Source organism: Trachypithecus francoisi, unplaced genomic scaffold (assembly GCF_009764315.1).
Source record: "Trachypithecus francoisi isolate TF-2019V2 unplaced genomic scaffold, Tfra_2.0 Lachesis_group1, whole genome shotgun sequence".
NCBI classification, from domain to species: Eukaryota; Metazoa; Chordata; class Mammalia; order Primates; family Cercopithecidae; genus Trachypithecus; species Trachypithecus francoisi.
In genome coordinates this window covers 131,731,117-131,875,295 of record NW_022681454.1, presented here as the reverse complement: position 1 = coordinate 131,875,295, position 144,179 = coordinate 131,731,117, and the positions used below count along the sequence as shown (strand labels likewise).

Genomic DNA, 144,179 nt, shown 5'->3' with positions numbered 1-144,179 from the left:
CAGTCAGATTTCTAATATTTTCTGATATTTCTAATATTTTCAGTCTTAATCCAGATTAAAACAATTCAAATCATCAAAAATGCCTGAGGAAAATTTTATGAGGTACTGTTATATTTGGAGAAGCAGCACAACCCCAGGAAGCAAAATTAAAAGGGGGAGGAAAATGAGGCAGAGGAATGAGGAACTCAAGTGCAAGATGGCACAGAAGTGGCCTTCCAACTTTTTGAAAAGAGCAAAAACATTCCCAGAAAGACCATATGAACCCAGGACAGTTTAGAAAAGTTGCTGGAAGAAAGATGAATGAGAATATTTGTTTTCTGGCTCTTCCCAGTCTCCCATCTCCTAAATTTGTCCCAGGGGGCATTAACCCATCAACACAATGATGTTAATAGACCCTTCTAGGACAACTTTGGCATAGCCAGATTTTTGTTTTTTCTAGGTATGTCAGACTTAGGCTGAGAGTTATGGCCTCACATTGTAACAGGCCCAGTGGATGCCAGGTCTGATCCCTGTTCACATCTCTGGGGAAGGTTAAAAAACCAGCAGTGTGGCAGTGTGTGGTGGTGAGTAACACAGGTGGCAGCCAAGATTTACCAACCACAGGTCAGGCAACTTTATCATCTAGAAAACAGCCATAGGTGGCTGAAACTTGGGTAGGTAATTGGAACTGAGCGCATAGAGGGAGACACATAAATTGGTTCTAGAATATTCTGCCATATTAGATCTTAGAAACCACTCTTCATATTTCTGATACATTTCTGTTGTTTTCATTGTCAACTTTTTGAGCTTGACTTTTAAATGTTCTAGAAAATCAAACAAAATAATAAATATCATTTATTAAGCAAATAATATGTGATGAATATTATAGCAAGAACTTATGAAATGTTAATTAAATTCTTACCTCAAGCCCCTATTAGGTTGATAGTTGTTACACCATGTTAAAAGGATATAACTAAGATAGAAAATTTTAAGTTATATGTTCAAGGTTAGTAGTTTACAATTTTTGACACCAAGATTTATACCTAGAACTTCTGAATACAAGACCAGACCATGTTTTAAATTCAATATCAAGATAATGAAATCCAATATCAGGATAACAAAAACAAAAACTATTTGATGTAAGACTTTTGGATCATTTTAAGTAAGAGAGAAATTGCTTAGACTTGTAAATTTATTAATATATTTACAATTTTAGGCTGTAAATTATATTTAGCCTCAGGTAAAATTTTAAAAAGTGATGCAGTTTGTTGATTACAATGGCATGATAAAAATGTAACAATTATTTTACACATAAAGGTAAGGTGGGGATGGTGCAGATGATAGTAATTGTCTATGTTCCAGTCAACAAGAGGAAGAGCTGCCATTACAAGATAAGAGCACCTAATCAATGTTTGGAGTTTGATGTTATCTATATCCTACTCTAACACTATTAATATATATTATTTTAGAATGATAAGATATATTTTACTTTGGTTCTCAGGGGCAATTATAGTATCATTCAATAATATGAATGTCATGCTTGGTTGTTTTCGTAAAATAGGGTGGGAAAATTTTATTCTTAAGTAATTCTGTTACTTGCTAATATGTCTTATTGCCCATTAAAATGATAAAATAATCACCAAAAGCACAAATAATCTGTTTATGAATCTTTGCATGTGTATGTTTGTGTGTGTGTGTTTTAATAGGAAAGAAACCAAATAATAAATTCACTTATAAAATGAGTCATTTGAGTGATAAAGCAGATGTTCACTTTGCCCCACCTTGAGACGGATATCTGGAATCAGCAGCCAAGACTTCTGCATTGAGAATTTCTAAGGATTTCCAGGGAGCCAATATGGAAAACAACCTGAAAAAAAGTAAATACCACACCTTCTGTAGTTAACTATATCCAAAGTAATTGTTTAAAATAGATGAAAGTGTCCAACATTGTAAATTTTTGTCTCGTGACTGTTTACATTTTATTTATTTATGTCATTAAATGGTACAAACATTTCCACTATGTGCCATGGGAAGAAATTGTAGATAATGTGTATTTATGACAAAATGATTATTAGAGTTATTAGAAGTTAAAAAGTGCCACAATAATTGTGGCAATAAAAAAAATTTAGTTCCTTGATTTACAGTCATTTAAATAAAAACGTAAATGTTTTAAACAGTAATGAAGAAGGAATTATGAGCAATAAAATACTTTATTTAAAAAGCTTATCTCTGTATCATTGTGTCTTCTTCATAAATAATTAGAAAAAAATCCACACGTCTCTTAGCTTATTTAAGCACTGTACTGAGACTCTATTGGTAGTTGAAAACTATTGATATTTTGTTTTATTTTATTTTAAATTCAAAATTAATTAACTGTATATAACATTAACAACCTAAGCACGTTTTAGATTTTTAAAAAGCACGTTTATGTCTTTTATTAAAGCTCATATACAATTTTGATTACCTAACACAATTAAAGCAATACTGCTTTCCTCAGAATAAACTCTTGGGAATGAAGGCTGTATTTAATCCTCAAAGTGTTCATTGTGTTCATTGCATTCAGTGTTCATTGTGAACTGATTCAATGGTTCCAGCTTCTCACTGAAGTCCATCAACTACCAGCAGAGATGAAAATTACAAACACTCGAAATGACTGCCACAGCCCCTCTCCTGGCACACACATGCAAAAAGCCAGCCAATGGCATCTGGGAATCTTCAGAATGTTCATGCCTCCATGTCATGCAAAGCTAGATCCAGAGTGATTCATGATTTTATCAGACTTTCATCTTAAAGTATTTAGCCAATTCAAGATAAATAATATTTTATATTTTATGTATGCAGAAAAAAAAATTTGGTACTTTAAGTTCAGGAGTATAACAAAAAAGCCTAAGGAGATGTTGAGGGCTTAATTATAATTAGTAATTATCTTGTGCTTAAACTTAGATTGTTATACACCTGTTTGAATAAACATTACACAGAATTATTATGGGCTCTTTGATTTTTAAGTGAACAATATAATAAATGAAACAAAATACAGATTGCCCCCAATGGGTATAATGGTTTTTGATACAAATATACATTAGAATAAAACGTCAGTCTTCAAGTAATGTTCATAAAATAAGATTAAAACATTGCCAGACTATTACTTTGTAAGTTCAGTTTTTCAGAAATAAGTACTTGGAAAGTTAAAAAAAAGTCTTATAAGTATTTCAAATTCACTATATTCAACAAGTATATAAAGTGTTTGGAATTTTATGAAAAAAAAGCCAAAGTAATGAGATAGAAAATAAACTGGATTTGTATATATAATGTTAAGAAGTTTTTGACATTTAAATACCAGAAGATATAAGGTGAGTTTACTATGTTTGTGCCTTTTACACATCTACCTGTTCTGTAAAAATAAAATTTACTTTTTTTTTACATGAATTTGTGTCTTAATCATTAAAAACAGGAGTTTGAAGAATGATTAGGTCTTTTTTCCTTTACTCAAATTACTTAAATTGTCATTCAAGTATCTATTCAATTAGCCTTGAGTTGTAAGAACGTACGCTGTGCCTTGCTTGATTTCATAAGGTGGAACTTGGTTAGAGATGCTCTGCTCATGATTAAGTATTTTATTTGCAAAATCTTTGAAATCCTTAAGGCAATGAGAATATTTTAGCAAAGCATACTGTTTTAAAATATGATTTCAGAGTAAATATTAATTTTTAAGGGATGAAATGATAGAGTATAACATATTGGTACTTCTCTGTTTTAAAACATACCTGGGACTTTCTAATAACCTAAGTCCAGAAACATAAAGGGTTTGGACAGTAACTTTTCAATTGTGCGGAAGCATAATAAAAAGCAGCGATTCATACCAGTAGACTATCTGACGTGATTATTTTGAGGGACTAGGACCAATGTTCTGACTTTTCCTATATAATATGAAGCAACAAGTCCACCTGGAAACTAGCCCTAAATTGCAGATATAAAAAGTAAGAGGAAACAATAAGTCTCAAAGATGAATGCTTCACAAGCTGCACGTGATTTTGGTGATGGCAAATATCATGGAAATATTTTTAAAATAGCACTTCCCAATTCTATATGAATAACAAAATTATCTCATCTTCCTATGGCTGGCAAAATTACTAGAATATAAGAGTCGTGACACCAGAATTTTAAATGTTTGGGTGGAGGTTTAGATGTTTCATACATAAATATTAAGAACAGGAGTAATGAGAAAAGTTGTATTGTGAAGTATCGGCTTTACTGGTATTATAAGCATGAGAGTCAGTATAGACTGGAGGCAGGTTTTTGACAGTGCGACACGGGGCACATAAAATGCATGAGGTGATAACATAATACACTAGGCAATAGAAAAGCAAACATGGAGGGGTATGCAAAAACCAGCATAGAGAGACTCTATAGAATTCGATGTCCTTCTTATCTGAGGATAAACAGTGACAGAAAAGTCAACCCCAGATATTTTCAACCTACCATTTAAATATCTCCAAATGAATGCTATGCATGCACAAGAAGAGGCTTTACAAATGAGGATGTTTACAGTAGAGTACACTCTGGTGACGGCTCTTCCAAACTCCCAAACCAGGGTTTAGGGAGTGAATGGCAAAACTCAAGTGTCTATGTCCACAGGCAGACCTTGATTAGTGAATTCAAGTTAGTTACACAGTGCCTACAAGCATCTGACCCAGTTGTGAGATAGAGCGGATTAGTGCTTACACCGGCCATAAACTTCAGTCAGCATCATCAGTAGGTTAAGCAGCTATCAGGAAAACAAGCAATATTCCCGTAGTTCAACGACAATATAGTTGTTTATTCCAAAGACCCCATCTAAGAAAGGTGTAACTCTTAGACAGCTGGACATTCTCACAGGACACATTATGTCACATACTGAACCCTCACCCCATAACCAGATAATATCTTGAAAGGAAGAGCACTTATGCTAGAGATTAGATATCAGGGACACTGAAGATTTTCCTAGAAACTGAATTTCAGTTGTTGCCTAGAAAGCTCATAGTGTTAAAGGCTTCCATGCCACATCATATAGTACTGGAGATTCCACCAAGAAGGTGCTGATATTTGAAAAAGATAAAGTAATTTACAGGGGGAAAAAAATAGACATATTTCCTCTGCACATGTGAGTTTTACTGGAAATAAATTTGTGACTTTTAGAATTTATTAATAGTTTGAGAGTTAATCTAATAGAAAAATGCCATTTTGTATACAATCTGTTGTGAATACCAATTTTATTAAATTATATGCTTAAATAGATTTTAATAATCAAATCTCCACTCTATTTTTTTCTCTGTTTACTTGGTCAAAACTTGAGACTGTTGTAAATATGGGAATCATTTCAAACCAATTGCTTTATTTTTATTTTTTTGGTCACATTGCTAGGATACCATGTTTTCTGTGTCAGGATATGTATACAGATACACCATCCAGCTACTGCCCACTTCCTCTCTTTCAATATTTTTTACACCTGTCCAAATTCTCACATAATTCTATAAGTTGATTTTAAGTCACCAGGTGATAAATCCAACAGTCAATCACAGTTATAAATAAATCAAACGTTCTCATTTTCTTTCTACTTCAGTAATTGCTTCTTATACTCTTCACTGCACCTTCCATATCCTTGACCTTCAAAGTTTGTTTTTTAAGTTGGGCTTTTTATTATTTTTTACCTCCTACAAGTAACATATAAATCTCATGAGAACAAAGAGTTATGTGCATTTTGTTTATTTTCATACTTTATCTTACAGAAGAGTTTGTGGTGACTTGTATATATTCAAGAAATATTTTTGATGTAATGAATAAATGAAAGTAGTGACTGACTTGGCTTCAGGACATTGTTATATTGAAAAGAAGGCACATATGATGGCAGGTTATTCCATACTCCCTTCTATGCTAATAACAATTGGGTTTGTTTTGTTTTCATTTTTGTTTGTTTGAGACAGGGTCTTGTTCTGTTGCTCAGTCTTGGAGGGCAGTTGCCATCATGGCTCATTGCAGCCTCAACCTCCCAGGCTCAAGCAATCCTCCTACCTCAGCGTCCTGAGGAGCTGGGACTGCAAGTGTGCACCATCATGCTTGGCTAAATATTATTATTATTATTATTTTGTAGAGACAGGGTCTCAGTATGTGGCCCTGGCTGACCTTGAACTCCTGGACTCAAATGACACTCCCGCCTCAGCCTCCCAAAGTGCCAAGATTACAGACATGAACCACCGTGCCCAGTGCAACTATTGCTTTTGTTTGGTTTTTTAAAAGCCAGTCTAACATCCCGGTTTTATGTTAGTTGAAAGGATTTACTCAGAAATGAGGAAAATTATAACAGAAAACTTTAGTATATATTCCTGAATTTTCTTAAATTATATTTACTCATCATTGAATAAGTAGCATAAACTGAATCCATAATTAAATAGCTGTGTACATCAATTCCAAAGTAAACATCTATGTGCCTTTAACTCATGGAACACTTGTAGAATGTCAGAACAAGCATGTGACTATTTCATAAGCAAATTTTCTCAACAGTGTCATCATTGCTTCATTTGCTGCCATAGTTATAACAAAGAAAATTTCATCTCCACAGTTAATTTCTGAAAAACTTCCAGAAGTAAAACAAATCAAAACAATCTTCTTAATATTATGTATATGCACACACACATTTAATTTGGTTTCACATTCTAGAGAGGTCCTGGAATCTTTATTCTATGAGCATTATGGGGATTTAAACAGAATCCAATTTGCCTTATGATTACTAGTTTGGTAAAACAACATGAAAATGTTCACATATTTCAACTATGTTGGTTATTTCACTTAAACTTGATTTTATAAAATATTAGTCATTCTACAGAACTAAAAAATCAAACAACGCATGCATTTTAAAATAAATAAACACATTTTTTTGTTCATATTGGAAGTCCACAACTTCCCATTTTTTTCCTATATTTTGTATGATAGTTAAATACACTTTAATGGTGCACAGACAAAACAAAAAATATGTTACATTTAAGAGAGTTACTTTGATTTTCTTAGCATACCAGAATATGTATCAAATCTTGAATTTGAAAAATGCAGTTAAATAATTGATAAAAATGAAAATAGCATTTGAGAAACTCACCCATAATGAACCTTAGAACTTTAGGAATTGGAAGAAGTAATTTTATTGTTGTGTGTTAACTGCAATTAAAATTTAGCCAAGGTTAAATGCCCGCAAAATTCTAGTCCAAATTGGAAGAGTATATTTTTTTCAAAATTTGTTACCTGTAGTTACTTCTAGACTTCCACAGACCAAAGACCAGCTTGACATAAGGTTATAGTTGACTAAGCATAACAATGAACTTGAGTATAAGTAGAATGCCCTTATGGTTACAAGCAAGAATGACCTACCTTTTCTGACATTTACTGCCTTCTATGGTTTTGTAAGCCTTTCTTCTCTGCTGGGTTTCTTTGCAGCAGATACAGAGTAAAATTTCCCAAGTGATTATTTCTTTTTTGAACTGATACTATAAAAGAGCAGCTTTCTTTTTTTTTTTTTTTTTTTTAAGTGCCATGAGTTTTTAGCACACAGGCAATACTGAAAACATAAATGTCTCTGCAGAAGTCATCGTCTCATGCCCTTTATTGGTATATATTGGCATCCCAGGAAATGTAAATAATAGAAGGGCAGTAAAGACTTAGACATTCTCAAAGTACAAATGCACCCTGCTAGCAACTTGTTTTCTGTTACTGAAGAATAAGACTAAGTGGAGAAAAGGCATGTGGAGAATCCGGCACCCTTAGAATTTAAAGTGGAATAAAACATAATAGTAAAACAAGATAATACAATGTCCACTGATATCCTAGAAATTGCCATTTATTTCTGAAATGATATTAATCTTTGATAATATATCTTAGTGTTAGATAATAAAATATAATTTCTTTTTAAACATCACATGGTGATTGTATATGTATTTCCATAGATGTTCAAATGTCCATAAACCTAATTAGAAATACATTTAATAATAATTTTAAATTTTTTATGTAATAAAAATAAGATATATTTGTTTAAATTGACTATCACAAATAGGTTTTCATATTATTTATTTTTCTTTATATACATTTTAAATTATGAAAGTAGTATGCTAATATAATTAAACATTTAGATCAGAAAGACAAAAGTCTACTCTCTTTATTTTTATTTTATTTTATTTTTTATTATTTAATTTTGTTTTGAGATGGAGTCTAGCTCTGTCACCAGGGCTGGAGTGCAGTGGCACAATCTCAGCTCACTGCAACCTCTGCCTCCCAAGATCAAGTGATTCTCCTGCCTCAGCCTCCTGAGTAGCTGGGATTACAGGCGCCCGCCACTACGCCCAGCTAACTTTTTGTATTTTTAGTGGAAATAGAGTTTCGCCATGTTTGCCAGGCTGATCTCAAACTCCTGACCTCATGATTTGCCCGCCTCGGCCTCCCAAAGTTCTGGGATTACAGGCGTGAGCCACCCACCCGGGCTATTTTTATTTTTATTTTAAGTTCTGGGATGCATGTGCAGATCCTGTAGGTTTATTACATAGCTATATATGTGTCACGGTGGTTTGCTGCACCTATCAACTGGTCATCTAAGTTTTAAGCCCTGCATGCATTAGGAAAAGTACCCTCTCTTTACCCATCTTTACTTTTAGTCTCGTTGTTCAGAAACAATCACACTTAATTATATATTTCTGTTCTTAATACTTTTGGTTGTCACATCATTTCTAAATAATATGCAAATTCCATTTTTAAAAATTATCCGATGTAGAATTTTTTTCATGTCACCTCTATGTTTATGATATCACTATTTTTGTAATGATTACTTCTGGAATGTAAGACCACATACCAAAAGTTCCATATTTACATTGTCAATAGCAGAAACATATAATTTTTCCCCATTTTATAGAATAAAAATAAAAGTACTGCTGCCCTTCTGTTTCTTTGATCTGTCTTAGTTAAACCTCTATCAGTTAAGAAAAAAGTGTATATTGTCAATGCGGATCTATTTACATCTGCTAATGATAAAACTTAAAAATTTTGTGATTTATCTTTAAATTTACAAAAGTTATAAATCAATAAGCAACATCAAATAATTTCGATAATGCAAATATTGTTTAATGCTTCATCAGGTAGTTTCTTATGACATTTTATATCTGATCCAATCTGCTAATCCACTCAAAAGAAAGATTTCCTAACATCAAGGTGAAATTGATTCTTTTAAAAATTAACTTTCCAGCATTCAAAATAATGCTGTGATTTTTGCTTATATTATAAACACGTCTTACTTTGCAGTGTTTTGAGCTTCTAGAAGCTTTTTCATTCATTCTACACCTTTACAACTCATAATCCTACATCCTTATCATATCCGCGTTTTCTTTTTCCTTGAAGTCTTCTTCCTCAGGTCACCACTGTTCTGGTCCAAAGTAACCTTTTTATATTCTAGGATTTCCCTCAAGCTGCTTATCTGGAAATTCTCTGTGTTGCTCCTCTTGAACATCCCTTTGTGAGGTTCCCTGAGAACCTTCACGATTCTGCTGGTTCCTGGATCTATGTATTTCTCCTTTTGGGCTTTGCTCTTCATTTGACTTGCCTAATCTCTAACGGAATATCCTGAAGGAAAAATAAAAAAAAAAATAAAAAAAAAAAAAAAAAATCAACAAAACCAACTTTAGAGATAATATTCCTGAAGTTTTTCATATCTGAACTATATTTTTTCTGTAGTCACACTTGATTGATAAGTTGGCTAAATAGAGAATGCAAAGTGGGAAACTATTTTCTTAAAATCTGAAAGGGTACTATCCACTCTTCTTTTAGCATCCAGAGGTCTCGTAACAGACTGATTTTTCTTCTTTGTAAGTGGCTTCTTTGTAAGTCTTAGGATTTAAGACTCACAATGTTTTGGAGCTTTTTCCTACTAATCCTGAACAATGTTTTTCAGAAACATCAATTTTAAGAGTTGTGTTCATTTCAACAGCATGTCATTTTATTTTATTATTTGTTTGATTACTTCTTCTTCTCCAGTTCTCCACTCAATTTGTCTGAACCCTGTAACATTTAACTGTCGGATTTTGTATAGCATTTTTCTATGGCATTTATCTATAATCTGGTTTATTTGTTTTATTTTAGTTGCTTATTTTGTCATTGTTAATTTTTATACCTAAAATTTTCAGATTTATTTTTGTTGTTGACAATGATATCCTTTACTTTTTCTTTTCCGGAATTGGTCTTTTTTCCTACTAAAATTAAATATTTTGATTAATATTTGAATTGGTCTGTTTTAGCACAGTTGTTTTCTTGTTCTTTGAATTCAAAGTCTACTCAAAATTATTTAAGGACAATAATTAAAATTTATCTTTTGATTTATTTGCTCATGTGGTTAATATTTTTAAATACCCTAAATCATCACAACAAACTGAAGTTTTATTTTTCTTTTCTCTTTCTTTGTTAAAATATATCTTTCTCTGTCATATTGCAGACTTTTCAAGTGTTCAGTAATGCCAATTTACCCAGAGATATTTGTAAACGAAATTCCACAAATTTTCCACAAACACATAAATAATCAGTTTGTCAACTAGATGTCTTTGCCTTTAGAAGAGCAGATGAGGAGCCAGCAATGACAGTGAAGGATGCATATACTGCAGAACACAAAACTTTGTTCTTCGGGCATCTGTGCCGGATCTTTTGTTTGTTCTTCCAACTCTATTCTAGACCCTACAGTTTCTATTTCTACCTAAGTTCGTTGCTAGTTTCTGTATACCCCTGTCTCCCTTTATTTCTTCAGGTTTCCAAGTGACTAAGTGATAATAGTTTCCTACTGTTGTTAGACCCAGATACTTCAGTACGCTTAAATGATTTCCATCTATCCTGTGTGTACCTTTGTAAATAGTCCCTTCATTATGCTTTCCTCAATTACTCTGGTGGAATGTACCACAGGTTTCAAAAGAGCTGCCATAGTTCTACTAAAATAGCTAAGTCAGTTTTTGAAGGCAATATTCTTGCTTTTTGTTGTTGTTATTGTTTGGTTTTTGGATTTGGGATTAAAATCTGACTACAAGCCATCCTACAATACAGATACTCATCTCATCCTCAATTTGCAACTTCACTTCGTTCCTCTTTTTGTCTATAACACATGCGTTCTTAAAGAATGGACCTTCTGAAGTTGTACAGTCAGGTTTGCTCCATGTTGGCATCAGCACCCTCAGAAACTGTTTCTTACTTTGCTCCTACAATGATTTTTTGTAGTCTCAGGAGGAGAAGCCATAATTTTTTTTTTTCTATTTTCCTTATTGAACCAAAAATTTCTCTTCCTCCAGTTTGATTTAAATAGAAATGTGGAATCAATTCTATTTCTGAATTGATTCAAAAGTTAATTATTTAACATTTTTACTGAATAAAATATATAAAACACTTATGAGTTACGAATCGCCATAAAAATGTATTCTCTGAGAATTCTTATTTCTAACTCTTCCTTTTAGTCCTAACCCAGTTACCTCTCATTAGAAACAATTTGTATTAGTTTCTCATTAATTATTACAGTGTTTTTATGAATATTTATTTTACACAGATACAAATATCTATATGTAGGGTTGTGCCTTTTCCATTTTTTTACTACAATATCTTTTAAATCACTTTCTATTGGTTTATAGGTTTTATTTGTTGTAATGTATATGTATAGTTTCAATATTCTCTCATGTAGATATACCATACTGTACTCAACGTTTCACTTATTGGTGGGCAATTAGGTTGTTTACAATGTTTTGTTTTATAAAACAAACTAGAAATATGATTACTGAGTCAAATTACAAATTGTTATATATAGAAAGATAGTCTTGTTAGATAATAAATTCATCTCTGCAGGAGTTTTATGATTTTAACTCTCACAAGTTCCTGAACAGAGTGTGTTGTCTAAATTTTGGATTTGTGACAATCTGATAAGTGAGAAATGATATTTTATAAAATTAATTTGCATTTCTCTTATGAGTGATCCTGTACATCTTTCATACTTTAAGGGTCATGAGAATAACTATCAAGAGAAAAATAAGTAGAAAGCAAATAATATATAAAATAAATTATTAAAATTGCTGCTGATATTTAATCATAGAGAAGTTTTTATGATATATTGTTACACAACAAAATCTTCAGAGTAAAAAATAATTCTCAGCCGTTTATTTTATTTTATTTTATTTATTATTTATTTATTTATTTATTTTTTTTTTTTTTTCAGAGACAGAGTCTCGCTCTGTCTTCCAGGCTGGAGTGCAGTGGCGCCATCTCAGTTCAGCTCACTGCAAGCTCCCCGTCCCAGGTTCACGCCATTCTTCTGCTTCAGCCCCCAAGTAGCGAGTAGCTGGGACTACAGGTGCCCGCCACCACGCCCGGCAAATGCTTTTTTTTTTTTTTTTTTGTATTTTTATTAGAGACGGGGTTTCACCGTGTTAGCCAGGATTGTCTTGATCTCCTAACCTTCGTGATCCGCCCTCCTTGGCCTCCCAAAGCACCGGGATTACAGGCGTGAGCCACCGTCTCAGCCTTTTCTTGAGTGTCTTTTAAGAATGTGATGATCGGCCGGGCGCAGTGGCTCAAGCCTGTAATCCCAGCACTTTGGGAGGCCAAGATGGGCGGATCACGAGGTCAGGAGATTGAGACCATCCTGGCTAATACGGTGAAACCCCGTCTCTACTAAAAAATACAAAAAAACTAGCCGGGCGAGGTGGCGGGTGCCTGTAGTCCCAGCTACTTGGGAGGCTGAGGCAGGAGAATGGCATAAACTCGGGAGGCGGAGCTTGCAGTGAGCTGAGATCCGGCCATTGCACTCCAGCCTGGGCGACAGAGCGAGACTCCGTCTCAAAAAAAAACAAAAAACAAAAAACAAAAAAACAAAAAAAACAAAAAAAAAAAAACAAGAATGTGATGATCACTGTAGATCCTTCCCTAGAAATATGAAGATATAAGCAGAAATAATATTATTTGTCATGAATTTTTGATCTATTAAAATACATTTATAAATGTCTTCTGAATTTAAAAAGCCTATATTATAATGGTATCAAACATACATGTACATATCTGACATACATGTACACATACCTTTTCCTGTGTATGAATTCACAAACAATGAAAACTTTAAACTAAAATGTTAACTATGATTATCTTTAAGATATTAGAGTCAAAGAGAATTTTCACATTCTACTTACATCTTTATATTTTCTGATTTTCTGACAATGAACATCTATTTCTTTTTTAATAAGAAATATAAATTATATTTTGAGAGTAAAACAAAGATTGTAGGAGCTGATATCACTGATCTTAATTATTTTTCTAATCATGTTAACTTTTAAATAACCTGGATTGTATTTCAGTGTCCTATTAATTATTTAAAAAATTATCTACTTGGTCATTTTGGAAAACATTATCATTAATGTTAACTAAACTTTAGTAAAACGTTTGTTTTATTATTAACCAGCAAAGGGCTAATGTTTATACTCTATGCATTCTTGTTATTTTTTTCAAATTTGTTTCTGAGTAAACACTTAGGTAAATTCTTCTTCATCAATATTTCTTCAATGTTTTTTCTGTAAGTTTCTTGAGGACAGGGTCAACAAGTTTCTATTTGTTTCCTCAGAACTTACCTAAATAAAACAAAAATGATTGATGTTCAATGAATATACTTACATTACTGAATTAATAAGTATTTAAGTGAAATAATTAGTACCATTAAAAACACATTAAATTGATTATTAAATAATTTCAACTTGTCTTACCAAGTATGAATCTCCAAAGGTTGGAGAACTTTCAGATATAAGATTTTTTAAAAAGCTATCTCAATGAATACATGATATAAATGTATTTATTTATTAAACAAATGTTCGATTAGTTTCCATAGTCTGACTCTATACTAGAAACTGGATGCATATAGTGAACAGAACAGACATAATCTATACCTTTTTCTAGACCTAAAACTATACGTAAAAGACATACCATGAACAAATAAAAAAAAGACTAATTACAAAATTATATTTGCAATAAAGGAAAATAATATTGTGAATTAAAGAAAATAAAAATGCAGATGTTTCAGTTGAGGAGATTGTGAGGGATAGTAATTTAGCATGTTATAAAATAATAGTTAACTTATACAGACATTATTTCACAAGTTCATCAAGATGGGTACATCTCTTTGGAGACTGCTTATAGAATAAGTGAACAAAAATACACATATCTAGGAATGAAAACAAGACATAGCTAAACATACAGCCAGTTTTAAATTGTTTGTTATACTATACTGCAGCAATATAAGGACAACATATTTTTAAAATTAGATGTAATAATCTTCCAGGAAAATAAAAACTCGTCAAAAAATACCCAGTAGAGAGAACTTGAAAAATAGACAATAAAAATTATTATTATTTTTTAAGGATTGAAGACTTCTACTAAAACTAGTACTAGGAACAGAAGATATTTCTAATTTCCCACTTAATTATAAAAAACAGTCCCAACATTAAACTTTTCTTGATCACAGGGAAGGATCAAAACCTCCTTTCATGTTTTAAGGAAGCATGGCTATAATAGTTTCAAGACCAGTATAAGAGAATAAAAAAAAAAAGGTTGATTCAACGAATGTATATTGACACATTTACATAAAATATGATCTATATGATCTATCAATGAATATAAAGAATGATCCTTAATGAATGAAACGTATTTATCCTTGAAATTCAAGATATCTTAGTACCTGGAAACAACAAAGTAATCTATTATGGTAAACATACTCATACACATAGTCCTATAAACATGCCGTTTGGATACAGGGGCTCATGCCTGTAATCCCAGAACTTTTAGGAGGCTGAGGCGGGCAGGTTACCTAAGATCAGGAGTTTGAGATCAGCCTGGCTAACATGGTGAAAACCTGTCTCTACTAAAAATATAAAAAAGTAGTTGGGCATGGAGGAGCATGCCTGTGGTCCCAGCTACTCCTGGGGGAGCTGTGGCAGGAGAGTCTCTTGAACTCAGGAGGCAGAAGTTGCAGGAAACTGAAATGACTCCACTGCACTCCAGCCTGGGCAACAGGGTGAGACTATGTCTCTAAGAAAAAAAAAAAATGTCAAAATTATTGACAAAATAAACCATTAATAATTCTTTATTCAATAATTCTTTATAGTAGGGAGAACTAAAAATGGTAATGGTAATGAGTTATAAAATTAAAGTAAAAAAAAATCTATAAAACATCTGGGAGAGTAGGATGATGATTACCAGGGTCAGAGATAGGGGATTGAAGAGATGTTAGTTAAAGGATACAGAAATTCAGTTAGGTAGAAAAAACAAATTTAAACTGAATTATGTTGCACAATATGATGACTATAGTTATTAAGATTGTATCATATTTAACAATCAAGAAAAGTAGCTTTTAAGTTTTCTCACAAACACACATAAAAATAATAACAATACTCTATGTCACTCTGCACCAGCCTTAATGGCTCCAGGGCCAGGTATTTGACAACTAGAGAGTACCCCCATGCTGAGTATCATAATTATTCAAATTAGCCAGTTCATAGGGAGACCTTGAAATCTGCTTAACCCCACTGGGCTTGCCATACATAAGCTGCCCTCAGGGTGCAACCCCCTATGTGAATGAGTAGCAGTCTCCTCTCCTTCATGAGCTGTAAGTAGCAAAGAGTTCTAGTTTTCATGTATCTCATTGTATATGTTGTGTCCCACCGTTAAAAAGAGTCTTTAAATCGTTTAAACCATTTGTCGATGTGAACAGGATGGCTTGTCCGTGACCACTGACTCTTGTATAGCTTGCTGGAGGACTGCTCTTGGCTTACTAATTGGGTCCAGGCCACCATGAGGGCAGCTAGGGACACGAGTGCCTGTTAGTGAGCCTGTGTCCAAACCTTGATGTTTGCTGCTGTGTCCACTTTGGTTGCCACATTTCTCCTTTATCAAGTATCCTTGACTTTGGAATATACAAAGTGAACAATGAGAACCAGCTAACCTCCAATGGCTAGATATTAACCCAGAAGAAGACAATACAAATGATTGTCCCCTTTAGCTGCACTTTCTCCAGACTCCACTCAGGTGTGTTTCCAGTCAAAGCCTGTGTTGGACAGGTTCCATATTCCATGGGCCAGGTGAGGTCTTCAGAGTGGATGTTTATTTTTTATCATGTGAGGGAAAACTCTAGCTTTTCCATGTGTTTTGAAAGATACCTGTGGAGGGAGTTTTTTGTTTTGTTTTGTTTTGTTCTGTTTTTTGTATTGCCCACAGTAGCCAAGTGGCTCCAGTGTCTTTGTACGCGTTGCTCAGGTGGATGTAGCACTCTAACTTGTCTTCTTATCTGCTAATACCTTGCTGAGATCACTAGCAAACTTCAATACTCTCTCCCAGACCCTATTGGGAATTATGGTTTGCACGATTGAAGGCCAGTATCCTAATGCTTAATCCCAAGGAGACAAGGGAATGAATACATCCTCCTTGAATACACGCCCTTCCTCCAGTGCCTATGGAAGTTACCAAATTACTTAAATAATGCAACCACCCTGGCCAGTGGGCCTGGGCTTTAGCAAGTGTTGTGGCATATCAAAACACTATGAAATTGAAAGTTCAGACAAGGGGTCTCACTTAACTGTCCCAAGGAAAGGCTGCTATAGCTCTCTAAGTTCAAACCTGATTTCTCGGGGTGGGGGGGTAGATTGGGAACACTTGGGATGGAAGACAGCTGCTAACAAGGCAGGCCACAATGGTTGAATGCCCCTTTTTCATTGTGTATGAGTTATACAATGGAGACAAATTAAAAATTGTGGCTTTAGACTGACAGAAGCCCAAAAAGGGAGGTGAGGTGGGTGTTGGGAAAACCCTCAGGCTGGGAAAAGGTGGGACTATAGCAGAGAGTGGGTTCAATATCCAACTTCTTGGGCCCAATGACCTTCTTCTGTGCCGCTGTATAACCCATAACCCATACTCCACAGTTTGAGAGGAAAATGCACAAGTAACCCTCCTATGGCACAATGAAGGAGATAATTCTAATCCAACTTAAACCTGTTGTTCTTAAAGCACACAACCACTGTCAGGGGAGAAGTATCTAATCCCTATCTAGAAAAAAACATATAGAAGTATGACCAGGGTGAAGAGAGCTATGTTCTGATGCCTCCTTCAACCAAATATTTCCAGTGACAAAAAAAAAAAAAAAAAAGAAAATTGTATAAACACCTAGATGCAGATGCAAATAAAATAATAAATACATAAATAATGCACACATACTTATTTGTATATTCTTGTTTTTAAATTAAAGCAAAGTTTTATAATTTGGCCCAGTTAGAAATCTAAAATTTGTTAAAACGATTTATATAAATGGAAAGATTAAAAAGGTGCTGATTAGCTTTTGTGCTATAATGTAGGTCCTAAATTAACTTTAACATTTGCTAAATTGCACCAGGTACTTAATCAATACTGAGGTTCTAATTATAGTTATACTTGAGATCACAATAAATTAAACATTAAACTCCCTAAAATCCTGGGATACTAATTAAATATAAAATAAAGAAAAATATGTAAACCCTACTTTAACTATAACCTGTCTAAATTTTCTATAGTACCCATTGCCCTAAAATACCCTACACTGAGCATAGAAACACTAATACAATGGATAATAAATTAAAATTAATTAAATATTGGACACTTACAAATGGGCATAACAAAATGAGGCCTCATAAATCCACAAGAAAAAATTGTTAATTTGGCCCAACATAAATTAACATAAAGCCTTCAAAAATAAAAACTTAACAAGACCTAAAATGAATAAACGGATGATTATCTCCAAATCTTCTCTGTTTGATAGCCCAATGTTTTCTGTTCTGAAACCTAAAATTAAATAAATAATAAATTGAGCCTCATAGTAGCTTATTGCAAACTTAATGTGATGGTCTCATCCATTAAGGGTTCCATAACCCAATACTAAGTATTACTAAAATTACTAGCTCAATCCTATCAACCACTGACAAATATTTTGTCATTATACATTTGGCTAATATGTTCTATGAGTCCCTATTTCAACAGCTGCTTAGCAAGTTTTTCTTCACCTCTGAATACACATGATGTATCTTTAGTGGACTACCATATTGTAAGCCTTAATCTTTCTTACTTAATTTAAGTTTCCTTGGCCGAGTCACACCTTACATCAACTTTTAAGAGACCTCTCATTGCCATTTCCTATATTTAAAGTGGGGGTATATCTCTATATCTAACCTCCATGTATATATATAATCATATATAAGGCATTTTAAAAATGTCTTATCCCATCTGTACAGATTTTTGATACTGTCACTAGCCTATATAGGCTAGAGGACAGACCCAGTGTGCATACTTTCCCAAGATCCATTACTCATAAATTGTCCCATAGTCCAGACACCTGCCCATCTGGTATGGAACCCATTTGAGTCTAAATTTCTATCACCCAGGCCACCTTCCTCAGTATTCAGGTTGTAAGGAGAAGATAATAAATCTATGCTCTTCCTGTGATAACATCCAAAACCTCAAAATTAGTGTTTCAATGCTATTCTAACTTTCAGTGTGGACTACCAAAAAGAACATTTTAAAACTCTATTCAATAAATTAAAAATCATATTCAGATACTTAAAATAAATAATTCTATATTCAATAACAATAAACCAGAAAACTCATCCTTGGTAATAGTACATGCAAGAGAAAAAATCAACATCAGACAGAGGAAACATGTCAAGTGCAGTTGCACCCTATTCTGCTAAATGTTGATCTTGTTATTATTGACTTGTGTGTTTTCACTGGTTTGCACTTCAGAGACACAAATCTCCAATAAGCCACTGTTTCAACTGAACTTGAGAAATGTTGAGGTGCCCATGCCCTTGAGTTTGACTAATGTTGCCCTGAAGCTGTCACGCCTTATTGGCTTGCCCATTGTAAAGATAAACTGAGGCTGGAGCTGAACCGGGAACGAAGACACAAGGCAAATGGCAGTGAGAATAGCCTTTATTAGGACTCGCACGCAAGGTTCCTCGGTCCAAAGGTGCAGGCCAAGGAAGTCCCGCTGAGGGAGGAGGGTAGGGGCTTTTTATAGCCTGAGAGATAGGGAAGCTGGTTGTGCAAACAGGGCCTGGGGGTCTTGAAACTACTAGGGCAAGAGTTGAGTAAGATTCATGAGGAAGGGATCTTTGGACACTGTCAACCAAAACTGCTGTTTACGAACTTGTGGAATGTAGGTGAGCTGCAGGTCATGGGGGAGTGTGGTTGCCCAGCCAGAACTCTGACGCATTAAGTTTGCAGGTGTGTATAATGGTGAAGGGAGTCTTTAACAAAAGGCCTGCTACGCCGCGTAAGGCCACCATGTTGGGTCTAGATTCCTTCCTAACATTCCGACCTCTGTCTAATAAGAAAATGGGGCGACATATTCATCTGGCTGCTTCCTGCTGATATAGGTCATCGTGGGGTTCTTCGGAGGTCGGAACTCGGGTATAGGGGTGGAGCAGCATCTGATTGAAAGTGACCTGGGAGACTTCTTTCATGCGATCCTGGATGAAGCGGAGGACACAGGGAGCTATGAGTAACAAGAAGTCAATGATTAGTAAGGGGCTTAGAAAGGGTAGGACTTAACCAGCCACAGACGACTGCCACCACCTAAGTGAGGGCCTTGATCAGAGGTTTTTCTGGTGGAGTCTTTCCCGAATCTTTTCTACAGTGAGGAGATTGGTTTCTACTAGTCCTGACTCATTGATGTAGTGTTCGGCCGGGAAGGGGAAAGGAGGGGGTTAGGTTAGAGGAATTAAAAGGGCTGGGTAAGGGTACTGTAACCAGTGGGGGCTTATTCAAGGCTGCACACAAGAAATAACGAGAGATGTTGTGTACCTCAGCCATGTGTACCACTTGAGCCCCTTCCCTGACTACTGTTAGCCAGGAAAAAGGGTTGCTGCTGTCCTGGGGCTTGCTGCCTGGGCTATAGCTGAGATGGCTTCCTCCTGTTGTCTGATGTCAGAGGCCAGGCTGATGAGGCTGCTTATGACCTTGATGTAGGCCTTAAAGATCCTGAGTCGGGCCACGGGATAAGACTCACTGTGCCCACCAGTCCTAGGAAGGACAAGATCGCTTCCACATCCTGAGGAGGCTGGAGAGTTTCAATGAGGCTTATTCTATCTGCTGCGAGGCTTTTTGTAGTGAGTTTGAGGAGTACACCTATGTAAGTGACAGAAGGGCTGCAAAGTTGAGCCTTAGCTGGGGTAACCTGATGACCTCGGTCGCCTAGAAAATTTAAAAGTGTAGCAGTATCTGCAAGGGAGCACTGCTAGGAAGGAGTACATAGTAATAAGTCATCGACATACTGCAATAGTGTGCTGTGGGTCAGGGGACAGAGGACAACATCCTGTGCCAGTGCCTGTCCGAAAAAATGGGGGCTATCACAGAACCTTTGAGGCAAAACAGTCCAAGTCAGCTGGGAAGAAATATGAGTGTCTGGATCTTCCAATGTAAAAGCAAACAGAAAGTGGCAGTCTGGGTGTAGAGGGATTGTAAATAAGGCATCCTTCAGGTCAAGGACAGAGAAATGAGTGGTGTCAGGGGGAACGCGCGAGAGGAGTGTATATAGATTAGGAACAACTGGAAAGGTAGGGACTACTGCCTCATTGATGAGGCGTAGGTCCTCTACGAGGCAATAGGCCCCAGAGCTTTTCCGTACAGGCAGGATAGGAGTATTACATGGTGAGTTGGTGGGAACTAGAATGTGCTGCCGGTGCAGGTGTGTAATGATGGGTTTTAGTCCTTGTCGGTGTTTAAGGGAGATAGGGAACTGGGGTCTAGAGAGGAACTTGGAAAGGTCTTTTAGCTGGATGCAGACCGGAGTGTGGTGCTGGGCAATGATCGGGGTGGACGTGTCCCACACCTTAGGGTTAATGGGGACCAGAAACGGGAGTGGGGGGTCAGCCTGGGGGGGGAGTTGTCAGATGAGAGAAGGGGGAAGAGGAACACGAGGTGTGGGGAGGGGTTGGGTCGGAAGTGAACTGAGGTCCCTAGCTTGGAGAGGAGATCTTGTCTTAACAAGGGTACTGGACATGAAGGAATGATAAGAAATGAGTGTGAGAAGAGGGAGCCATCCAAGCAGCAAGACAGAGGAGGAGTCTGGCGGTAGGTGGAGGGAGTGCCATCAATTCCCATGACCATGACAGTGGAGGGGTGGCTGGGGCCACTAAAGGAAGGCAAAACAGAGTAGGTAGCCTCCACGTCCATGAGGAAAGATATGGACTTACCCGCTACCTGGAGCATAACTCTGGACTCGGCAAGAGTAAGAGGGGTTTCCGAGTCTGGGCCTCTTCAATCTTGATCGGTGTCAAGGAGCTGGAAGGTGCCTCCAGTACCTGGAGGAGGGTCATCACGTGGAGGCGTAGTGACCATCCTCAGGTTGGGGCAGTCCGACTTCCAGTGGCCCATCTGCCGACAGTTCGGACAGGGACGGGTTGGCTCCTTTGGGTTGGGGCACTGCCTGGCCCAGTGGTTGTTGTTGCTGCATTTGAAGCAGGCACCAGGTGGTGCTCGGGTAGTACCTCCTTTCTGGGAGCTCCTGGACCCGGCCTGTCTCAGGGCTGCTACCAAGGCCTGGGTTTGGAGTTGTACCTTCTGTTTTAGCTTGGCCTGTCGTTGGGCCTCAGCTGCTTCCTCCCTGGAGTTGCACACCTTGAAGGCCAGTTTGACTAAGTCCTGGATGGGAGTTTGAGGGCCGTCCTCTGCCTTTTTTAACTTTTTTTTGGATATTGGGGGCCAACTGAGAAATAAAGGTATGAAGCTAAGATGGCTCCTCCTTCAGGGGAGGCAGGGTCAACGCGGGTATACTGAGTAAGTGACTCTGTCAGTCAGTTAAGAGAAACAGCCGGATTTTCATCTGAGCCTTGGACTACCTCCTTTAACTTATTAAAATTGACTGACTTATTGGAGGCTGCCTGCATGCCAGCATGAAGGCACTGGACCATCGTATCTCGGCGGCGGCAGCCTGCCTGACCAGCCTACTAGCCCTAGTTGGGCTCGCTCGAGGGCATCGCCTCAGTGCCAACTGGCATGGCGTGGTCAGTTAAATGAACCTGGTCAACGTGCTGCCTGGCTGCCACTAGGATACGCTCCTATTCCTCAGGGGACAGGGTTGAGGTCATAACGACATGGGGATCATGCTAGGTAAGGTCATACGCCTGGCACAGATATCTGAACTTTTTGAAATACTGAGTGCGATTGGCCAAGAAAGAGCCTACAGCTCTTCAATCTTAGACAGGTCTGCCAGCGAAAACAGCACATGGACCCGGACTACTCCTTTGGCACCTGCCACCTCTCGCAAGGGACACAGGAGATCGGTCCTGGACTGAGTATGGGCTGAGACAGGAGGTGGAGGTAAGGGAGACAGAATCTGTCAGGTTTGGCAAGGGCACAGGAGGGGTAGAAGGGAGGGGAGGCTCTGAGGAGGATGGGGATAATGGCGGGTCAGGGTAAGGAGGAGGTTGGGCGGGAGACCGAAGGGGTGGCCGGGATAGGGTGTCAGGAGGCTCAGAAAAAGAGGAGGAATCATCCCTCTCCTTGCTCGAGGGAAGAGACTTTGCCAGTAGGACCTGAGCTAATGAGCATTGAGCCCAGAGATCTGGGTGACAACGCAAGCCCTAAAAGGCTTGAACATAGGATATCTCATTCCATTTGCCTAGTCTCCTGCAGAAATTGATCAGATCTGTGAGGATGTTAAAGTCTAGAGTGCCTTCTGCAGGCCACTGAGACTGATTATCCAATTTATACTGTGGTCATGCTACTGTGCAGAAGAAAATGAGCCACTTTTGTTTTAGGTCTTGGCTGAGACTTAAAGTCTGGAAACTGGCCAAGAGGCACCTCAGAGGAGATTTTCAGTTTGGTTTGGACTGGGTAGTTCCCATGGTCCTAAGGCGGGCAGTTCGCGGCAATGTGAGCGTCCTCCCACTGCCACACGGAGTGCGGGGAATGACGGCTTCTGGGGAGGTTGTACGTCTCCTAGTTCCTGGTGTCAAGGTCACAGTTGACCAGAGGGAGCCCCTGACATGGCCACGAGTTTCGGACAGGGACTTCCCGGAGGGAGCATACAGGACGGGGGAAAACTTACCCAGCAGTGATCGAATTGAGTCTTGCATTTGGTGAAACGGCTCCTGGCTTGGAAAGAAGGTCCTGGCTGGGGGAGAGGAGAGCCTGCCCGACCTGGCAGGGGTCCGGGGAGGGGGTCTCCTCCCGGGTTTCGTCACCAGATGTAAAAGTAAACTGAGGCTGGAGCCAAACCAGGAACGAAGACACAAGGCAAATGGCAGTGAGAATAGCCTTTATTAGGACTCGCACGTGAGGTTCCTCAGTCCAAAGGTGTGGGGCAAGGAAGTCATGCTGAGGGAGGAGGGTAGGGGCTTTTTATAGCCGGAGAAGTAGGGAAGCTGGTTGTGCAAACAGGGCGTGAGTTGAGTAAGGGCCATGAGGACGGGGTCTTTGGAAACTGTCAACCGAAACTGCTGTTTACGAACTTGTGGAATACAGGTGAGCTGCAGGTCATGGGGGAGTGTGGTTGCCCAGTCAGAACTCTGACGCATGTAAGTCTGCGGGTTTGTACAAGGGTGAAGGGAGTCTTTAACAAAAGGCCTGCTACGCGGGGTAATGCCGCCATGTTGAGTCTAGATTCCTGCCTAACACCCATCACCGTGTATGAGTATAGAAGAGTGTGGATGGATTAGATGTGGCACTAGAGATATCATTGATAAATGTGACAAGACAAACATCTCTGAGTTTTTAAGGCATAAATAAAATTGCAGTGGGTTGAGTAATAAACAAACAGAGTATAAAATGTCAGCATGTCAGTTTACTCTTTTGAGAATCTTCTTAAAAGAAGGAAATAAGTAAACTTTTGGAGGATAATTTGAGCTTCAAAAAAAGGTTTTCTTAAAAGGAACAATATTCTATTTAATACAGATATTGTTAGAACTTACTTCATAAATTGTGAAAACTGTTTATGTGGGAAAAATCAGGACTAATAGAGGAGCAAGATCCTTAGGAAAGAGGGAGGGATGACTTCTGGAATGATGATCACCTATGTGGGAATGGCTTTTGAGAAGAAGGTAATTGTGTTTATTCTAAGAGAAGGGAGAACAGGAAGTATATGCGGATGCATGTGTGTAATTAGATTTAACAGTAGGAAAATAAGGAATTTTAATTTACCAACAACAAATAAAAAAATAAGTAATTTGCTGGATGTGATGTGTGGATGGAATTTGGGAAAAAAAGAGTAGATGGGGAGAAGCTTAGAAAGCGGAGAAAACATATAAAAATGCTCAAAAACTGCAAGCGCTGTGGAAATTTTTGATATTTTCAATTCTAAATGGAAATGCCACCCAAAATCTATATTGTACCCATACAATAATTAAATAAAATAGTATAGTGGGATGGAGTGGGAAATGCTTTCAGTGTTAATTACTGCTTATTATTGAAGGAGGCATGTCATATCTGTATGTGATAAAATTTAAACTTTTATTTTTCACATGTTATAAATGTGGAATCAAAAAGTTAAGAAATATATATGGGAAGGTTGAATTGTTTTAGGTTGTCAAAGTGTTTAATGTTAAGAAATGCATGTACCATATGTACAACTTAAGTTTTTGAAGTTTGAGTAAAAGAAATTTTAACTATAATAAAATGACATTTTTCCTTTATACATACAGGCAAAAGCTAAAATCTTCAAGTCACTTCCATTGTGAAGATTACTCTGTGCAATTCTTTACTTTAGAAAGTTGAATCTTTGAATATGCAGATCTCATTTGCATTAAAATACCTTTATCTGCATTGCTATTTTTGCCAGTCTAGCAATCAAAAGTGCTTCACAGGGAATGGCTACCTTTTTTTTAATGACAATTTAAGTGCATATGCTTTATTTAATTTTAATATAATTACATCCCTTATGCCTCAAATCCCGTACTATATTTTATGGCAATAGGTGAGCAATTTATAAAAATACAATTATGCCAGTTGATATACAAATAATTTTATGGGAATTTAGTTTATTGTCAACTGATACAAAATGTATGGAAAGTTAGGTTTCACTCAAATTCAAATAACACAAAATCATGCATTAGACTGCTTACTAGTAGAAAATACTTAGCTTACTAAAAAGGACTTTGCAAAGCATATTGGCAGCAGTTTGGAATTCATACAGGATTATGCACCTTGAGAGCATACAAATGTGAATTCATTATGGAGCTGACATGCAATTTATTGAGTTAACAAAAATCATTATTGCATAGAAAATACATGAAAAACCTGGATTAATGGAGACATTTATTCTGCAAAGAGATTTTAAATACTTATGACCCAAAAGGTGAAAATTTTTTTGGAAATATTAATGTAAAGATGATGTGATCCTTTCGATAACCTATTTTAAAACTTTTGTGACTTGAAAATCGGTCGTATTTCTTTCAGTATGCACGCAATTATTCAAATATTTTTTGAGCACCTACTATATGCCAGTCACTATAGGCACTGGGGATAAAATGGTAAACAAAAAAGACAAATTATCTTTCCTCATGGACCTTCTAATGTCGTGTGTCGCTCAGAAAAATGTACCAACAAATGCATCTCTCAAGTGATGACAAGCATGATAGGAAGATTGAAGCAGCTACAGGGAATAGAGAGGGATATAGGAGCACATCAATCAAGTGCTTAACATTGTGCCAATGAAATTGCATAGAGCTGCAAACTAATGGCAGCATATCAAGGTTTGCTTTGCTTTGAAACTACTCCATTGCCTCATTAACTGAATGGCTGAGTAGTGAAAAGGAAGTACACCAAAGAAGGAAAATAAATCACCCAATCAGCCTATTGCAATTAAACAATCAATATTCAAAAATTATTTAATTTGTTCTCTACAGATAACTTTTTTCCATGACCCTGATATTCTCAATAACTATTATGATTTTTATATTTAAAGAAGTAAAACCACATATTTTGTACCTAGGTTAGTTCATGATAGAAGGAACCTTTCTTTTGGTCTCAACGTGACATGCAAAAATGTATAATATTGAAAGCAGTTTTATGGCAATTTTGCTATTCAGTGCTGCCCCATGTTTTTAAAATATGATGCTTTAACACAAAAAATCTTTCTATTCTTTCAGCTGGGCAAATTAAATTTGATAACCTCACATACATTTAGGAAAAAAGTTAGGCTTGAAATCAGCTAAATTTATGTTAAAGTGATACGATTTGTAAGAAATTGTCACAAACTGATTTGTCAAACAATGACATGTTTTTATATATTTCAAAACACAAGTATATTATTTATGAATAGGAATAGATGGATGGATGGATGGATAGATAGATAGATAGATACATACATACATACATACATACATACATACTGAGGAGAAAAAGATATAGAAAGGTAGTGGGAAAGATAAAGAAAAGGAAAGAAGGAAGGCAGAAAGGGAGAAAGAGGGAAGGAAGGAAGGAAGGAAGGAAGGAAGGAACGAAGGAGAAAGGAAGAAAGGAAGAAAGAGAGAGATGGAGGTAGGGAGGGAGGGAAGGAAGGAAGGGGAAAGAGAGAAGGAAAGAAGGAAAGAAAGGAGGGAAATTACACAAATATGCCTATTTGTTAAAGTTGAAACAGGCAATGATTATGTATTTAATTCCTAGCTGATAACATATTTAATTTGCCTTTTTAATTTGCTTCTTATTTTAGTGAATATAAACTCAGTTTTAAGACAATACTTCTTTGTTTTGTATTGACAATTGGCAATTGGCAAAAATTAATTGTCAATTGTTTGTTATGCATTGAAATATTTTATATAAAACAGACTAATAATTTTGAGTCCCCCCGCCTTCAATCTATCCATCAACTGACCATTGGAAATATGATGTACAAGTGAAAGTCTTTCTACTGGTAAGTTTGGAAAGGGGAAAGTGAGGATATTTGGAGAAACAGAGGGTTGAAGAGTATTGTGATTTGAGGAAGATTTGTCATGAGTCCAGAAGACAGTATGTAATTGACCAAAATACATTTTACATCATTTAAATAGAGATTCCCTGAGCAGAAAGACAACAACAAAAACATTCCAAGGAAATGAGGTATAAGAAATGTCAAGGGCTACCATGAAAAATATAATAAGCATACACTCATTTATGTGTTGGCAAAATGCAGTTTCAAACTGAAACTGAAAAAGTACACATGGAAATAAGTAAATGAGACAGAAAATCACCATGGATCAATCTGCAGTATGAAAAAAATGTAAATGTAAAAGCACTAAGTTAAACCTTTCTGATAACCAAGTTAACCTGCAATTGGTAAATTATGGAGTTATATCAAAGTACTTGTTTTACCTTCTGCATGTGAATATGTTTTGAAAACATATGATGAATAAAGGATACTGGAGGAAATTTAAGAGGAAAAAAGGCCCTATCAACTGTTATAGTTATGAAACAAAATATTTAACAATAATGAATACTCCTGCTCCTAATCTTTTGGAGGCACTTTACTAATTTCTTAATAAAGCATATATTCAGCTATTCATAATAATGCCTCAAAATCTAGTATAAAATGTTTAAATTTCTGCTGATCTTTTATGTTTTACCACAATTCTAGAACTTATTGTTTCAGATTTGGGACTGCTTTTGCAGCTAAGCAAGTGCTATTTGCCTCTGTGTCAGTAGATATTCCAAACTTAACTTGGCTCCATAGAAGAAAGGAACAGGCCGGGCGCGGTGGCTCAAGCCTGTAATCCCAGCACTTTGGGAGGCCGAGACGGGCGGATCACGAGGTCAGGAGATCGAGACCATCCTGGCTAACACTGTGAAACCCCGTCTCTACTAAAAAATACAAAAAACTAGCCGGCGAGGTGGCGGGCGCCTGTAGTCCCAGCTACTCGGAGGCTGAGGCAGGAGAATGGCGTGCACCCGGGAGGCGGAGCTTGCAGTGAGCTGAGATCCGGCCACTGCACTCCAGCCCTGGCGACAGAGCGAGACTCCGTCTCAAAAAAAAAAAAAAAAAAAAAAAAAGAAGAAAGGAACAAAGAGAGAATCTGAGTAGAGACTTTAGTAAAACAGGTTCTCTGTACACAAGTAGAGTATAAATATACAGGAGAATACAAGAAATATAAAAGAAACGTCAAACCAGATAAAAAAACTTTTTTATGTAGGTGTTACATATCAAATTTTTGTTGGGAAACATGTTGATGAAATGTCTCTGAATCCTCAAGAAAAATATATCTGTTCACTCAGACATTTATTAATAAAAGTTCCTTTGATATCATTGGACATACTCAACAAGTTTTCTACAGTATGACAAACTGCTGGTTTTATAACTTCACTTGAAAATAAATATAAGCACATAAATATTTTTTGGGGCCGGGCGCGGTGGCTCAAGCCTGTAATCCCAGCACTTTGGGAGGCCGAGGCGGGCGGATCACGAGGTCAGGAGATCGAGACCATCCTGGCTAACACTGTGAAACCCCGTCTCTACTAAAAAATACAAAAAAAAAAAAAACTAGCCGGGCGAGGTGGCGGGCGCCTGTAGTCCCAGCTACTCGGAGGCTGAGGCAGGAGAATGGCGTAAACCCGGGAGGCGGAGCTTGCAGTGAGCTGAGATCCGGCCACTGCACTCCAGCCCGGGCGACAGAGCGAGACTCCGTCTCAAAAAAAAAAAAAAAAAAAAAAAAAAAAATAAATAAATAAATAAATAAATATTTTTTGGATTTCTTCAAAAGTGTAATTCCTATATAATACCTGAGTCTTTGTGAGATATATTGCATGGAATATTTATTCCACGTTGCTATGTTTAGAAGAAAATATTTCATTCCTTCCTTAACCAGATTAGATCCCAGCCCGTCAATATAGTCATCCATTTGCACTTCCTCAATATTTTGGTCCCCTCTGGGTTTATCATATTTGCCTGAGAGACAATAAAGACCGAAAACAAAACAATCTAAGTAAACATTCTACTCTGCACCTGACTGGTTTTCCCTTTATTCACGATGGCTGGATTTACTTTAAATTACCAAATAACATTTCTAGTAGCCCTTTATTGCTACAATTAAAACCGTTAGCTTCCCCTAGTTTATTTCTCATACTACTACTATCTATTGCTTTATACCTTTCCTTCTCTCCTTAAACTTTTAGCACCTCCATCCTCATTCTTTCCTAATAAATCTCCTTTCATTTTACAGAGAAAACAGAAGCTATCAGAAGAGAACTTCTGACCACTTTTCTGAAAGGCCCGCAACTCCCCAGTATGCTGAAAGTATAATAATTACCTAGTTGTGTTGATAGCACAGAAGTCCATATACATATGAGTCCTTCACTCCAAGGCCTTCTCTTATTTCTTCTCCCATTACTTTCCTTCTCCTTTACCCAAGGGTTCCTTGATGTTTCATGAAAACAACAGGAATTTGACTATGCAGATATCTGTGAGTTTTGTTTGGAAAATATCCAGGTGTCTTCATGGTCAAAAGTCCCCTTTTCAGCGAGGACATCCATAGACTTGTTTCAAATATGTATACTTAATTCCTACTAATGTATACTAATTAATCACTATAGTACAAATTATATAGTAATTTAGTTAATTATTTAATAATCTGCCTTTTCAATTAAAGGAAGAACTACTAAAACTATAACATGATGACATGATGACTGGAACATAGAGAGTATTAAGTTATTTTTTGTTGAATCAATCACATCTACTTTACATCTATCAATAACTCAGTGAGTCTTTCCTATGTTTGCATATATATATACACACACACATATGTATATATAATGTACTAAGAAAGCTTTTTTTTTTTTTTTTTGAGGCGGAGTCTCGCTCTGTCACCCAGACTGGAGTGCAGTGGCGCAATCTCTGCTCACTGCAAGCTCCGCCTCCCGGGTTCACGCCATTCTCCTGCCTCAGCCTCCCGAGTAGCTGGGACTACAGGCGCCTGCCACCTCGCCCGGCTAGTTTTTTGTATTTTTAGTAGAGACGGGGTTTCACCATGTTAGCCAGGATGGTCTTGATCTCCTGACCTCGTGATCCGCCCATCTCGGCCTCCCAAAGTACTGGGATTACAGGCTTGAGCCACCGCGCCCTGCCAAGAAAGCTTTTAAGATATTTCCCCCATTTTCATTTTTATTCTCTATATTTACTTTCCTATGTTAAGTAATTTTTCATTAATAAGAGTTTATTAATACAGAAAATTACTTCATATATGTATTAGTGTGCTGTCTAACTATAAAATTAGAATCATTCATAATGCCATGTCTATGTGTAATATATAGCATATTATATATCCATATTCATATATATGTACATGTGAGACATATATACGTATATGTGAGATTTTTACCTTCATATATATAAGCAGTTATATTAGTGGAAAAGGCTAAAAGTGAACGGTGTATAAAATATACAAAACAAGTTTGTGGTTCTCATTAAAACCATATGTTAATTTCTAAAGGTAATATATGTTTTGAAACATGAGAAAGTTTCCCACTAAATCACCAAGGGATGACAATAATGTGAACAAGTATTCTACTGTCCTTCTTTTTTTAAAAATCTGCACTCTACACCCCTTCTGCACATGTGTATAGCTTCCTGCACTTTGTCTCCCATGCTTATAGAGAGCAGTAAGCATGTGAGGCACTACACAGTGCCTTTTATATCATATGGTTACAGGAATATGAGGATTTGGGAGGTGGGCCTCTGGCCAGGGCGATGGCTATAGCTCAAGTCTTCATTTGCTCTATGTGTGAGTTAATTGTTGGATCCCAGAGGTTCAGAGCCTGCAAGGGAGCATCTGAGTGGCCGAAAGATATTTATGTCTCTCAGCCTCCCACTCAGAAACCTGCAAACTTCCTGGAAAGCAGGCTTCAAAATTTTGCTATAGGCGTATAAAGTTTCCTTGCTGAATTTTTTTCCTGAGACTGAAAAATTGTAATGCTCAATGGAGTGCTGAAGTCAAATTTTGAAGTATTAATATTTCTTCAGAGTATGAAGCAATTCCTCAATTCAGTTCAAAATATATATCCAAATATGCCTCCTTTATCTATGATGGCTTAACCCCCACCAAAGCAGACTGTGATTTCATTTGCTTACAATTGGAATTATTAAATAAACAAAAGGTTTGCTATCACAGGGAATTGTGTGTGTGTGTGTGTGTGTGTGTGTGTTTTAATCTAGTTAGATATTTAGAAAATACCAGCGGTATTCTCTAAAGTAGAAAAATCTACTTAAATACATTTTTACACTAGTGAAAAGAAGTGGGATTTCCTTAAGGATGTCACTGCCTATGCAAATTGGCAAAAAGAATCCTACATCCAATTTGCTAGTACAATTATAAATATTTTAGGATAGTCTAAGAGAAAGAATTGTTTGTCTCCACTTTCAAATAAACAACTAGTCATAGTTTTTAAAAGGAAAAACAAAAGTGGTCTTTCAAATCTTGAATAATGGATTAATTTCATATCAGCTTACATAGGTAAATTATCTCAAAACTGCTAAAAATTTGTAGTATTTTAGGCTTTCTTTAAATACATTTTACTTTTCTGCAGTTGTTTGGGATATACTTAGAGCACAAACATTATCTCAGCTTTCAGAATCTGCCACCTATCAAACTCCTACACAAGGATTTTGGTTGCCTGTGATGGTGTTGGAACTTACTTCATCTCATATTCTTCATTAATGTTCTATTTATTGGTTTCAAGCCACTGAAAATGAAACAAAAATCATTATAAGAATCAACAAGTACATGTTAAACTAAGTTAATATAGATATATGCTACAAAAATAGTAATAAAAAAATAATCAATTTAGATAAAAAGTTGGAACTATTATAAAAGGAAAACATTGAAGTTAGAACAGAGATGTATCTATCCCAATCACTGTAATAGCGACAGGAGACAGACAGATTCCTAGGCAGACAGGGATGGGTTCCTGGTGAAACCTGACCTTCAAGCCAAAGACAGTTTAAAGGCTGAAAACTGAACTGCCAGTTCCAGATAGAGTCCATGACCAGAGTGAGAATTTCCATCCCCATCTTACCCACTTTCTTTTTCAATTGATTCCTTCAGAATGATGCTTTCTAACCAGTTGAATGGTGCTTTTTCCAAGAGCACCCATGGAGCAATCAGCACACACTCCCCCATTCTAAGCTCATAGAAACCCTGGACTCAGCCTCACAGATGGCTATCCTCTTTGAGGGTCCCTTTTTGCAGCTGAGAGCTGTTTTTCTGTCGCTCAATAAAATTATTTTCTGCCTCGCTCACTCTCCATTGTCCACATATATTATTCCTCTTGGTTGAAGGACAAGAACCCAGAACTTGCCAAGTTGCAGGGGGTGGGAGTAAAAAGAGCTGTAATCCTTTCTCACTCTCACTGAAGTGCAGGAGCGAAAAAGCCACTGAACGCCACTCCCTCCCACTCACCAAACTACTGGAGCTGCAGAAACTGTGCATAAGAATGTCTCACATAGCCTAAAATGGAAAGGGTGATTACTTTGCACTGCCCTTGACTACCTGGCTATGGGACAGAAATGAGCAGCTTATATGTAGTAGGACTGTCAATACCGACAACACATTTGTGTGACGGGTGTAAAAGGGTCACTAATCAGACAAAGTCTCTTCAACTAATGATGTGATCGAGCTAGTAATTTCCTCTGGGTGTATAGGACACAAGTGTTGGCTCCCAAATGTGTGAATGGTATGGTAATTTCTTAAAAATGGTACCTGTGAGGATACTATGACTCTCCAAAGACAGAAGGACTCCTTTCAGGGTGACAGACTGGTTTCCCCAGTGCTGAGAAGAGAAATCCTCATCTCAGTTCCTCTTTGACACTAGGGCATGAAGTCACTGGAAACAGAACTATCCCCTAGCCAGCCTTTGGAACAACCACCAGGTGAACTCAGCTCTAACTCTGTATGCTGTTCTTTGTGTCTCTTACAAACATATTCATACTTTGCCCATATTCTTCAGACCTTCCTATGTCCTCCAACTATGGATGTTATCTGCATCTATATCTAAGGTCTTCTCCTCTCTCTGCCCCCACCCCCAATCCAGGATCCCTGTAAAACCACTCTGCTTCCCACATAGCAAAGCTTTTTGTTGTTGTTGTTTTGTTTTGTGTTTGTTTTTTTGGGGACGGAGTCTCGCTCTGTCGCCCAGGCTGGACTGCAGTGGCCGGATCTCAGCTCACTGCAAGCTCCGCCTCCCGGGTTCACGCCATTCTCCTCCCCCAACCTCCCGGGTAGCTGGGACTACAGATGCCTGCCACCTCGCCCGGCTAGTTTTTTGTATTTTTTAGTAGAGACGGGGTTTCACCGTGTTAGCCAGGATGGTCTCGATCTCCTGACCTCGTGATCCGCCCGTCTCGGCCTCTCAAAGTGCTGGGATTACAGGCTTGAGCCACCGCACCCAGCCAACAAAGTTTTTAATACCTGAAAGTCAACTTCCCAGAAGTAGCCTTTAACCGATAAGTATAAATACCCTAGCTCCCTTACTTCTCTTGGAAAGATATTTCTAAAATGTTTTACATAAAGTTTCAGAGTCCACTGTGAAAGTAGTCTGTTTTCCTGTTGTTTTAGCTGGCTTAAAAGTTTGATCTTCACTGGTTGCTTTCTCTTCCTTGTATCACTCCCCCTTCCTTGATGATAATCCCTGTACATCCCAAATAATCTACTTTACTAAAATCCTTATCTCTGGTCAACTCATGGACAAAGCAATTTAATATACTCTTACATTCTGAGGAGTTATTTTATCTTAAACACTATATTGGGTCATTTATTGAGTTTCTCAGGTGATTCAATTTTTGTTTCTAAATTGGCAGGAAGTAGGTCTTATTTCTGTGCTTGGGTTTTTGTCATTGAATTAGCTCACTGTCTCTCCTGGAGAATCTACCGCCACATTCACAAATAAATAGCTTGGCTATTGTTAAGAGCAAGCATAATACCACTAAGAAAAGGATCCTTGTAACTGGTTCCCTTACCACACGGAGGCAAAAAAAAAAAAAAAAAAAAAAAATCAAGAATAAAACAAAGAAACACCTCTATGTTTTCATTAATATTTCATTCTATATTTATTGAGTGCCTATTGTGTCGTAAATATTGTAATAAGCTAAGGACTACTACTATTTCCTTCTGACTAGTAGTCAGAAAGAAAAAAGTCTCATCTGATGAAATTGATACTCTCTTGGGATACTAAAGACATAATCATATGAAAAATGATTGAATCATTACTAGAGATTTGTAAGTACACTGGGAAAAAAGAAGAAGATGATATAATAGAATGTCTAAGGTTTGCGTTATTCCAGAGAAAGCCTTACTGAGGGTGGAACAACGGTGCTGACACCTGAAAAGAGAGGGAGCCAGGCATGCAACAATGTAGGCAATGATATTGCAGGCAGAATGAAGAGCAAGTTCAAGGCCCAGTATGTAAAGAAGACTGGAATACTTAGGAGACAAGAAAAAGGCCAAGATGGCTGCAGAGTAATGAGCAAAGAGAAGGGTTCAAGATAAACTTGAAAAGTTAGATGGAAATTGAGTTATATAGATCCTTGTACCCTCAGGAAAATGTTCAGATGTTATTCTGAGTTAATTAGTGACAGTGGAAGATTTTAGGCAAGGAAGACACATAGCCTGAATTATTTTTTTAAATGGTTACTTTAGTTTCCATATAGAAAATATTTGAATGAGGTAGAGAATAGAAAGACAACTTTAGAAGCTACGTAGAAGATTAAGCATGTTAAGGCTTTCTTAAGCCTTTCAGGCTGCTATAACAAGTACATAGACTGAGTGACTTAGAAACAAGAGAAATTTATTCTCACAGTTCTAGAGGCTGGGAAATCCAGGATCACAGTGCCTGCAGATTTGGTGCTTCCTTCCTCATAAACAACTGTCTTCTCACTCTAACTTCAAATGTTGGAATGGCTTAGGGCTCTCTCTGGGGCTTCTTTTTATAAGGGCACTATTTCAATTCATAAGGGCTCTGCCCTCCGTGACCTAATCGTCTCCCAAAGGCCTCGCCTCATAATACCATCACCTGGGACTTTAGGATTTTAATATGTGAATTCTGAGGGGACACAAATATTAAGAACATGGCAGTGAACTAAGGAGATTTTGGTGAACACGAAGAGAAGTAGAGCAATATGGGATATGTTGTAGACGTGTATTCAGTGGGACTTCCTGACCCACTTCTTGATTTATTCCTTTTGTTGACTATACTCTGAAGGCTTATGCAATAAACACTAATGGAAGGCAGGTAATTGTGATGTCATGAGCATGGGGAATGTCCCTGCACCATGCAGAGCTCCTCTATCATGCTGACTCTACTGCTTAATTCTAATTTCAGTATCACTGGTTGTGCCTGGTCTTCCTTCAGTGCACCATGCCTATCCCACAGGATCAAAACTGAATATAAGAACAAACAGGCAAAGAAAATGAAAAGTGCTATTTCTAGAGTGAGTGTTCTTTTTAGAGACTTACAGCTTGTGTTCAAAATAAGAGGGCAATTTAAAAAAATGTATACCAGTATAATATTTTTTCTATAGAGTTTCCACATCTGAAATAAATAAATCACTGTTAAATGTAGAAAATAGATGGTTTATTTTACTTTCTTGTTTTATATAAAAGAAAAGTCAATATTTGAATGTATCTGTTGCATTGGAATAATATAAATAATACAGGCTATTTTTCTTTTACTTTAAAATATGGGTCATAAAATAATTTTTGTGCTATCTTTTGAACAGTGGCCAAAGTTTCATCTTACAAGGGGAGAAACTATTTTATAAAATTTCACTGACTTATTTTACATCCAGCACAAACCACTATTTCCAAAAATTCTTGTTCAGATTCTACAACTGGCAAGAAATTAAAGAGGAGGAGGAGAGAAAAGCAAAGATGGCCACATTTAGTGAGGTCTAACTTGCATGTTCATTGCAGACAATATATTACCATATTCTCTATAAAGAAAGAATATAGGTGGAGATAAGGAATGTGATTTTGAATACATCATATTATAATTTTTCAAATGAATTGCTGAGGAAAGTTCTCATTCTTTCAGATCAAATCAGAAACCAGAATTTAAATTATTAGCTCAATTATAGATGAATACATTGGTGCATGAAAATAATAAATGCAAACGTATGCTTACTTATTTGTTTTTCATTTTCTGGAGTAATTTATAGCATCCACTACTGATTCTTTAATTTTGTCTTCACACTCATGTGAATTACCTCTTAATGTTTAGTGCTCTATAAAGAAAGAGTATCTGCCATTATTTCTAGAATACTGCAATGATCTAACCATTTAACACAATAGAATTTGAAATTGCATTTTAAACACACATAATGGAATCCATAACAGATCATGCATGTTTTATGAGACATAATGATGCAGTCAGATAATGTAAATCAAAGTAATTTTTCCCCCTAACTTTTCTAAAATTATCAGGCATGAGACATGACTTGAAACCGTCTTATGACCTGTGTGTTTCTTGTAGTGAAAACCACAATAAATCCCTCACCCCTCTCTCCCTTATGCTCAAAATTCCATTGTTAAGATTTACTTTTTCTGTTTTAAACAATGGTAGCTTTTGTGGTTTCTGGTCTTATACCTGTTTTCTAAGTTTATGATCAGATTTTATTAAAGGGCAAGAGAAAGAACTGACATTCTTGGAGATAAAGTTGACAGCAGCAGTATAGGAGTAGAAGAGAGAAAAACAGATCTTCAAATCTTTCTACTCTCTTCTTTAAGATTATAACCTCTTTGCTGAGAAAATTCTCTCTTCCTCCACCTCAGGCAGTATTGGCATGTGCCTATACATCATATATGTTTTTTTCTAATTTGGTGTCAATGGTAAAGCATGTTTCTAACTACTTTTGTTTTCCCTTATTTTTTAAGTGAAGTGTATTTTTATAGACAGATTTTTTTCAGACATAAGCCTGTGTAGTTGGTCTTTTAAGATTTAATTTTGTAATACTTTCATTGAGTTGTTTCACTGAAAATATTACCAATATTTGCTATTCAAACCCAAGAATATGCAATAGTACCTTGTACTACTTATTTATTAATAATATTTTCTGTTCCTCTATAGGTGAATCGGTAATTTTGTTTGTTGAAATCTAATTTGATCATTAGAACTTTAAGTAACAGTGAGCTAATGATTGTGCCCGTACACTCCAGCCTAAGTGACAGAACAAGACCAAGTCTCTAAAAAACACAGAACTGAAGTAATTACCAAACCTAAAACAAGTAAGAGATTGCACATTAAGGGACTGTTTCTTAAGAAGATCTAGACAAATATCAGAAATTTACCCTACTGACAATTGGGGATGGGGGGTTGGAGCAAAAGAACAGTAAGATGTAATTTCAACCTGATGGAATAAATGGTAACTGATTGCCTCTCCCACTGTAGTTGTTTTTGTCCGCTCAGGTTGCCATAACAAAGTGCATGATTGGGTGGCTTATTCAATCAATTTTTTTTTTATATAGTTCTGAAGGGTAGAAGTTCAAGATCAAGGTGTCAGACAGGTTGCTTTCTGAGGAGGCCTCTCTCCTTGCCTTGCAGATTGTCACCTTCTTGCATTGTCCTCACATGTGTGTGCACACAGTAAGTGAGGGGAGAAAAAGAGCCCTGTTTACTCTTCTTTTTATAAAAACACTAGTCGACTCTACGACGTTATTTAACCTTAATTACCTCCTTAAAAACCATGTTTCAAAGATAGTTATATTGGGGGTCAGGGCTTCAGTGTATGAGTTTAAGGGTGGGGGACAATTCAATCTATAACAGTCTATAATAGTAATCATTTGAATATTGGACTTTTCATATATTCCAGAATATATGAAACAATTGCATTTCACACATTGACAATAGACAAAGAAAACTGAGAGAATTCACTATCTTGACAATAGACTTACACGATAAGAAAATAATTTTTAAAATGCTGTAGTTTAATGAAATATAATTTTATATGAATTTTAAAAAAGGAATAGCACTAGAACTTGCAAATGTCGAATAAATAAAAGAAAATTTAATAAACCAAAATGATTACATATTATAGGATTTCTAGAATACATAAAATTCAAAAATATTACAGAAATTGCTGAAAGAAAAGCAGAAGAAAAATGAAAGTATTGTTTTAAGTTTCCTAAAGTATCTGTGAAGCAATATAAGTTTTGAAAATAGATTAAAATATATTTTAAAATATTTTTAAATGCCAACAGTCAGAAAATAAAATAGAGTTATAAGATGAGAAAAGAGGAAAAATAGAGGAATAAAAGTAAATTAAAAATACTGAAAATGATTGGCAAGATGATAGACTTAAATATACCATATAAATAATTACATTAAGTCTAAATGGATTAAACACTCACATTGAAATGCAGATATTTTTAGATTGAATTTAAAAACAACTCTTATTTATTTTTCTTTCTCTAAGAGGCATACTTTAAATGTAAAGACACAGCTAATAGAAAAATGTCTACCATGAAAACAAAACAGTAACCATAAGAGATATATTGTGGCCATTATTATCAGATGAAGTAATACAAAGGTATTACAGGAAATAAAGAGGGAAATTTCCTAATGATAAAAATTTAATGTATCCAGAGGTAAAAATAGTCTAAATAATAACAGCTTCAAACTACATGCAGCAACGACTAACAGATATTTAGATACTAAAGGCAGAAACAGATGAATCAATCATAAGTGAATATTTTTCAAGCCTTCTCACAATAACAAATGTATAAATGTTAACAACCATACCAACTACCTTGACCTAATTGATATTTATTGAACATCCTAAAATTACAGAAAACACATTCTTTTCCAAGTGCACATGAAACATTAACCAAGATCATAAGCTAGAATATAAATACAGATAGGAGTTTATTTCAAGAACTAAAACAACAGAAAGATAAAATATCCCCAAATGTTCAGAAATTTTTAAAAAATATACACACATGGGGTACAGATCTCATGACTGTAATCACAGCACTTTGGGAGGCCAAGACAGGCAGATAACCTTGAGCTCAGGAGTTCAAGATGAGCCTGGACAACATGGTGAACACCTGTCTCTACAAAGAAAAACACAAATAATTAGTGGGGCATGGTGGCCCTTGCCTGTGGTCCTAGCTACTCAGGAGGATAAGGGTGGAGGATCACTTGAGCCCAGGAAGCAGAAGTTGCAGAAAGCCCAGATTATGCCACTGTACTCCAGCCTGGGTGACAGAATGAGACTCTATCTCAAACACACACACACACAACACACACACACACACACACACTTCTAAATGGCCAATGGATTCAAGAAATAAGTCATAAAAAATTCTATATTTTAAAGAAAATATTTTGAACTAAATGATAATGAAAACATCAAAATTTGTGAGACACAAGTAAAATAACACATAGATGGAATTCTATAACTTTAAATTATTACATGAAAATAAAAATATTTAATCTCAATTATATAAAGTTCTACCTTAAGAAGCCAGAAAAAGGAAAAACAAAGTTTAAGCACAAAGTTCTTGAAGGGAGAAAGCAATAATAATAATATATCATGATACTAATTACAATAACAATACCAGAAATGTATGAAATAGAAAAACCACAATAAATTAAATCAGTTTTTTTATGAGATCAATCAAATTGGTGAACTTTTAGATATACTGATCTGATCAAAGGAAAAATATGGTTACAGAGATACAAATTTGGCATTCTGATTTTTTTTTTTTTTTCGCCTTACCTGGTCTGGCACTAATGATTTAATTCAGAATTGCACTAATACTGTGTACATGGCAGGACTCAGATGTTTTCTTTCTTGCAGATCGGATTAAATTAGGCAAAGTATATTTCTCGTCTCAAAACTATCTGTTAAGGACCTGCCTGACCTATTCCACATAGTCTGGAGCTGGCAAGTCCTGTTATTTGTCAGGCCCTCAAAAGCCATGTGCATGAAGTTGAAACAGGAAATTTTCTCTGACCCTTCTGTGGGACTCTCAAAGGTGGTGGCTTATTTCCTCAGACCGCATATTTCAACCCGTCCGAGGGATGGGAACATGCAGGTAAGTGGGTGCAGGGGCCAGGATGAGTGCATCTGGGCATCAGCAGGAGCAGAACTCGGTGCAGCCCCACAGCACCATCTAGGAGGGTACCCGCAACTCCCGGAACCCCAGAGGGAGTGTGTTACCGTGTGCTCTTTTAGCTTTGACATCCGTAGACAGCTTAGGTGTTTAAAGGTTCAGTGTGACAGCCTTTCTGTATCTTGAGCTCTTGTTCAGTGTCCGGGAAGAATCAGGTCACGTGAGTAAACTGAAGGTGGTAATTGCAGGGGATTTTATTGCCAGTGAAAGTGACGCTCAGCGAGATGGAGAGCTGGAAAAGGGATGAAGTGGGATGCTGGTCTTCTCCTAGAGTTCGGTCATGCCTGGCTGAACTCTTTTCTGAGGTCCCACCATGAAGCCATCCCTCTAAAGTCAAGCTGCTTCTTTTCTCTCCTTCGCTGCCTCTCCATTCCTAGTGGAGCCTGGGGTTTTTACAGGTACAGAATTAGGGGTGGGCATGTACCAATGCTAGGGTAGTTTTGGAAAAGGCAACATTCGAGCAGGAAAACAAGGATGTAAAATTCCCTTGGACTGCAGGTCCAGGCTGGAGGGTGGGGCCCTTGCCAAAGATCAGCCTCTTTTACTCAGTATTTTTCTGCCTCCTGTCCATATCAGAGTCAGGGGAACCTCAGTTCCCTGCTTGTTAAAGCACCTAAAGCCACTTGGCCCAGCACATTTCCTTCATATGAATTTTACTGTCACATTTGTTTCTTAAGTTTTCTCAAGTTTCCTGAGTCAGTTATCCGACCATGACCTCTTTCTCGCGTGTGTTTGAATCACTTGGTGAATAAATAGGATATGAATGATGTAGATCAAAATACTAACTTTTCTTCCTCTTTACTAATAAAGTGCAAATTGAAGAAAATGTCTTGGGTACTTAGTGAAATTGATATATGTGAAACATATTATACTTCCTCTAAAACAGACATAACTCATTTACTGGTAAACTATAGACTTAATGTAATAGTAACATTTGAAGACACAAAGAGAAATATACTCTTTGGAGAAATGAGAACAAGAAGAAGGAAGAGGTGAATATCAGAATCTTACTTTATTTTCAGGTACCTAATCATAGGAAAAAAAAAAAAAAAACCTGGTGTAGGAAAGCAGCTGTTCCCTAAGACTGTAGAAATCTGAAAAAGCTTTGTCACACTTCAGAATCTTTCCTTGTTTTAGCAGAAAATTAAGATATACTGTTTTTACACCCCAAATCTGTGTAGCATATTATACAATTTGTTCTATATTTTTAGAAGAAAAAAGATGCCCAGAGATTTCTGCTTTTACTGAGGAATTTGTAAGCTGAATACTTCCAGGGAGTTTTGTTGCTTTACAACACAGCACAGATCCTATTGATTCCTGAAATTGTGGTCTTGGCTTAGCTCCATAGTAAAAGTCAAAAAGGGTGGTTCAGGTAATTCAATAAGTAGAGATGAATTCAGAGGTTTAAGTGTGGGCAATAAATTTACTGAAATAACATTCCCTTAGGTTTATAATTTACAACAAATATTATTCCTTTATAAGTAGACGTATCCAAGTAATGGAGCAAATTAATAAGTATGGTATTATATTAGTATATATGCATGTAATGTCCTTCCAAGCACATGGCTTTTTTTTTTTTAATGTCTTCAAAGTAGAGCAATATAAACTTCAGCCTCCAATTTCATTCATAATTCTGGTTCTCACCTATGAGAAGTGAAGATGAATAACTAGTATAACTTCTAAGAATAAATCCAACATCTAGTGTTCTTTGATGTTGCTGTCTTTGCACTGTATTTTTAACTTGATTTAGATATTAACACTTATCTTTCTTGTTTCTTAGCAATATTTTGTTTCCTACAGTAGTTTCAGAACTTGAACTTTATTTTTTTGTCATCTTAAATCTGTGTCTCAAATCCTTCCTCCTTTGCCCAACGTCCCATCCCATAAGAAGGAAGCCTCTCTTCATATCCACACAGAATTTTCCTAGAGTTGAATATCCGGTTTTGCATGCTGGTCATTGACATTGAATTTTCATATCTTGCTTCTAGAACTTGTTTCCCGCATTATGTTAATAGTCTTCCTAGATATGGACTTAATTTCATTTATCAGAAACCCTAATTTTTTTCTTCCTTTGAGTATTCCACATGAACCTTCTGCATTTTATTGCCTTTAACATCTCTTGCAGTCTCTTCCTCCCTTGGCCACACACATCTCATCCTTAAGTAGTTCAATCACAAATTCTACATTATTATTTTGTAGTCTCTGGAGCTTTTAGTAATTTTTCGCCCTCCAGCTGACCTTTTCCTAGCTCTATGAGGCTTTATTTTTTTAATCATGTATTTCATTACATTCACTTGTCCTAGATAAGAGCCCAGTCTCCTGAATTGTGTTCCATAACTAAAGGCACAAATTTTATCTAGCGCTATAATTCCTAGTCTATATACCAGGGAGGATAAACAATGTCCAAAGGAAATGAAATGTCAAAATAAGACCTTCTTTCAGAGATTAAATATTACAATGGGCCGGGCGCGGTGGCTCAAGCCTGTAATCCCAGCACTTTGGGAGGCCGAGACGGGCGGATCACGAGGTCAGGAGATCGAGACCATCCTGGCTAATAAGGCGAAACTCCGTCTCTACTAAAAAATACAAAAAACTAGCCAGGCGACGAGGCGGGCGTCTGTAGTCCCAGCTACTCGGGAGGCTGAGGCAGGAGAATGGCGTGAACCCAGGAGGCGGAGCTTGCAGTGAGCTGAGATCCGACCACTGCACTCCAGCCTGGGCAGCAGAGCAAGATTCCGTCTCAAAAAAAAAAAAAAAAAAAAAAAAATTACAATGGAGTTCATTCGTCATTTTCCAAGTGATGAATGGTCAATTATACATATGAAGAAAATGAGTCTTTATAATGATGATGGCATTGATTCAATAGGAGAAAAACAATGTGGAAAAATAAGCATTTATTCAGATAGCTTATGCTGAAGTATGTTCATACAAATAATCATACCCATTGAAATTGTTAATCTCCATTTGTAATTTGAATATTAAGCATTATTTGACCTTTATATGTAGAATGTATAAAACTAATGAAATCAAGTTTAATTCTGCAGTATTATAATAATTTCAGTCATAGAATATGAAATTAGCTCAATTTTACATTATTTTTATAACTACATTAATAGCTGAATTTATTTCCATAACTCTAATTCAAGGAAATAGTTATAACTTATATTGTCTATTTTTTTAAGGGGCAGGAAAATTCTATAAAGCCTTCCATATTTTTATGCAATAGAAAATTAATATAGTTCATAAATAAATAAGCATTCTTAGTTTCCTTGATCTGAAAAAAGAACACAGAAATAACTGTCCTTCTCAATTTATAACTCTAGCTTTCGAAGCAGAGAAAGAACTATCCTTCTTATTTTATAACTCTGGTTTTCAAAGTGGAATTACTACAACAGTAGTATCAGCATTAACTGGAACCTTGATAGACTGCAAGTTATATAGTTCCTTCTCAGACCTAATAATTAGAGACTCTGTGGGTAAGGCCTAGCAATCTGTGTCTTAAGCACTTCTAGAGCCTTCGTTCTCAAACTTAAACTTGTCTGATGCACGTTCAAGTTTGAGAACTAAAGGTCTAGAAAAACTGATAAAGTGAAATGGTGAGATCTCAAGAAAAGAAAACATTATAAGAATATATTGTATACATCTGTAAATTTATTCTTGAAAGAAAAATTGTGCTTTCGTAATGATCTGTATTTTGAGTGCTCTAAAGCATATCTATATTTATACAGATATCTATAATAATTAATGAATGTGAAAAACTTGAACAATTACACAACTATTTTTTGCCCTTTATGTTCAGATTATATCATCAAAGATATATTTTATTCCATAATTAAAAGGAATTTTTTGTGACTAATATTTCCAAGATATGATATGAGAGTCTTGTTTTCATTTAAAAATTTTGTTTTAAATGCTGGGACTTGTCTATAAAATATAATCGATACATTTAATATTACATGATTTTAATGATTTCATGCATTTATGTGACCATGGATGAAAGAAAGAGAGAAAAAAATAGAAAAATAGAGAGAGAAAGAAAGAGAGAGAGAGGGAGGGAGGGAGAAAGAAAGAAAGGAAGGAGGAAGGAAGGAAGGAAGGAAGAAAGAAAGAAAGAAGGAAGGAAGGAAAGAAAGAAAGAAAGAAAGAAAGAAAGAAGGAAGGAAGAAGGAAGGAAGGAAGGAGGAAGGAAGGAAAAAGAAAGGAAGGAAGGAAGGAAGGAAGAGAGAGAGAGAGAGAAAGGAAGGAAGGAAGGAAGAGAGAGAGAAAGGAAGGAAGGAAGGAAGGAAGGAAGGGAGAGAAAGGAAGGAAGGAAGGAAGGAAAGAAAGAAAGAAAGAAAGAAAGGAAGGAAGAAGGAAGGAAGGAAGGAAGGAAGGAAGAGAGAGAGAGAAAGGAAGGAAACGAAACTCAGCCAATGTGAAAATTTGATACTTAGACAACATATAAATTATAATTGGTCATCTGTTTTCAAGGAATTTTGATTCATAAATCAAGAAACATTAATTTTATTTACATTTGCTTTTCTCTGTTTTTTACGATCTTACCTGAAGATTTGAGTGAACAGAGGAGCATTTAATATATGGAAATGTTTGAGTCTTACTACTAAGAAGTAAATCAAAATATCTCACTTGAGGTAGAGACTGGCTGTCAGTAACAAAACAAAACAAACAAACAAAAACTAGTTAACAGTTCTGACAGGTTTTAGAATGCCTAATTTGACCCATAAATTGTTTGATTATCTGACTATGGCAAAGTAAAATACATGTAAAGTGTTAGAAACACATGTTAACTAAAGATATAACAGAAATAAAGGTAATATATTACTGTTATTATCATGTAATTTTTATGGTAAAAAAAGATCACATTTTTCTACATCTTCTCTGGAGAATATCTGTTGTATAAAGTAAGACAAATGTAAACACTTTAAAATCTATTTTCCAAAGAAAAAGTATATTAAATAGTAATAATTACCTTGATTTGAAGACATAGAAAAATAATAAATGATGTATAAAAAATAAAGTTTACTACTGTGGAATTATTACTCCTACAAGCATCCAGGTTAACAATAAATTTGGTGGTCCAACATTATTTGGTGGTCCAAATATCTTATATTTGAATATGTAGTACACACTCTTAAAAATTGCTTAAAAACTGATTCATTCTTTTAAAAAATGTTACAGAATATGTTCAGATTTTAATGCATTTTTACTCCTTTCAAAATAACTAAGAGTTTAGATTGTGAATCAACAATTAGAAAAGTCTCTTTCAACTACATAAATCAGCAGTTTCTCTTTACACATGAAAACAAAACAAAACCAAACCTATGTCCAAGGTAGCAACAATGTCCAGCATAGACATAGTCAGACGATCCATCGTAAATAAATAATCCATACTTATTTACTCAGCTAGTTGAGAGCACTTCAGGTTATGTTCCACATAGAGAACAGTTACTTTTGCTTTGTTGGTGTTTAGTGTAAATACTTCTTCTGACTGATCAATTATGTGGCATACGTGTGGGTCTAAATTAAAAATGGATAGTCATTGTTGAGTAAAACTTTACGATAGCTGGAAAAATTATAGTATGGTCTTCTTTTAAATTTCCTTCTAAATAGGGTACATTATTTGGCAAACCTGTGCTAAATTAATCCTGGTGGGGGGGAAAAAAAAGCCTTAAGTGCTGTTTCTAACACCTAATCAATCTGCTTGAAACATTCTTGGCAAGTAGGCCTGGCGCTGTGGCTCAGGCCTGTAATCCTAGCACTTTGGGAGGCCGAGGCAGGTGGATCACGAGGTCAGGAGATCGAGACCATCCTGGCTAACACGGTGAAATCCCATCTCTACTAAAAACACAAAAAATCAGCTGCGCGTGGTGGCAGGCGCCTGTAGTCCCAGTTACTTGGGAGGCTGAGGCAGGAGAATGGCAGGAACCTGTGAGGCAGAGCTTGCAGTGAGCAGAGATCACACCACTGCACTCCAGCCTAGGCGACAGAGAGATACTCCGTCTGAAAAACAAACAAAATTCTTGGCAAGTAAACATCTCCCACACATGGTGCATGAAATTGCCAATTATTTGGAAGCTAACTTCATAAATTTGTTTTTCTGAAAAACTTCTATTTTCTCACTTAAAATCTAACATCAAAAAGGTAGAATATGGAGTTCCTTATATGCCTTTGTAAAAGCATCCTTTTTCCCTTTGCAATCCCTTCACATCATTCTCATTCAGTCAATGAAGCACTCTCAATGGATCCAAAATTAGATCTACATACTCAGTTCTTTCATACATTCAATTATAGATGAGACCGATTCTGTGTTGTCTTCTGTCATTTTAAGTTCCAAGGCTAAAATTGATAGATATATCTTAATTAAACTACATCTATATCTATAGCTATATTTTTACAGAATTACATTGGCATAGTATATTACCATTTAGGAACATATTTGATGCATATACTTCAGGTGAAATCATGATTATTCAGTAAGAAACATAAGTAATTTATTCCCTTCTTTTAGGACTGTCTGGTTAATTGGTTGAGTAGAATTTAAATTTGTTATGTGCTATATATTACGAAAGAGCATTTACTTTCAAAATATAAGTGAACCTTCTAACTTAAGTGTAAAAAAAACTTTATAAGCAAGCATATAAGGGCACTACAAAATAGCTGTTTGATATAAGGACTATGCAATTTTACTAATTACATGCTAATATATGTCTCTTGAAGCAATTGATAACAATGTAGCCAAAGTAATTTAAAGGTGGGGATGAATATGTATATTTGTTAGACTACTAATGACAACATTCACATCTACAAAATAATTTGTTACTGAAGGCATTAAAAGCCCTTAACCCAAATAACAAAATCCCTAATAGATTTCAGATATATTTTTAAACACTTCTTGACACAAACCTTTGCAAATGTATTTGTATTACAATCACTTTATGGAAAAATGATAATCTGTAAAAATTTCATTAGAGATGGGGATTTGCTAGATCTTGTATTCAGAACGTTCTGCTTCCATATAACCAGAGAAGAAAGTGCTAATGCTGAATAGAATAAACATTTTTATTACTTCATGGGGAGTAAGTAAGGTCTTGTATTTTTATAGGTCTTCTTGAAATTTCTCACAGTAATCTGACTAGGTGATCATATGGTTATTGTCAGGTCTTTTCCTCATTTGCCTAAAAGACTGGCAAGTACTAGCTGGAATGTTGATAATTATAATCACGCTCTTCTTGTACAGCTGAGGATTTCATTTTGGCTTTTATGTTCTATTGCCTGTGGGCTGCAACATACCTCACACTCATGGCAATATTAACTTGCTGGCCCTAAAAGCTATTTGTGTTCAAATCTATGGAACAGTTTTAATCACAGAGGCACTGAGGAGACGGAATAAGATGAGCAATTGTTTTCGTACAGTGACTGAACATGTCTGAGAATACAAAGAACTGTTTTTTCTTTGTTTGTTTGTTTGTCAACTGCTACAATTAGGAAAACTCAGTTCTGAGAGCAGAATAATGTTTATTCCTAGGGGCTAGTTCTGGGAGGAAGGGAGATGGATTAGGAGCAGGACTTAATTATTGATTATGTTGTAATTTTAGGAGAGGTAACAGATGTTCATTTAGTGTTATGTCTTATTATTTAAATAGATGTTCATTTTTCTTTTAACATACTCAACATTTTAAAAGATAATAAAGGAGGCCAGGCATGGTGGTGCATGCCTATAATCCCAGCACTTTGGGAGGCAGAGTGGGGACAGATCACCTGAGGTCAGGAGTTCACAATCATCCTGTCCAATATGGTGAAACCCTGTCTCTACTAAAAATACAAAAAAATTAGCCAGGAATGGTGGCTCACACCTGTAATCCAAGCCACTCGGGAGGCTGAGAGAGGAGAACCGCTTGAACCCAGGAGGCAGAAGTTGGAGTGAGCAGAGATTGCACCACTGAACTCCAGCCTGGGCAGCAGAGCAAGACTCCGTCTCAAAAAAAAAAAAAAAAAAAAAAAAAGAAAAAAAAAGAAGAAGAAGAAGAAGGAAAAGGAGATTTATGGATTTATGGAAGTTCTCTATGCCAATAGATAGTAAGCTAGAAGAACAACTTTAATTCTAATTACTAAAAGATTATAAAATTGAACAGCTAGCTGCAATACAAATTCAGATACATAAATTTATTCAATCTGTCCGTTTGGCATAATGAGAAATATTCCCCCACTTAAAGTAAATTACAGCACTATGAGTCAGACCAAAGTACATGATGGCACAGAATAATACACCAAAGAAAAGGGTATCCATTGTCTATTATTCATTTCATTAGATCTGTAACAGGCACATCTATGTGTGAAAGAGGGGAAAACGTCCTGTAGTTCCCCTTTAAAATCAGAGCTGTTGAAGATGGTTGTGTGCTCATATTTTTATATAAATCATAGCATTCTTTAATAAAATATTCATTATATTCAGACAGATCTGGAGGACAATAGAACACCGTGTTTATGTTCATATAAGTGCACGCACACATAAGATTTTGATGTAGGCATATGAGATTGGGACTGTAAAGGGTGTCAGGTGTGAGCTCCCACTAAAGGTGTCAAGCTTATTGACTTGTCAGTGCTACTTATGAGCTCATGGTGGAGCCGGACTAGAGTAGACCTAGACTGCTGATAAGGCCCATGCCCTGTGATTCGGTAAAAACAACTAAAAAATGTAATATTCAATAACTTCTGTGGGATTATGGTTCATATGATGCCATGGAGATTTTTAACATCCTCCATATCTAATTAAATACATCAAAGAACATTTCATATTCAAAGTCATATAGTATGGAAAATATGCCTGTCTTAGTGATTTGTTTGTTTATTCTGGTTGCCATTTCAATATCATAATCAATTTACTTTAACATGTGAAATATCAAAATTATACTTAAAACAATACTTTTTAATTTGTTTTAGCGTAACTTTATTTTAAACTGTTTTATTTAAACTTGAGATTCTAACTTTTTAGAAGTATCTGTAAATATTTTCGCTTTAGGGGCCCACATGAATAAATATCTGCCATTATAAGCAAGGAAATTTAAATATTATGAGATTCTCCTCATTATAAATAAGCAAATCAATTGATTTTCTATAAGTTAAAAAACTTTTTAATTGCACTACTTTGTTGGATATTGCTCAGACTTTATTGTTACCAGTTCATGGTGAAAATTATGTTAAATGTTTTGAAGAACATTAGAAAAAAACAAAGCTTCAAAAATTGCTTCTTCTGAAACAACAAGGTAGTATAGTTGTATTCAAAGTCAGATGGCTATATTACAGGATAAAATTCTCATTTTCCTGTAACTTATAGTCTTCTGTTTACTGGTTGTCTGACTCTCCAATTATGGGAATTTATTAATCACAGATCAAATGAAGGCATTCATTTCATTTTCTGCTGTCTTTTTCTCTCTCCAGTTGCCAAGTCCAGAGACAGACGGAGAGCAGTCAGCGGCTCTAGCCAGGATAACTGACTGTAACTGTATCTGAACTGGTGGTAGTGCTCAGTAGGGAGTACGTGTTTCTACAAACTTTTTGAAATATTAATACACAAATTGTACTGAGGTTTTTGATAGCAGAAGACTGGCTGCTCTGTGGGTTTCTGATTAGCGTTCTATTGGTGATTCCGAGAAGTCAGTGGCGCCTAAATGGGTTAAGTCTAATGAGGTTTTGAAAGCTGATAGCATAATTTAACATGACTTTCAATCTCAGAGCCTCAGACCTGGCTGACCCCAGCAAATTACAATGTTTGTTAATGCTCTGGTATAGACATCTTCTTCTATTCAACCCAAACCAGATATATTAAGTGAAACAATCAAGTTGTGCTTCTCTAAGAAATGTTGTTCCTGGCTACATTTTGATACATCTTCAGATCAGAAATTTTTTAAGGTATCTGATACTCCCCAGGTTTTTAGGAGATGTCTTCAGTATACACACACACACACATACACACACACACACAAACCCACATACAGGGTTGGTTGAGTTCTTGAGAAAATAGAATAACCTTAAAATTTTTATCACTGCAATTGCATGCAATACATTTCTCATGGAAAATCTAAAATCAATTTAAAAAATTGCAAACAAAAGGAAAAAGCCAGGCCACAAACTTCCTGTGGTAAAACAGTTAGAAAAACAAACCTAACAAATGAACAAATAAAAACACTTCAAACAGAATATTTGCAAATGCTGTACTAACAAGAGAAGAAAAGTTGTGATTGTAAAATTGTTTAAATACATTTTTTAGAGAATCAGTGTTAATTTAACAATGATAGTGATAGGCTACTGTTGGTTTAGGAGTGAATTTTTCACATATATTAAATATTAAGGTTTAATATTGTATATCTCAAGGTAGAAATTATATGAACTACAGTTACAAACAAATATCTACTTTTAATATCAATCATTTCTTTTTAGCTTAAGATGGTTATTTATAAATACAGCACCATTGCAGCTTTCCAAATTATGAGCATCTGGATGGAAGCTTAGAAGCTTTGGAAACTTCACTGGAAGCGAATGTTACTCAACCTTTATACCTGTGGGTTTTCTTCAACTATATGAAAAGCATTTCCACCAGATTTTCAATTAATATTTTTAAAAACAAATTATGTTTAAAATTGTTGATTACTTATATCATGCAACTCTTATAATTGAATTCCCTTTAATCAGAATTAGCAATCGTTTTTAACCTACTAAGATTAAGTCTTTTTTTAAACAAGCTAATGGTGCAAATATTATGAAGCAAATGTTTAATTATTTAAAGTCAATGGTTCTTTGTTTAAATGTTTGCAATTTGATGTATTTCAAAAGATATATTTCTCCAATTTACTGAAATTAAGGCTTATTTCAAATTTTAATTTTTAAATAATTTTAACTTTACACATTTTAAGCAATTAAAGCATCCTTATGAAAATATTCAGTTTTCTATGAAGAACATTTTATTCAAAATAAGTTTAGAAAACTAAAAATGAATCTTAGAAAAAGAAAAAATAACTTTATTTTAAAATTTCTATGATTTTAAAAACTAAAGAGATTTTAAAGTTATATTATTTATAATATTTCCAATATTATAAAGCAAATAATGAATTAACATATTTAACATCTAATGATTTCGTGTTTAATGAGAAATTATTTCATTGTATTTTAAAATTTGGGGTGGGGTGGTTCTTCATAGATCTCCAAAAGTACAAAGCTCACCTTATACTAAACAAGAAATAGTAAAAAAAAAAAAAAAAAACTCCTTAACTGAAACACAGTGAAATGAACTATATCTAACATATTTAAGATAACATTTAAACAAATACATATCAAATTTTATGCTTTTAAAATATCTGCTGTACATCAATCATTCTGAATATTTACACATGTATTTCAACAATCTAGCTAATAGTCTAAGTTTCAATTTTTCTCTTTTAGAATTTACTTTCATTCTGATTATAATGCATATAGGTCAAATATTTAAAATTATTATGGTATTTTTTGATTTTACCAGAAAGCTTTTTAATAAGCTCTGTCACCTTTACTTGATTGCTTCTTAAAAAAAGCAAACATGTCTAAATTGTTCCTTAATTTAAAAAAAAAAAGGCTTTTAAAATAAATACTGTTTTATTAGAAGAAGGATTATCAGTGTAAATGAGGATCATGTATGTGATTAAAGTAGTCGTTTTAATTTTAATTTTACAAACAATACTACTTATAATATTAAACAGCCACACTATTCCTAAGTTTATTCTGTGTTTGGTATAAAAGTCCTTATGACTCACATTAATAAAATGAATGCCAGTAATTAATTTTACAGAAAACATAATATTTTCTGAAATAAATATGTCCTTGTTTGTTAATATTGAAAATTAGGGTAGCTTTTATCTTACTCTTGACTATGTTTAGAAACTGTTTGAGGAAATCATATTATATTCTTGAAAATTTTTATATCTAGTTATCTTCCCATTTCCTGGACTTTTACTTAATTGTGTTTCATAGATTTCATGTATTATTGTTTAAATATTTGTTTACCCATTCACTTCCTATAAGCAATGTCGAATAAGAAAAAACTTAAATTGAACAGGTTTGTCCAGGGGAGGGTTGGTCTGGAGGAGTGGAAAATCTTTGAATCTATACTACTGCTTAGATCATTAACCAACATCTCAGTAGAACAATTTTCAGAAAGAAAGGGAGACGGATGCAGTTGTCTTTCCTCTCCATTTATTTTTTATGGTTATTTATTCACAGATGATATGGGGCAGACTGTGTACAGAGATAAAGCATGGGTAATTTACAGGCAAATGTAAGCCTCGATTGGCTAGGATATTCAAAGTGCTCTAAGGAATTAAAAGGAAAGTAGGTCATTTGAATCATAAATATTTTAAACACTTACCTCATAAATGAAGCTAATAGATACTTGTTGTAAAAACGCAGAAAAAATAGCTTCAAATAGGATAAGGAAGAAAGTTAAACAAAACAGAATTATTAAACCATGCCAGTTTCCACACCTCTACGAATTTCAGTAGGTGGTCCACTTCTGACAGTGTACAAAACAGCAGGAGAGTTTACTAATGAAAGACAAGATACATGTGTTGACACAGCATTAAATGACTGGTTTGTCACTCCCCCAGGATGTGAATTGTGGATTCCATTCTGTAGTAGCACAAACTAACTGCTTTTATCATCTTGGTTTTGTTTGTTTGTTTGTTTGTTTTGCTCATTAAACTTTCTTAATGTGTCTCAAAATTCTGTGACAAATTTTTGGTCAAGTTGTTTCCATTAAAAAGTACTAATTTTAAAAACTAATAACTTAAAACTGCCACACACAAGAAAGAAAACCAAAGTGGTCCACAAAACATTCTCCTTTCTGTCTGAAGGTTTTTATGACGCATTGTTATCATTAACCAGTCTTTTACTTAAGTAGCCAATTGAAACAAACACTTCTGAGACCATTCTTCCACTGCTGATTAAGACCAGGTGGCAGGTATTAGGGATAATATTCATTTGGCCTTCTGAGCTTTCTGGGCAGACATGGTGGCCTTGCCAGCTCTGGCAGCCTTCTTGTCCACTGCTTTGATGACATCCAGGACAACCGTCTGTCTCATATCACGAACAGCAAAGTGACGCAGAGGTGGATAGTATGAGAAGTTCTCAACACACATGGGCTTGCCAGGAACCATATCAATGATGGCAGCATCACCAGACCTCAATAATTTAGGGCCATCTTCCAGCTTTTTACCAGAACGGTGATCAATCTTTTCCTTCAGCTCGGCAAACTTGCATGCAATGTGAGCCGTCTGGCAATCCAGCACAGGGGCATAGCCAGCACTGATTTGGCCTGGATGGTTCAGGATAATCACTTCAGCAGTGAAGCCAGCTGCTTCCATTGGTGGGTCATTTTTGCTGTCACCAGCAATGTTGCCATGATGAACTTCCTTGACAGACACATTCTTGACATTGTAGCCCATAATGTCCCCAGGAAGAGCTTCACTTAAAGCTTCATGATGCATTTCAACAGATTTTGCTTCAGTTGTAATGTTTACTGGAGCAAAGGTGGCCATCATACTAGGTTTGAGAACACCAGTCTCCAGTTGATCTACAAGAACAATACTAATACCAACAATTTTGTAGACATCCTGAAGAGGCAGGTGCAAGGGCTTGTCAGTTGGACGAGTTGGTGGTAGGATGCAGTCCAGAGCCTCAAGCAGCGTGGTTCCACTGGTATTGCCGTCATTTCAGGTGACTTTCCATACCTTGAACCAAGGCATGTTAGCACTTGGCTCCAGCATGTTGTCATCATTCCAACCAGAAATTGGCACAAATGCTACTGTGTCGGTGTTGTAGCCAATTTCTTAATATAAGTGCTGACTTCCTTAACGATTTCCTCATATCACTTCTGGCTGTACGGTGGCTCAGTGGAATCCATTTTTTTTTAACACAATTGACTCTTTGTTTCACACCCACTGTGTAACCCAGAAGGGCATGCTCTCGGGTCTGACCATTTTTGAAGTTACCAGCTTCAAATTCACCAACACCAGCAGCAACATTCAGGACATTACAGTCAGCCTGAGATGTCCCTGTAATCATGTTTTTGATGAAGTCTCTGTGTCCTGGGGCATCAATGATAGCCACATAGTACTTGCTGGTCTCAGATTTCTACAAGGAGATATCAATGGTGATACCATGCTCATGCTCAGCTTTCAGTTAACCCAAGAACCAGGCATACTTGAACAAACCCTTTCCCATCTCAGCAGCCTCCTTCTCAAATTTTTCAATGGTTCTTTTGTCGATGCCACTACATTTATAGATCACATGGCCAGTAGTGGTGGACCTGACTGAATCTACGTGTTCAATGACGACAACGTTGATATGAATCTTTCCCTTTCCTATTTTGGCTTTTAGGGGTAGTTTTCATGACACCTGTGTTCTGGCGGCAAACCCATTGTGAAAAAAACTACCAACTTGTTTTTTTTTAACTTCTCATACAAATTAACAGCTTTCTGTTTGCCATTTGCATGTTTATTTCATGCCATGCTTGGTTAGAATTAAAACTGCCTCACTAGTTATGCACTTCAAAATTTAGTACTTCTTCAAAGACCTGCAGGATGACTTAATGAGTATGGAATGCAATTCTCTTCTTTAAATCAAATTAAATGTAAGTTGTCTATGTTCAATACTGCAAGGGTACATTGTGTATCCAATAAATTGAGAATAACTCAACATAAAGAGATGATTTTATGTCTTCCGTGTCTAAAATATATGCAATATGATTGGCTAGCTGTGGATTTTTACTCCTGGTTTGTAGCCACAGGGGAATTTTTAAATTGTAACACTGAAGATCTATGACATTGTGTCCCTGAATATAAACTGCAACAGAGTCCAAAAAAATCAAAGCTCAAGTTTTCTTTTGAAAAAGAGACTGTTGTAAGAAAACAATCTCTCCTTGTTATCACCATGGGATATATTTTTGGGCTTGAGAGGTCATATTATCATTCAAATCTTTAAAGTCATTTTTTCAGGGTGAAAGAACAATCAAAAGTAAAGTACACTCCTGAGGGTCATGCAGTTTAGTTAGCTCTGGAAACAACAGTACTAAGTAGATAGCAGTGGCCAGGAAAATAGACCTGTAACTAGTTAAAATAAAAAGTAAAGAATCGTACACTCTTTAAGTTTTATTATCAACATAACAAGAATTACCACAACCATTAAACTGATTAGTAGTTCTAATTAAGAGATATAAAACAAAGATCATTAACATAATGAAACTGACCTAATCTGCTATTATTGTTGTTTACATACTTATTGACAACTGAGATTGACACAAATTTATGAATCTTGGTTTGATAATCATTGGCAAGTTTTTCCTTCAGAAACTCAGTAATTGTGTACTTAACTTTAATTGAGTATTTGTTTAGCTATGTCGGTTTAGAACCACAATACTTATAAATTCCAACACTTCTATTTATTCTAAATTTAATTTTGTTAAGGTAAGCACATGTGGTCAATTTGAAGAGAGTTAAGTTTTAGAAAAAAATGAAATTGAACATTATTTAGAAATATCAATATGTCTAATTATTGAAAATCAAATTTTCAAACTCAAATCTGATAAATGTTAAAACTGATTTTATTAGTTCCCTTTTTAGCTACAACAAGGCTGTAATTATTTGCACTAATTCTGTTTAAGTGTACTGCAAACTTTAGCAAAATATTAGTAGAAATGCTTCCTTCATCAAATATGTAAATAGAGATAGTACTTTCAATTTGAGAAAACAACAGTTTACAGGAGTAAGTAATGACTGATTTAAACTGTATAAAATTGGACTGGTCTATTATGGTGCCTAATTATGCTAGTTATATAAAATTTCAAATGGCATATCAAATATTCAGCATCTCTTGAGCAAGACAATGTGTAAAATGCTGTGGGGAACTCAGACATGAAGAGTACATATTTATATTGAAAAATCCAGTATTTGCTCAAGGATAAGGCTTTATTTTGCATAACTTCATTTATTTTGAGATTGAGAGCATGGACTCTACAGAGTAAGAGAGAATAGATTCAAATCTGAGACTAGTCAGTGTCAAAACTTCAAATTGGAAGATTGAAAATAAGTTATAACACTTTGAAGTCCTATTCTATAGTGTCATCTAGATTTGATAAAAGAAAGTCTCACTTTTCTATCTTTTTTCCCTCAAGAATCTTTTCTCATTCTTTATATGGTACTCACATATTTTCTTGGTTGTGAAGTTTGCTTTAACTTTTCCAGATGGTTTTGGCATTTTTTCCCTCCTATTATGTAACTTTCCATAGGTAGCCCTATTTAACAAAAATATTTAATATAAATACGTAAATTTGTTCTTTTATCTTAATCACCTCATATATCATAGTGATTAGATAGAGCAATTAATTTTTTTAATGTTCAGATACAGAGTGGATTGAGTTTATTTTTGAGGTACAGGTTGAGCATTCCTCATATGACAATCTGAAATCTGAAATGCTCTAAAATCTGAAACTTTTTGAGTACTGACAGGGTCTCGCTCTGTCGCTCAGGATGGAGTTCAGTGGTTCGATGTTGGCTCACTGCAAACTCTGCCTCCCAGGTTCAAGCGATTCTCCGTCTCAGTCTCCTGAGTAGCTGGGATTACAGGTGCGTGCCACCACACCTGGCTAATTTTTGTATTTTTAGTAGAGACAAGGTTTCACTGTGTTGGTCAGGCTGGTTTCGAACTCTGACCACATGATCTGTCTGCTTCAGCCTCCCAAAGTGCTGGGATTACTGGCGTGAGCCACCGCACCTGGGGGACTGTGAGTTTTAATTGGAGGGTGGCATAATCAGATTATCATATCTAAGAGAAACAAAGAAACAAACTGTCTACTGTACAGAAAATACAAATGAGAGAAAGAGAAATGGATCATTGAAGGCTACTTGGGAGTCTACTGCTGTCTTTAAAGTGAAACACTTTAATGGCTAGAAGTAATGTACCATTGGAAATGCAAAATTACAGGTCAATTTGTGGAATAATAAGGAGGTAAAACTGACAGAAATATTTGATATAGGGTGTGAAGATGAGAATGGTGTCAAGCGTAATTTCTATTTTTTTCTGAGGTGGATGCATGTTGGCTCACATTCATGAAAAGGATGGAGACATCGTAAAAGCAAGTCTGGAAAAGAGTCCTCTTTTCAGTTGTGAACTTGTAAAGTTTGAATTATCCTAAAGCAAATAAGAAACAAGAAAAATAGACAGTTAGGCTTGAGAAACATAGCAGAGCATTATCTCTGTGTAAGTGAAATTGAAGTCTTTGATAAAAATGAGGACCACTAGTTTAAATGGAGAAAAAGAGCTTTTATTTACCCGAAAGACGAAAATGCACCTTCTAAGAAAACAGAAAGGGCTCATGAGGAAAAAGACAAATGAGGAATGTTGCTGTCAATAAAGCCAATGGAAAACAGTTTAAAGAAGGATAAGTACTCAAAAGTGTGGAAAGCTTCTGGGGTCAAGCATAAGAAAAGAAAAATTCCAAATGGAGTTAGTTACATGGAACTGAATTGTGTTTTATTGAAGTAATGCAAGTTGAACCTGTTTTGCAAAAGGATGATGTGTGAAGGGGAATAGAGAAAATGGTGACAGAAATTTTAGAAAACTCAACGCAAGAGTTTGGCTTCCTCAACTGGGGCCTGAATACCCTCCCAGTTTAGTAAGTCCGGATGATCATAGGTTTCACCTCTTTTGTTTCTCATTCTCAGGACAATTGTCCTTACTTCCTTGATGACTAGTATCTTGAAAACTGCTGTTTCATTTTCTTTTTGTCCATTTTGTTTTTGTTTGTAGTTGTTTGTTTCTTTAAAAGTGAGAAGTTATACCTGGTTCCGGATACTCCACCTTGGTTGAAAGCAGTTCCATTGCCTATAAGATTTCTGATGAACTCAGTGTGATGTGTAAAAACTATAAAAAATCAAAAATGACTCCCAGGTTTGAGCTTGAAGTACTGTAAACATCAAGTTGCTATTAATTGAGACAGGAAAAACTCCTGAGAGAAGTATCTTTAAAGGTAGTGTTATTCTTTACCTACAGTTATCAAATCTTGCTACAGATTCAAATTATCTAGTGAGCTTTCTGCAAAATTCCTGAGGTCCTCCCAAAAATACAGCAGAAACTTTGTAGTGTAGCACATTGGTATGAAATGAAAAATACCAAATTATTCTAGTGTTCAGCCAGCATTGAAAACCAGTGATACTACTGCTTCTTTCACTTTAATATGCGTATAAATCACTTAGGGATGTTATAAACCTCGAATCCTTATTCAATTTATCTGGGTGATAAACCTAGTTGGTCCACATTTTCCATAGCAAGGCACTACTATTCAAATTCATAATAGAGCTATTTCACAGTGAAGGCTAATCTGATACACTGTGTAAAGCATTTGTGTTAGCTCTTCTGTATTAAAAGATGTATGACAATAAAGGATTCAATGGTTAATTAAGTTTGGCAAACAGTGAGTTAAACAAGGTTATAGAGATCTCTTTATTGCAGGATTTTTTACAGCTAATGCCTTCCTAAAGTTACTTATTCCACAACCCATCTTCATGGAACATATTACAGGATTAGAGATTTGCAAAACCTACTATCCTGTACTAATGCAGAGGTTGAGCTATCTACAAATAATCTTTGCTACTTGCTTAAAAGCTTAAAATTTTACTGAAATACCTATTTAGTGGCTTCGTTTTCAGTTTCTCAATCTGATTCATGACTTGATAATCCACATTTATTTACAAGTCCAAATAATTTTTACAAAAAACACATTAATCATGGTTTTGGATTGTGAAACAATTTTGTTGCACATGCACATATGATTCTATTTGTACTTTAAAAAGTACTTAATAAGTTAACAAGTGTTTATTTTTTCTTTGTTCCTCTCTATAGTATTTTGTGTACTTTAAAAAATTACTTGTTTTTGCATAAAGTCATCATATATTGTTTGGTGACATGTTCTCATTTACCAACATTTGGGAAATATATAAAATATGAAAGAAATATTATTTCCAAAAAAAGTACACTGATGCTTTATTAGTCAAAAATATTGTGTAAATTGTCTTAAATGCCAATTACAGAAAAATTATGTAGATGAGAATTCTAGATTAACAACAAAATTAATTACTTCTTCAAAAACTGGTGATGAAACACAAACCTCTCAGGACTTTACCAGCCTGCAGGTGAAGGGAAGCTCATTTAATGTTGATATTCAAATTATGAAAGGTCTTAGCTTCTGATACCACATGAAGTACATGATACCTCAGGTACTTCAGAACCTCCTCTGACATCTTCAGCTTTATTAATGTTAAATATTTTGAAACTGCTCCAAGTGTGATTGTGATTCAGAAATACTCAGGGTTGTATCTTTTTCTGTACTCTCCTCTTCAAGTTGATATTTACCCACCCTATGTATCTGTTCTTCTACCAGATGCAGGGATGCAATTAACTTAAAAGACATCAGCCAATGGGTGGCACATGCTGGGGTGTGAAGTAGCTGTAACAGCTGAGGTATAAATTGGCTAGCCCTACACTAAAGATGCATAGAATGTGCCAAGAATCAAACCCATCTACATAGCTTATAGTTTACAGTAACATCACTTATTATTCTATTGTCTTCATAACTGATTTACTATATTAGGAAATTCTTGCCAAGAAGATTAAAGTTCCAAATAATTTCATTCTGGAAATTTTCTGAAAGGCATACCAACTCTTCAACAGGAAACATTAAATGATTGTTTACACCTTAGGACTCTCAATTCTTACCTCAAATCATTGCCTTGCTCTTTGTACCAATTCTCAACTATTACACCATAATTCTTACCCTGGTCTAAATGGGCTCCTTCATGTAAAGACCAGACATAAATCAGACTTCAAAATCTTTATAGATATCACAACTCTGCCATTTCTTCTCAGAGATGTTACTAACACACTGTCAAGGTAGTGAACTGTTGTTGAGAAATAATGTATTTTTTTTTTTGAGATGGAGTCTTGCTCAGTCGCCCAGGCTGGAGAGCAGTGGCGCGATCTCGGCTCACAGCAAGCTACACCTCACGGTATCACGCAGTTCTCCTGCCTCAGCCTCCCGAGTAGCTGGGACTACAGGCGCCCGCCGCCACGCCGGGGTTTCACCGTGTTAGCCAGGATGATCTCGATCTCCTGATCTCGTGATCCGCCCGCCTCGGCCGCCCAAAGTGCTGGGATTACAGGCGTGAGTCACTGCACCCGGCCGAGAAATAATACATTTTTAAAAAAAATCTGCACATTCAGAACTTTCTGATAAAGAAAATTGGCATGCTCTAAGGATAGAGAATAACTTCTTTTTCTTAAAACAATTTACTCCTTATGTGCTAAAGTGATAAATGTAGAGCTATGTTTCTACATTTTAAAGGGCAATAAACCTAGCGCCATTAGTTACATTGCCAAAGGTCGAGGGAACCTAGGAGATTTGCCCTTCCCTCCCAAAAAGGTTTATGTTCCAGAGAAAAAGATAAGAAAAGTGCTAGGATTACAGCTCATGCCTGTAATCCTAGCACTTTGGGAGGCCGAAGTGAGGTGGAAGGATCACCTGAGGTCAGGAGTTTGAGATCAGCCTGATCAACATGGTGAAACCTCATCTCTATTAAAAATACAAAATTAGTCAGGCATGGTGGCACATGCCTGTAATCCCAGCTACCCAGGAGGCTACGGCAGGAGAATCACTTGAACCTGGGGTCAGAGGTTGCAGTGAGCCAAGATCGCGCCATTGCACTCCAGTCTGGTTGACAAGAGTGAAACTCCATCTCAAAAAAAAGAGACTACTCTCTTTCTATGGGGAAGTAGAGGTGAATATGTCAACACCTATGTAAGCTTCCAGTTGTATAATTTTGGGTTCTTCTGCTATCATATGAGGCCCTCTTCCTCTACCCACCCACCTCTATCCCTGCCACACACACACATGCTGGGTACATCTGGCTCTCACTACATTGTCATATTCAGGAAAACAAAGTGTGATCAAACGGTACAAAGATATTCTGTAAGTATGTAATTGGTCTTCCACTGATTCAGAAACTTTAAATTTACCATCAAAAAAAAATATATATATATATATAAATATTGATGTACTCCTCACCATGGTAAACAATAAACACAATTGTCTTACTAATAGTTTCTTTTTATGACATTATGTAAACCAGTATTCAATGGTGTTAAATTTCATAATGGATTTTTGGAGGGAAATAAAGTCACCTTCTCACCCATTCTGTTTGTGAGACTTCAGAAGACCACCTTGGAGATAGTGAAGGTGCAGAAAGTGTCATAGTCCTTCAGGGTTAACATCTTTTTTAATTTTTTCTATGATTCTGTAAAAAATAAAATACAACAAGAAATTCAACAAACAAAAGACGTGGATATCAACTCTTGAAAATGGATATCTAAATGCTTGATTGTTCAATCTGTTTCCCTAATAACACCAATTATGACTCAGCAAAGACATCTTGCTGAAATCTAAAATGATTTCTATGGCCAATGTACTCTCACATGACATGTAAGAAATGGAGGAGAATGATGCTTCTCTACATCTCCAGTACAAATCTTTACTAACATTTGTTTGAAAGGTTTTCAGAGGGAACCCTGTGTTACACTGCTGTTCCTATGTTGGCCAGAAAGTTATAGTCAGCCTCCAACAATCTTTTCTGTATTCTCTATGCCCAATAAGTCTTCCTGCCTCTCTCTGTATCATACCCTGGTATAATCCTAAACTCCTAGTGCTAAATTCATGCAAACACTCAAGGATCTCTTCCACACTCAGTCATTGTGGTTTGAAATTCCATATAGTTATTTTGTTTTGTTTTGTTTTTTCATTTTAAACACATACGTCAGTGCTTCTCAAGGTTCAAGTATACAAACTACCACATATCTTGTCATATCACAGATTCCGATTCAGTATCTCCAACTAGGGCCTGAGTGTCTGTCACTTCAACAAGCTCCCAGGTGATGCTGGAAGGATGGTCTGAGGACTACAAATTAAGTAACAAGATGCAAGACAAAAAGAGAGCTCCAACAGAGGAGTTTGCAAATTTCAACAAAATAGAATAACTTCTAATAAAACATTCTAACATAAAATGAATTATTGATGAAGATGTGGAAGACATTTATGTTAATACAACCTAAGATTGTCCCTCAAAGAGAAATTAGTAACAACTACGTGCTAAATCCTTTCCTCTGCCTCTTTCCTTCCCCTCTACTTCTCTTCTATCCTCTTGCATCTAAATACCTATTTTAATTTCTGTGCTTATTATTAAGCTTTTTACCCCTCTCCATTCAGCTTCTAAGAAATGATTTTTACATTTTTTTCCTTATTACTTTCATACCAATTTCCTAATTATCTTACTATGCTTCTGTATGTGAACCATCAAACTCCTCTACACTTAGAATGATGTGGTCTATCAAAAGGATTGGGCTATCAATATTGGGCAATACGTTTTGAAGGATGTGAAAAAGTTTCTAGCATTGCAAGATAAGCTAGACAAAAAGTTATAGAATATTCTCCCAAGAGTAAGTTTCCCAAGAGCAACTTAAACAATTCTATAGTGATTTTTAAAAAAACTCTTCTCTATTGTCATCACCTTACTTATTGTTTTCACATGTACACACACGACTATATTATAAACATTGTATTAGCTTTACAGAAACCATTTTAAAGATACTTTTTTTCATAAAATAAAAATTTAGACTTACTGGTTTACTGATTTTTTTTTCTTCTTTTGTGCTTCTTTCTTTCACATATTTTGAACAGATACAGGGATGGGGATTAAAATATGGCATGTTTGCTGGAAATTGAGTGTTTTGTTTGGAAAGCATACATACCTCTTAGTTTTATGATTTTTTTTTTCCAACTTAGGTTGTAAAAGGACATATGAGGGAAGTTTATGGGATGAACAGCTATTTTTTCATAGCGTTAGAAAAGCAATTTTCTTACAGCTTTCTTCTGCTCCTTTATTATGTGATTAAGAAAAAAGGTAAAAGATAGTTGAAAACAAAATCAGTCTAGGGATTTTGAGAAAAGTACTATAATTTGTTTAAACCTGCCATGTTAAAAAAAAAAAAAAAGTTTGGGAGGCAAAACAAATGCTCATAGAAAAACAATAAACTAGTTTTACAAAATGAGGTTCTAGAAAAGTGATCAGATTAGACATATCAGATATACAACTGATTTAAAAAAGTAATGTAAAACTTAATTTTGAATGTTATACTTATTAGTTTCTACCTATGTTGGTATAAAACTAATTGTCCCGACCCGCAGGACAGTGGAACGGGCCCTGGAAGGGGGAGTGGGAATGGAGGAGACAAGAAATAGAGACAAGACAAATAGCCTGATCAAGTCTCGTTTATTTAATGCAGGGTCATGCCTTATATAGGCTGGCAGAGGAAGAGGTTGGGCCAGGGCGGTGACGGGGGGCCGGGTCTTCTCAAATTACAATTGCGCATGCGCCGTGGGTTTGTAATTTTCCCGGGCGCGGGATCGCGCTTGCGCCGTAGGCTGCATATCTTCCTGGGCGGGAAAAATGTTTGCGTGGGCGCGGGAAAGGTTGGCGCGCGGGAAAAGTCTAGGCGCGCGCGGGAACAGTTTGGGCGCGCGCGGGAAAAGCTTTAGGCGCGCGCGGGAAAGGTTTGTAATGAGGAACCCGGAAATGTGCCATTTTATCTCCGCTTTGCGGAGATCAAGCAACAGAGGTCGGCTAATTCTGGGCCTTATGGCTCCGGACAACTAATTATTTTTCTTGGGCAATATTCAAACCGAGAACACACTTTCTACATTGAATTAGGTGCTATGCATAGCACATAACTGGGAATGGTATGCACCGGTTCATTGAGTTTATAGTCCAAGGTAATATTACTGTGTGATGCTTCAGTGAATATGGTATACCGAAGAGGCAAATAAACTCTATCAGGCACCTGAGTGTCATTTATGCTACCAGAAGAGGTAACAGAAATTGAACCCCAGTGATCCGGAAGAAGATGTTTATCTCTGATGGGTAAGCACCAGAAACTAATTTATTCACTGTAGAGCTGGATGATGATTGTGGCAATTTGGTCTTTATTTCTTTTTATTACGGGTGTATGATCATAAAACTACCATTTCTATGCTTTGAGAATCAAAGATAATATTCAAGAATACAAGAAAACAAAAATACATACACACAGTAAGACATGGTCACACCAAACTCATGGTCAAACCTCAAAGTTCGTGCTTTTCTGACTAATTTTTCTGTCAATATTCATCAGATAAAACAAACTTAAAAGTGTAGAGGTCTGCTTCTTGGTATGACCAAATTAAAACAAACAAACAAACAAGCGAACAAACAAAAAACTATGATGATCTACTTGAGTTTGGTATTGACATAGGGATATGTACATAAATTAATGAATAAGCTTATTTACCTGGAACCAATATTATTTAAATTCTTCTGTGAAGATAACTGAACCAATAATTTTGTCATCATGGATATGGATACCCTCTGCTTTACGCTAACCTACTGCTTGTGATATTACCTCACTGATTTACTGAGACAAAGATCCCCAAATATTGGGGCCATTCACCACTCTTTTTTTACATATTCCATGAAGGAGGGACGGTGGTGTGCAATAAATAGAGAACAATGTTTGAATCATTTAACAAAATGTCCAGATAATTTTATCTTAGGAGAGAAAGGATAAAACTAATATGCTTGTCATAACTTATTACATAGAAGCTCTACTAGGTTATTTGCAAATAATTTCTTATTTAATTATAAAAATGCTTAGGAATACATTTAATACACAACTTATCACTTTGGGAAATCAAGAAAATGTAAATAATTATCTTTAATTTAAATAAGTTAAAAGGAGAATTTAAATAATCACTTGTGTGTTGTATGCATATATCATTTATGCTTGGTCATATGTACTCATTAACTGTTTTTCTGTCGATAAATTATAGGAACCAAGAATGATCTGGAATCAAGAAAAAATGTTTTAAGAAAGTCTTGTGTATTTAGGTAAAAACAAAAAAATGCATGTGCTTAAAGGTTTGGTAAATGTGTTTTTAGAAGACATATAAAAATAGTACTTCGTAAGTGATAGCATCAAAATTGAACAGGCAAAACTCATAAAAGTATGTTTAACTCATTTTATCACTAATTTTAATAGTATACACCCCAGGAGATAATGCATATTTGCTTGAAAAATGTTTTAATTTTCACTTATATGAATAATGGATTTTTGAAGGATGATTTTGAAAATTATAAAAATATATTATAATTAATTTAATAATGTTATACTTTGACATATTACTTTATAATTTATTTCACATGGCTCTTAATGTCTTACATGACTTAAAAACTTGATTAATTTTTGGAAGCTCATATGAATTGCCTTTTAAAATCTGTTTTCTCAAGATGTATTTAGTATAAAGTAGAATAAAAAGATTGGTGAAAAAATACATAAATGTGATTGTTTAGTTTATTGGAACACATTTAAAGCATTCAATACCAGTCAGAAAAGCTCATAAAATTATAGTGACTATAGATGTATTGATGTCATTGTTCTAGCAAATAATTCTAAATTAATATATTTGTGCATTTACTTGCCAACTTCAGCTACTGAACTTCAGAGTAAAACAATTTTTCTTTTCTATTACCTTTGTTTTAACTCCTAATTAAGGATAATATGGATTATATAATTTGAGAATATATCTTTTTACTGTGAGGTTTAACCAAAATAATTATAGTTGATTTCCAACTTTAGTGTGTATTTGAGTAGAAATAACAAGCTCCTTAAATACGCCTGAGTTTAGCTGCTTTATAACATTTCTACCTTTTCAATAGAAATAATGTTTTGAAAATGAATTTTAAACTCAAATGTATGTATGTTGATCTTATTTACCTATTCTTATTTAACTAAGTATAACAATCAACACTAACAATAGCGATAATAAAATTAATGATGACTTTCTGCAATCATTTAATTGAAATAGGCTGTATTTATTAAAACTAATTCCCAGCTATATAAAATCTATTTCATATTTTGTTTATGGTTTCTATCTTTTACAGCATTATTCAAACAATCTATTGTTGGAATCAAAATAAGTGTACGTAGAGTGCATACATCATCTCATTGAATGCATATATTGAGAAAAATAATAAAGTTAACTCTGATTTTCTTTTACAGTTAAAAAAAGAACCAATTCATTGCAGACTTAAATACTTTCTCTGAATTTAATCACAATTATTAACATACTTTGATATACCAAGGAGTGTCATAACTAATGGCACTCTAAATGGCACAAAATAAATCTGAAAGTATTTGTGAAATACTAGTTAACTGTTATCCAGGACTTTTGCTAATTAACCTGTGTTATAAGAAGAGATAATGGGAACTTTCTATCAGTTATCTGTGATTTTATTTAAAAAATCCTGATACACATAATCCTGGGTACCAGAAATGTTATTTAAATGGTTCAAGTTTTAACAATTAGCAGTTTTAAGCTAACTCCTTCAACAGGAGTCAATATGAGTTCAGTGTTCTTACAAAATAACATTTGTATATGTTCCTTGCTTCCACACTGTTTCTCTTTCTCCTGATATGGACACAAATATCACAGTGCCTACAAACATACATTTATGAAGTTTACATGTCTTTGAAAATGAGCCTTTTATCTATCTATCCTGACTTGCAAATATAACTCTCTATGCTGCATTTCTGAATTTCTTCTACTCAATCGACATTGTTGATAATTTGAATATTGTTTATTTATAAAAATACACCATTAAAGAAATCTTTAAAAATCATTTATCAGTGCATTATTATTACATTACTACAATATATATTATATTATTATTATCAGTGCATTATTATTATTACTTAGTAGATTTTGATTATAAAAATAACGCTTTTTGCATTTTTTTGAATTATTTGTATTCTGTTTCGAATGTTTGATAAGAATATGATTTCTGATATATACGTACCTTTCCAGTAGATGGTAGTACAGATGTTTATAAGAGAGCATTCAGTAGTATAGACTTCAAAAGGAGAGAGAAATTTTCAAACTTGAAAATAGTATATTTAAAAAAACTTAATGCTAAATATTATATGGATTATGAGGGACAGGAGAATTATAGGAACCGATATATTTAGTTTTAACACTTAAAATTTAAGAAAGAGTGTTCATGTGCTTGTGTGCTTCTGAGTAAAATAAATTTTAAAAATCAAACACCAGTCCTCAGGGCACAAGTCTCCAATGTTTACATGTGTTTATTATTTTTAATCCAAGCACTGCTTTGTTCAGAAATCCTATTCAATGTGACATCTCATAGTCAATGCAATCTTCAATTACATATCTTCAATTTTTATTTATTGTTAACTAAACAACATTGATACTTTCTATCCCTTGAGGTTTTCCAAAGTAAATATTTTCTCTTTAGTTTTGTTGATGTTTATAGTTTGCCCTATTAATTACATTTTTAATTTAAATGTATACTATAAGTCAATGAAATTGCAAAGATAAAATGTTCAGAAATTTTCATGGGCAGATTGGGTGAAAAGAAAAGAAACATAATCTCAGTAGTCATATTTGTATAAAAGATTTTAATGCCAAACAAGTTTGATTGAGGAGATTCTATAAAGAAGAGATAATTATTTATATGTTTTGATTAGTAGAGAGAACTATGCATGGTTAAGAAGGAAATCTTAGCCTTGGGGTTTATAGTATGTCTACAACAGTTTGTTCAGCACTTTCATACACAACACTAGTCTAAGTCTATTTTTTGTTATGCCTTAGCCTTTGTATAGTCATTGGTGTTTAATTAAGCCCCACTAGGAGCAAGTGTAGAAATCACTTTATAAAACTACTTTGATTCCACTCTACACTGTGGCATAAACACCATGTGCCCCGGAATAATTATGAACGAGTGGTCTATTTGAAGTGAAGTGCACACAAAGCAGCTTGGTTGTATGACCTGCTATGGGGAGTATTTAATAGCTCCTGTTGGGGCAGGCCTGGAGTTACACAAAGATAACAACCTCTGCTGGCAATGCTGCAATCATCTAGGTGGGCAGGGAGGCACCGATTGGTCCTTGCATTAACCTTGTACAGAAGGTTACTCTGGTACTTTCAGGTCAGGGTGAAAGAATAATCTGACATAATTCTTCCAGGCATTTTCAAAACTAATAGGAATTTTCAATTATTTTGCTATTCTTTGGGTTTGAAGTATTACAGTTTTTGGACATTTTTCTTTCATGTGAATGACGTTTACCTAATATTGTTAAGTAATTGTTACCTAACTTTGTTAAAAAATTGTTACGTAATACTTTTGACAGTTTTTCATTTTTACTTGAAAAAAACTCTTAGAAGCCATCTTCAAAGTTTTAGTGGTAGTTTATTTTTATTTTTAAGTCACACAACCTTGTGTCAAAAGGAAAATTTAGAGAACTTCATTATATAAATATTTAAAATTAGATTTTTCTGGTCAATTGGTAGGGTGGTTGGGAGGTTATAAAACCCTTTTCTTTTCACCCGTTTTCTATTATATTTCCATTGCCAAAAATAGCTTGGTACAATATATGGAGGCTTAAACAATAAAAAAGGAGATAAAATATAGTATATTTGCTATCTGCTTTCAATTCTAGGAAATTATAAAAATAAATGTATTTCAAAAATATCACATTACATAGAAAGTGACCAAAAAGCAATTTTTAGGATTAGCACTGAATATATCTTCACAGGAACCTACATCAATAGAGATAACTAAAAACATATACATGTAAGCCTCATGCAAATACATACATATATATTGATAATGACTATACCATTTATTATAAAGAATCATTGACCCTAGCAAAAACTCTTTCCACCATCTTCATTTGCACTTAAATGTATTATTACCCAACACTCTTATCATATATTACTTCTTTATCATCATTTTTTTTTCACAGGAAATCATCTTTCTCTTCTAGAGTGATTTACTCCTACACCTACCCTACACATCATTAATATGAAGGCACTACTATAGTCTGAAAATTGGTCTTCATTTTGCCTGTGTCTCTTGTGTTTCTCCCAATCTATTTTATATACTCAAATTTAGATGTATTTATAAATCCAATTCCTGCTGAATCCAAACTTCCACAACTGAGTTCAACTATCTTTCGAGTCTTAGCTCCGTACTCCCTAAAATTTATTCTAAAGATCAAATAAATTGAACTCTAACATCTTGTTGGTATTCCCTAGCAAATGTTAATCTATTTAATTCTTCTATGGCTTTACTCATCCTACCTCAACTGTCAGGAATGCCTAATCTCCCCTTAGTAAAATTGATTCATTGTTTTATGTTTTATTCAAATTGAAGCCTTCTTTAAATTGAAGCCTTCACTGAGACCGCCATGTGGAAGAGTTTATTACCTTCTGAGTCTTATAGGATATGATATAATGTTCATGGTAATTTGCCTATGTTCCTTATATTGTTTTTTATCTCCTTTGCTAGATTTCAAAATAATGACATTTTGTATCTACGGATTATTTATTTATTGTGTTCTAGATTTTCTGCCTCAGAGCAAATGAGAAAAAGCATTTGTTAACCAAACTTACAAATATACTCATTAGTATTAGAAATTTAAAAATATATATATTTTGGGGGGTATGACAGAGCTAGTACAGGTAATTACATAGAAACAAGAAAAAGCTGTAAAATATTTTGACAACTAGTTTCAAAAATAAAATTTAGGCCAGGCACGGTGATTCGTGCCTGTAATCCCAGCACTTTGTGAGGCCAAGGTAAGCGGATCGTGAGGTCAGGAGTTCAACACCAGCCTGGCCAACATGGTGTAACCCTGTGTCTACCAAACACGCAAAAATTATCTGGGCATGGTGGCGCATCCCTGTAATCCCAGGTACTGGGGAGGCTGAGGCAGGAGAATTGCTTAAACCAGGACCCGGGAGGGGAAGGTTGCAGTGAGGCAAAATCGCGCCACTGCACTCCAGCCTGGGCTACAGAGCAAGATTCCGTCTCAAAGAAGAAGAAAAAGAAGAAGAATTTAAATCATAAAAATGTTGGTCGGGCCCGGTGGCTCACGCCTGTAATCACACCACTTTGGAAAGCCGAGGCGGGTGGATCACAAGGTCAAGAGATAGAGATTATCCTGTCCAACATGGCCAAGCCCCGTCTCTACTAAAAGTACAAAAAAAAAGTAGCTGGGCGTGGTAGCGCATCAGTAGTCCCAGTTACTCCAGAGGCTGAGGCAGGAGAGTTGCTTGAACCTGGGAGGCAGAGGTTACAGTGAGCAGAGATCACGCCGCTGCACTCCAGCCTGGGTGACAGAGCCAGACTCAGTCTCAAAAAAAAAAAAAAAAAAGTTTACCTCAGTGTGAAATACAAAAATATATCTATTTATAAACTCTTACTGCTTCTTTTCATGTGTATTTTAATGAAATACTGCCACACGTCTTTCTTTAAAGTTACTATTTATTGAATATTTACAATGCTGGAATCATTTTGTACTATTTTTCTATCATATCAAGAACAAAGACACACATTTGTATAGGAGCTTATATTATGAAATGAGTGATAATAGAGAAGATGTAATTGCTACACAAAAGTCTCTTCCATGGCAACATATATAATTAAATATGTACACACTTTGCTTTTGCCTTTTTATTAGTAGTATCCTTCAGAAGAGTTTGCATGTGTTCTCTTGTTCTTCAGGGCATAAATTGGTGATGTAAAAGTTGTATTAATGACACTCTGAATTAATTGCTAGGTACATGTTCTAATTTCACTACATGACCAAAATATAGTCAGAGGTATTAATCATATTCACCTTTTAATGTGAAAAAAATAAACCAACTTTATCTCAATGAGTAACTTCCTAGACTAAAGTCGGTTAACTCCAAATTTTGACTTCTATTTCTTGAAAGAATAAATATCTTATTTCTTTACATTATTTGTAAAACATATTATTGGGTAATGTGTTGTGACATTATTACCAGTTTATATCTTGGATTAGAAAGTTAGCCCTCAGAAATTTTAAATTAGTCAAGCTCTTTGCTCGTGATTAGCTGTGTTCTCCTCAATTGAGTAGCTATGCCTTAGTTAGTTATGAGATAAGCTTTGTGAAAATAAAATTTTAGAAATCTGTGAGACTATTTGAAAATATATTATAATGATGTTTTATTTTTAAATAAATCAATTTTAGAAATATAAGCAGTATTGGAACCATTTCAAAACAGAGAAGCAAAATGTATTAGAAGATTTAAATATTCAAGTACAAAAGAAAATAATTGTATATTTATAATTTCTTATTGTTGAAGTCACTATTAAATAAGCAGCACTTTTTAAAAAAAGAATATTAGATATAGGTTGCATTTCTTGGAAATACAAACAAATTATGATCTGTCTATCTTTAAAAACATAAAAAACAAGAAGCCATGATTTGAAATGTGTATTTATGGTGAGTGGCAGAAATTGCATAACATCTCATAGGCCTAATGAACAAATTTCTAAATAAGGAGTGGCAGCAGTGGTTACAAGACATGGGATCTGTTGGTCCTAGCACTTATTACATATTTTTCAGAAGCTACTAGACATATGATGTAAAGCAATGGCCTCTTGAAGGTGGAGCTGTTGGGCCAGCTTAGAGATAATACTTTATAAAGATGGACACTGTCCTTCAGGATGTGGTTTCAGTGATGTGAGACCGTGAGTGGGGAGCCCAACTAAGCCATGCCCAGACTTCCAATTTACAGAAACTTAGATAATAAATAGTTGTTGTTTTAATCTGCTAACTGTGTGATAATTTGTTACACAGGATAGAACACAAATACAACCCCTCTTTTATTAACAACAGTTTATTAATAAGCCATATGAACAGGGATCCACATTTTATATTCCTCTTGTCAGGAACCATGAACTAAGACACCATTTCAGACAAGATCTCTTTTCATTTCTACTATTATGGTTCACCTGCTCCCTAGGATTTGTGCGTATTTGACCAACTGTCTCAAGGCCATGCAGTTATTTCCCTGACACCTGCTTCTACTCTGTTGATGCTAGTCACTTTGGCTTTCTTAAACATAAGTCACAGACCTAACTCCTGTACCTTCCCAACCACATGGGCACATACACAGATGTATCTCAAACTCTATGAGTGGTCCATTTGAAGCCTCTTTCACTAATCTTGGGTTTAGGAAATTGTACTAGTCATATCTTCCTCTTGAGAATTAGGAAAATGATTTACAGCATAATTCTTTTGAGAGAAATCTTCCTTATCAAATCTATTTAATTACTCATATTTCTAAATATATTCTTGATGTAGAATAACACTGGAATCTGTAGTGACTCTGTACTGTGTCTTAGGTAAGCTATAACTATAATGACAAGGATTCCTTTCTTTTTGTGGTTTCATGTGAAAAGTGGTCATAAGAGAAATTTGCATGAGTTCTTAAAGTTGGAAGTGAAGACACACTAGAGCCATTCCACTATGAAGTGTGTTATGTCAGGTGTTACTGTAACTCAAACACATTGTCACATGTCTACTGGTCCACCTTATTGGTATGGGACAATAGACAATTCCTCTTGTTTTTCAGATATTTCAAAATCTAGATGGAATGTCTGTGTAGCCCTGTTGCAAAGGATTCTGGCTTCTTTTGCACATCAAACATGTCATTGGTTTTAGATGCACTGAGTAGAGATGAGAGTTTCAGTTTGTTTTTGTGGGTTTCAGATTGTCCTTGGGTCTAAATTATCCATTCTCCATTGCTCCCTGTTCAACTTGTCTTTCTTTTCTTTGTTTTTTTTTTTTTTGTTTGTTTGTTTGTTTGAGACAGAGTCTCACTGTGTTGCCCAGGCTGGAGTGCAGTCACATGATCTCTGCTTACTGCAACCTCTACCTCCCTGGTTCAAGCAGTTTCCCTACCTCAGCCTCCCGAGTAGCTAGGATTACAGATGCACACCACCATGCCCAGGTAATGTTTTTTGTATTTTTAGTAGAGACAGGGTTTCACCATGTTGGCCAGACTGGTCTTGAACTCCAGACCTCAGGCAATCCGATTGCCTTGACCTCCAAAAGCGTTGGGATTATAGGCGTGAGCCATCACACCCAGCCTCAATTCGTCTTTCTAACTGCCAGCCCTGCTGGCCTACAGTGACTTCAGGCTCACCAACAGATAGTGAGGTGCAATAGCCCTTCAAAGACTTTATCACAATTATAGAAAATCTAATCTTTATATTTGCTTTTTCTGGAATTTAAATATTAAAATTTTATCATCAATGCTTTAAAGCTGACTTCATGGGAAGTCACGTATCACTCATGTTATTCACATATCACTTAATACTTCACATACCTCTCATACTAGTCTTGCTTTCCTGGTCAAACCCTAACAGCTATAAATACCTACTTTGAAATTTCCTCGTATCAATGTGGATTTAACAACAATAGCATCTTAATAAAATATTTGTATCTTGTAACATATGTCTCTTAAAAGAACTCATCTTTCTATTATGTTTGATCATGAACAATAGAATATTCAGTGTCCATTTGCAGCACTTGTCTTAGTGTGTTTTATTTTCTATTTAATGTCATGCTCCTTCAGTTACAGAGACATTTGTTGAGCAAGTGTCGACCTTCATAGAGCCTGACCATGTGCACATGCATGCACTTGACCCGACAGTTGCCAGGTTTCCCCTCCGACCAGCTACTGGATTATGGCATAGTGTCCCAATGGAAGGAGTGAAGTCAATCTTTTTTATTTTTTTCAACAAATCACCATCTCAACACATGATAGAAGGGTGACCTGCAAGGCATTATAATCTCCATGTCCCAAGATGCTCAACACCTAGATTCAGGGGAGATGAGAGTTCTCAAGTTGCTCACCAAACATACTTTGTCACTGCCAGCCTAGGGCAGGGATGGCTACTACCTCTTCCTTAAGATACAATAGAGTATCTGACTTGTACTTTTATGTAGGACCAATTTGATTGTATGGCCATTCTCAACCCTACCCAGGACTGTGCCAAGATCCCTGCAAAAGGTAGATGGGAAGAGCCGAACACAGACATCCCTTCTGCTCACAAACACAAGTTGCTGAAAGATGGCAATGGTAGTATGGCAGAAGCATAGGAGAAACTGGGATATCAAGGCAGAAGAAAACTGTCAAGGACACATCTAAGAAGGCAACATGAGGTGTTGAAATTAAGAATTATGTGTCAGCCACATCACTAAGGCCCTGTTGCACGCTTCATTGTCCCATTGGAAGTCACTTGAAAAACAGAAAATCAAAGATAAAATTATTAAGAATTTCAAGACAGTATATAGAGAACATTCAATCTTAAGCACAAAGTCTTCCGAATGTGAGTCCCTGAGTAATTTCATTGGCTACATATTCATGAAGGCAGCCCTAATTCTTAACTTTATGAAGTTAGGAGCACGCACTTCACTTTATTTAGCTTTTAAGAGAAATGAATTCCCATCATGTAGTTCATCTAGTATTTGTCTGGAAAGCTACACAGCTCTGAGTCAATGTTCTATATATAGTTAAACAATATGTAGAAACAGCTTCCATATTTACAAGATGTAGAATTAAACCTCTAATCAAAAGTTTAATGGATATCAACATAAAATGGAATTTTATACACTTTTCCTATGAAGTCAGCCTTGAAGCATGAGTGATAGAATTTTAATACTTGAAGTTCAGAAAACCAAGTGTATATTATGTTATTGAAGGTCATTGCATTAATTTAATGACTAGTATAGTAATTGCAAAGTAAATGTGTTCAATTTCAAAATAGATACTTTTCAAGAACCTACTTGTTGTCAAGAGAAACTTCCAGGATAATTTGGCATTGCTGTTACAGAAGTCCATATCCATATTCATTTATATTCTAGAAACCTACACCATAGTAACATGGATATAGAATTGGATTTGAATTCTGTGAAGTTTTGAGTACTTGGTCTCAATTCTGTTTCTATCTGACCTATTTAACAGAAAGCTAAAGTCACCTCTGGGAGATATATTTTTATGAAAGCAAGTTTGACAAATGATTTAGGGAGGAGCACATATCCATTAGATGAAGCCATGAAAAACTCATTTAGAAAGATCAATCAGGAAATAATTAGCCTCAGGATATTTGAAAGTGAAATAGCCAGTTTGGGATTAGAGGTGAGATAGAGGAAAAGAGGGTCAAGGTTCCTCAGAATGTTCTCATCTCTAACAATCCTGATTTAATCTCCAAGGAATAGGACCTGCCTATCACAGTTGATTTTAAAAGTCTTCATCAGATGCAAATTTTTACTTGTCTTTCTCTTTGTTAGTGCAGCAAAAATGAGCTCTTTTTATGACCTAGTTCATGTCAATAAAATGGTATAATGTATTTCCTCAGTTATGAAGCCTATCATTTTACATGAAGAAGGAAGCTGGTAAATCAAGATAAGAAAATATTAGTTCAAATTTTATATGACATTTGCAAATGGGGAGTAGAATAGTTTAAAAAATTGTTTTGATCTAAGTTAACATTGTCTAAAAAGACACTTTGACTGAAGTTGAATTTTGATAAAATTAAATACAATATATTTGTTTAGAGTTTGAGAACTTCTCTGTATCCCATTTAAAAGAACTTTAGTACATCTTTAGTGGTATCACAAGGTATGTTCCATCAGAAACATCCCGCATCATTCTCTTTTTCTTTCTTTGGATATTTTATTAACTTTTATTTTTTTATTGTTTTGTACTCTTGTTTTTCTTTCTCAAGTTCTTTGTTCTTTTATTCTTTCATTATTTTATCCCTTCATTACTTCTGTTTTAACCAAGTGTGAATTGAAATGCCATTTGATCAGATATCAAAAGCAATATACTTTCATACTGACTCATAATTTCCTCTTATAAGCTTGTTTAGTTAATTCTCTTTTAGTTTTACTGTTCTTATGGCTTTCAATTAATAGTTATATTAGATGAAACAGGAATTTAAAATGACAGTGTTAATATATTTTAGTTATGATACTATATTTTTGCTTCTGCACTCTTTTGCACCCAGACAACTTTGTGTATGCTCACTGATATTTAACATATTTCTCTAATCTTTCTATTGATTGTTACCCTTCTTCCATAGTAAACATAAATTCCAACTTTATTTAGCTTGCTGTCTTTTTTTTTTTTTTGACTTCTAGAAAACTTAAAAAGAAATTTAGTGCTCATACACACAAATTATATTAGCCCTCATGGTTTGCATATGGCTTTTAGGTTATATATATATATGCATTCTATTATGTATATAATCTATTATATATATTCTTTATATATATAATAGATTTCCATTTTTCAGAATCAGGAGGTCATGTCACTCAAGTGACATATGGCTTATTGAAAGAAATAGCTAAAAAATGTGTCCATTACAGTACTGTGTGTTACATTCTACAGTAGAGGTAGCAGACTGTGTCATCGTGTTCAATAAGAAGAGTACCTGTTACTCAGAGCCACAGATGGTGCAAACTTGGCTGACTTCTGAAGGATATATGGGGATTAATCAGATGAAGAAGGGAGAAGAGAAACCATGCAGAGTGAGCAGGATATATATATACTCCAATATGAGAAAGAGAGTGACAAGGTCTGGAATTTAGTCAGCCTGGAAACAAGTTAAAGTCATCAATTGGACAGAGAAAGGCAGAAATTGGCAGGGGATGAAGAAGGAGAAAGAAACTTGAGGAAAGAGTAAAACATTCAAATACTTACAGGACTAGAACTTACAAAATAATATTTAAAAAATTTGATGGAAATACACTGTAAGAATATAATATAATAGAAACATATATGGAATCAGAAATTAGGTTATAAAGCTATTACCTCTAAACCACAATTCCATTCTTCCATGCCGGGGTTTGTGATGCAGAGGCTGAGATTCTTTACATTTCTACCTGCTACTTTGACAAGTGATAACTTGCTCTATTCTGCTAACAAAAGAGTTCAAGAGAGTGTTGAAAAATGCAAGGAGATAAGAGACTCTCTTGTTTCTATTTGTTGGCTGCTCTTCCCACAACAGACGTCCTCAGCCATTTGTTGGTTCCAGTCTCAGGCTTTATTTATTTATTTATTTATTTATTTATTTCCTAGAACTGGCCTTAATGCCTTCCCTCAAAGGACTAGCAGCAGTCTGAGCCCCAGCTCTGCAGGTGTTTCCTCTTTTCTCTACTATCGATAAGCTCAGCCTTTTCCCCTTGTATCCCCCAGGCTTAAGGGTGGTAACTACTTTCTGGAATTACCTCTGGTAATTCAGAGCTTTTGTTTTGGTCTTTGGCCCTATGATAAGTATATAAACTATTGTCAAATTAAATATCTTCTGTTAAAAATGTTAACATCAAGATTGTCTCCTGAGTGATACAGTAAATTCAAATTTAAAATTTTAAAGCATGTAAATTTAAAACACAGTAATACGTTGTCATCAAATGTTGCTTTTATGACTTCAGAACCACAAACACTTTTTTTCCTATACAATGATGTAAATGCCAGTTCTTAGTATATTTTTATTTGTAGGTCAGAGCTTATCTTCGAATTCTTTAATTTGATGTAGTACTTTATGTTTCTATTTATTTTTGTTTTATTTATGATTTATGTAGGTGTCATGATGGGAAATATCTCTTGGCAAATATTTCTTAAAATACTACCTGCCATGTAATCCATATCTAATGTTTGTTATCCACACTAATTAAAAGGGTATTGCAGCCGGAATATGGTCAGCAATAATGTTATAATGAGAGCGTTCTAAACTTGTTGTAATTCCAATAATTTATCATAATTTAATAAAATTTGTTATGCTTTTAATACTCAATAAAATGTTATAAAAATAAGAGCTACAAATAATTATTTAACACACACTTAACTATGATTGCATATATTACCTCATTTGAGTCTGAAAACTTATCAGAGCCTCAAAATACAAAGAAAACTCATGAAGTAGATTTTTTACATTGAGGCTTTTTAAGTGCATGTTAAGTAAGTGATCTGTTTGATTTTAAAGCACAATTGCCTTTTTCAATTATGTAACATACTTCTTTTTGATAAGTAATTAGATTCTCCTGATTTCAAATTGAAATGTTGTTTTTAGTTAAACAATAGAAATGGAACTTAATAAAGTTATCCTAAAATCTTTATATTTAAATATATTATAGATGCAAACTTTTTCTAACATATTTTAAAGTATTATATTTTAAAAATTATTTTTAAATTTCTCTTGTATTACTATTGCATTTTGAAAAGTAAAAATGACAACTTCCAGCTTTAAATTATTTTAAAACACAAATTACACTTTTTATTTTATTAAGACTGGCATTATTTACCACAGATTAACTCATTTAAATGTGTGGAGTACATAGACACACACATATGTATATTTAATATATCTTAAAACTAATGACACCTCTTCTAGATCTGTGTCACAATGATGAGATGGTAGAACAAGATTCAGTCTTCAGCCTTATTAAAGGAGGAAAAAAATTTAAGGAATAAAATATCTTTTATACAGTATTGACAATATTTGCCTGAAACAAATTATGTACTTACTTCGCACTCAGGCACTCTTCTAAAAATTTATTTTTCTTCTTCACATTGTCTTCTATTATTAATTTACTTATGATTTCACACCTTTTGGAATTTACCATCATAAAAATTTCATTACATATTTTGATGGCATTATATAGAGTTGATCATTTCTACTGCATAAGACTCATCATACTCTTATATATAAATTTAATGAAACTCTTAGACATGTTTCCCAGGAGATATGTTTACGAATGTTCATAATACCGAAAATCTAGTGCTAAATCAAATGTTATACAAATGCCAAATTTATTTCAAAACAGAATGTATATAAGCTTTGGTAATCTCACATAATAGAATATTATTACAGAGAAACTACAACTAAATGCACTTTATAAATTATATTTGGAGTATAATGTTGATTCGGCTCCGATGACTGGAGGAACACCAGGGTCCTTTGTCTCGCACCGGTTTAAATAAAACGACACAGACACATGTGGAGTGGTTTTAGGAGGAGAGTTTAATAGGCAAGAAAGAAGGAAGAAGTTCCTCCTTACAAAGACAGAGGTAGGGGTACTCCAAGCCAAAAGAGGGAATCTCGAATGCAGCTGAGAACAGCCAGTTATATTATGAGGCTGGAGGAGGTGGTGTTTGATTTGCATAGGGCCCAGGGGATTGGTTTGACCAGGTTTGTCACTCATGTAGCCCTCAACAAAACTGGCCCTCCCACCTTAGCCTTTTAATACTTAAATGCAGGGTGCCATGATGTTCTACACTCATGGGGATATGTGGGGACAGCCATGTTGCTAGGCACATGTGGGGACAAGAAGAAAGGGGAATTGCCATATTTGAGTGGACCCAGTTTCTAAAGGCTGATATTTGCATATCAAGGCTTGCCGGCTTGGCTTTTCTGCTAGAAAATAAATGCTTCTGGAGCTGCTTTAAAAGAAAAAACAAACAAACAAACAAAAAACTTCCTAAGGATCGCTTTTCCTCTCTATCTGCCTAAATATTGAGTAGAAAAAATTCCAGGAACATGCATATGTTTTCCTGACGACTTTTTTAAAAGTACACTTACACGCAGACACACACACACACACACACGCACGCACACATTTAAGAATATGTTAAGTCTTAAGACTTAGAAAATATTTACTTGGTGGAGGGAGACCAGGGAGTGAAAAGAGTGGCAAGAGGTAATCTCTTTCAATACAGTTAGAGGTAAACTATGTTAACATTTTAGAACTCATATTAGTGGCCAAAATAAAGCAGCGTTTTTCCAAGGATGATCATTTATTGAGAGTAATTAAGAATGTCCTGGCCGGGCGCGGTGGCTCAAGCCTGTAGTCCCAGCACTTTGGGAGGCCGAGAAGGGCGGATCACGAGGTCAGGAGATCGAGACTATCCTGGCTAACACGGTGCAACCCCATCTGTACTAAAAAATACAAAAAAACTAGCCAGGCGAGGTGGCAGGAGCCTGTAGTCCCAGCTACTTGGGGGGCTGAGGCAGGAGAATGGCGTAAACCCGGGAGGTGGAGCTTGCAGTGTGCTGAGATCCGGCCACTGCACTCCAGCCTGGGTGACAGAGTGAGACTCCGTCTCAAAAAAAAAAAAAAAAAAAATGTCCTGAGAGATATGTGCATGTCAATTTGGAGAAGCATATTGGTAAGCAGAGCCATTTTATTGTTATGTCTTTGATTAAAAATAGACTGGGTGGAATTATTAACAGATTAGTTCCTTGTGAAAGAAGAACAATGCAACTCAGGTTAAAGTCACTAAGATCAAAGTATGGCTGAGTTAATAATTGCATTGCTTTAAACCAAAGGCTATATTCATAACTGATTTTAAATATATGTAGTAAAATCAAAGTAAATTGAAGTAAAAACATCTTTACTGAGGCATATGCAGAAAACCCACACAAGATAATAGAGGCATATTTCCGTATACTAATTATTTATCCTTTCATCTTTTATGCATCTATCTACATACCCACTTGCCTTTCAATCTACCTTCCTACCTATCTATTTTTCTGTTTTGTCTATTTGTATAAAATTCTATTTTTGTTTTTTGCTTGTTTGTTTTGAGATAAGGTCTAGCTGTGTGTTCCAGGCTGGAGGTCAATGGCACTATTATGGCTTAATGCAGTCTTGACCTCCAAATCTTAAACAATCCTCCTACCTCAGCCTCCCAAGGAGCTGGAACTATAGGCATGTGCCACCATGTCTGGCTAATTTTTTATTTTTTGTAGAGATGTGTCTCTCACCATGTTGCCCAGTCTGGTCTCGAGCTCCTGGGCTGAAGCAATGCTCTCACCTTGGCCCCCTAAAGTGCTGGGATTACAGGTGTGAGCCACCATGCCTAGCCTAACATTCTGTTTTGCACAAAACTTGAGATGAAGAGCATTTGACCTGACCTTCCAATGGATAAACTTACAAGCATATTGTATGTCCTTTGAAAACTATACAGATAGAAGTTGAATAATTTTTAAACTGTGTCTACATCTTTAAAAATAAATATAATTTTCTGCAATATGTAATAATAAATAGCTGTTATTCAATTTGTCATTCAATTTGTTCTTGAATACATTTTTAAAGCATTGGCATCATTTTCTAAGAATTTATTTAATTAAATATTTTTTATATTCTGTCCGTTTTACTTACTTATTAAAATAATAAAAATACAGAATAGCTGAATTATATATTGCAACTTTAAAAATTGGAAAGACAAGGAAAATATAATATAGGAAATCAATGTGATATATTAATAGGAAATAATACGAAACCAATAATAAAATCTCAAAATGAAACTCTTGATAGACTAACAGAAGCATAAGAATTTGAAGAATGGGAATCTTCATAGGACTAATCAAATATATTTGCAAAATGTGAAGAATCAACAAGACTGGAAAGCATAACTTTCATTCATTTAACCGATATATACTGACATCTGTATATTCAAATGCCTGGGACACCATCCTGTTCATGTATTATCTAATATGAACTAGACACTGTTCCAGGCATATGAATATACAGATGTCAGTAAATAAAACAGACACCATGAAGCTTATATTCTTGTGGAGCAGAAAGAGAATAAACAATAAAGATAATAAATAAGTAAATTATTTTCAACAGTTAAGTAGAAAAAGAAAAATTAGAGAATTATAAGAAGAATTTAGGTGTGTGATTTGGAGATTGACGTTACAGTATTTAGTAGAATGGTCAAGGTAGGCCTTTTGAGATGATGGAGGGTTTTAGAATAGTCTTGGAAATGACAACTCAGTCAATTGTGTCTGGGGAAAACATTCCAGCCACTGGGATGGGAAGAATAAGAATACTCAGGAGATAATATAGTGTCATTCAGGGAACAACAAGGTGGCCAGTTTGGTGGGCTAAAATGTTGAGGGAAGTCAGGGACCCCAAATGGAGGGACTGGCTGGAGCCACAGCAGGGAACATAAATTGTGACGATTTCATATTAATATGGACATTTATCAGTTTCCAAATAATACTTTTATAATTTCTTATGCCTGTCTTTACTTTAATATTTTAATCCTGTTATCTTAGTAAGCTGTGTATGTAGGTCACCTCAGGACCACAGTGATAATTGTGTTAGCTGTACAAATTGATTGTAAAACATGTGTGTTTGAACAATATGAATATGTGCACCTTGAAAAAGAACAGAATAACAGCGATTTTTATGGAACCGGAGCAGACAACCATAAGGTCTGACTGCCTGTGGGGTCGGGCAAAAAGAGCCATATTTTTCTTCTTGGAGAGAGCCTATCAATGGATGTGCAAGTAGGAAAGGTATCACTAAATTCTTTTCCTAGCAAGTAATATTAATATTAATACCCTGGGAAAGGAATGCATTCCTAGGGGGAGGTCTATAAATGGCTGCTCTGGGAATGTCTGTCTTATGAAGTTGAGATGAGGACTGAGATATACCCTGGTCTCCTGCAGAACCTTCAGGATTACTAGGGTGGGGAAAAACTCTGCCCTGGTAAATTTGTGGTCAGATCGGTTCTCTGCTCTTGAATCCTGTTTTCTGTTGTTTAGGATGTTTATCAAGACAATATGTGCACCACTGAACATAGACCCTTATCAATGATTCTGCTTTTGCCTTTTGCCCTGTGATCTTTGTTGGACCCTTATCAGTGGTTCTGCTTTTGCCCTTTGTCCTTTTCCCTTAGAAAACATGTGATCTTTGTTAGACCCTTATTAGTGGTTCTGCTTTTTGCTCTTTGAAGTATGTGATCTTTGTATCTACTCCCTGTTCTTACACCGCCTCCCCTTTTGAAACCCTTAATAACAACTTGCTGCTCTGAGACTCAGGCAGGGATCATTGTCCTAGCGATATGTGATGTCACCCCCAGCAGCCCAGCTGTAAAATTCCTCTCTTTGTACTGTCTCTCTTTCTCAGTCAGCTGACACTTATGGAAAATAGAAAGAACCTCTGTTGAAATATTGGGGGTGGATTCCCCCAATATTAAGAGAACAAATAGTAGAGGATATCAGAGATAAGATAGTGGGATATGATGGGTAACAATGTAACCTTACCCATCATTTGGGCCCTTGTAGTTGCTTCTAAAGATTTTGGCTTCTAACTCTGAATGAAATGGTGTACCTGTACAGAAGTTTGAACACAAGAGCAACATGCTATTATTTGCAATTTAAAAAGATCTCTGGATTTTGTATTGAGAACAAACTATAGGATAGAAATATGGCTAGAGCAGTGTGACTGGCTCAGAGTCACAGTAATAGTCAAAAGATGATAATTGTGGTTCCAGTGCTCAAAAATGTGCATTATAAAGGTCAGTCCTACAGTTGTGAAACTTTGGCGACAATCTCAGAGCATCAAATAAGTGCTCCAGTGTTGTCATGATGAAATATTTCACCAAATTCAGTGAATGGGTTGATGTCTCTAATATGAGAGATGACTATACAATACAAACAAAACAAAGTATTATGGTGAGTATAAATGAAGAACAAATGTATCATAACATTTGCTTCATTTGGCAACAAGATTACATCATTATCTGAAAATTGAAAATATTATTTTGGCATACCTGAATAAATAAATGTGTGAAAGAATCATTGATATATCTGAATACTCTAGAACATAGACTCCAGAGCTTAAAGAGAGTGTTTCAGTCACTACTTTATCACCAGACTTTATCACCAGACTGCAGAACATTACACAATTTACCAGACTTTATCACCAGACTTCAGAACATTACATAAAATATGAGACTCCATCCATAATAATTTGTTGAAATAAGTATTGAATAAACAAAAGACTTATAATCGGTTATGCCAGGTAGATATTTCAAAAGAAAATTACTATTTCAGACATAAAAATTGGCTATTTTAATTGCTTTACTTCTTTAAAATTGTGATTTTATATGCACCAAGATTCAAAATTTACTTTCACATTTTTTTTTTTTTTTGAGATGGAGTCTTCCTCTGTTGCCCAGGTTAGAGTGCAGTGGTGAGATCTCGGCTCACTGCAACCTCTGTCTCCTGGTTTCCAACAATTCTCCTGCCTCAGTCTCCTGGGTAGCTGGTACTACAGGTGCATGCCACCATGCCGGCTAATTTTGTATTTTTAGTAGAGACAGTGTTTTGTCATGTTGGCAAGGCTGGCCTGAAACTCCTGACCACAGGTGATCTGCCTGTCTAGACCTCCCAAAGTTGTTGGGATTACAGGCATAAGCCACCACACTTGACCTTACTTTCACTTACTAAAGCACTGTTTATTTTTTATTGAAATAGACTATAACTTTTGATTTTTGAATTATTATTTATAGAACATATCATGAACATACTTTAAGAGGTGCAGAATTTCACCCAAACTTAGTCTGTTTCTTATGTAACACAGTATATATATATGCGCCTGATTTTTAAGACAATCTGAAATAATTCATTCCTGTTTGTCTATCTGTGTATCTATCTATCTATCTACCAAACTATAACCTATCTGGATGTTTCTTCATGTAAAAGAACATTTTTTAAAATTCAAAAACTATTAATTCTGTGGTGTTATGTGAACTTAAATTATAGAATTAGTGCCAAAACTTAATTGTAGGGTTAGTGCTAAAACTTAAAAAGTAACATAAATTGAAACATCTTGTTAGAATTTTATATATATATATATTATATATTATTGATAGAGCTTCACCATTAGCTACTCAGTATGTAAACCAGAAAGCACAGTCTGAATACAGCAACTTTCTACAATCAAAGAAGACAGTCAATGAGGTTGAATAGCACATAATTAAATAAATAGGTGCTTAAAAACTGCCTAGAGGCTTTTAGGGTGTATAAAATATGTATCAGACTTTAGATACCAGATATTAATAATATTAGTTAAGTAAAGTGAAATAAAATGTGACTGATGATATGCAAAAATAAAAAGAAAATACTGGAAAATCTTGAATTTGCTAATATATCTTTCTTCAAAATACTCATATAGTTTTATTCCATGGTGTATATGTAAAAGCCTGTCAAATATTCCTGGTATACCTTACTCGCTAGATAGTATTGGCAAGGAATAATTAGTGAACACATTTTAATTTAGTTTTGAAAATTTATCAAACCCTATAAAGCATCAAATAAGGTATAGGCTTTTCCAATTGTTTAACATACAATGCTTGCTTCAGAAGTTTTTGAAGCCACTACAATGAACTCAGAATATTTGGAGAGTTTTAATTTTGTCATTCGTTCACTAACCGAAGGTGTATGCTATTTTTATCTACAAGGAAATAAGCCTGGAAAATTTTTTTCTCCAACTGTAGTGAAATCAGGGGACTATAAACCAAGACTTCATGGGACTATATGGGCAGAAACTCCCTGATCTTGGCAAGAAATGAGTCTTTGGGGAGTGAGCCTGTTGAGAAACCAGAACATTAGAAATATTGAAGTAACATTTTATTTGCTAAAAAAAAAAAAAAAAGTATTTTATTGTGTAAGTTTATACCTTAGCACCACTTTCTGATAGTATTACAACCCTCAAAACCTGAGTAGAAAGTACTAATATCCACATCAAAATACTCTTGAGGATTCCTCATATGATTATTTTTTGCCTACTCGCGTAAATAGTAATCATCATAATAATTGTAAATGAACATATAAAACTATTTCATCAAATCATAGAAAATGTGACCTTTTTTTTTTTTTTTGAGATGGAGTCTCGCTCTGCCGCCCAGGCTGGAGTGCAGTGGCGGGATCTCAGCTCACTGCAAGCTCCGCCTCCTGGGTTTATGCCATTCTCCTGCCTCATCCTCCCGAGTAGCTGGCGCCCGCCACGTCGCCCGGCTAGTTTTTTGTATTTTTTAGTAGAGACGGGGTTTCACCGTGTTCGCCAGGATGATCTCGATCTCCTGACCTCGTGATCCGCCCGTCTCGGCCTCCCAAAGTGCTAGGATTACAGGCTTGAGCCACCATGCCCGGCCGAAAATGTGGTCTTAAGAAAATAAACAATCAAACAAAAAAGAAAATACTGGTCTTATTATCATTTAGAAATCAATGTATTTGTATGACTCTTCATTGCCAAATTTATTTCATTTTGCTTTCACAGATTTATAAAGGCCTAACAGTATTTTTGATATGTGCTATCATGCTCAAAAATCTTTATGACTAGATTTTAATAAGACAGTCTGAAGAATACATATTCCTAAAGTACTTCTAAACTCAGCATTTCTATAATTTTTAACTGATTATAGGATAGTTAAATGATTAACAGATACATTGTATTGATACATAGATATACCTACAGTAAATTTTATAAAAGCAAGTGAAAAATTGTTTAGATAAAGAAACGTTTGCATATAAAGTATATCACTAGTTAAACAAAAAGAAACCCATTTTCCTGTATAATTTATATTTTTGCGTGGATAATTGAATCAGATCCTCCTTAATTTTCTTGTAAAATATTCAATATAAATTGCATTCAAAATTCCTGAAAAATTATAATTTCTCAGTGGGAAACTTGCATTCTATTGTTTTTACAATAGGAAAAGTGGTTAAACATGAGTTTTCCTCCACCTATTACATTCTTAATACAAGAAAGGAACAATTTATTCCTAAAACTTATTCTAAAAAATAGAATGAAAATTATGGAAGACTTCAGTTTTCAACACCCTATCCTAACTTAAAAGACTATAACTCCAGCTGTTTCCTTCCTTGTCATTGTTCTTTCCAGTAAAGCATGAGTGCTTTTTTAAATCATATAGCTTGCACCAAAGATTATTCTGTACGTTATTATACTTATCATCAATTATTCTAAAACATATGTAATATCAAACTCATGATACATGTTAAAATTCTGTGGTTTCTTTTATTTCTAAGTATGTAGATGTGCTTTTGTCTGTGTGTATTTTCAACTGTATATTCTCTTGGCTAAAATGCAAAATTACGGTTGTTATTTTGGCTTATTTTATTTTCCTTGTAATTAGTACATAATTAGTCATAGTGTTAGCATGTTGTTATAAACATATTATTGGAAAATCAAAATCTTCCATTTTCTTATTTTAAAAATTTTCTGATATTTTTACCTACAAAGTAGTATCCAAATTTACAAGTCATCACATTTAAAAAATACAATAGTTAACAAAAATGATAAAATCTATTTCAATATTATGAAAATCTGTAGCCATAGATATATTCAACATATTGTAACCTAAGATTTGGCAAGTTCTAGTGAGACATGGAATAAAGGAATTTCATTGTGATGAAGAAATTCTTATGCCATTCTTGAGAATCTATTTAAATGTAACCGCCTAAGCATTTTTTTTTCCTATAGTGTATTTCCTGTAGTTAATCCTCTTACTCACTGGACTTATTCCAGATTCTTTTATTATAAGTAATAAAATCATAGGAATACTCTACACTAGCACTTTAGAATTAAACCTGATTTCTCTCATTAGAGCTTAGCAATTTTCCCCCTCATGTTTGTTGAAAAAGGATAAAATCCAGGACAAAAATACTAGTGAATAAGACTTCCTATGTCCCTCCAACAAAGAAAAATCCCAAACATCAATATTGTCAAATAGGGATCCAATTTAAGCTTGATACTAAATAATGAAAATTGCTAAATATTAATGTTTCTTTATGTAAACATATTGAAATAGCCAGTTGATAGACATAGTAAGTTACAATGAGCAGCCTGAAATCAGATCATTAAACAATTCTAGTAAGGGTTAGTCTTTTAAAGGATTAATCTGCTAAAAATTATGCTACTTTTGGTCTCCCTAAACTCACGCAAAAACATCTAATATATAAATCTCTGAGAGCCATGTTTTTCAACATATAGATGATGATACACATCTGTAAATCTCAATACAATTACAAATGTCTCTATTCATTTAAAAAAAAAAAAAAGTTATTGTGTTAAGACCTGGGGTTTCAGTAGCGAGCTACACAAAATTTGCTGCTATCTTCATGGAGCTTTGTGGGGGTGCAAGTCAGGAAAACATTAAACACTTCCATTCCTTTTCTCCACTCTTCTGGTGTCAGGGAGGCGCCACAAGGATCTGAACCTTTACCAATACCTTGTGGCTATAATGTAGTAGTATGCATTAGCTTTTGCTTCTCTCTTTCTGATTGCAGGGGGCATAATGGGAGCTAATATAATATTCAAAGATGGACACAATGAGAGATGCATGGCATCCTTGTACTTTCACCAGGAAGTGTCAACAAGGCCCAGAAAAGTTTTGATCTTTACCACATATTTGTGCAATAAAGTAGCGTGAGTCATTGCCAATATTTCTCATGAACTTGGATGCAGAGCTTCAAGGAAATATTAGCAAATCATGTATGTAAGTAAATATACAAACACACATCCCTGTGCACACACACATATAGAGAGAATTATGCACCATTATAGACCATTATCAATTATACACTATGTCCAACTGGGATTTATTCCAAGTGTGTAAGACTGCTTCAATACTCAAAAATAAATCTGTGTAATCCACCATATTTACGGGCTAAAGAAGAAAAATCAATTGATTATATCAATGGATGCACACAAAACCATTGACAAAGTCTAACACCTATTCATGATAAAAACTTCTGGCAAACTAAGCAAAGAAAATGTTTCTCAATTTAATAAAGAATATTTATCAAAAAATATTACACCTAATTGTGGAAATATTAAATGTTTTTTTCTCTGTATTTGGAAATAAGACCAATAACAAGGAGAATGACACAGTGGATCTTTGTGATAATGCAACTATTCTGTATGTTCCTTGTACCATGTCAGTATCTTAGTAGAGACATTTTAATATATGTTTTCAAGGTGGGGGAAAATTGGTTAAAATGTACATAAGATCTGTATGTATTTTTTTCAACTGCATGTGCATCTATAATTATCTCAAAATAAAAATTTTAATTAAAAACATGACATGAAAATAAGATTGGAAACCATTATGATGGTTTTTAGAGCAACCATATATTTTTAGGACTTCTAACAATTTCAGTAACAAAATGATGAATATGTTTCCAGTAAAGTTGAACAGAAGATGAAAACAAAAGGTTCCACAAAGCTATGAAGAATTTACCAATTTTGTTGATAATTAAAATATTTTTAAATTATATTTAATGATTACTTCCAAGAACATCTTAGAAAAGGAGATGAAATCCCTGGGGACATTCTTAAGGAATGTTTGTTATAGACCTAGCCAAAATAAGATATTTTTATTTGCTTGTTTGTTTTTTTCTTGAAACAAACTGTCTGATTGAACAGAGATTGCAAGATAATAATGGGTAATAACTAATTCTAATAATAGAATTAATAACTAGGACCTACATCCTGAAAGAGGAGTTATGAATCATTTAGTGGAGATTTTTATTAATTTTTTGTGCATAATTTGGTTATAAAAATTGTCCATATTTTCACCATAGGTATACCATACATAATTTGTACACAGAAATTATAGCAAAACTTACAACTCTAGTCTTCTGGGATCAGAAAGGTAGTAATCTACACATTTTTAAAATTTGCCTGCTACAAATTCCTTAGAAGTTTTGGATGAAATATAATAAACATCCATGCAATGAAGAGTTGAGCTCACAAAGGAATAAAGAAAAATGTAAGTGGGTTGGGATAGGGTAGTGGTAGTTGAAAACCAGAGTTGTAAAATCATGTTGATATTCCAGATGTCTGTAACTGAGAAACTTGGTATATTGCCTAAGAAAGCTTGAAAATAAAACTTGCACTCTCACAAGGCAGTGGATTAGAGCTAAATCTAAATAGAAGTACCTTTCAGATTCAATTAATAAAATTATCCACTCAATTTCTAAAATCAATTGTTTCAAGCTAGGCTCTATCTGAAGAAATTATATGTGAAGATTTATAGCCACAAGCTGGTTATTACAACGACCTAGGTTTTTCCTGGGCATTGCCTGCATGGTCTGGGTAAATTCATTGTGAGAAAATAGCATTAAAGATGATACCATATTGATACAAGTTCTGAGGTTTAAATCTGGAAAACCAAAAGCAAATTTTTTTAGGGTGGAAACACTATTAACTCAGATATGTTCTATAATAAATACTATAAAACTACATATACTCCTGCCATATGATTCAGCTATCAACCTCCTTGGTATTTATCCAAATAAGCTGAAAACTTAGGTCAACTAAAAATCCAGTACATGGATGTTTTTAGCAGCTTTATTTACAATAGGCAAAACTTGGAAGCAACCAATATGTCATTCATTAGGTGAATGAATAAGCTGTAGTATATCCAGACAATGAACTATTATTTAGTACTAAAATAAATAAATAAATAAATAAATAAGCTAAGCTACCAAATCATTAAAAGACACAGATGAAGTTTAATTGCATGTTACTAAATGGAAAAAGCCAATGCAGAGGGTAAGGTGAGGGAGGAACAAATAGGCAGAGTACAGAGGATTTTTAGGGCAATGAAACTACTATGTATAATACTATAATGGTGGTATCTGTCATTATACATTTGTTCAAAACCATAGAATGTACAAGAACAAAAAATGAATGCTAATTTAAACTGTGAACTTTATTAAAATGTAAACTTTGGATAATAATGATGTATTAATGGAAGTTTATCAACTGTAACAAATGTACCACTCACGTTTACCAAATGTACCAACACATAGAACAGAGCACACCAGGTACAGTAACTTCGAGGAGTTCCAATCATGCTGATGTATCTCTAGTTATATCTCTGTTTTACAGATTTTGTTCCAACACCAACAGAATACAAATTATTTTAAATGGGTTCCTCTGCTGACAGAGACCTTTGGCGGAGAGATATATTTGACATGGATAATTGAAAGCCAGCTAATGAAGAACAGTGAAACCAGCATGGTAGAATGTTAATTAGCCACCTTCATTTATTGGAAAAAATGAAATTTTTACATGTTACACTCTAACAAGTAACTTGGTCTGTATTAATATTTTATACTTAATGGGATACAATAATGTTTGAATAAATATAGTCATTGTTTTTCACAAATTAAAACATATGGTCAATTACTGGTCCAGATCTGCTTATTTCTCATGTATGATTTTCTAAGATTTAAAAGATGCTTTCTACATTTTCTCTTATAAAGAATACCAAAAGATTGAAAGGAATCATGAGACTTTGTCACATTACCTATGTGCAACTTTTAATTTTAATTTTATTTAGTAATTAGAAGACCTAATATTCTTTACATCAATAGATGAAGAATGAATCCTTTATAGGCAAAACAAGTTGTCTTTTGTTGTACTTTAAAAGTTTAGATGCTATACCTGAACAATGATAGATTTGTTAAATCGATGAAAATATACTAAGTGCATTAGCACAACTCTTCAGTTTAATTACCTGAGAAATCAAGAAAGGATAATATAGGTTACTCATTTTGATCACTAGTTATATTATAGCTAAATTCTATGCTAGGCAATATTGAGTTATGATGTCAATATAAATTCCAGACACTCTGAGTGAAGAGTAAGGTGTACTGGAATACTTCCAATCAAACACTTTGATCATGTGGAAAATTTTATGTAGCAACTGAGCGAAAACGTGTTTTCTCATGAGTTATTTCTATTTATTGATCCTTCCTATTTGTTTGACTTGCTCCTGATGAATTACATCTTTCTTGTCTTCAACTACAATCATTTTCCTCAGGAATTCTATCACTTTTGATTTCTTTCAGTTTTGATGTTTAAAATTTGCCATTACTGGCGTGATTCTTCAATTAGCACTTCTCTACTGAGGCAGCCTTCTGAGCATTTGCTTGTCTTGTTTTATTTTGTTTTACCTTAGTGTTCATTAAAAACAGGATTGTCTCTGAAAATTTTATGAATAATCATTTTTTATCTTCATTCAGATATGTCTGGCATACGATGATGCCAGAATATAAAGTTTATGTGAATGTTAGACCAAAAAAGAAATACATTGTCAAAAATCAGCAGCTCTAGAAAAAAAAAAAAAAAATGATAATAATGGTATTATGCAGTTATCAGAATCCTCATTAGCAGTACCTTCTATTTTTAGCTGGATGTGGTTGCTCATGCCTGTAATCCCAACTACTCAGGAGGCGGTGGTGGGAGGATTGCTTGAGGCCAGGAGTTCAAGACCAGCCTGAATAACACAGGGAAACTCCCATCCCTAAATTTGTTTTCAAAAATTAGCTGAGCATGGTTGCACACATCTGTAGTCTCAGCTACTTGGGAGCCTAATGTAGGAGAATCCCTTGAGTCCAGCAGTTCTAGGCTGCAACAAACTATGACTCTAGCACTGCACTCCAGATGGAGAAAGAGAGCATACCCCCTTTCTAACAACAACAACAACAAAAAAACAGAAACTAAAAGCAATACAATACCTCCTATTTCGCAAACATTTAACAGGTCAGCAGGATAAATATTAAACAAGGAGAGTGTGCTTGTCATTTGTGGTCAAATTAATAAGCAAAATTTCCCATAGGAACTTATACAATGAATACTAAAATGACAGATGTATCATTGATTAAATTAATTTTGTATACAAACATGTTATTAAGGTATTGTTACAAATGTAGCCTTCGTATTCTTTTTTTTTTTTTATGGGATTTTTTTTTTTTAATTTATTATACTTTAAGTTCTAGGGTACATGTGCATGACGTTTATATCATGTATAACTCCCCAATGCAATCCCTCCCTCCTCCCCCCTCCCCATGATAGGCCCCAGTGTGTGATGTTCCCCTTCCCGAGTCCAAGTGATCTCATTGTTCAGTTCCCACCTATGAGTGAGAACATGCGGTGTTTGGTTTTCTCTTCTTGTGATAGTTTGCTAAGAATGATGGATTCCAGCTGCATCCATGTCCCTACAAAGGATGCAAATTCATCCTTTTTTTATGGCTGCATAGTATTCCATGGTGTATATGTGCCACATTTTCTTAATCCAGTCTGTCACAGATGGACATTTGGGTTGATTCCAAGTCTTTGCTATTGTGAATAGTGCCGCAATAAACATACGTGTGCATGTGTCTTTGTAGTAGAGTAATTTATAATCCTTTGGGTATATACCCAGTAGTGGATGGCTGGGTCATATGGTACATCTAGTTCTAGATCCTGGAGGAATCGCCATACTCTTTTCCATAATGGTTGAACTAGTTTACAATCCCACCAACAGTGTAAAAGTGTTCCTATTTCTCCACATCCTCTCCAACACCTGTTGTTTCCTGACTTCTTAATGATTGCCATTCTAACTGGTGTGAGATGGTATCTCATTGTGGTTTTGATTTGCATTTCTCTGATGGCCAGTGATGATGAGCATTTTTTCATGTGTCTGTTGGCTGTATGGATGTCTTCTTTTGAGAAATGTCTGTTCATATCCTTTGCCCACTTTTTGATGGGGTTGTTTGTTTTTTCTTGTATATTTGTTTGAGTTCTTTGTAGATTCTGGATATTAGCCCTTTGTCAGATGAGTATGTTGCAAAAATTTTCTCCCATTCTGTTGGTTGCCTGTTCACTCTGATGGTAGTTTCTTTTGCTGTGCAAAAGCTCTTTAGTTTAATTAGATCCCATGTGTCAATTTTGGCTTTTGCTGCCGTTGCTTTTGGTGTTTTAGACATGAAGTCCTTGCCCATGCCTATGTCCTGAATGGTACTACCTAGATTTTCTTCTAGGGTTTTTATGGTATTAGGTCTAACATTTAAGTCTCTGATCCATCTTGAATTAATTTTCGTATAAGGGGTAAGGAAAGGATCCAGTTTCAGCTTTCTACTTATGGCTAGCCAATTTTCCCAGCACCATTTATTAAATAGGGAATCCTTTCCCCATTTCTTGTTTTGTCAGGTTTGTCAAAGATCAGATGGCTGTAGATGTGTGGTATTATTTCTGAGGACTCTGTTCTGTTCCATTGGTCTATATCTCTGTTTTGGTACCAGTACCATGCTGTTTTGGTTACTGTAGCCTTGTAGTATAGTTTGAAGTCAGGTAGCGTGACGCCTCCAGCTTTGTCCTTTTGACTTAGGATTGTCTTGGCAATGCGGGCTCTTTTTTGGTTCCATATGAACTTTAAAGCCGTTTTTTCCAATTCTGTGAAGAAAGTCATTGGTAGCTTGATGGGGATGGCATTGAATCTATAAATAACCTTGGGCAGTATGGCCATTTTCACGATATTGATTCTTCCTATCCATGAGCATGGTATGTTCTTCCATTTGTTTGTGTCCTCTTTGATTTCACTGAGCAGTGGTTTGTAGTTCTCCTTGAAGAGGTCCTTTACATCCCTTGTAAGCTGGATTCCTAGGTATTTTATTCTCTTTGAAGCAATTGTGAATGGAAGTTCATTCCTGATTTGGCTCTCTGCTTGTCTGTTACTGGTGTATAAGAATGCTTGTGATTTTTGCACATTAATTTTGTATCCTGAGACTTTGCTGAAGTTGCTTATCAGCTTAAGAGATTTTGGGCTGAGACAATGGGGTTTTCTAAATATACAATCATGTCATCTGCAAACAGGGACAATTTGACTTCTTCTTTTCCTAACTGGATACCCTTGATTTCTTTCTCTTGCCTGATTGCCCTAGCCAGAACTTCCAACACGATGTTGAATAGGAGTGGTGAGAGAGGGCATCCCTGTCTTGTGCCAGTTTTCAAAGGGAATTTTTCCAGTTTTTGCCCATTCAGTATGATATTAGCTGTGGGTTTGTCATAAATAGGTCTTATTATTTTGAGGTACGTTCCATCAATACCGAATTTATTGAGCGTTTTTAGCATAAAGGGCTGTTGAATTTTGTCAAAAGCCTTTTCTGCATCTATTGAGATAATCATGTGGTTCTTGTCTTTGGTTCTGTTTATATGCTGGATTACGTTTATTGATTTGCGAATGTTGAACCAGCCTTGCATCCCAGGGATGAAGCCCACTTGATCATGGTGGATAAGCTTTTTGATGTGCTGCTGAATCCGGTTTGCCAGTATTTTATTGAGAATTTTTGCATCGATGTTCATCAGGGATATTGGTCTAAAATTCTCTTTTTTTGTTGTGTCTCTGCCAGGCTTTGGTATCAGGATGATGTTGGCCTCATAAAAAGAGTTAGGGAGGATTCCCTCTTTTTCTATTGATTGAAATAGTTTCAGAAGGAATGGTACCAGCTCCTCCTTGTACCTCTGGTAGAATTCAGCTGTGAATCCATCTGGTCCTGGACTTTTTTTGGTGGGTAGGCTATTAATTGTTGCCTCAATTTCAGAGCCTGCTATTGGTCTATTCAGGGATTCACTTCTTCCTGGTTTAGTCTTGGAGAGTGTAAGTGTCCAGGAAATTATCCATTTCTTCTAGATTTTCTAGTTGATTTGCGTAGAGGCATTTATAATATTCTCTGATGGTTGTTTGTATTTCTGTGGGGTCGGTGATGATATCCCCTTTATCATTTTTATTGCGACTATTTGATTCCTCTCTCTTTTCTTCTTATTAGTCTTGCTAGCGGTCTGTCAATTTTGTTGATCTTTTCAAAAAACCAACCCTGGATTCATTGATTTTTTGGAGGGTTTTTTGTGTCTCTATCTCCTTCAGTTCTGCTCTGATCTTAGTTATTTCTTGCCTTCTGCTAGCTTTTGAATGTGTTTGCTCTTGCCTCTCTAGATCTTTTAATTGTGATGTTAAAGTGTCAATTTTAGATCTCTCCTGCTTTCTCTTGTGGGCATTTAGTGCTATAAATTTCCCTCTACACACTGCTTTCAATGTGTCCCAGAGATTCTGGTATGTTGTATCTTTGTTCTCATTGGTTTCGAAGAACATCTTTATTTCTGCTTTCATTTCGTTATGTACCCAGTAGTCATTCAGGAGCAGGTTGTTCAGTTTCCATGTAGTTGAGCGGTTTTGATTGAGTTTCTTAGTCCTGAGTTCTAGTTTGATTGCACTGTGGTCTGAGAGACAGTTTGTTATAATTTCTGTTCTTGTACATTTGCTGAGGAGTGCTTTACTTCCAATTATGTGGTCAATTTTGGAATAAGTGCGATGTGGTGCTGAGAAGAATGTATATTCTGTTGATTTGGGGTGGAGAGTTCTATAGATGTCTATTAGGTCCACTTGGTGCAGAGATGAGTTCAATTCCTGGATATCCTTGTTAACTTTCTGTCTCGTTGATCTGTCTAATGTTGACAGTGGAGTGTTGAAGTCTCCCATTATTATTGTCACCTGGAAGTGCAAGGGGGAAGGGAATCCCTTTTCCTAGCCAGGGGAACTGAGACACACAACACCTGGAAAATCGGGTAACTCCCACCCCAATACTGCGCTTTAAGGAAACAGGCACACCAGGAGAATATATCCCATACCTGGCCGGGAGGGTCCCACGCCCACGGAGCCTCCCTCACTGCTAACACAGCCGTCTGCGGCGATCTATCCGCAAGGCAGCAGCGAGGCTGGGAGGGGCGCCCGCCATTGCTGAGGCTTAAGTAGGTAAACAAAGCCGCTGGGAAGCTCGAACTGGGTGGAGCTCACAGCAGCTCAAGGAAGCCTGCCTGTCTCTGTAGACTCTACCTCTGCGGACAGCGCACAGCTGCAGTCCATTAGGGGAAAGAGCGGGGCCGTTGCAGACGCGAATGACTCTGTCTGACAGCTTTGGGGAGAGCCGAGGATCTCCTAACGTGGAGGTTGAGATCTGAGAACGGACAGACTGCCTGCTCAGGTGGGTCCCTGACCCCTGAGTAGCCTAGCTGGGAGACATCCCCCACTAGGGGCAGTCGGACACCCCACACCTCACAGGGTGGAGTCACCCCTGAGAGGAAACTTCCAAAGAAAGAATCAGACAGGTACACTCGCTGTTCAGCAATATTCTATCTTCGGCAACCTCTGCTGCTGACACCCAGGAAAACAGGGTCTGGAGTGGACCTCAAGCAATCTCCAACAGACCAACAGACAGTCCTTCTGACTGTCAGACGGAAAACTATCAAACAGGAAGGACACCTATACCAAAACCCCATCAGTGTGTCACCATCATCAAAGACCAGAGACAGATAAAACCACAAAGATGGGGAAGAAGCAGGGCAGAAAAGCTGGAAATTCAAAAAATAAGAGCACATCTCCCCCTGCAAAGGAGCGCAGCCCATCGCCAGCAACGGATCAAAGCTGGTCAGAGAATGACTTTGACGAGATGAGAGAAGAAGGCTTCAGTCCATCAAACCTCTCAGAGCTAAAGGAGGAATTACGTATTCTAACTTTTAATGTAAGTTTCTATTATTAACAAAATGTCTGTAGATGAACATATCCAGTTATTTCACTGATAGATCCAGTTATATTGCAATTAACATGTCAATAGAAATAAAAATAGTGATAGTAGTGAATGTATTAAAAAAGTTAAATGTTGGCCGGGCGCGGTGGCTCAAGCCTGTAATCCCAGCACTTTGGGAGGCTGAGACGGGCGGATCACGAGGTCAGGAGATCGAGATCATCCTGGCGAACACGGTGAAACCCCGTCTCTACTAAAAAATACAAAAAACTAGCCGAGTGAGGTGGCGGGCGCCTGTAGTCCCAGCTACTCGGGAGGCTGAGGCAGGAGAATGGTGTTGTGAACCTGGGAGGCAGAGCTTGCAGTGAGCTGAGATCCAGCCACTGCACTCCAGCCTGGGCGACAGAGCGAGACTCCGTCTCAAAAAAAAAAAAAAAAAAATTAAAAAGTTAAATGTTGAATTTTTTATTTAAATTGACTGTATTACTCTATCAGAATATCAAAATAAAACGAAATAATTTTTTTTAGAAAAACAGTCATAAATTTTAGTATGACGTCATTTTTTTTCACTCTGTGAAAAGGATAGGCACGCTTATCATAGCGTAATATAAATGAATGAGTTTTGACTGAATACTCTGTGCTGACCAAGTTAGCAAAAAGGGAAGAAAAAAATGTTATTTTAAAAATTGCTGGCAGTTTAAATGACTTGCTCTAAGAGGGTTGCAGAATTATTCACCGAAATTAACCTTTTTAACCTTTGTTAAAACACAACCAAAACATACCTTGCTTGGCCTCTTCAGTGATGAAAAGCAAGGCATGTTTGTTATTACCTTCACAGAAAGTATTTAAATAAATAAGGATTAGATTGCTTGTAAAACAATGCAACAGGAATTTTGGGCTTGACAGATGATGGTTTAAAAACAGAGTGGATAGGCCGGTCTCCGTAGCTCACGCCTTTAATGACAGCACTGTGGGAGGCTGAGGCAGGTGGATCAAGAGATTGAGACCATCCTGGCCAACATGATGAAACCCGGTCTCTACCAAAAATTCAAAAATTAGCTGGGCGTGGTGGCGTGTGCCAGTAGTCCCAGCTACTTGGGAGGCTGAGGAAGGAGAATCGCTTGAACCCGGGAGGCGCAGGTTGCAGTCAGACGAGATCGCGCCACTGCACTACAGCCTAAGCTATAGAGTGAGACTCCATCTGCCAAAAAAAATATATATATACACACACATACACATATGTATATATACACACACATATATGTGTATATATACACACATACATAGGTGTGTATATACATACACACACCTATATATGTGTATATATACATATAGAGAGAGAGAGAGTAGAGACAATGAAAGATGATATGGGAAGAAAGTAGAGGTAAGGCTGAGGTGGGCAGGAAGGGCTGGGGCAGGGTAAATTAAGTCATACTTAAGGGATGTTTCTGTCTTCTTCCATTCTATAATGGCCTAACCACTGAGACTTTGTAAACTACAAGACACAGCTTTCAATTTTAAGTTGTTTTCTGCCTGTGTGATGATTATCCTCTTTTACTGTCAAACACCTGGTAATGATCTATCACCTACAACAATAGGTTTCAGAGATCCTTTGGCAATGGTGGAAGTAAGAAGGTGGGCCGAGAGGTTCTATTAAGATTCACTAACAGCATGAACAGAGGCCTAACATCAATGCTTAGGTGAGAGACTGAGAGTCTTCTAACTTTGAGGAGATGAAAGCACTAGTCTCCTCAAGGTCAATCAATTTATTTTTTCATGTAAATAAACTGAAAGAGTGAGTACTTAACAACATAGACGCTATAGTTTAACAATATAGAGGATGGTTTCTAGAGGTATTAGCAGTTTGTAATAATTCATAATAAATCAATGTGATATTGAAGAGCCATCTTTTTCTATTTTCTATTGAAATATTTAAAGAGGTCTGAGTAGTTTTGAGGGAGAAAGAAAAGAACTTAGCAATATGCAAATATACCTCTTTATATTTTAGGTAATTAGTTGGATAATATATTTATAATAAAATTACAGATATGCATATGTATCTTAATAATTTAAAAGAAACAAATACACAAAAGAGTTACAATTTAAGAGACATTTCAGGTAAGTACAACGATATATTTTCACAAACCCAGATCAGGTATGGGCTTAATAATTCTCATGCATTTTCAACTTAAGTTTTCAGAAAATTAATCACTTTAAACAATTGTATGTGCTGAAATAACATAGCTTTTTTATTACATAATTATTAAGCATGACATGGTAAAGTTGTTTCAGCACTTTCATGACTCCCAGGTGTGTAATAGATTGCAGCTGTGTATAGCAGTTTTAACTAGAAAGCATGATACATTTCTTTATCTTGTCAGCATAGGTTTTCTTTATAAAAGCTTTAGATAATACAAGAGAACTTGTGTGACAACAGGAAGCATTTTCAATGATACTGTTTATTGACCTGTGCATATGATAACTATAATCTGAAATATGAGAATGATTTTAGAGTACCCACCTAAAGATAGAAGATAAATTTTTTAGAATATAAACCAGCAGATAACATTAATTAAGCTCACTGAAATTACCTGAATGAGACTATATATCATGTATAAAATGATTTTCAAAATTGAATTAATGAATATTGGCTTTTGAAACAAATAATCTTTGATTTTTAAGCTCCTATCATCATTAATTTTAACTGCATAATAACTGACATTGATGTTTTTACTGAAATGATTTCATGTTACAAATAGGTTTCATAATAAACAGAAAACAATTGGTCACAATCTATAGAAGATCTGCTTTTTTTTTAGTTCCAAAAAGTGTACTATTTTACTTCTCTTTATTTTAATGTATGAGTAATTACAGCTAACTGAGATGTAGAAAAGAAGAATAAGCACAATGTATTATTTTAAAAATATGCCAATGGGAGTAAAAACTAAAATAGAAACTTATTTTCAGTACAATAAATATCTAGGAAAGGAAGAAAATCCTTCAAAATTCCATGTTGGTTATTCTGTGTGTGTTGTGAAAGACATAGTGAATAGTGTTCGACCTTGAAAATAGTGGTTCCATTGTATTGGATATTTAGTCTCACTAAGAAGTAAAATATATAATGATGAAACAGAAGAACAATACAGTTATACTCTAAATCAAGTTGTTTTCAAAGGTATCTAAAATATAAAGGGTTAGGGAAAGTTATCAACAATTTTCTAAGGTAAAGTTAGGTGTATGCCAACTCCATAATCTATTTTCCATTTTTTACATGTAAGTGATTTTAAGAGTTGTCTTTATTTTCAAATGGTTAATATTCTGTACTCAATAAATGTTATGACAAATGACTCAAAAAACAATCAATATTTAAGGTAATTGACATGAGAACAAATGGGTAATATATTACTGTAAAAATTTATGTTTGTGGTAAAATGATAAAGTATAATGATGTTTAGAAAGTTTGTTTCTAGAGCTAATAGTTTATCACATCTTTCTTGCATATTAAAAGAGTTGAAAGTCATTAACCCCTTCCTATTTGTCACCAGTAAAGCATATTAACCAAAAACAGAGTTATTATAGTGGTTGCAGAAATCTGCTCACTTTCTCAAGTGAGCAAAGTCATGGAGGACAACAAGGCTGCAAGCAAAAACAGGAAAAAGCGATGAGGTCACAAGAGAGGTGTATGTGTGTGCAGTAGAGTGTATAGGGAAGGAAATAGGTAGAAATGAAAGAGGAGATCAAGGGCAAAACATTAATGTGTACTGACAAGCAAACATTAATGGGTAATGGGCAATAAAGTTTTAAAATGGGGATCTCCCAATTTTAAAGGTATTGATTTTTGTATTTTTATTGCAGGACAGAAGACACCGAAATTATATTACCAGCACTTAAGTCATTTAAATATCCATGCTTTGCTTAAAGGAAATAAAAAATTAATGGTAGACGTTATTCCACCTGGTGCTTAAGTCATTCTTTAGGCAAAAATTATGTGATTAGGAACGTGTTTAAAATTTTCAGGCTATATTTTTTCTTAGTAATGACCTTGATGAATGAATGCACTTTGCTGTATGCTCGTTTCTATATTTTCAGATGTTGTTAAAATTTTCAAAAGCCTTAGAAGGATTTTTTTTTTCTGATTTCCTTATTATAAGATTATTTGGCTCAAATTTCAATATTTAAAAAGATTTAACTGTTTAAAGTCTTCACACCACCACTAACAACACACACACTACAAACACCTACATTCCATTGGGTATATCCAGTGGATACATAAATATGGTAACTTGTGCTATCTGATTGATGTTTTTTCTGCTTGCCTTAGAATATGGCTTTCCCCTTTTCTCTGCATACATTTTAAATTCTTACATAAATCTGAAAGTTAATACTTGTATACTGATACGTATTTTATTTTGTTTTTAATCCAAGTGTTGGTGACTGAATAAAATGCTATAATATTTATTAATATATTCTTTAACCAAATGAATACAGTTTATATATAATCCCTTTTTAATACATTATCATAGCTTTTTTTATTATTATTGTTATACTTAAGTTCTAGGGTACATGTGCACAACATGCAGGTTTGTTACACATGTATACATGTGCCATGTTGGTGTGCTGCACCCATTAACTCATCATTTACATCAGGAATATCTCCTAATGCTATCCCTCTCCACTCCCTCCTCCCCATGATAGGCCCCGGTGTGTGATGTTCCCGTTCCTGTGCCCAAGTGATCTCATTGTTCAATTCCCACCTATGAGTGAGAACATGTGGTGTTTAGTTTTCTGTTCTTGTGATAGTTTGATGAGGATGATGGTTTCCAGCTGCAGTCATGTCCCTACAAAGGACGCAAACTCATCCTTTTTTATGGCTGCATAGTATTCCATGCTGTATATATGTGCCACATTTTCTTAATCCAGTCTGTCACTGATAGACATTTGGGTTGATTCCAAGTCTTTGCTATTGTGAATAGTGCTGCAATAAATATATGTGTACATGTGTCTTTTTTTTTTTTTTGAGACGGAGTCTTTCTCTGTCGCCCGGGCTGGAGTGCAGTGGCCGGATCTCAGCTCACTGCAAGCTCCGCCTCCCGGGTTTACGCCATTCTCCTGCCTCAGCTTCCGGAGTAGCTGGGAATACAGGCGCCCGCCACCTCGCCCGGCTAGTTTTTGGTATTTTTAGTAGAGACGGGGTTTCACCATGTTAGCCAGGATGGTCTCGATCTCCTGACCTTGTGATCCACCCGTCTCAGCCTCCCAAAGTGCTGGGATTACAGGCTTGAGCCACCGCGCCCGTAGTGTACATGTGTCTTTACAGCAGCATGATTTATAATCCTTTGGGTATATACCCAGTAATGGAATGGCTGGCTCAAACGGTATTTCTAGTTCTAGATCCTTGAGGAATCATCACACTGTTTTACACAATGGTTGAACTAGTTTACAGTCCCACCAACAGTGTAAAAGTGTTCCTATTTCTCCATATCCTCTCCAACACCTGTCTTTTCCTGACTTTTTAATGATTGCCAATCTAACTGGTGTGAGATGGTATCTCATTGTGGTTTTGATTTGCATTTCTCTGATGACGAGTGATGATGAGCATTTTTTCATGTGTCTGTTGGCTGTATGAATGTCTTCTTTTGAGAAGTGTCTGTTCATATCCTTTGCCCACTTTTTGATGGGGTTATTTGTTTTTTTCTTGTAAATTTGTTTGAGTTCTTTGTAGGTTCTGGATATTAGCCCTTTGTCAGATGAGTAGATTGCAAAAATTTTCTCCCATTCTGTAGGTTGCCTGTTCACTTGGATGGTGGTTTCTTTTGCTGTGCAGAAGCTCTTTAGTTTAATTAGATCCCAATTGTCAATTTTGGCTTTTGTTGCTGTTGCTTTTGGTGTTTTAGACATGAAGCCCTTGCCCATGCCTATGTCATGAATGGTATTACCTAGGTTTTCTTCAAGGGTTTTTATGGTTTTAGGTCTAACATTTAAGTCTCTAATCCATCTTGAATTAATTTTCGTATAAGGAGAAATGAAGGGATCCAGTTTCAGCTTTCTACTTATGGCCAGCCAATTTTCCCAGCACCAATTATTAAATAGGGAATCCTTTCCCCATTTCTTGTTTTTCTCAAGTTTGTCACAGATCAAATGGCTGTAGATGTGTGGTATTATTTCTGAGGTTCTGTTCTGTTCCATTGGTCTATATCTCTGTTTTGGTACCAGTACCATGCTGTTTTGGTTACTGTAGCCTTGTAGTATAGTTTGAAGTCAGGTAGCGTGATGCTTCCAGCCCTGTTCTTTTGGCTTAGGATTGTCTTGGCGGGGTTTTTTTTGTTCCATATGAACTTTAAAGCAGTTTTTTTCCAATTATGAGAAGAAAGTCTATCCATGAGCATGGTATGTTCTTCCATTTGTTTGTGTCCTCTTTTATTTCACTGAGCAGTAGTTTGTAGCTCTCCTTGAAGAGGTCCTTTACATCCCTTGTAAGTTGGATTCTTCGGTATTTTATTCTCTTTGAAGCTATTGTGAATGGGAGTTCATTCCTGATTTGACTCTCTGTTTGTCTTTTACTGGTGTATAAGAAGGCTTGTGATTTTTGCACATTGATTTTGTATCCTGAGACTCTGCTGAAGTTGCTTTTCAGCTTAAGGAGATTTTGGGCTGAGATGATGGGGTTTTCTAAATATACAATCATGTCATCTGCAAACAGGGACAATTTGACTTCTTCTTTTCCTAACTGGATACCCTTTATTTCTTTCTCTTGCCTGATTGCCCTAGCCAAAACTTCCAACACTGTGTTGAATAGGAGTGGTGAGAGAGGGCATCCCTGTCTTGTGCCAGTTTTCAAAGGGAATGCTTCTAGTTTTTGCCCATTCAGTATGATATTGGCTGTGGGTTTGTCATAAATAGCTCTTATTATTTTGAGATACGTTCCATCAATACCGAATTTGTTGAGAGTTTTTAGCATGAAGGGCTGTTGAATTTTGTCAAAGGTCTTTTCTGCAGCTGTTGAGATAATCATGTGGTTTTTGTCTTTGGTTCTGTTTATATACTGGATTACGTTTATTGATTTGCATATGTTGAACCAGCCTTGCATCCCAGGGATGAAGCCCACATGACCATGGTGGATAAGCTTATTAATGTGCTGCTGGATTCCATTTGCCAATATTTTATTGAGGATTTTTGCATCGACGTTCATCAAGGATATTGGTCTAAACTTCTCTTTTTTTGTTGTGTCTCTGCCAGGCTTTGGTATCAGGATGATGCTGGCCTGATATAATGAGTTAGGGAGGATTCCCTCTTTTTCTATTGGTTGGAATAGCTTCAGAAGGAATGGTACCAGCTCCTCCTTGTACCTTGGGTACAATTTGGCTATGAATCCGTCTGGTCCTGGACTTTTTTTGGTTGATAGGCTATTAATTATTGTCTCAATTTCAGAGCCTACTATTGGTCTATTCAGGGATTCAGCTTCTTCCTGGTTTAGTCTTGGGAGAGTGTAAGTGTCCAGGAAAACATCCATTTCTTCTAAGTTTTCTAGTTTATTTGAGTAGAGGTGTTTATAGTATTCTCTGATAGTAGTTTGTATTTCTGTGGGGTCGATGGTGATATCCCCTTTATCATTTTTTATTGCGTCTATTTGATTATTCTCTCTTTTCTTCTTTATTAGTCTTGCTAGCAGTCTATCAATTTTGTTGATTTTTTCAAAAAACCAGCTCCTGGATTCATTGATTTTTTTTGGAAGTTTTTTGGTGTCTCTGTCTGCTTCCGTTCTGCTCTGATCTTAGTTATTTCTTGCCTTCTGCTAGCTTTTGAATGTGTTTGCTCTTCCTTCTCTAGTTCTTTTAATTGTGATGTTAGGGTGTCAATTTCAGATCTTTCCTGCTTTCTCTTGTAGACATTTAGTGCTATAAATTTCCCTCTACACACTGCTTTAAATGTGTCCCAGAGATTCTGGTATGTTGTATCTTTGTTCTCGTTTGTTTCAAAGAACATCTTTATTTCTCCCTTCATTTCCTCATGTACCCAGTAGTCATTCAGGAGCAGGTTGTTCAGTTTCCATGTAGTTGAGCGGTTTTGATTGAGTATCTCAGTCCTGAGTTCTAGTTTGATTACACTGTGGTCTGGGAGACAGTTTGTTATAATTTCTGTTCTTTTACATTTGTTGAGCAGTGCTCTACTTCCAACTATGTAGTCAATTTTGGTATAAGTGCCATGTGGTGCTGAGAAGAATGTATATTCTGTTGATTTGGGGTGGAGAGTTCTGTAGACGGGTATTAGGTCCGCTTGGTGCAGAGTTGAGTTCAATTCCTGGATATCTTTGTTAACTTTCTGTCTTGTTGATCTGTCTAATGTTGACAGTGGGGTGTCAACATACAATAATAATGGGAGTCTATGTCTCTTTGTAAGTCTCTAAGGACTTGCTTTATGAATCTGGGTGCTCCTGTATTGGGTGCATATATATTTAGTATAGTTAGCTCTTCCTGATGAATTTATCCCTTTACCATTATGTAATGGCCTTCTTTATCTCTTTTGATCTTTGATAGTTTAAAGTCTGTTTTATCAAAGACTAGGATTGCAACCCCTGCTTTTTTGTTTTGTTTTGTTTTCCATTTGCTTGGTAGATCTTCCTCCATCCCTTTATTTTGAGCCTATGTGTATCTCTACATGTGAGATGGGTCTCCTGAATACAGCAAACTGATGGGTCATGACTCTATCCAATTTGCCAGTCTGTATCATTTAATTGGACCATTTAGTCCATTTACATTTAAGGATAATATTGTTATTTGTGAACTTGATCCTGTCATTATGATATTAGCTGGTTATTTTGCTCATTAGTTGATGCAGTTTCTTTCTAGCATTGATGGTCTTTACATTTTGGCATGTTTTTGCAATGGATGGTACCGGTTGTTCCTTTTCATGTTTAGTGCTTCCTTCATGAGCTCTTGTAGGACAGGCCTAGTGGTGACAAAATCTCTCAGCATTTGCTTGTCTGTAAAGGATTTTATTTCTCCTTCACTTATGAAACTTAGTTTGGCTGGATATGAAATTCTGGGTTGAAAATTATTTTCTTTAAGAATGTTGAATATTGGCCCCCACTCTCTTCTGGCTTGCAGAATTTCTGCCAAGAGATCTGCTGTTAGTCTGATGGACTTCCCTTTGTGGGTAACCCAACCTTTCTCTCTGGCTGCCCTTAACATTTTTTCTTTCATTTAAACTTTGGTGAATCTGACAATTATGTGTCTTGGAGTTGCTCTTCTTGAGGAGTATCTTTGTGGCGTTCTCTGTATTTCCTGAATTTGAATGTTGTCCTGCCTTAGTAGGTTGGGGAAGTTCTCCTGGATATCCTACAGAGTGTTTTCCAACTGTGTTTCATTTTTCCCGTAACTTTCAAGCACGCCAATAAGACATAGATTTGGTCTTTTCATATAATCCCATATTTCTTGCAGGCTTTGTTCATTTCTTTTTACTCTTTGTTTTCTACACTTCTCTTCTCACTTCATTTCATTCGTTTGATCTTCAATCACTGATACTCTTTCTTCCAGTTGATGGAGTCGGTTACTGAAGCTTGTGCATTTGTCACGTAGTTCTCGTGTCATGGTTTTCATCTCTATTAGTACTTTTATGGTCTTCTCTGCATTGATTATTCTAGTTATGCATTCATCCATTCTTTTTTCAAGGTTTTCAGTCTTTGCGCTGGTTTACCTAGTTCCTACTTTAGTTCTGAGAAGTTTGATCAATGGAAGCCTTCTTCTCTCAACTCGTCAAAGGCATTCTCTGTCCAGCTTTGTTCCCTTGCTGGTGATGAATTGTGTTCCTTTGGAGGGGGAGATGCGCTCTGATTTTTTGAATTTCTAGCTTTTCTGCACCACTTTTTCCCCATCTTTGTGGTTTTATCTGCCTTTGGTCTTTGATGATGGTGATGTACTAATGGGGTTTTGGTGTGGATGTCCTTTCTATTTTTTAGTTTTCCTTCTAACAGTCAGGACCCTCAGCTGTAGGTCTGTTGGAGTTTGTCTGAGGTCCACTCCAGACCCTGTTTGCCTGGGTATCAGCAGCGGAGGCTGCAGAAGATAGAATATTGCTCAACAGAGAGTGTTGCTGTCTGGTTCTTACTCTGGAAGCTTCGCCTCAGAGGTGTACCCAGCCATGTGAGGTGTGAGGTGTCAGTCTGCACCTAGTGAGGGATGTCTCCCAGTTAGACAACTCAGGGGTTAGAGACCCACTTGAGCAGGCAGTCTGTCCATTCTCAGATCTCAACCTCTGTGCTGGGAGAACCACTGCTCTCTTCAAAGCTGTCAGACAGGGACATTTGCATCTGCAGAGGTTTCTGCTGCTTTTTGTTTAGCTATGCCCTGTCCCCAGAGGTGGATTCTACAGAGGCAGGAAGGCCTCCTTGAGCTGCGGTGGGCTCTACCGAATTCGAGCTTCCCGGTGGCTTTGTTTACCTACTGAAGCCTTAGCCATGGTGGACGCCCCTCCCCCCGCCTTGCTGTCACCTTGCAGTTAGATCTCAGACTGCTGTGCTAGTAATGAGGGAGGCTCCGTGGGCATGGTACCTTCTGGACCAGGTGTGGGATATAATCTCCTGGTGTGCCATTTGCTAAGACCCTTGGTAAAGCGCAGTATTAGGGTGGGAGTTACCCAATTTTCCAGGTGTTGTGTGTCTCAGTTTCCCTTGGCTAGGAAAAGGAATTCCCTTTCCCTTTGCGCTTCCCAGGTCAGGCGATGCCTCGCCCTGCTTCAGCTCTCGCTGGTCGGGCTGCACCCGCTGACCAGCACCTACTGTTTGACACGCCCCAGTGAGATGAACCCAGTATCTCAGCTGAAAATGCAGAAATCACCCATCTTCTGTGTCACTCACACTGGGAGCTGGAGGCTCGAGCTGTTCCTATTTGGCCCATAATTGTTAATTGTCTAATAAACAGCATGTGCTATAGTGACAATATCACATTACACGCAGTTAATAGTTGATTATCATTTGGAAGATGTTGCTTACTTTAATGTGTATGTAAGGAATATAAGTAGTTATTAAATATTGCTAATGACTCATTTAGAAGCAAACATGTTCTCCTACTTCTCTTTTAGATATTTTGATTAGTACTTAATGAATATTTCATAAAAGTTTCAGGTGAGTTATTAAAAATGGTAGTCTCCTATAATTTTCTGTATTATGCTTGAAGCAGTATTGTCTTGGTTCTAAACAATAAAAATAAATGCAGAAATGGACCAGATTTGATGCTAATACAGAGTTTCAAAATGTATTCACAATATTTCATTTCAAATATTTGTTTTTATCAAAATAACCTCATTCTTCTTATATTTTGAAATTGCATTAAGCAAATACTGTTAATCAAAATTTTAAATAATCTTACTTAGGAAAAATATTTAATATTAAATATATTTAATATTCCCCATCATATGATTTTTTTATTTTGAAAAAAATTAATAAATAATACTGTTTCAGTAATAGCACCTCTCTTTTGTCTAGAGGGTACTTTGTCTAGATTGAAATGTTTTGTTTATTATTTTAAAAAAGCCTTCTTTTGATATGTTAATTGGCAATATAAGAGAATTTCAATTTAATCTAGTGTAGGATAGAAACTCTTTTCCTTCCTTTCCTATACCTTTCAGAACATTTTTAGGGTACATATTAATTATGTGCAGCATCCTTTTAGCAGAACCTCTGCCTTCAAAAGAAAGAAACGGTCTTGGGGGAAGAGTATTTTACTTTTTTTTTAGTCATTTGACCTGATAATCTTTCTTATAAAGAAGATAGAAAAATAACTGCCTTGCCATTCTCACAGGGTTTCTGTAACAACCAAGTGAAATAATAAATATATATATGTACTTGATGCCCAATGTATATTTATTAAATATAATGATACCTTGTACAGAAATTTCAAATTATACACATAATTCAAATTATGTGTTAATTTGAATCCTAGGACAATAGGACAAAATTTCTCCTCCTCTTTGAGAACTTCTCTGCAACCTCTTATTTATAATATTTCTGATTTTCTTAATGTCTAATGCTCCTTTTAATTTGGATAACATGTATTAACATGTACCTGTTTCAGTGTATAGGTAAACACAATAAATCTTTTTGGAATTCTTTCTTATAAAAATGTTATTAGATACATATTCTTCCATACATACATGTATACATATGTAAACTACATGTGTATATGCATATATGTGAAAATACATACCTATATATGTTATCTGTATATTTTCTATTGAAATCATTTCTCTTTAAAAACAACAATACTTCTAGATGTATGCTAACTTACTCATCTTATTAGACAGGTTATAAGGTTTTTACAATTCCATGGTGTGCAATCCAGGTTAAACAAGTGATTATTGAATTTCTGTCATGAAAAGTGCTTACATGGTAATATACTTATTGACTCAATCTAAGACTGCAAAATGACTGTCCTTTATAACACTTACTGCATCAGAAAATCCACTGTTTCCCTTTGGAGATGTTCACTGTGCTGCCTTTATGGTAATATGTAAATGTCAAGAATTTTTGGAAATGTGAAATAGAATGACTTAAACTGGCCTTCCAGTGAACTGTGACTTTTCTTGAAACATTCTAAAATACTTATTTTGCATGTGATTGTGCTTGAAATGATAATACTCCTAAGAATGGAATATATTTTATTTTCTCCCTTCTTTACAGTTTTTTTTCTGTATCTGTGTACTTAGAAGTATCACTGACATTAATAATTTGAATATGATATTTCTAATATAAAACTTCCACTTCTAGACTTCAGGTTTTACTTCATACCTTTTAAAATCAATTTCTACAGATTATAACTCAGAATAAACTTGAAAGAAGAATATAGAAATTCTCTTTTTTAAACCTTGCAGAATTTCGTGTTTCATGAATGACTGTCAGCTAGTTAATGCATTAAAGGATTATCCCTCATGGCTAGTTACTTAAACATTTTTTTCTTTAATTTGGTTTTACTCCTGAAAAAGATTATTTCCACATGAGATGTGCATATTTCATCCTCACCCTGCACAATATTAGAGCTACCATTAGAGATGGGTGAACTACTTTAAAGAAAATTAGCTTAAAAGTAAGCTTTCTTCCAGAAAAGCAATACAATCTTAAATATTTTTCTGAAAGAACAGGCAAATAAATTCAGATAGCAGTGTTCATTTTTGAAACACATTATACAGGTTGGACCAGGGACAAGGATTAGATTCATCTGTCAACTGAAGATATGCAACATTCTTTCCCTGCCTTTCTATCTGTGAAGAAAGTTTTGCATAAAGTCTCCTTGCTTGGTTAGGAAGAGGGAAGTCACATGAACTCTAATTAATGTAAAAGATTCAGACATATAAAGATCTTCTAATAGAAATAATTGGAGACATTGCAGGGATAGGCAATGATTCTATGAGTAAGAGTCCGGGATTAAAAGCTTTTGTTAGCAATACAGCTCAAGAGTCTAAAGGGAAGTAATATGTATTGGTTTACCATATGTCAGTTACTTGGAACTTTAGAGGCCCAGAGATACTGGAAATTCATGTGGATTTAGAAAATATGTTTTCTTAAAAAAAAAAAAAAAAGGAAGAAAGGAAAAAGATAAAATAAAGCGATAAAAAGTATTGGTTAAAATGAGGTAATTTTGATTGATGTATTTCTCCAGGTTCCAGGCAAAATTTCTGTGACTCTTCATATAGAATAGATCACAACATCCTTTACCATTTAATTGAGTACAACACAGACGGAAGGGAAGTTATTCTCCTCACTTTCCAATAGTGTTGTTAAGCAAAGCATCAGAAATCTGCAGGTCAGCTTATCTGTAGCCTGAAATAAAATTTAGTCTGCAGTGGCAGATCTGTGGTACCATCAAGTCCGCTTGCTCCTGTAGAGTCCCAGCTGAGCTAGCAGGGATGTCTACAGATTTCATGCATGATGCATGGTAGCGGAAAATAAAGGGCAGCAGGAGTGGGAAATGGAAATTCAGCAAAGCAGTGTGGAAAAAAGTGAATTTTTCCTTGGGTAGCCCTGCTAGTACATAGGAATAGGAAACTTGGCAAATATCCAATATCTAGGGTCAACAGATAGGGGAAAAGAGGTACAATAGTTCAAGGAGTCGTACTAATGTTACCATATTTATACTCATTCACTTATAAAGCCTCAGTCATTTGAAATATATTCCTTTATGCTTCCAAACATCTTTATTCCAAAGATTATAAAATTAAAATGTATCATAAAATTTTTAAATTATTCTCTATGTGATGTATAAAAATCTTCACATCTCTTTATCACAAAAGCACTTCAAATAGTATATATGCTTAATACAAATAAATGTGTTAATATGTAGCTACAAAAAGTATAAGTAAAAATACCTAAATTCATTGGATTCTGTACAATACTATATTATATAACAACAAACATTTTGACTATTTTAACATTATTAATTATCAAAATTATTTAGCACTATTACTCATTCTTGCTCATAATAAGGTTCATGAAGACGTTAGTGGCTGGAATATATCTTTCTGTTGAATTACTCAGGGATCCAGACTCATTCAGATCTCCCAAATGCTCTGTCTTCAGCAAGTAGAGAGACAAAGAAATCATGCAAAAGGCACTTGTTTTGTAAATCCCAAGACTTGAAAATGTTACATAATTTACCTACACACACCTTTGTTGAGAACTAGATTCTCTATATGTAACAGACAAAGAGATGTAATGCCTTGCTAAAGGCAAACAATTCTATATATGCCAGTAGGAAAATGAATCTTTGAGGATGGCTGATCATTTGTGGTAGAAACTCTATAGGGTTTATAATGTGTAAGATATTTTGACATATATTGTTTCATTTAATCCTTAAAGTAAGACTGAAGCAGGTTAAAAGAGGATAAAATTTCAGATTCACATAGCTAGGGAAGAGTGAGGCTAGGGCTAAATTTTGGTTATTAGAGCCCACAATTCAGTGTATATTTCTATAACAGGTATCTATGTAATTTAATCCGGTGAAATTTTTGTGAAGCCCCTAAATTATTTTTCTTATTGGCATACCTATCTTTGATATAAACTATAATTTTATTATGTTCAATCTCCAAATTTCAAGTAACATGTACTTTTACATTATTGCCTTGTATTTAAAAGCTAATGGAATTAAGCTAATTAACACTTCTCCCAACGCATTATAAGGGATGCTAATTAGAATAATGCCATTTATTGTTTTATAAAGTGTTTCATACTAATAGGTAAAAATAAGAAGGGTATACACATTTTACTTTCTTTATTAAGTGTTTGACTCTAGCTCAATCCATGCCTAAATTTAACATATACATGTCACTATAAGAGCATCACTTACAAGCTTGTGATAGCTATATAGCTTATCAATTGATTACTGATCTTTTTTAGCCATCTTCTAAATATAAACTACCCATTCTCCAGAATTTTATTAAAGCGTATTATGTGGTTTGTGATGTGAGAAAATGGGAAAAGCCTGCCACGAAAATTGTTTGTATTGGAAATCTGATGAGGTTTCAAATCTAGCTGTAATAAGCTTCCAGTGCTTGAGTTGAGTAGAAAACATGAAAAATATGAAAAATATTTCCTACTCAACTCAAGCATTGGAAGCTTATTACAGCTAGATTTGAAGCCTAATGCCTACAAAAGCACTTACTTCCCTCTGACAGTATCTTGCCTTCTCTTCCAGCTGTCTATAGAAGCCCTTTCTTCTGTTATTATAACACTTCAAGATGACACTGTCAATTATTCTTAATCTGTCGTCTATTATTAGTCACTACAAAATTCAGAATCCCAGCAGATCTTAGTCTCATCTATCATGTTGCCATGAACAAGAAGTCTTTCCTTATAAGTAGAACAATTCTCATCCATAAATTTAAGATGTGGGTATAAAAAAACACTTTAAAAATTAACATTATGCACTCCTGTGTTACAAATTCACATAAATATTTAAACCTCAGAACACTTATTCTTTACATAATTCTGCTGGATATTGAGCAGCTGGAAAATCATAAAACTATCATTGAATATTTTCAGCGTGTAGTGTCTTGGATAAGTATATACTCATTCAAAGGAATGGAAGACATAATCAATGACATCAAAGAGGTTATATCCAGGGAGGATGGTGGAGTCAGTGGGCATCACATGCTCACTCAGTCTTATTGCTTGTGTTGAAAATATGGTTACCAATGGAATTCAGTGTGTGCTATATTTAGGATTATGGTGAATGATACTCCATAGTGAGCCCCTTTATTCTATGAAACACCCTTAATAAACCAGAGGTTGTCCCCTGATAAACTGTGGCATATATACTCAAAGGTATTACAACTTTTCTTAGAAGAGCCCGAAGAGCTCCTGAATATCCCTCCTACATATTTCGATTATATTATATTCCCCTTGACCACCTTTCTCACTTGGCAAGCCTGAAAAATGAGAAGATTCATTTAAAGCATACATGGTGGAATAAGGGATTGGGATTTCAGCAGTGTTTGCAGTGTGCTCAGATTCAGTCACTCCAATGGACAGGACAGAAAAGATCAAACTAGCAGATCCTCTGATATTCACCTTTAGAATTAAAAATATATATATATTTAGAGATTATATATAGTTTGATGTCTATTTTCCCCCCTCTATTTCGTGTCTTTATTATGTTTGAAATTTTCTAGTGTTCTAGCCAGTGCTTCAAGACTTATATTTTGATGGAGTTAGAGGTACTGTTAATCACAAAAGGTTCCCATCATGTGCATAAGAATTCAATGCTCTGTTTGACTCATCCAAGCCTTCACTATAGGGAAATATTAGCTTTCTATACCTGCTGTAACAAATTACTAAATTACTACTTAGTGGCTTCAAAAACCTCCAAATTATTTGCTTACAATTTATTGTTAGGAAATTCAAATGTTTCTCTCTGGGCTAAGATGAAGGTGTTAGCAGGCGTGTGCTTCTTTCTGCAGCTCCTACAAGTTACCTACATTGCAAGGCTCTTGGCACTTCCCAATTTCAGAGCCCTCAGTGGCCTGTGGTACTGTCTTTCTCACACGACATTACATCACTCCATCTCAGGATCTTCTACCTCCCTTTTTCACATTAAAGGATCCTTTGATTACATTGGGCCTATCTGGATAATCCAGGATAATCTCTTTCTCCTAAAATCAGCTGATCAGCAACTTTAATTCTGTCTGCAACCTTAATTATCATTTCTATGTAACCTAACATGTTCAGATTCCAGGGATTAGGATGTGAACATCTCTGGGAGGCATTATCCTGCCTTCCATATCAAAGTAGTCTAATACTACAGGCACTTTTATCTGTTGTCATAATATGTATAACCAGGCCTTGCCGCTAATGTCCTATCATTTCCATCGCCTCTTTGAGGCACAATATGCCCAGCTAAAGACATGTGTGCCAACAGTTTCAATTGGTGCAGGCATTCAGGATGTGGCCTACTATTTGCTATCTAATCTCCAACAGAGATATAAAATTGGTACCACTTCTCAAAACCCGGACTTCCGTGAGATTCCTAGGATAATAATCTCAGCTTTTCTTAATACAAATCATCAGGTATCATATATGTAGCCCAAGTCTGATGTAGGGTTATCTAACCCCCATAGGAGCCCTCCCACTTTACCTGGGAAACAGAGTACAAATGCAAAAGAGGACATGGGTTGCCATCAGTCACCTCCTATAAATAATAGGTGAGATATTATACTTGACTCTACTTATTCACAAACGCATTCTTACCAGCCCTGCTAACTCCACCATATAAGCCAGGTCACACCACACAGAGAAATTTCAATTTAAAGATTTGTATTTGATTTTCTATCAGATCAGTAAATGAGCAATTCAAAATACTAAAAACAGGGGTAATATGAGTAACTGTGGTTCCCAAATGCCTCCTCATTCCAAGGGAAACATATCTAAATGTAAGTCCTCATGGTTGGGAACAGGGCTTGACACCATTAGCTATGGGGAGGGGTACAGTAGCTCTTAAGGGCCTATTGACTATCATATATTTTACAGCACCAGTCTCATATTCCATGTTTGTCCTGGTCAAGTGCTACCACATTTAAATGTTCCATTTTGCTAACTTTAGAACTATTTACTTTATTTTTTTCTATTTTATCAACAAATATCCCTTCTTCAGGTGTTTTCAAAAGCGAGCTGTAAAATTTTTCGTACCCTTATCCTTCTTGTATATGTTTATCAGAAATAGGGCATTGTATTCTGCCTCATAATATTTTTAGTAGATTTTTACATGTATCAACTTACAAAATATTTAGTACATGGCAAAATAATGACTTTAACTACTATTAAATACTTTGTTATTAAATACAGAACACAGACTATTTTACTATTATAATTGATACATATATGTACTCTGCACACATACACAAGTGTGGGAAACTGGTAATCTTTTATGTGGCATATTAATAAGCACCATAACAAAAACTCTTTGAGCAAATTGTCTAAGAAAGTAATGGGTTACAAAACACGTTCAAATGTGCACACGTGTCTATGTTGTTTGTAAGTGCATATGCAGATGACTTACTGTCTGAATGTGTAACGTGGATCTCTACTGGGGTACATGCAATAACAGATTGATAACAAAAGTAACTTAACTAAGGATGATACTTTTAGAAGAAAAATTCATAGTAATATATTCAGTGAAACAAAATTGTGTTTACTTTAAACAATCTCAATTTTCCCTTTCACATTATTTCTTTTTATCTGCAGTCTAATTCTCTTTAGAAATGAAAATATAGAATGAAAATTATGGCATTGTTTCTTTTTTATTTTGTGTGTCTCGGTTTTTTTGTTGTGTTTGATTGAATTTTCTGCTTAAATTTTTACTGAAGTTGTAATGAGTGAATTGAAAATTTCATCATTAGTTTACCTTTAATAATTTATATATCTAACATGTTAATTGTTTAAACCATTTTAATTATGTTCTGTTTCTCAACAAATAAATAGAAATTATTTTATTATTATCATTATTATATTAAAAAGAATACAAAGAAAATAAGAAGATTATAGAAGAAAATAAGAAGATAGCAACTTCTATCTGTAACAAAGAGGCTTAAATTTAGCTTATGTTACTATGCAATGATTTGCCAGGTGAAACTGTGAAACTGTTACTATGTCAAGCTTCTTAGGAGAATCTCAATCTTGCAGATTTTTGCTGAAATTAATGTTTTGGTAAGAACATTTTCTTAAATATATATTTGGTGGTCAGTACACAGTGTTTGAACAATGTGTATATATGCTATTCTGTTTTCCCAGGTAGTGATGGGAAAACCTTTCACAGGCCTTTCAAATGACAAGCCTAGGGTTCCTTCTCAGGCTGCTGTATTCTCTAAACTTTCCTTTCTTTCTTCTGCAGGAGCTGAATCTAGTTTGCTCTACTTCCAAAGCCATTTTATTTTACTCTATTTTTTTATGTATTTTTTTTTCTCCCTGCTCAACAGTTATAGACCAAATAGTAACACATTTTCTTAATTTTCATTTTCTATGATGCACTTAAAGATAAAAACAAAAGAACCACAAAGGGCAAAAATAGCCATAGCAACACAAAGCTGACAAATTTTCTTGTAATGCTGTAAAAAAAACTAGCGCATTTCTATTTATTTTTCTTCAAAGTCTGAATCTCCTGCAGTTTATTGTGAAGATATTATTTTTGAACAAAGAAAGACATAGACGTTTACATGATCAAATGTTGACAAATGGTATGGTTTTGAATTAGATCCTAATTTGTCCATCCTATTTAGCCTTTCTCAAATGAACTTCTTCATCTATAAATGGTTTTTGTCACAAATCGACTTTATTCTATGCCATTTAAAAAGTATTTATTAAATATGTTCTCCACATTGTAAGGTACTACAAGCATACAAACATTACTCATATGCAGAGAAAAGCATTCTAGTCACAGTGTCTACCTGTCACTGGACCATTCCAGGCATCCTCATAATAAAGTGACAATAGAACCTGTGGGCCTTGAAAATAATACTTTTTTTTTTTTTTTTTTTTTTTTGAGGCGGAGTCTTGCTCTGTTGCCCGGACTGGAGTGCAGTGGCTGGATCTCAGCTCACTGCAAGCTCCGCCTCCCAGGTTTACGCCATTCTCCTGCCTCAGCCTCCCGAGTAGCTGGGACTACAGGCGCCCGTCATCTCGCCCGGCTAGTTTTTGTATTTTTAGTAGAGACGGGGTTTCACTGTGTTAGCCAGGATGGTCTCGATCTCCTGACCTCGTGATCCGCCCGTCTCGGCCTCCCAAAGTGCTGGGATTACAGGCTTGAGCCACCGCGCCCGGCCGAAAATAATACTTAATAGGATTGCTTCTCTGGCAAGAAACCATTCATGCTTATATTAACTTTCGAAATCTAAATTGAATGATTTCCAAAAGATTGTCTTTTAGTTTTTGTTGTTCCTTAATAATCTGCATTTAAAAATGTAGCAGTAAAGTGATACTGGATATTCTAAGTTGTGTGCTTGTGTGTGTGTGTGTGTGTGCTTTTATCATGGTATGGAGCTGATGAGTAACTAGGCTTTGACCAAGTGGATATTAAGGAATCAAGAACATCCATCAGTTTTTAAGTGACCTGACATGGTTATCCCTCTAGATAGTATAAAATCCAGAAAAAAAAATCATACTTTTATTTATTTATTTATTTTGATTACACTTTAAGTTATAAGGTACATGTGCAGAATATGCAGATTTGTTACATAGGTATACATGTGCCGTGGTGGTTTGCTGCATTCATCAACCCGCCATCTACCTCAAGTATTTCTCTGAATGCTTTCTCTCCCCTACTGCCCCATCCCGTGACACGTTCCCATGTGTGGTGTTCCCCTCCCTGTGTCCATGTGTTCTCACTGTTCAGCTTCCACTTATGAGTGAGAACATGTGGTATTTGGTTTTCTGTTCTTGTGTTAGTATACTGAGAATGATGGTTTACAGCTTCACCCATGTCCCTGCAAAGGATGTGAACTCATCCTTTTTTGTGACTGCATTGTATTGCATGGTGTATATGTCCCACATTTTCTTTATCCAGTCTTTCATTGATGGGCATTTGGGTTAGTTCCAAGTCTTTGCTGTTGTTAACAGTGCCGCAATAAACATATGTGTGCATGTGTCTTTATAGTAGAATGATTTACAATCCTTTGGGTATATACCCAGTAACAGGGTTGCTCAGTCAAATGGTATTTCTGATTCTAGATCCTTGAGGAATCACCACACTGTCTTCCGCATAGTTGAACTAATTTATACTCCCACCATCAGTGTAAAAGTGTTCGTATTTCTCCACATCCTCTTTAGTATCTGTTGTTTCCTGACTTTTTAATAATCGCCCTTCTAACTGGCATGAGACGGTATCTCATTGTGGTTTTGATTTGAATTTCTCTAATGACCAGTGATGAGGAGCTTTTTTTCATATGTTTGTTGGCTGCATAAATGTCTTCTTTTGAGAAGTGTCTGTTCATATCTTTTGCCCACTTTTTGATGATTTTTTTTTCTCTTGTAAATTTGTTTAAGTTCATTGTGGATTCTGGATATTAGCCCTTTGTCAGATGGATATTGCAAAAATTTTCTCCCATTCTGTAGGTTGCCTGTTCACTCTGATGGTAGTTTCTTTTGCCGTGCAGAAGCTCTTTAGTTTAATTAGATCCCATCTGTCAATTTTGGCTTTGGTTGCCGTTGCTTTTGGTATTTCAGTCATTAAGTCTTTGCCCATGCCTTAAGTAGTGGTTCCTTCTCCACATTTTCATTCTGAAATGGTAATTCAAAGCAATGATATGAAAGTTCAACATCTTAAAACAATTGTATTTTGATTAATTTTAGTCACATCATGAGTTTGCCTGAGTCGCTTGAAAAGCAGAAGCCAAAACAGGATTGACCTTGCAAGAGATATTAGGGATAATGACTGTATGGAAACATGAAATAGTTGGAGAAGGGCAAGAGAGCCATCAGCTCTTAATACAGTTTTGACTCTTGTTAAAGGAAAAATGGAAGGAAGAAAGGCTGAGTAGAAGCATCTTAGATTGCCTTGCAGTTCCACAAGTTCAGCATGGCCTTTATGGAGATCTTGAGACAAAGTCATCCAACAATAGAAGATTCCAGTGCCTCCTAGAAATGAGTGTGCATTAGTATCACTGTCACACTCACTCATTAGCTGGGAATAGTGAGAAGGATGGTCTTAAGGAAAGGTATCTAACAGGTTTCATTGCTCAGTGACTGTGGCCTATGTTCAATTATGTTTCCTGCAATTACTGATTGGAGAAGTGGATTCTAATGGCCATCACACATCATATACCTCTCAACATTTATATAAATGTTTCTGTTACTGGAAGTAGTTGATCTTTCTTCTACCTATACCCATATTATCTTACAGTCATTCCATATAATTCCACCAACACTTGGAATATCAGTTAGTGAAACACTTTTGAGGTCTTAAGAGAATTATAAATAAGCAATGGTAAGCATGACTCAGAAGTAATTTGCCAATTTTTGCTATCATTTTCTCTGACCCTTTTCATCTCATGAGCATGCTACAATTATGCTGTGCAATGAGATCTTCTTTTTACCAGTCTTGGGCACTGTTTATAAACATATGCATATTAGTCTTAAATTTACCATTTTTAAGCTATTTTGAAAAATCACACTATGAATTTGTTTTAATGTACATATACTCTAGGCACTTTTTCTTCATATCTACCTGAATTTTTTTTTTTTTTTTTTTTTTTACAGAGTCTCACTCTGTCACCCAGGCTGGGGTGCAATGGTACTATCTCAGCTCACTGCAATCTCCGCATCCCAGGTTCAAGCAATTCTCCTGCTTCAGCCTCCTGAGTAGCTGGGACTACAGGCACATGCCACCATGTCTGGCTAATTTTTGTATTTATAGTAGAGACGAGGTTTCACAATGTTGGCCAGGGTATTCTCGAACTCCTGACCTCGTGATCTGCTTGTTTCAGCCTCACAAAATGCTGAGATTACAGGCATGAGCCACCATGCCCAGTCCTACTTGAAGCTTTTATAATTCCTTGTTGTTTAAATATCTGCCTAGATACATATTTAATAAAAATACAGTTTAGCAAAATAACACATAAAAATCTTTTGCATGTTAACCACAGTTGTTATCTACTTCTTAGAGGAACCAAATAAATATATAATGTGACTAAAATTCATCAAACAAAAATCTGCATGTTTTTCAGACCTTCAACTTTCCAATAATTGCTTCAAAATATCGTTTCAAAATAAAACTTCTAACATCACATGGTAATGTCTACTTTCAAGATGATATATTGGCAAACACTGATTCCATTAAGGCTCATTTTACTAATGCTAATATACTCCCACCACTGGAGGCAGGACTTGGTTCTTTTTTGTCTCTTTATCCTAGTCTCTATGTCTTGAATTCTTAGACAGATTCTTAGATTTTCTAAAAAGGCTTGTTGGTCAAATGAGTAATATAACAAAGTTCAGAAAATATACATGAAGAGATTTTGCACTAAAGGTAGATGTTTTAATATGTGAATTTGAAAAGTATGCATAGACTGTCGATGAGATTGAGAATACGAAATTAAAGTGAGGGAAAACCCCAGTTATTAAAAGTCTTAAGCGAATCCTTCTAAACAGTGACTGTGTTTTCTCAAAAACAAAGAATACTGGATCTAGACTTACACTAATTTCAAAAGAATTTTAGGAGACAGAGAAGAAAATACTGTTACAGGTTTTGTCCTTTGACTACAATTAAAAAAAAAAAAGTCCTTTACTCAATTCCTTTAAGAATAACCTTGGGAAAGACAACATTGTGAGTCAGTAGGTCTTCAAGATATGAGTGAAGAGTTTTAAGTTGGATTCAAAATTGTATTATTTGGTATAGGGATGGAAACCATCAACTCAAAAAGGATTTTTTTCTTTTGTCTTCTTTTCTGTTCTTCTTACCTTAGTACTCTCTGGGATTGGTCCAAGAAATATCAAAATATCTGGAATCATTCATCTGGCTTCATGTTTTCTGAGCTACCATATAAAGAAAACAAATCAATAAAGGTGTTATTCGCTTCTTGTAACTATGCTTTGCAGTTTTTCTGTGTTTTATTTTTTCTCTTTCGGTCTTCAGGGATCACATAGCACTTGGAAACCTGGTCTTCCAACGATTTTCCATTCGGTCCCAATTATTTGGTACCAAATAAAAGCTAATTCTTTTAATATTTAAAGCCTACCAATTTTTGAATTCCTAAATGTATTTAGGTACAAAAAGGTTTTCATAATTTTGTATATGGTACTTACTGGAATAAACTATAAAAATTGGATGATTTTTACATATGGGGTTTGGGGTTAGTATGTACCAAATGTGCATGATGCAAGAGAAATTATATATTTTACACATTAAATTTATACAATTGAAAGTTTTGATGCCTAAAAAACCTGAGTACATGTTTCATCATCAACTTTCAAAAGCATGCATAGATTGCCTTTTTCATTATTTTTATTACCTTTAGGGAAAAAATATTGCTATTTAATTTGTGATTTTCTTTTTATTTATTTATTATACTTTAAGTTCTAGGGTACATGTGCATAACGTGCAGATTTGTTACATATGTATACTTGTGCCATGTTGGTGTGCTGCACCCATCAACTCGTCAGCACCCATCAATTCATCATTTATATCACGTATAACTACCAGTGCAATCTCTCCCCCCTCCCCCCTCCCCATGATAGGCCCCACTGTGTGATGTTCCCCTTCCCGAGTCCAAGTGATCTCATTGTTCAGTTCCCACCTATGAGTGAGAAAATGCAGTGTTTGGTTTTCTCTTCTTGTGATAGTTTGCTAAGAATGATGGTTTCCAGTTGCATCCATGTCCCTACAAAGGACACAAACTCATCTTTTTTATAGCTGCATAGTATTCCATGGTGTATATGTGCCACATTTTCTTAATCCAGTCTGTCACAGATGGACATTTGGGTTGATTCCAAGTCTTTGCTATTGTGAATAGTGCCTCAATAAACATACGTGTGCATGTGTCTTTGTAGTAGAATAATTTATAAACCTTTGGGTATATACCCAGTAGTGGGATGGCTGGATCATATGGTACATCTAGTTCTAGATGCTTGAGGAATTGCCATACTGTTTTCCATAATGGTTGAACTAGTTTACAATCCCACCAACAGTGTAAAAGTGTTCCTATTTCTCCACATCCTCTGCAACACCTGTTGTTTCCTGACTTTTTAATGATTGCCATTCTAACTGGTGTGAGATGGTATCTCATTGTGGTTTTGATTTGCATTTCTCTAATGACCAGTGATGAGGAGCTTTTTTTCATGTGTCTGTTGGCTGTATGAATGTCTTCTTTTGAGAAATGTCTGTTCATATCCTTTGCCCACTTTTTGATGGGGTTGTTTTTTTCTTGTATATTTGTTTGAGTTCTTTGTAGATTCTGGATATTAGCCCTTTGTCAGATGAGTAGATTGCAAAAATTTTCTCCCATTCTGTAGGTTGCCTGTTCACTCTGATGGTAGTTTCTTTGGCTGTGCAGAAGCTCTTTAGTTTAATTAGATCCCATTTGTCAATTTTGGCTTTTGTTGCCTTTGCTTTTGGTGTTTTAGACATGAAGTCCTTGCCCATGCCTATGTCCTGAATGGTACTACCTAGATTTTCTTCTAGGGTTTTTATGGTATTAGGTCTAACATTTAAGTCTCTAATCCATCTTGAATTAATCTTCGTATAAGGAGTAAGGAAAGGATCCAGTTTCAGCTTTCTACTTATGGCTAGCCAATTTTCCCAGCACCATTTATTAAATAGGGAATCCTTTCCCCATTTCCTGTTTCTCTCAGGTTTGTCAAAGATCAGATGGCTGTAAATGTGTGGTATTATTTCTGAGGACTCTGTTCTGTTCCGTTGGTCTATATCTCTGTTTTGGTACCAGTACCATGCTGTTTTGGTTACTGTAGCCTTGTAGTATAGTTTGAAGTCAGGTAGCGTGACGCCTCCAGCTTTGTCCTTTTGACTTAGGATTGTCTTGGCAATGCGGGCTATTTTTTGGTTCCATATGAACTTTAAAGCCGTTTTTTCCAATTCTGTGAAGAAAGTCATTGGTAGCTTGATGGGGATGGCATTGAATCTATAAATAACCTTGGGCAGTATGGCCATTTTCACGATATTGATTCTTCCTATCCATGAGCATGGTATGTTCTTCCATTCGTTTGTGTCCTCTTTTATTTCACTGAGCAGTGGTTTGATGTTCTCCTTGAAGAGGTCCTTTATATCCCTTGTAAGTTGGATTTCTAGGTATTTTATTCTCTTTGAAGCAATTGTGAATGGAAGTTCATTCATGATTTGGCTCTGTTTGTCTGTTACTGGTGTATAAGAATGCTTGTGATTTTTGCACATTAATTTTGTATCCTGAGACTTTGCTGAAGTTGCTTATCAGCTTAAGGAGATTTTGGGCTGAGACAATGGGGTTTTCTAAATATACAATCATGTCATCTGCAAACAGGGACAATTTGACTTCTTCTTTTCTTAACTGAATACTCTTGATTTCTTTCTCTTGCCTGATTGCCCTACCCAGAACTTCCAACACTATGTTGAATAGGAGTGGTGAGAGAGGGCATCCCTGTCTTGTGCCAGTTTTCAAAGGGAATTTTTCCAGTTTTTGCCCATTCAGTATGATATTAGCTGTGGGTTTGTCATAAATAGCTCTTATTATTTTGAGATACGTTCCATCAATACCAAATTTATTCAGCGTTTTTAGCATGAAGGGCTGTTGAATTTTGTCAAAAGCCTTTTCTGCATCTATTGAGATAATCATGTGGATCTTGTCTTTGGTTCTGTTTATATGCTGGATAATGTTTATTGATTTGTGAATGTTGAACCAGCCTTGCATCCCAGGGATGAAGCCCACTTGATCATGGTGGATAAGCTTTTTGATGTGCTGCTGAATCCGATTTGCCAGTATTTTCTTGAGGATTTTTACATTGATGTTCATCAGGGATATTGGTCTAAAATTCTCTTTTTTTGTTGTGTCTCTGCCAGGCTTTGGTATCAGGATGATGTTGGCCTCATAAAATGAGTTAGGGAGGATTCCCTCTTTTTCTATTGATTGGAATAGTTTCAGAAGGAATGGTACCAGCTCCTCCTTGTACCTCTGGTAGAATTCAGCTGTGAATCCATCTGGTCCTGAATTTTTTTGGTGGGTAGGCTATTAATTATTGTCTCAATTTCAGAGCCTGCTAGTGGTCTATTCAGGGATTCAGCTTCTTCCTGGTTTAGTCTTGGGAGAGTGTAAGTGTCCAGGAAATTATCCATTTCTTCTAGATTTTCTAGTTGATTTGCATAGAGGTGTTTATAGTATTCTCTGATGGTAGTTTGTATTTCTGTGGGGTCGGTGGTGATATCCCCTTTATCATTTTCTATTGCGTCTATTTGATTCCTCTCTCTTTTCTTCTTTATTAGTCTTGCTAGCAGTCTGTCAATTTTGTTGATCTTTTCAAAAAACCAACTCCTGGATTCATTGATTTTTTGGAGGGTTTTTTGTGTCTCTATCTCCTTCAGTTCTGCTCTGATCTTAGTTATTTCTTGCCTTCTGCTAGCTTTTGAATGTGTTTGCTCTTGCCTCTCTAGATCTTTTAATTGTAATGTTAGAGTGTCAATTTTAGATCTTTCCTGCTTTCTCTTGTGGGCATTTAGTGCTATAAATTTCCCTCTACACACTGCTTTCAATGTGTCCCAGAGATTCTGGTATGTTGTATCTTTGTTCTTATTGGTTTCAAAGAACATCTTTATTTCTGCTTTCATTTCGTTATGTACCCAGTAGTCATTCAGGAGCAGGTTGTTCAGTTTCCATGTAGTTGAGCGGTTTTGATTGAGTTCTTAGTCCTGAGTTCTAGTTTGATTGCACTGTGGTCTGAGAGACAGTTTGTTATAATTTCTGTTCTTGTACATTTGCTGAGGAGTGCTTTACTTCCAATTATGTGGTCAATTTTGGAATAAGTGCGATGTGGTGCTGAGAAGAAATGTATATTCTGTTGATTTGGGGTGGAGAGTTCTATAGATGTCTATTAGGTCCACTTGGTGCAGAGGTGAGTTCAATTCCTGGATATCCTTGTTAACTTTCTGTCTCGTTGATCTGTCTAATGTTGACAGTGGAGTGTTGAAGTCTCCCATTATTATTGCATGGGAGTCTAAGTCTCTTTGTAAGTCTCTAAGGACTTGCTTTATGAATCTGAGTGCTCCTGTATTGGGTGCATATATATTTAGGAGACTTAGCTGTTCCTGTTGAATTGATCCCTTTACCATTATGTAATGGCCTTCTTTGTCTCTTTTGATCTTTGATGGTTTAAAGTCTGTTTTATCAGAGACTAGGATTGCAACCCCTGCTTTTTTTTTTGTTCTCCATTTTCTTGGTAGATCTTCCTCCATCCCTTTATTTTGAGCTTATGTATGTCTCTGCCTGTGAGATGGGTCTCCTGAATACAGCAGACTGATGGGTCTTGACTCTTTATCCAGTTTGTCAGTCTGTGTCTTTTAATTGGAGCATTTAGTCCATTTACATTTAAGGTTAATATTCTTATGTGTGAACCTGATCCTGCCATTATGATATTAACTGGTTATTTTGCTCGTTATTTGATGCAGTTTCTTCCTAGCCTCGATGGTCTTTACATTTTGGCATGTTTTTGCAATGGCTGGTACCGGTTGTTCCTTTCCATGTTTAGGGCTTCCTTCAGGGTCTCTTGTAAGGCAGGCCTGGTAGTGACAAAATCTCTAAGCATTTGCTTTTCTGTAAAGGATTTTATTTCTCCTTCACTTATGAAACTTATTTTGGCTGGATATGAAATTCTGGGTTTAAAATCCTTTTCTTTAAGAACGTTGAATATTGGCCCCCACTCTCTTCTGGCCTGTAGAGTTTCTGCCGAGAGATCTGCTGTTAGTCTGATGGGCTTCCCTTTGTGGGTAACCCAACCTTTCTCTCTGGCTGCCCTTAAGATTTTTTCCTTCATTTCAACTTTGGTGAATCTGGCAAGTATGTGTCTTGGAGTTGCTCTTCTCGAGGAGTATCTTTGTGGCGTTCTCTGTATTTCCTGAATTTGAATGTTGGCCTGCCCTACTAGGTTGGGGAAGTTCTCCTGGATGATATCCTGAAGAGTGTTTTCCAACTTGGTTCCATTTTCCCCCTCACTTTCAGGTACCCCAATCAAATGTCGATTTGGTCTTTTTACATAATCCCATACTTCTTGCAGGCTTTGTTCATTTCTTTTTCTTCTTTTTTCTTTTGGTTTCTCTTCTCGCTTCATTTCATTCATTTGATCCTCAATCACTGATACTCTTTCTTCCAGTTGATCAAGTTGGTTACTAAAGCTTGTGGATTTGTCACATATTTCTCGTGTCATGGTTTTCATCTCTGTCATTTCGTTTATGACCTTCTCTGCATTAATTAGTCTAGCTGTCAATTCTTCCACTCTTTTTTCAAGATTTTTAGTTTCTTTGCGCTGGGTATGTAATTCCTCCTTTAGCTCTGAGAAGTTTGATGGACTGAAACCTTCTTCTCTCATCTCGTCAAAGTCATTCCCTGACCAGCTTTGATCTGTTGCTGGCGATGGGCTGCGCTCCTTTGCAGGGGGAGGTGTGCTCTTATTTTTTGAATTTCCAGCTTTTCTGCCCTGCTTTTCCCCCATCTTTGTGGTTTTATCTGCCTCTGGTCCTTGATGATAGTGATGTACTGATGGGGTTTTGGTATAGGTGTCCTTCCTGTTTGATAGTTTTCCTTCTGACAGTCAGAACCCTCAGCTGTAGGTCTGTTGGAGATTGCTTGAGGTCTACTCCAGACCCTTTTTGCCTGGGTATCAGCAGCAGAGGTTGCAGAAGATAGAATATTGCTGAACAGCGAGTGTACCTGTCTGATTCTTACTTTGGAAGCTTCCTCTCAGGGGTGTACTCCACCCTGTGAGGTGTGGGGTGTCAGACTGCCCCTAGTGGGGGATGTCTCCCATTTAGGTTACTCAGGGGTCAGGGACCCACTTGAGCAGGCAGTTGGTCCCTTCTCAGATCTCAACCTCCATGTTGGGAGATCCACTGCTCTCTTCAAAGCTGTCAGACAGAGTTGTTTGCGTCTGCAGAGGTTCTGCTGCTTTTTTGTTGCTGTTGTTTAGCTGTGCCCTGTCCCCAGAGGTGGAGTCTACAAAGACAGGCAGGTTTCCTTGAGCTGCTGTGAGCTCCACCCAGTTCGAGCTTCCCAGCAGCTTTGTTTACCTACTTAAGCCTCAGCAATGGCGGGCGCCCCTCCCCCAGCCTCGCTGCTGCCTTGCGGTTAGATCGCAGACTACTGTGTTAGCAATGAGGGAGGCTCCGTGGGCGTGGGACCCTCCCGGCCAGGTGTGGGATATATTCTCTTGGTGTGCCCGTTTGCTTAAAGCGCAGTATTGAGGTGGGAGTTACCCGATTTTCCAGGTGTTGTGTGTCTCAGTTCCCCTGGCTAGGAAAAGGGATTCCCTTCCCCCTTGCGCTTCCCAGGTGAGGCGATGCCTCGCCCTGCTTCAGCTCTTGCTGGTCGGGCTGCAGCAGCTGACCTGCACCGATTGTCCAGCACTCCCCAGTGAGATGACCCCAGTACCTCAGTTGAAAATGCAGAAATCACCGGTCTTCTGTGTCACTCACGCTGGGAGTTGGAGACTGGAGCTGTTCCTATTCGGCCATCTTGCTCTGCCCTCTAATTTGTGATTTTCTAAGGATTAATTAAGATAAATCATTTTACTCTTTTATATTCACATTTAATCATAATCTCTCAGAATCAGATATGTAAAAATGTATGTTATATTTGATTTGTTGTCCTTCACGACAATTATACCCTATGTATAGTACTCAACAGGCAAACCAATCTTAATTATTCAAAGGTTCTTTTGTTAGTTACAATACTTCACTAAAATTATACTGCACTGAAATTATACAACACTGCAATGAAATTAAAACATACAGTATTATAATTTTTTTCAACCCTTCATCTTCTAATATAATCAAAGTGGAAATAAAATGGTGTTGGCATAATTTCTCTAAAGACCTGTGATGCTGATGTTCTCTGCTCATTTTCTACAGTTATATACAGTTGTGATTTTACCTCCAATCATAATTGATTGACATCCGAAGGAGTACTGTATGAATGACTGAATAGTCCAGTTCTCTCCGTGGTCTTGGTTCCTTGTTGAAAAGTACCTTCATTATCTCCTAAGCATTTCTCAAACCTGTTGTAACCTCTTAGTCACGGTTTTTCCTGTTGTTTATTTTCTCTCAACATTTTATTGAATTGATAGCTTATAGTTTCTCTTGAATTACCAAGTAATATTGATCTTGTCATTTCTTTCTCTGAAAATCCAAAGTGCTTTAAAGCCAGTACGGAAATTTCAAACTTTTCATTATGGAATATTAAGCCTTTCACAATCTCTGGTCTATCTAGTATTTTAATCCCCTAGTATTCTATGAAATATATTTTACCTTTATCCTTTTAAACAGATGCAATACTGATCAGCAGAACAAGAAATGTATCATTCAAGTTTTATAGATAAGTAGGTAGATTCAACATGACTAAGAAACTGATTTAGCTTTATTATCCATAGCTAATAACTGGTAGAAATATGTTTTGTTTTCAATATTTCTTTAGTGTTCTTTCCACTATTCAACACCCACCCTCACATATGCTGGTTAATTGCAAATTTAAGAGCCAATGAGTGCTATTTAAAATCTAATGAATGAGTAAATTGAAATCCATTTTTTTTTCGTGCTTACTGGTGATTAACATGTTACTTGATTAATTTTAGTATATAAAAAATGTTCTATAACACCATACATACTCTTCATTATTATTCAGTTTAAATTGTTACTGTCATTTTTCTTGTATTTTCCCATGATGTGAATGTCTGCATCTACTGGTCTAGTCTCATGCATGAGTCTTCAGTATAGGATTAAACCTGTTTTATGTCAGTATTTTGTTATGTCTTCAAGTGGCAAACATTTAAAAGAAATGCACAATTACATCCAAATTTAGTCATTTGTGAATAAAAAGATGTATTAGTCCATTTTCACACTGCTGATAAAGATATACCTGAGACTGGCCAATTCATAAAAGAAAGAAGTTTAATGGACTTACAATTCCACGTGGCTTGGGAGGCCTCACAATCATGATGGAAGATGAAAGTCATGTCTCACATGGCAGCAGACAAGAGAAGAGAGCTTGTGCAGGGAAACTCTGCCTTATAAAACTATCAGATCTCACAAGACTTATACACTATCATGAGAACAGCACAAGAAAGACCTGCCCCCATGACTCAATTATCTCCCACTGGGTCCCTCCCACAGCCTGTGGCAATTCAAGATGAGATTTGGGTGACGACACAGCCAAACCATATCATTCCATTACTGGTTCCTCCCAAATCTTATGTCCTCACATTTCAAAACCAATCTTGTCTTCCTAAAAGTCCCTTAAGGTCTTAACTCATTTCAACATTAACTCAAAAGTCCACAGTCAAATGTTTCATCTGAGATAAGGCAAGTCCCTTCCACCTATGAGCCTATAAATTCAAAAGCAAGTTAGTTATTTTCTGGATAGAATGGGTATAGAGGCATTAGGTAAATACAGCCATTACAAATGGGAAAACTTGGTCAAAACAAAGGGATTACGGGTCCCATACAAGTCCAAAAATCCAGCAAGGCAGTCAGTTCTTAAAGCTCCAAACTGATCTCCTTTGACTCCATGTCTCATTTCTAGGTTACCCTGATGCAAGAGGTGGTTTTCCATAGTCTTTGGCAGCTCTGCCTCTTTGGTTTTTTTAAGGTTCGACCCCCCTCCTGGCTGCTTTCAGGAGCCAGGAGTGTCTGTGACTTTTTCAGATGCAAGGTGCAAGCTGTTGGTAGAACTATCATTCTAGAGTCTGGAGGATAGTGGAGCTCTTCTTACACCTTGACTAGGCTGCTAGTGCCCCAGTAAGCACTCTGTGTGGAGGTTTCTACCCCACATTTCTTTTTCACACTGCCATAGCAGGGGTTCTCCATGAGTGCCCCATTCCTGCAGCAAACTTCTGCCTGGACATCCAGGCTTTCCCGCACATCCTTGGAAATTGAGGTGGAGGTTATCAAATCTCAATTATTGACTTCTGTGTACTTGCAGTCTCAACACCACATGAAAGTTGCCAAGGGTTGAGGCTTGCACCCTCTGAAGCCACGTCCTGAGCTCTATGTTAGCCCCTTTCAGCCACAATTGGTGCGGCTGGGACCCATGGCATCAAGTCCCTAGGCTGTATACAGAACAAGGACCATGAGCCTGGCCCATGAAACAATGTTTTCCTTCTAGGCCCCAGGGCCTGCAATGGGAGGGGCTGCTATTAAGACCTCTGACATGCCCTGGGGACATTTTCCCCATTGTCTTTGGGATTAATATTTGGCTTCTCATTACTTATACAAATCTCTGCAGCCAGCTTGAATTTTTCCTTGGAAAACGGGATTTCCTTTTTTTTTATCACATTGTCAGGCTGCAAATTTTCCAAACTTTTATGTTCTGCTTCCTTTATAAAACTTAATGCCTTTAATAGCACACAAGTCACCTCTTGAATGTTTTGCTGCTTAGAAATTTATTCTGCCAGATACCCTAAATCATTTCTCTCAAGTTCAAAGTTCCACAAATCTCAAGGGAAGGGAAAAAATGTGACCTGCCTCTTTGCTAAAACATTAGCAAGAGTCACCTTTTCTCTAGTTCCCAACAAGTTCTTCATTTCTATCTGAGACCACCTCAGCATGGACTTTGTTCATATTGCTATCAGCATTTTGGACAAAGCCATTCAACAAGTCTCTAGAAAATTCCAAACTTTCCCACATTTTCCTGTCTTCTTCTGAGCCCTCCAAACTGTTCCAACCCCTCCCTGTTACTCAGTTTCAAAGTCTCTTCTACATTTTCAGGTATCTACAGCAGCAATCCACTCTACTGGTACCAATTTACAGTATTAGTCTGTTTTTGCGCTGCTAATAAAGACATACCTGAGTCTAGGCAATTTACAAAAGAAAGAGGTTTAATGGGCTTACAGTTCCACGTGGTTGGGGAGGCCTCACAATAAGGGCAGAAGGTGAAAAGCATGTCTCACATAGCAATAGACAAGAGAAGAGAGCTTGTGCAGGGAAACTCCACCTTATAAAACCATCAGATCTCATGAGGCTTATTCACGATCACATGAACAGCATGGGAAAGATCTGCCCCCATAATTCAATGACCTCTCACTGAGTCCCCCCAACAACATGTGGGAATTCGAGATGAGATTTGGGTGGAGACACAGACATAACATTTTTGGGTCTAATCTTATTAAGCAGCCAACTCCAGAAATCCCAAAACCAATGAAAAAACTTCATCCTTAATATTCTGTTCCTCTAGAACCACCCCACTCTGGTACCAAAATCTGTATTATTTAGGGTTCTTTAGAGGGACAGAGCTAATAGGTAGATGAATATATAAAGGAGAGTTTATTAAGAAGTATTAACTCACATGATCACAAGGTTCTGCAATAGCCCATCTGCAAGCTGAAAAGCAAGGAAGCCAACCCAAGTCCCAAAGCTGAAGAACGTGGAGTTTGATGTTTGAGGGCAGGAAGCATCCAGCATGGGAGAAAGCAGCTGGTTGGGAGGCTAGGCCAGTCTATTCTCTCCACATTCTTTTGCCTGCTTTTATTCTGGCCATTCTTGCAGCTGATTAGATTGTACTCACCAAGATTGAGGGTGGGCCTGCCTTTCCCAGTCTACTGACTCAAATGTTAATCTGTTAATCTTCTATTTTTTTTTTTTTTTTTTTTTGAGACAGAGTCTCGCTCTGTCACCCAGGCTGGAGTGCTGTGGCCGGATCTCAGCTCACTGCAAGCTCCGCCTCCCGGGTTTACGCCATTCTCCTGCCTCAGCCTCCCCAGTAGCTGGGACTACAGGAGCCCGCCATCTCGCCCGGCTAGTTTTTTGTATTTTTTAGTAGAGACAGGGTTTCACCGTGTTAGCCAGGATGGTCTCGATCTCCTGACCTCGTGATCCGCCCGTCTCGGCCTCCCAAAGTGCTGGGATTACAGGCTTGAGCCACTGCGCCCGGCCGAAAATGTTAATCTTCTTTGGAAACCCCCACACAGACACAGTACACATCCAGGAACAATACTTGGCATCCTTCATTCCAATCAAGTTGACACTCAGTATTAACCATCACAGAAGTATGTCACTTCAAGATGTCTTATTAAAAGTCCGGAAATATTTTTACGTAAATGTGTAATGAAATCAAATTTGCATTCCCTGTCTTCTAAGCGGTAAACTTGTGTGTCTTTATGTGCAAACTAATATAACAAACTAATTTATGATAAACATGTACATTGAATAAAGCTCAGAAAATTAAATAACAACCTATTTAGGAAAATTTGTCAGCAGTTTTTAGCTCAACTGTACAATACAGAGTATTGAAAATTGTTTCAAAATTAATATTTCAAAATGAACAATAAATTAAAGATAATCAACAGTTTCAGGTACTGTTTTTATTTCTATAAATAAATAAATAGGTCAATAAATAAATTCTTATAAATAAAACTGCCCAGTACATAAATACTTGAATTCCACCAAGGTATTCAAAATGGCATAAATCTTCCTTCATCTGGTTAGGCTGTCAATGTTTAAACAAGCACACCTACACACTCCCATGTACATGGGCACACACACATACACACACATTTTTCAACAGAGAACCAGTAACCAAAATCACCTAATAGTTTTAAAACATAGAGTTTAAATGTCTAATGTTGTTTTCTCCGTATTTTAGGTATGCTAGGTGTAACTACTTTCTCAATATTATTAGATAGTTTTGGCATAAATACATATTATTGATGCATGTTGTTTAATTGTTATAAAATAGGCAGGTTTTCTTTTTTAAATCACTTTTGCTAAATTTATCTTTCTCCAGTTAGCAGTTTTAGGCTTTGTTGACTGTGTCAAGTATACATATATTTTCCTTGTATTAATGCCTGACTTTGTATGAATTCCTTTCTTTATCTTTTTTTTTTACTTTTTAAAATTGTAAGTTACATATTTATCTCATTCTTTCATTTTCTAGTATAATTATTGAAGATTATAAAATTATTTCAAAGATCAGTAAGCTTATTGGTTTAATAAAACTTTGTATGTGTTTTTTTGTTTGTTTACGTTAAAATCTAGGATGTATTTAAAGTGTCATTGTTATTTTGCTGAGTAATGAATTATTTATAAATGTGATTCAAATTTTTAAATGGATGAAAGCTTCAGTTATCTTGGCATTCATATCTAAATTTTTAACTTGATATGTGATAAGATTCTTTGTGTGACACAGGTTACTGATACTTTATTATCAACATTTCAGTGTCTTTGTGTGTTATCTGTGCTACCTGTAAATGACATACAGCTCTCATTTAACTATACAATTTAGATCTTCTGGATGGAGTGAACAACATAGTTTTAATTCTTTGTATCATGTCTTTTTGGTCTTTGTATGTATTTTTCTTTATTTCTCCTTTCTTTGGATTGATTTTTTTTTCTTTATCTCTTTTTTAAAACATTTTTAGAATGTATACCCTTTAATTTTATGCTTTATTTTACAAGCTACCTGTGTTAGTTTTCTAGGACTGCCATTACAAAATACCACAGACTGGGTGACTTAAATGACAGAAAATTATTTTTTCACACTCTGGGAGGCTGGAAGGCCAGGACCAAGGGGACAGTAGGATAGATTTCTTCTGAGGCTGCCTTCTGGCTGTATTCTCATATCGGCTCACATCCATATCCCTGTTGTTTATTTCTCTTCTTATAAGGACACCAGTCATGTTGGATTAGGGGCCCAACTTTTATGACTTCACTTAACCTTAATTTTATTTTTAAAGCAATATTTCCTAAAACAGTCACATTCTAAGGTACTGGGGGCTAGGGCTTCAGCATATACATTTTGGGAAGGGTACAATTATGACCAATGGCAATTGGTCATAACACTACCTGATCTACTGAGGAGGTGAAAATAAATATATTTCTTCTTCATCTGAACTATATGAATTTAGAATTTTAATTCCAATTACCTCCATTTTTCTATAACATATTTTTATATTTAACTTTAAATCCTAAAAGTTGTCATTTTGTAATGACTAACATGTCAAATTTCACTTATATTTACCAAAATGCTTATTAATTTATTTTTTGTCTTTTTTGAATCTTAGTTTTCTTCTCCTTGAAATAAATTATTGAGCACTTCTCACTAATTTATTTAAGATAATGAGAAATCTGTCTCATTATTTTAAAGAACAATGCCTTTTCAACTTGTTCTTAAAGAATGGTTAAACATAGTATAGTATTCTGTATTAATACTGTTGTCTGTCAGAATGTTGAAGCTATTAATTTGTTGTTTTGTGTTTCAGTTTTGCTCTTGATAAGTTTGCTGTCATTTCAATTAAGATTTGTCCATTAAAATCTGTTCCCTCTAGATGTTCTTGAATTCCTTCCACTGTCATTGATGATCTAAAGTTTCATTATGGTGTGTCTAGATTAGTTTTTTAAAATTACACTTAATAGATTTTCTTGTACTTTCCTATATTTGAGATTATTATCTCTAATAAATTATGAACCAGCTTACGCTTTTGTTTTATGCATGTCCCTTTCTTTAATCTAGTCTCTTTTACAACTTTAGGAATATTTAGGACAGAAATAATCATCCTCATCCTCTAATGATTCAGAAATATTAATATTTTCTATCTCTTTGCCTTTTTGAGTTTGTCCTCTCTAATTTCTTCATTTGTCTTTTAGTTCTCTCATAAACCATGCATAATCTATTGTTAATCAATTTATGTAGGTTTAATTTTAATCTAATATTTTTGAGTTTTGTTCTCTCTTTTTAAAAATCAATCTTGTCATTTTTATAGTATCATTTTTTCTGGTCAAGTTTCAAATCTCCCTTTGAAAATTTTGTACAAGTTTCAGTCACACTTAATTTTATGTTCAGCTTTTAACAATTGTAGTATATAAGAAAGGTCCTTAGAGATTGAGTTCTGCTCCTTATTGTTTCCACTGACTCTTCGTCCTGAGGACCTACATGCTATGGTGCCTTATACTATGCTCATGCTCACTTGAGGTCTATGTGATGCTCTTGCTGCCAGGCCTGATTTGAGAAAATGCTCCACTAAGGAGATCACATTTTGCTTCTCATAGCTGCCCTGATTCTCTATCAATCCAAGACCAATTAAATCTTTTCCTCACTTTCGTCTTTTCTGGATCAGTTAGCAGTATCCATTTGAAACCAAAACCTAGCAGAGAACAAAACATGAATTTTGAATGATCAAAATTCATATTTAAGAAGAGGCTTTGATGTTTCTCCCTAAAGCCGAAATAAGGACAGTGATTTTTTTTTTTTTTTCTTTCTCTTTTGCTGATGAAAAGATTTCTTCTAGCCATCTCATTGCTGGAGTGTATAGGCATTTGATATCCTAGCTTTACATATAAATCTCAGTTCTAGTTAGTCAATTTATTTTGACCAAAGGCATGATCTCCTGTCCCTGATGTGCTCATTAGAATCCAAGCCTCTGCATCATTTTAGTCTGAAAGCAAGCTTTAAAAAAAGTATTAATGCTAGCTTTTACAGCAGTCCCTTTTTTGTTCAAGGTCCAGGAGTCTCTTTATTTCCTTGAAAGCATATAAGATGATATTTGTTATTCTATACACACAGTTTTTAGGTGTTTGTGATAGGCATCAATTTGAGTATTTGGTCTGTAATGTTAATTGAAATGTATTGAAGAAGTATGATTTCTAAAAATTTTGGAGTTTTTTCTTGGGGTAAAGCATTAATTTTCATATGTTGGGTGAAAAAAAAACAGACTTTGAAGGTCTATTGACCTAATGACTTCTGTATTCTCTACAAATAAGTCATATTTCAAGTCATCTAATGAAACTGAGAAGAATGGGATTATGAAGTGGGCTAGAAAATCAGGAATACAAATATGGTATGGCTGCTAAGAGAAATGGAGTTAGAAGCCAATTGCCATTCATATTCAATTGTATCAATTGAATTGTATCAAAAAGTATCATTATTTTAAACTAACAAAATTATTTAAAGTAATTTTTTTAAAAATATTATTTAAATTATATTTAAAACAAGCATTATTTGAAATAATTAATATATACTTCAAAGTTGATATTTAAATTAATATAAAGTAGAAATGTACATAAAGTGTAGTACTGATTTTAATTCAGGATAATAATGGTCTTTAATATTTACAATATAGTACACTATAATATGAATGTATAACTATTGGAATGCTAGTAATATACCCTACACTTCAACAATTACAGTAAATATTGTTAGCTGCTGAATCGTGAAGGAATTAATTTTCTAAATAAAATAATTTGATTCATCTCAAAGCAGAAAAATTTTAAAAATAGAAACATATCGACATTTGAAGGTCATAACTGCAAACTTTTTTACTAATATAAACAGATACACTGGCCAATATTTATGTATAAATATCATTAAGATACTGTTTTATCTGTAATATAAAACAAATGCCATTTTTCCTGATATAAAAGTAACACAGAATACCCTTACCTAGTTCTGTCCAATTTAGTGAATGTTCTCAAATTTAGCCATTAGAATTTAGCTAATATTTTTATATAATTAAAGTTGCCATAAAGTAATTACTTTATAGCATAATTACTGTAAAAGACACTTACCAGGTAATATCTATTAGTCCCTCAAGATCAGGTTAATATTTTGTTTCTATTACGGTTTCCAGAAAGTTATATATATATAAAATACATGTATAAATATTATATTTTATATATAAAAATATTATATTTATATATATATATATATATATATATATATATATATATATATTAAATGTATGTTACATATTACTATATTATATATTTAATATGTATCATATATTATAATATATTTAATATGTATCGTATATTATATAATATATGTATTATATTATATATAATTTAATATGTATAAGATATATAATATATTTTATATATAAAAATATTATATTTTATATATATATATATATTTTTTTTTTTTTTTGGAGACGCAGTTTCACTCTGTTGCCCAGGCTGGAGTGCAGTGGTGCGATCTCGGCTCACTGCAAGTTCCACCTCCCAGGTTCACGCCATTCTCCTGCCTAAGTCTCCTGTGTAGCTGGGGCTACAGGTGCCCCCCACCACGCCCCGCTAATTTTTTTGTGTTTTTTTAGTAGAGACGGGGTTTCAGTGTGTTAGCCAGGATGGTCTTGATCTCCTGACCTCGTGATCCACCCGCCTCAGCCTCCCAACGTGCTGGGATTGCAGACCTGAAGTGAGTTATATTTTTATGTTAAGAGTTTCCTTGTCTTTGTGTAAAATTCAGATTCAGTTATTAAGGAATATTAGCAAGAAATTGGAGGGCGGGATATGAAAGGATCTGGTTATTTGTGCTCCCATCTTCCTCCCTTTGGGTTCACTGTGGACTTCACTTACTCTTTAGTGTGAGAAAAATGATTAGCCAATTCATACAGCCTTCTCTCTCCTCGAGTTCCAGTTACTATTTTTTTTCAACCTTTTAGGCCTATATATGGAAATGATACTCCACTGTATCTAGTCCTTTCCTATACACAATAGTTCTATTAACTCTTCTTAAATTATCCAATCTAATCATCCTATGTTGCTTGTAATAATTCTGACAAGCTTTGTTTTTTCTCCTCATTAATTTGTTTAAATGTTGAAAATTTTATGCATGTGAGTTGGGCATTGCTTAAATATAGATCCTAGTGTTATTTATTATAATCTAGAATAAAAAATCATTATAATAACAACAATAAAACCATTATTAATAATAACATTAAATAAGACTCAGATATGTACCAGGCACTCTTATAAGAGCTTTATTAGCCCAAACTCCCCATTTCATGGATGTTGAATCCAAATCAAGGAAAAAGTTCATAACTATCTAAGGTCTCACAGTAAGTGATGAAATAAATGTATGCATGCATAGAGGAAAAGAAGAAGCAATCAGGACAAATGATATCTAACATAAAATAAAACGACTTCATATTTTACATGGATTTATGTTCTAATAATTCAGCCATTTATGTAAAACTTTTATAACTCTGTCTTTTAATCAAAACTCAAAATCTGAAGGTAAGTACCTTAAGTAAAGTTCTTTAAGTACTTAAAAAACTTTAAATAAAGTTCAGGTTTTTCTCAATGCACCATTTTCCATTGTAAATACATTCTTCTTCATTGAGCTTACAATATACACATTTATTTCCAATACAATAATATATAGCCTCCAAAAGCTCTCATTATCTCAGAGTAAATTTCTGCTGAGACTCATTTTTAGCTGTAGATATGCTTCCCACATGAGAAATACCGATTAAATCTATTGTAATTTTGCAAAATAAAGATTGTATTTCTCAGTGTTTACCTCTGACTAGTCAGACATTCATCAGACAAATATTTTTTAAGAGACATATTCTAGAAGTCCTTAGCCATATGAAATTAATACAATTTGGTATCTCTTTATCTCTGTCTCTAGCTTGTTCCCTCATCTTCCTCTTCACCCCAGGGAAAGACTATAGATCCACCGAACCTCTTTGCTGCCTTTGCTGGACAATATGTGGTTAACTCAGCACAACCTCTAGTCTCTTCCTATGTCTTCCAGAATGATTTTTTTCAATAAGATTCCAGGTTAGAGTTTGCCAATGAGGTCCAAGTATATGAAATTTGAAAAACAGAAATGAAGTGAAAGTCGTTATTCTAAGGAGGTTGGAGTAGTGATCAGATTTAGTGAATTCTCAGACTCAATTGAAGTAGCTCTGCTTTCCTTAAAAAAAAAAAAAAAAAAAAAAATCTGACACTGACAATGTTACTAGAAATGGTTTCAGGGTTGGCAATAAGGTTGGTGTTAAGATGTCACTTAAGGCCGATATTTGAGATGAGCTCTCTTATTTGATCAGCTTTAAAGTTGTTAATGACCTCACTGCAATTCTTCACACAAAAATAAACAGCTATTATTTTAAACCACCGAGTTCTTCTCATAAGGATTGCTTATGCGTCACTTGCTCTGCTTTGTACTATTTAATCAACTTTTATACTGTCCACACAGATAGGATAGAGATCAGCATAAAGTTAAAGAAAAAAAAAATTAGCCCTGTTTATGTTGTTCAGGAGCCATGGGGCAGAGGATGCATCACTAACACATGCATTATCACTTGGTTAGTAGCTGCCTTGCCAATGGAATTATAAGGTTTATCTTGAGATGCTACAATGTGAAACATAGAAACAGAGAAAGCCAGAAGTCAAGGATCCATAAAAGTAGATGCCAAGAGTAAGCAAAAGTTTGGGATAGAAGAAAGAAAAGGTACTTAATGGTTGAAGAAATAGGAAAAAAATAAATGTCAAGAAAAATTGAAACCACATTAAGCTGATTAATTAGCAAGGAAATTCAAGGCCATATGGATACCTACTAATGAGAGAATGACTGAACATTCCAATTGATATATTAGAACTGCTGTTGATCTACAAGTTACCTTGTGTTCTAGATAGCCTAATACTCCATAAAACCTGCTAAGAGCTGTGTATTTTCTTCAGTTCCTCAAGTATCTCTAAAATGAATCTATATAATGCTAGATGATCTAAGTATTCTACTATTTTATTCAAGTTAAAAATTTAAATAACAGACAATTCACCTTTTCATTGAATTCATATGCATACTTAAAACCATTAGAAAATTAAAGAAGCAGAAAAAAATGATTACACCTGAATTTTTATCATGCTCAAATATGTTTCATAACTTTACATTAAATTTAGACTCCTAGCAAGTTAAACAATATAGTTAGCATCAGTGCTATTATTTCTGCTCTAATCCTACTCACTTTCCTGACTCACTTCATGGATGTCACTTCATTGCTATATGTAGGAGATTGGAAAAAAGAAACAAAGTCTACTATTTGTAATTAAAACTTGTCTAGAGAGTAAACAGTTTCAGCTGTGTTATGAACCTACAAGAAATATACTGCTTTTATTTGATTTAGGATTGCGAAAATACTTGATGAGAAAAAAGTCCCGATTTATCCATTTATATCTTGCCATTTTTATAAAATACAGAAGAATATTAAAAAGAAACATTGTGATACTTATTAATACATGTTAGTGAGCAAAATCGTCATATATTTCACTCCTAATTTGAAGAAGAGGAAGGCAGTAGTACTATGCAAATATACAATTTTAGCCGCTGGAGGTAGAAAATAATATAATTTTAACCTATAAGAGAAAGATTCAGAAAATATTCATTACATGTACTTATTATTCTTCCTTTTATCAATTTACTAAATAAATATCATATGTCCAAGACCAAACTAGAGTCAGAGATGTGATAGCACATAAAACAAACTATCTACCTTCATGAAGATTATATTCAAGTGGAAGAGATAGCAAATATCAAAGAATCCAATATAACAGCATGCCAGGTATTAGTTTGAAGAAGGAAAAAAAGGTGGCAAAGTAGACCTTTATGAAGTGACATTTAAGCTGACACCCGAAGGGAGGGAGCTATGTATGCAGCTACCTAGGAAAAGTGGACAATTTTTCATATTGCTGTCTAATTTCAATAAAATTTGCATCCAAAAGGTCACATACAAATAGAGGATTCTCTAGGAAGAGACAAAGAGAGACAGGTAGTCAGGGGTTAGACTTGGTTCATGTAGTTTAGTAATTTCAAAAGGATTAGGTTCAAACGTTTGGTATATACAGATAATGGTAAAAACTTGACATAGACCAAATGACATTCCATTTATAAACTTTTTCCTGATGATAATAAATATAAATACTTCATCATTTTTTATATATTGTACCCATTTATTACTCACATAATTCCTTCATTAGGACTATAGAAACCTAGAGGGGAAAGTTTTTCCTTGTTTTTGATCTCATAAAACTCAACAAGTGACATATTCTAAGTACAGTGCTTATATGTAGCAAAAATGAGCTAAATGCTTCCTGAAAACAAAAATAAATGATTTTAAAAATGATCACCTGTATAAATTTCAGAAGATGTTATCATCAGCATAATAATGACTTCATCATTATTTATTTTCTTATTGTTATTAAATTTAAATCATTTAATTATTTGGGTATTTATTAAAAAGAAATTGTATTGATGCATGATTGTACTCATACTGATAGAAGAAACTGAAATATCAAAGTTTTAGCAGAATAGAGATGTAGTACTCACTCTTTGTAAGTCTCCTTGGATCTTTGGGTTCAACACATAATGCTGCAATTCAGCAGTCAGGATGAAGGAGGCTGCTCCTTCCATTTAGCTATAGCATCTGGAATTTATGACATCCTTTGCCTGCGTATCAGGAAAAAGGTATATATTGAAAAACACATACATCATTGCAACTTCTATATCATTGAACATAGCCAGTGATATAGCCATTCTTAACTACAGATGACTATATAACTGGAAGAAGAAAGGACCAGATATGAGTGAACAAAGGAAGTTTATGCCAAAATAGGTTTGTTATTTTGAGAAAAAGAATGGGAGAGTTAACACTGGATTCATTTTACAGATTAAGATGCCAATTATAAATAGCAATAAAAGATGTTTTATGTGTACAACCATAAATCATGTAAGAATTGTTCAAAATTGGCAGCTCCATAATTTATATTTTTTTTAGTTGTAACACATGGAGTGAAAACAAGCTAGCCATATAAATGATTTAATGAAATATTGGCAACGTAACCATAAAAAATGTTTTGGGCACTACAGATCATGTACAGATATTGATGTAGTCTTTAATATGTAGTTTGTGGAATAATACTGAAAGTAAGAATAACATTAAAATCCACACTTCAGAGATGATTTTACAAAATCATTCATTATCTGGCCCTCACTAAATAGCTTTCTTTTAACCATTTTTTACATTAAACTTTCTAGTCATGAAAAACTACTTGCTATTAGCAGAATATAGAATCTGTTTCTCAAAAGCCTTCATAATTTTTCATAATCCCTCTTTCAAAACAATGCTTTTGTAATGCTTTATACGGCTCACTCTAATTCATTCTTTATTTTTTTCAGAGACAGGGCCTCATTCTGTCGCCCAAGCTGGAGTGCATTGGCAGGACCATAGATCACTGCAATCTCAGTGTTCTTGGACTCAAGAGATCCTCCTGCCCCAGACCCTCAAGTAGCTAGAAGTATAGGCATGCCACAAATGCTTGGTTAGTTTTTGGAATTTTTCATGTTTGGTAGAGAGAGTCTTGCTATGTTGCCTAGACTGGTCTTGAAATTCTGGGCTCAAGTGACTCTACCATCTCTTAGCCTCCCAAAGTGGTGAAATTACAGGCGTGAGCTACCACACCCAGCCTTATTCTTCCTTTAAACCTTAACTCTGCCATCCAGAAAGTCTTCTCTAACCTGAAAGTTTTATTTATTCATACTTTTTCCTCACACTGTGGAATTTTGCTTGTTTTTCTCTACTATAGAATGTTGATATTGTATTTTAATTTTATGTTAACCTACCATTGACCTCAACAGGCTGTTGACTCCTGGAGAACTAAGACCTTTTTATTTACCATTTTATCCCCAGTTAATATCACAATTTGTGACCTATAACAAATTAATGTGATAGATGAATATTATTATCATCTGCCAAAACATATGGACCTCCTGGCCCCAATTTCGTTCTGAAGTGAAGTCTGATGATCTCTCTCTCTCTCTCTCTCTCTCTCTCTCTGTCTCTCTGTCTCTGTCTCTGTCTCTCTCTCTCTCTCTCTCTCTCTCTCACACGCACACACACACACACACACACCACAGTATCACAGTATGAAAAGGTTTAATATTCCCATAATTGGAATATTTGGCACGCAAGGCCAATTCTCTCTCAGAGGAGTCCAAAATGGCTTGAAAGTGCCAGGAAAAGAGTGGTCTGGGTTTTTACTGTGGTTAGGGTAGGACCAGGATGAGGCTTCACCGAGGATGGGGCTTGAAACATTAACGCTCACCTGCACCAAAGGAACGAGTATGCAGGCCTTTTCATCAGCTTCGCTAGATGTGGGGCACACAGGGAAGAAGGGAAAGTGAGATTTCAAAGCTTTATTAGTTCCGAATCAAAAAATTGAAGTTAGACACCACATACGAATAGTGACTGTAAAACCTTGGCAATACAGACTAGAAAATTGATTTTCTGCTTTTCACCAGATACAAAAGGCATAAAATGAAAATCAAAATATTTTATCTGTCCATAATAATGTTGTTTCTATTTTCAGCTTGAATTTTGAGGCCAAAACATAATGTAGGAGCTTACTTTTAGACTTTTGTTTTAATATAATTTAAAATAACTTCATAAAATGTGGTTATATAATGATAATATAGCTTAAATCATTAGTATATTCAGCATTACAGTTATGTAAAATATAGCATTTTTAGTCTATGGAGAAATCTGAAATTTATAAAGAACCATTAAAATAATTTGGATTCAATTACATACTTATATTTTATGTTGTTGTCTGCTAAGTTATTCTTGTTGCCTATTAATATTCTTATTTATCCAAATTAAAATAACAGCTATGGAAATCTATTCTTTGAACTATAAACTATCCATTATTAATTTTCCTATTTGTGTTAATAGGGCTAAGGGTTTTATCAGATGGGTACCCATTTATCTAGGAGTCTATACGTTATTGTTTTTTATCCGTCACTTCAAGCATTTATCATTTTTTGTTACAAATGTTTCAATTTTACACTTTTAGTTTTTAAAAAATCTATAATAAGGTACTGTTGACTGTAATCAGCCTGC

The 144,179-nt window shown here is 35.5% G+C and overlaps 1 pseudogene; it reads right to left on the bottom strand.

Moving 5' to 3' along the window:
• Positions 1-53,118: 53,118 nt before the first annotated feature.
• On the bottom strand, positions 53,119-56,408 carry LOC117084946 (annotated as a pseudogene).
• Between the last annotated feature and the right edge of the window lie 87,771 nt (positions 56,409-144,179).